The sequence below is a fragment of the Anopheles coluzzii genome, chromosome X (assembly GCF_943734685.1).
Source record: "Anopheles coluzzii chromosome X, AcolN3, whole genome shotgun sequence".
In the NCBI taxonomy this organism is placed as follows: Eukaryota; Metazoa; Arthropoda; class Insecta; order Diptera; family Culicidae; genus Anopheles; species Anopheles coluzzii.
In genome coordinates this window covers 19,002,180-19,141,938 of record NC_064669.1, presented here as the reverse complement: position 1 = coordinate 19,141,938, position 139,759 = coordinate 19,002,180, and the positions used below count along the sequence as shown (strand labels likewise).

Here is a 139,759-nt window from a genome sequence, read left to right as displayed (position 1 = left end):
AGTACAAGCGAATTATCAGTCCCAGGATCGGTACGGGTTTATGATAGGTTCATGGGCCTGTATGGGTTAATGATATGTTCTAGGACCGGTATGAGTTTAGTATTAGTTCCAGAACCAGTATGGGTTAAAGAAAAATTCCAGGACCAGTATAGATTCATTATCAGTTCCAGGATCGGTATGGGTTCATATTCGGTTCCAGGACCAATATGGGTGCAGTATTAGTACCAGGACCATTATGAGTTCATTCTCGGTTCCAGAATCGATATTGCCTTATTGTCAGTTACAAGCCGGTGTGGATTCACGATCGGTTCCAGGGCATGTATGGGTTAAGTATACAAAGAACGTCTCCGACTTCTGTCGTGGCCACAGGGAACTGTGATAAAAATTTGGTTTTGTTATGTTTTTTTTTGTACTGTTACCCATCTCAATTTGGCCACATGGCCCATTGAAGATAAACTAATAAATAAGAATAGGAATAATTATAATAATAATAATAATAATAATAATAATAATAATAATAATAATAATAATAATAAGTTCTGGGTCCGGTATGGGTTTAGCATCAGATCTAGGACTGGTATGGGTTCATGATAGGATCCAGTGCAGACATGGGTTCTTGATAGGTTCCAGGACCGGTATAGGTTCATGATAGGTTCCAGGATCGGTACGAGTTCAGTATCCGTTCCAAGACCAGAAGGGATCCGTATCAGTTCCAGGACCGGTATGAGTTCATGATTGGTTCTAGGACCGGTATGACTTTAGTATTAGGTTCATGACCGGTATGGGTGCATTATCAATTCCACGAACGTTATGGGTTCAGCATCAGTTCCTGGACCGGTATGGGTACGGGTTTTGGATTAGTAATTCTTTGGTTTTGGTTTAAGGTCTCATAAGTGGTTGTCATCAGTTATTAATTTTAATAAGTTTTAAAGCTCATAATTTCTGCGTACACTTCTGAATGCAGAGGACCCTTGAAATTTCGTTGCATAGCCCTGTAATCTGGCCAAATTAACTTTTTTAATTTTAAAATGTTCAACATCAAAGCGTTTGCATGATTTTTTCTTCTTCTCAAATGATAACTAGCTTCTGCTTCGGTAGGGAAATTTGTGCTGTGACGAAAGATGGAAAATTTTATTGGAAACCTTTGTTTTTTTCTCTCTCCTGCTCCCTTCCAACGAACAACTGCTCGAGGGAGGAAGGAAACAAAAACACTATGATAAAATAAAAAAACGGATGTGGAATCAGATCAGACGAATCCATGCGCTTGACATCGAGTGCCGCGAGGCACCGGAAGGCTGCTAGCAGCTTCATACATAATAGGAACAAAAGCGCTTGTTTTGTTTGCTAATACGCTTAAATGTGTGCTAGGCGGATCAATATGTCGTAGGTGTATGTGTTTGTGTGTGATGTGTGTGTGTGTGTATGTGTGTGTGTGTGTGTGTGAGTATGTGTGTGTGTGTGTGTGAGTGTGTTACGGGATTTAAATTCGCCAGACGCAGTTGCGCGACACGGGAGAAAAACAAACAGTGATTAGAAGAGCACGGTCGGTTGCCCACCGCAGTGGCGCGCTTTGGAGATTGGGCAGATGATTTCGGACAGATTTATGGCGGTGGATCCGCGGCCCGTTTTTCCCGATCGGCGGGCGAACTAATCACGCGTAGCGGAACCATCCCACGGTCACGTATGGTTGCGCGCCCCCAACGAGCAGCGTGCGTGTGTGGTGCGGGGTTGATCGGGGATTCTTGGCGCGGGGAGGGGGGGGGGGGGTGCACACCAGGCGGAAGCAATGCGTGCATTGTTGGTCTGCGCGACAAGATGCGTTCGCAAATAAGATGAACGATAGGATGGTGGGAAGCAGAAGATGGATGGTAATGATGATGACGATGATGATGATTTTTCTCGGTCACGCTGGGGCCCGGACTGGCTGTGAGTCTTGCGGGCGCGGGGTAGGGACTACGGTTTATGGGCGCGGTTTAATTGTTTTCGAAGCCGGGGGCGGAATTTTGCTAAATCCCGCCGCGTCAAACACGGGCAGCAGCTCGCGCACACGCCCAGGAATGCTACCGTCTATCATACGCCTGGGGAGGAAGAATAAAAAAAAAAGGTCGAGGGAGAGGGAAGGACATTAGTACGGTACACCGCGAACGCCTGCGGCTCCGGGCTGCACTTACGTGCCCCGTTTGGTGGCAATCTTGGCCGCGTGCGGTGGTAGCTGGGCCTCGGTAGGGAAGAAGGTCGCCCCGTAAAAGTCCAGCCCGTTCTGCAGTAGGTGATTGTACTCCTCGAGCGAGGCGAGCGTGATGCGGATCGGGGGCGGTGGCGACTCTTTCTGCAGCGCCACGTCCTGCTCGTCGATCGGCTTGGTAGTCGGCAGCTTTGGCACCTGGGGCTTCGTTTGGGACGCACCGGTAGCTGTTTTTCGGGTGGTGGGGTGGTTTAGTAGGATGGAGGTGAAATTAATAAAAAAAAATCACGACCGGCAACAGCCCGTACAACGGGATGGCGGATTGTGTGGAAATGGGTGGAGAGCAAAAATTTGTTGGAAGAACAAGACAAAAAGAGAAGAAACAGAAAAAGAGAAGGAAAGATACCGAATCAGTGGCTCTGCGCGGGAAGGGTGGAGCGTGGGAGGCCACTTACCGGTCGCGTGCATCTGACCGGGATCCGGCTGGATCGCGGGCTTCTGATACTGCACGACCAGCCGGACCACCTCGACCACCGAGTTGAAGCGGTACAGCGAGTGCCGGATGTCTTCCTCCGGCAGGTCCTCCGGCACGTCGAATACGTACAGCATGAACGTTTTCTGCGGCCGGCAGGGGATGGCAATCTTTTTGTAGAACCGGGCGCCGGTCACCTTATGGAAGCCCTTCTTGAACACCGCCTGGTAGTCCTCCGGGTTAGAAAACTTGAACAGTATCCCGGTAGCGGTTTTCGTCAGGCTGAAGCAGCCCTTGAAGTTCATCTTCTCGCAGATCAGCGCGGCCCGGTCCATCGAGAGCTCGTGCGAGGGCGTCAGCAGGAACGCGCCCTTGGCGAGGAAGTTCTCGCTGTCCGACACCTCCGAGTCGTCGTCGTCAGACGCGTTGACGGCCCGGCTGGCCGCCCGCTTGTCGTTCCACAGGACGTCCGACATTTTCGGGCTGCCGACCGTTTGCTTGGCGCCGGACGGCATCAGGTTGCTGGAGCTGCGCTGCCGCCGGTATTCGGACAGGTTCTTCTCCTGCTCCACATCGGATGTGTTGCCAATGTAGGACATTATCGCGCCGAAGTATGGCTCACTTTGCGAGGCGACACTTTAGAGACACGTTGGAAACTACTCGAAGGTTTTGTTTTTAACGGCCCTCTCCCTGGGAACTTCCGACACTTTCCGGCACTCAGCACAATGGCACAAACTACGGCGAAGAATTTCGGTTTAGCGGTGGTTTGATAGAAGAAGAGGTTGAGAGGTATGTCCTGCCGGCTGCTGCTGCTGCTGCTGCTGCTGCTGCTGCTGCTGCTACCACTGCTGGCGACACTAACTCCGAAAGGAACCCACTAGCCACGATCCGGGATGTTACACCACAGCTGGCGTAATGAGACGACAATCTGCCGACCGTTTGCTTTTATACCGCACACGCGTTAGGTGGCGCAGAGTTATGCCTGGGTAGGTTGAACCATTTTTCCCAGCCTGCCAAGTTCGATCACACACCTCCTTCCGCGCTGACACCACGTGGTCGCTACACCCCGGATGAGCGCGGGGCATCGCCAAAAACTCGCGCAAGACAATTTGAATTGTTTCAAATCAATTTGAGCTCACGCATGCAGATTGCAGACTATGGTGGTGTATACCCGCTCGCCCCGACCACCCCTTCCCGGGTAGAGGGCACACGCCCGTGTGATCGCAATCTTTCGTGGCGGGAATGGGGTGGTGCTGCGGCATCCAAACCAAGCCCGAGCGTCATCCGTTGTGCTTCATTTGCCACATGATCGGTAAAGTCGGGCGGTAAAGTCGTTGCACATGTCGCGGGAGGTTGATTTGATGGGAGACGAGTGAGGAAACGATAAAATTGTGCTTGAACCCTGTAACTACTCAGGTACGAAGCTGCTACTGCTTCTTAACTCAATACAAATTCTTTTTCTTAAAAAATAGCTTTTCTCAAACATCAGCAATTTCTTGCAGGCAAAGGAACTGGAGAAATTGCGTTTATGGCCCATGGAAAGCTTTCTGAGCAATTTCGATTCTGGCGTTAAGACCTGACCCTTAGATGGTCCTCTGGCCGTTGTCGTTCGTATGATGACGATACACACACTATCCCGTCCTCACCCTGCCCTGTGTTGTCCCCCGACTAACAAGCTCTAGATTTGCCGCCAATAGAATACAGTTGCTAGTAGTGGTGGAAGCACTGAATCGGTCCTACCCGATTCCGATTTCGTGTTCGGAATCAATTCCGGAGCCGATACCGATGATGGAATCGATTCCGACCCTGGAGTCAATTTCGGAGTTGTCTTCGCAGTCAGTTCCAGAGTTGACTTCGGAGGCAGTTCCAGAGTTGACTTCGGAGTCAGTTTCGGAGTCAGTTTCGGAGTTGACTCCGGAACCGATTTCGAAGTTGACTCCGGAGATGATTCCAGAGTTGACCCTGGAATCGATTCCGGGATCGCCGATTCCGGTGCTGGAATCCATTCCGATTCCCGAGTCAATTCCGGAGCCGATTTAGAAGTTGACTCCGGAATTGGTTCGGATCGGATTCGGAATCAGATCCAGAAATAGAAACGGCTCCGAAATCAAAACCGACCTGGGATTCGCAATATGCACTGGTAACAGAATCAGTATTGACTCCAGTAATGGAAATAGCTGCGGAGGGAGAATCAGTTCTTGCATTGAAATAAATTTCAGAAGCGACATTAGTCCGAGAATCTCCATCAGAATGGATCGTTTACAAGTATTTTTTTTATTCTTTACGGCTAACAATACGTAACATCATTGGATCCAAACGCTAATTCTTATGGAGATACCGAAACCGACTTCGATTTCGAAGCCGATTCTGATTTTGGAGCCAATTTCAATTCCGGAGCCGATTTCGATTCCGGAACCAATTCCAGAACCGATTCCAATTTCAGAGACGATTCCGATTCCGGAACCGATTCCGTAGCCGTTTTCGATTCTGGAACTAATTCTGGAGCCGATTCAGGAACCGATTACGACTCCGTAGCTGATTCCGATTCCAAAGTCCAATCCAATTCCCCCCGATTCCGGAAATAAATTCCGGATCTACTATCCGGAATCGATTCCGACGAAAACTTCATTTTTCCCATCACTAGAGTAGCTACCGATATTCAATATCGCACACTTTTTACGCCTCATTGGTTCGCAGCTCGCCGACTTCGCATTATGTTTGTGTGCCCTCCCTGCTGCTCTCAACGGATCGGTTCTACGTCACATGAGCCGGGAGTGCGTGGCTCCCCTGCAGCGGCTATTCATTTCCCATTCCGGAGCTCATAAATTCTTTCGAATGGATTTAATCTCCATCTCGTGTGCCAACTGCTCGGCGGGTAGGGGGATAACTTTAGGTAAGGGGTGGTAATCTTGGCTTGTGCTGTGGACCCTTCCAATCCATGGGCGGAGGCGACGCACAACAGTCGAAAACGATTCCGTTTCGCGGCTTTGCTGATCGGCGAGAATTGCCGTTCGATCGCCGATATTCCCTCACACTTTCTCGAGTAGCATTACCAAAGGGGAAAAATAAAACCATTTTTTGATTGCTGTTTCTTGAGTATCTCATTTCAGAGTGCGTATCTCATTTTCCTCACTTTTTCGCTAGATGCGCGTATCATAGTGGGTGGGCGATTTTGTTTGATTGTTTGTTTTATTCAAAACGTGTCCTCCTGCACGAGGCGTTTAGTTAGCTTCAGCTCCGGCAGCACCTTCCGGCGGCGCAGCAGCTGCTTCCCGCCCATGTACCGTCGTAGCACCTCCGGCACGGTGATGGTGTAGTCTTCGTTTTGAAAGTTTTCCAGCAGTGCAATCAGCATGCGGGGTATCGCACACGCCGTCCCGTTGACCGTGTGGGCGAACGTTTCCTCCTGTCCGGTCCGAACCCGAATGCCGAGCCGCCGGGCCTGGTAGTCCGTGCAGTCGCTGCAGCTCGATATCTCACCGTACATGGCGCGGCCCGGCATCCACGCCTCGATGTCGTACTTCCGGTAGGCCGGTGCGCCCAGCTCGCACGGTGGCATGTCGAGCAGGAGAAAGTGCAGCCCGAGCTGGTCGAACAGCTGCACCTCGATGGCCCGGAACTCCTCCAGCACGGTCGCCGACTGGCCGGGCTGGCAGACGGCAAACATTTCCACCTTCGTGAACTGATGCACCCGATAGATGCCCTTCTCCTCCTGCAGGGCGGACGTTTCCGCCCGATAGCAGCGGCTGACGGCCATCAGCTTCTGCGGCAGCCGGTCCGCTGGTAGGACGCGACCGGCCAGATACCCCGCCAGCGCCATCTCCGACGTGCCGGACAGGCACAGCGGCTCCCGCCCGTCCCGCCCGTGCAGCTTGTACACCTGGTTCCGCTCGCCGTGCACGCTCATGCCGCAGCTCTCGATGATGCGCCCCGGTAGCACGTCCGGCACGGTGACGAGCTGGAAGTTGCGCTGTCGCAAACTGTCCACCGCGTAGCAGATCAGCGCGTGCTCCAGCTCCGCCAGCTCGTCCGTGAGGTAGTACGACCGGTGGCCGGTAAAGTTGCCCAAGTTTTCCATCCGATACAGGTTCATCCGTTTGCAGATGTCGCCAAACTGGAAGTACTTGCGGTCGGTCCGCTTGGCATGCTCGTTGTAGCGCTCGATGATGCGCGGCTCCGTCCTGTACCCGACCACGGCCGGATGGGTGCGGTTGGGCAGTTTGGCCAGTTCTGCATCCAGCTGCGCCTGCAGCGTGCCCCGTTCACTTTCAGACTGTGGGGCGGCGCACAGCTGCTCGTTGATACGCTGGACCAGCTGTATGTCGCCGATGCCCTTTCGGTGCTGTATGTTCGCTTCGATCGCCTGTCGGTTGGCCGGGTTCAGTAGATAGTCCGTGTCGAAGCAGGCCGGCGGCAGGTTGAAGTGCCGCTGGGACATGTGCCGGATGATGCAACTGCCCGGCCGTACCGTGGCCACACACTTTGGTAGAAACATGTTCGGCCCAACCGTAATACTTTTGTCGTAACTTGCTATCGCATTATGCAAGCCGGCCACTCCAACACGGTTTGCACATTAATTATCGCACCAAAACACACGAACAGGCCGCCGCAAGCCGTTTATTGTGACGTTTTTTGTTGACAACGAGAAACGTCATATCAGTGTGGCCAGATTCGTTTGGCGGATTTCGGTAGGAACACCAAAATTGTATCGGTAGTTTTTGGTAGTTTTTGAAATTTTTAACTCTGTTAAAATGACGTGTTGATCGCGGAGAGGGGGGGGGGGGGGGGGGGGGGGAAGGATGCTAATCTGCAAAACGAAAATTCCATATCACGAGAAGATATTTTTTTTAATATACAGTAGAGCGTCGATTATCCGGGCAGCTCGGGACCGGACGGTTGCCGGTTAATCGATTTGCACGGATAATCGTCCAAGAAATGTCAAACGCATATAAAACATATTAAATTCACTAGTTTTGTTATTAATTCACCTAGAATCAATCGATTAATCGTTAGTAGAATATTATTTTAATCAATAACTGTAGGTTTACCAACTGTTCATGAACAAAAATGAATTTCTAAAATACCCCTAGACACTACAGAGCTACACAAGAAACTGGTTACCCAATTGATTATCGCTGCAAACTTTCACCGTACGTATGAACAGCTGTCAGGTATATGCGCACGGTTAAGCCGCCTGCCGGTTAATCCGTCCCCGGATAATCGACGTTCTACTGTAGATGGTTTACCTACCAGCATTAACCGTTTTGTGTACGACCAAAAAGCTCTACGTAACCGTACAACCGCCTACCCGTGTAGGCCATACATTTTGTATGGAACATAGTAGAACGTCGATTATCCGGAGGCGGATTAACCGGCGGGTGGATTAACCGTGCGCATAAATGTGACACCTGTTCAAGCGTACAGCGAACATTTACAGCGATAGCCAAGTGGGCAACCAGTTTTTTGTACAGCTCTGTAGTGCCAGTGGTGTTTTCGAAATTCATTTTTGTTCATGAACAGTTGTTAAACCTATAGTTATTGATTCATATAATATTCTACTAACATTTCATCTATTGATTCAAAGTAAATTAATCATAAAACTAGTGAATTTTTTCATTTTTATATGAAATTGACATTTCTTGGTCCATTATCGGTGCAAATCGATTAACCGGCAACCGTCCGGTCCCAAGCTACCCGGATAATCGACGTTCTACTGTAATAATTTTTTTCGTGGTCGAAATCATATATCTCTTTTATATTAATTGTTAGATTTGAATGAGCTTTGTCTTATTGGTTCATAATAAAGAATTTTAAAAATCCTATCAAGATTTTTTTTTTTCAATCAAAGATGTGTTTTAACTCCAACACCCCAAACGGCCTTCCCAAGTGCCACAAATCCACTAAACGATTACTAAACGGCTTCTAAACGACTCAAGCACTCTACCTAAACGGAATATAGAAAGACTTCGTTTAGCAGACGGCAAACGACTCATGCATTCTAAAAATAGCGAAAAAGCTGGTGGCGCTTTCTGTTGGTGGGATACCCCAACCTGTTGAGCTTCATCGCTTGGAGGAGAGCTTTCTCATTTCCTCTGTACTGTTGTATGGTTTCACATTGAAGTTATGCATCGCTAGAACTAGAACGGCGATACGTTTGTTTCAATACTAAACTCCAACGGAAACCACCAGCACTGAAGCAAGTGAGATTTGAGTAATGGTCGTTGGTGTTGATACCCACGTATCTGACCACACGACCATTCATATAGATTTTTGCTCAGAAAGTTAGAAGACTATATAGGTCATGATAAGATGAAACTTGTCGAAACACATTGCAAGAAAAGGATAGCAATATAATGATGAGTTGTAATACGCCATCTATTGATCAAACCAATGAAGCTGTGGAGCTTTCATTTTTTTTCTATGGATATTCAATTTTCCAGTCGTTTAAGCTTAATCTGTGGCGCTTGGGTTGTCGCATATTTTGAGTGGATGCTTATGTATTTTTCTTTTCTTCTAAATGTTGTATTGCAGTTTTATTGCTTGATTTGTCACTATATATGGAAAATAACACTGAAATCATCTTGTTTAAAATGATACCAACCACTACAAGCAAACGAAATAAAATCCGCTGGCTGAAAGTTATCACACATATTCATACTTTTGTTATAGTGCTAATGCCGAATAGTGATAGGCGTTTTCGAGCGCACCAACAGCTCCGGAGCCGGCGGCGAATCAACGGCTCCGAACCAACGGCTCTGGATTAACGTTTCAATAGAGATGGCATTATATAATAGCGTAAAAAAACTAATCTATCTTCTCGCAAGTGTAGAAGCTAACACCCGATATGATTGTGTGAATGTTGAACAATGTTCAAAACTTATCGATTTTATCGAAACTTTTCGATTTAGTTTTTTTTCGATAAATTCATTTCAACATTATTTACTCAGCTATTTACGGATCTTCCCGATTGTAACTTTATTGAAAAGGATTTTTTTGGTGCAATCTGTTAAAACTGGCTCCAGAGCCGTGGGTGCAGAGTTGTTGATGCGGAGCCAGTTTCGGAGCCACTGGAGCGGAGTCAGCTTTGGAGCCGTGGGTGAGGAGCTGGCTTCGAAATTGTCTGATGCCGGTTAGAGCCGGTTAAAAAAACATAATAAGCATATATTATAGATCGTCAACATATATTTTTATCTTCTTCTTTGGCTCAACAACCGTTGTCGGTCAAGGCCTGCCTGTACCACTTGTGGGCTTTGGCTTTCAGTGACTAATTGATTTCCCCCATAGCAGGATAGTCAATCCTACGTATGGCGGCACGGTCTATTTGGGGATCGAACCCATGACGGGCATGTTGTTAAGTCGTACGAGTTGACGATTGTACTACGAGACCGGCTATATTTTTATACAACATGCAAAACAACCAAAAAAATTATGTTACTTATCAAAGAAACGTAAGTAAAACTTAGAAAAAGTCAAAGGCATCAACTCAAAACTTGCGGCCTCCTTTGGGGTGTTGGAGTTACAACATATTTTTGATTGAAAAAATAGGATAGGTGTTGTGTTCGGATTTGGATATGTGACGCGAACACAATTAATATAATTAAAACTTATATATTAACAAATAAAATTATCAATCACGACACACGTCTGCTCGCAACCAAGCCCGAATCAAGAGAGCCCGATCTGTCCATCTCCCAAGCCCTGCACGGCTCTCCGAATTCCAATCCTAATCAATCTGCTCTCATTACACAATTACACCTAATTAGCCGCCTTCCTAGCATCATGGTCCGACACCGGTCATAAGCCAGGGGAGTACAACTCGCAGCCACAACAATAGGATAGGATTTTTAAAACTCTAATTTTACTAAAATATTTAATAAACCATTATTTTGAGCCTATAAGACAGTTTTTATTCAAATTTAAGTAATTAATTCAAGTAAGTACAGTGGAGTACCGTTTATACGGATACCTTTTATCCGGCCATCTCTTTATCCGTGCTGTGGACATGGACATAAAAAGATAATCAATAATCCATAGCAAATTTCAAATACACTCTTTGAAAAAACCTGTAGTTAATAAAAACTGGGTAATTTTTATCAAAACATACGATTAATTTCCAAAAAACATAAGGAATTTGTGATTGAATATATCATTTGACTTATTCTCGGTGTTTTTCGCATATCCGGGCGAGGTCAAGTCCCGATGAGCCCGGATAATCGGCGCGCCACTGTAATTCAAAAAGTATACGCTTTCAACGAAGATAAAAATCATCATTCTTCCATACAAAATGTATGGCTTACCAGGGTGGGCAGTTGTACATTTGAATGGTATATAAACATAAAAAATATTTAAACATTGTTGATATTTTTTATTTTTTGCACATGGCTGGAAAACATCTTATTTTGAGGCATTTTTAAAATTTTAAGTTGATACGGCTTCTTAATCCAAAGATATTTTGGAATAAAGATGCAAAACTTACTCGTGTAGGCGGTCGTACACATGACGGTTAAACGGCTTTGGAGGCATTCCGAAGCCATTTACCCAAATAGCCTGATTATTTCCTTATCAGCCACAAAGTATGACATCCGCACGATTTTTCGTTAAACAGCCGCAAATTAGCTATAAGGTATGAGCTGGCTATTTGGGTCATTTTATTATTATTATTATTATTTAGTTATTTATGTTATCGGGCAATAGGCCTAAATAACAGATACAAATTCATCATTAGTAAACAACTTAAACATAAATAACACTAGCCCTTTACAACTGACGAAGGTGAGAAACAGGGATATGAAAATTTGCAGATGATTCAAGTCTATTGTAGCTGACACATATTTTAATAAAAAGGTCGTTAGCGCCAAATGAAGAAGATCGAAATGGGATCCTGATTAAAGACCTGCTTCTAAGATCCCTAGTAGGTGCAGAAAAACTGATCAGATTTAAAAATTTCAGGTGCATCAATAAGCCCATTTAATAATTTATGCATTAAAATACATTGAGCATTCTTTCTCCTGTGTTCTAAAGTTTCGAGACCAAATAACCCAAATAGCCAGCTCGTACTTTATAGCTGATTTGGGGCTGTTTAACGAAAAATCGTTCCGATGTCGTACTTTGTGGCTGATTAAGAGATAGACGGTACTTTGCGGAACTATGGAGCTTTTTAACAGGCACACGGCACTCTTTGAAACTTTGCGGCTGATTAGCACTATGTGTAGGGTTCATGATGGAACTTGAAGGCTTGTTAAGAAAGGGTACTGAACTTGGTGGAACTTTATAGCTTTTTAATGCATGTCATCGGTACTAGGTGGCTCTTGTCATAGTGTCAAAGACTGACGCCGGCAATCATCTCATTGCTGCTGCACAAGTTAGATTCGTTAATTGAAGAATGAATATTAAGTGAAGTGATTGTGAATTATCAGTAAATTGTGTAAAATTTTGTGTAATTCATCAATACAAAGGATTTAAAAATATACACATGTGTTTAAACGAAAAAAATCTTTTTGTTTATTTCATCGATGACGCTTGCTTGAAAATAAAACACAAAGAAAAATAATCCCTGGCACCGTGGAATAAGGAAGCTGCTTAGGCGCTGTTTGAAAGACCCACATAGAACTTTGATGCTGTTTATCTACTGCAAAAGGCGAATTCAAGCAGCGATCTTTAGCGTGCCAAAATGAGCTGCTTAAGCAATTCTGGCTATTTGGGAACTGACACCTGACATGGTACGGGGGGCGTGGCATTTGGTTTGACCAAGGAAGACGATAAAACATAGCGCGTGTCGCCTTTTTCTGAACTTTTTCTATTATGTCTATATAGGTCACTTGGTTTGGACACCAAACAACGCAAGCAAATTCACGTATAGGACGGACTAGGGCACAGTATAACGATTTAACCGTAGAGTTGGCAACCAGATTTACACACGTAAGTTGGCAACCGGCATACCCGGGTATTCCACACGTTTTGATGCAAAAAATTAACGATTTTCATAGGTAAACAATGCTTTCTATATTTTAATGCTGTAAGCAAGTAATGCTGACCATATATTCTCTTCTATTTCATTTATACATAAAGTTTTTTCGTTTTATTATAAAAATAACGGTCAAATTGAAATTTGGAATCGCTTGAATTTGACTCGAAAATAAGCACAATACGAAAAGATGAAGAAGAGAAACGTCATTCTCCATACAAAATGTATGGAATACCCGGGTATGCTGGTTGCCAACTTACGTGGTAAAGTTTAAAAAAAATCAAAATAAAATACTTACAGGCTGTTTAAAATTACAATTTATGCACCAAAAAATCAGAAATTAAAAGTTGGGAGGCTACGGAAAATTTCAGGCCAATAAAAGCAATGAATCAAAAGTTATCTCAGTTTAAAGTTAAAAAAAATACCCGGGTATCCGGTTGCCAACTTAAAGGTTAAGACAGAAAGGATCTTTAAAGTCGGAAGAAGCACGTAGAATAAAACCTAACATATTTAATGCTTTTGAGACGATTGTGTGGAAATGGCACGATAATATAAATTTACTGTTGTGTCCGCACAAATGAACGTAAACACGGTGGTGTACGGCACAAACAGAATATGTGATTTATTCTACTCTTTGGTATGGTAATAAATAAACACGTACAGTCTTTCCCCGAGTTACGCGACACTCGAGTTACGCGAATTCGAGTTACGCGATTTTTTTATTTTTGACAGTTCAGATGTCAAATCAGTACAATTTTCTCCATCAATTGTCAAATGAAAAATAATTAGCAATATTTCAAAATTTTAATTCACTAAAAAGTCAGAAATAACTGAATTCTCCACACCAATTGAATCAAATAAGTGATAAATTACATAAATGAACTAAATTCAATCAAAAATCATGATAAAGAAAGTATATTTTTACTGTAAAACGTGATATTCGACTTACGCGAAAATCCGAGTTACGCGAATGTCTCCGGAACGCATCATTCGCGTAACTCGGGGAAAGACTGTGTATAAATAAAACGCACACACACACACGCAATGCGGGGAGAGGACGACTGGTCCTGCTCGCGCCGCGATCCTCACTGAGGACGTCACAGGATGACAGCCTTGCTGTCAACAGTGAGCCCTCAGGATGAGGCAGCGGTCTGTCCACAACATTTACTGTCTAACATTATTCTTAAATCACGAACTACAGATGACCGCGGCACACTGTCTTGACCTATTTTGTAATTAAAAGTTATTGGAATCCTTTTCTTAGAGAAAGTAATGCAGTTACATTTTTGTACATTCACAAACATTTCGTTATCATGGCACCACGTCAAAAAACGGTTTATGGAATCTTAAAGTATTTCGCAGTGATTTGAATTTTCAACAGCAAGTAACATCTTAAAATCGTCTTCATATAGTAAAACATTGACGTTGGGAACAGCAAACACAATATCGTTAGTAAATATAATAAATAATAATGGCCCTAATATGCTTCCTTGTGGAACACCAGAAAAGTTACAGAAAGGGTCAGAAAAAGTTTTTTCAATTTTTACATTAATGCAACGGTTCATTAGGTAGCTTTCTAACCATGCTAAAAAAATTTGAGTGTACACCATATTTTAATAATTTAGCAAGCAATAAGTAGTGGTTGACCTTGTCAAATGCAGCGCAGAAGTCGGTATAAATGACATCAACCTGGAGGCCCTTGTCAATATTGAAGTAGCAAAATTGAAGCAAATGAAGCAGGTTAGTTTCAATCGAACGTTTAGGCATGAAGCCGTGTTGCATAACAGACATAACAGGTAGGAAAGCGTAGGACATGTGGCGGAACATAACTTTTTCAAACAGCTTACTACAAGCACATAACATAGAGATTCCGCGATAATTACATATATCAGATTTGTCTCCTTTTTTAAAGACAGGAAACATGTAATAAGATTTCCATATTTGCGGGAAGCATTTCGACTGTAAGGATTTGTTGAAAAGTTGAGTCAGAATAGGCAAAAGAGCAGCCTTACAGTGAATAAGAATTGCACTGGGAATGTTGTCCGGCCCAGAGGCATACGAAAGCTTCAGTTGCGATATGGCAGCATCGACTTCATCTTCACTGATAGTAGATGTGGATAAGTCAACTGCGTCGTTGATTGCGGAAAGTGCTGAAGATAGGTTGAGAGGTTTCGAAGAATTGCAGGTGTACACGGAAGCAAAATGTTCTGCAAAACCTTTGCAGAGGTCATCTTCACCCGAAATGATGTTTCCCTTGAAGTTTATTACAGCTGGAAGACGGTCGCAGGATTTCTTATTTCGTATGAATTTCCAGAATGCTAGTGGATCCTTTTTGAATCTGAATTCGATCTTTCTAACGTAGTGAGCATACGCAAAACGGTTTAACTGTTTGTAAATCCGAGCAGCGCGAGCAAAGTTTGCTTGGTTGGTGCTGTTTCGAAGACTGCGCAGTTTTTGTTGGGCATTAGATCTCCGGCGTTTGGCGACGCGTAGTGCATTATTAGCCCACGGTGGATGGAGGATTAAAGCAGAGAACAAACTGTTCGAATAATCCATTTAGATGATTTGTGAAGCTTAATACGCTATCGTTGATATCGTGGTTAGACTTTAAAAATTCCCAATTGGTCTGAGTTAGCGCTATTGTTAATTCATCAAATTTCGTACGTCTAAAGTTCAAATCTCTCCGTTCTGGGGACTCAGAAGACGACAAATTCTGTTGCGGAACCATGAAGCTGGTAAGTAGAGCAGGGTGATGTGGATCAGGTTCAACTATGGATTCTAAACTCAGTTCTATTGGGCTCAATCGTTCAACGGTCTGGTCATCCGCAAAAATTAAATCAAGTATAGTATTGTTACAGTTGGTGATTGAATTAACTTGCTGAAGGCCGGCCAAATTAATTTCATCGAGGAGAATTTGGCAGGTAGGATGTATTCGGGAGTTGCTGAAGTCAAGCGAAGGAAAATCGTTCCGAGTAATCCATTTAAGATAGGGTTGATTGAAATCTCCGAGAATAATCAAATGATCGTCTTTATATTTTTCCCTAGTTTCATGTAGCGCAGTACAGAAAGTATTTATAACATCGGGGTTGGCAGCTTGGTCAGGAGGGAGGTAGAATGAGCCGATGACTAGGGAAACATCCAAAACTTTTACACGCACCCAAAGACACTCAATTGATGATGTATTAGTAGTGCACAGCGAAGCCGCATATTTGATATTCGTGGCAATGAGAACTCCTCCACCAATACATTTATCACTATTTATGGCAAAGCGATCCAATCGGAAGGTATTGTAGCGGTGGCTGTCAAACAATAGAGAAGATGGGTAACTATCGGTGAGCCAGGTTTCGGTGAGAACGATCACATCCCACTCGGAAATAGCTGTACTGGTAAAGCATTCGGTATTTTTTGTGCGTAAACCTCTAGCATTTTGATAGAAAATATAGAAAGGATCCTTTAGTGATACATCGTGTCGGCGCGGACACGTTATTGTTTGTGTAAAAAAGGTGATCCGGAAGAGTTGCCAGCAATATTTATTTGCGGTTCTGTTGTTGATGCAGCGTTTGTTTGTATAACCGCGGTAGAGATCGAGTAAGAAGTAGACGGCTGTGGTGATGTGATAGTGTTGGTGAGATTCATGTCCTGGTGAGTAGTGTTTGTTTTCGCAGGTTCCCGTACAGCTGATTGAGGATAAAGCGGTGCAGTGAAGGTGAATCCCGAATATGGTGTGGATATTTTGGGAGCGCGTGGGCGAAAGTTAAACTCTCTGTAAACAAAACCACACGGCCAAGTCGTGGGAGAGAGCGCGATCTCTTTTAGTTCAGAAGGGACACCAACTTTAAATGATATGTATGTGAGAGCGTTTGGATCGCCGCCCTTTGGTCAAAATACGTTTCACGGAACAGTCAGTGCAATTCAATCTCCCTTGCATAAATGTTTTCATGCTTTCTTCGGTAACTTTTGGAGCAACTCTCGTAATAAAAATCCACGTTTTTGATTCTGGTGCTGGTATAAACTGTATAGCGCTGTTCATGGTTAAGTCGTTAGAAGTGCCAATGTGAAGAGCTGGGTGAGAGAATTCAGTGATCGACGTTTCGGTACGCTCTGATGGGTGTGTGCGTGAAATAGTGTCTAGTTTAACGGATTCAGGCGTGGATGACTCTATATTGTCAGGATCAGTGTGGTATGCGTTAACGGATAATAAACTTGTAGTGGGGATACCAGTTTGCTTTGGTGCACTTGTAGCTGTATTTGTAGGTTTAGTGGATGGTGATTTGGATGAAGGCAAGTGAGTGAACCTTTTATCTAGCTCATGAAACAGTTCATTTCTCATCTCATTTTTCAGATCGCTCATCAAACCAGAAATAAAAGAAACGAAGTCGGCTCTAGATTCACGACACTTTTCACACATCCAGCAAAGGCCACGATAACGGGCCATCTCACAAGCTGCTGACACAAGCTGCAGCAATTTTAATGCATTCTGGATGAAACGCAGCCTTGCATTTCGAATAAGTCAAATTTCCACAGCAGAGAACCGGATCCTTGGTGATGGTAGAAGAGCAGATGGCACAATCCATTGCGATGAGAGAGAGCGTGTTCTACGCAATGCGTGAGGTGTAGTAGTGAAAGCGGTCTCGGGGCAACGACACCATCAAGAGATTGCGAACAGCAACCGAACGCACGAACGCACAGCAATTTAGCAGCTTTTACAGAATTAAATTCACTTGAATGCAGGAACAGCAAGCTCACTAACAGCAGCAACAATCCGTTTCAACGGTGACTCTTCAATTCACGATCCACGCACGCAAAAACAACCAGTCCAAAGTGCAGAGCAAGAGCGGCACAAAAACACGTCTAAACTCCTCGATGAGTGGAGAATCTCTTGCTTTTCATTGGAGCTATTGCAATGAGTTTGATATAATAACACTTTTCAACGCGTTTGTATTTAGGAAATGAATAATAATGTCCATTTTTAACAAAGTGAATAGGAGAATATATCCCATTAATCCTATTAAGATGAAGAAAAAGTATAGTATGTCCAATTTAATCGCATCTGACGAAACATAGACACGGGCCTAAGTTGATAAAGTTAAAATTCTTGTTCTAGTCGCTAGGGATTTGTAATATCTTCATATGAAGTTTAATGCATAAATTGTTTGGGGAAATGGTTTTATGATTTGTCGGTCAGATTATGAACAAATCTGAGGAAAATCTTTTTGGTAGGTAAAATGAAATATCGGCAGTTTTAGGGTCTGTGAATCATAAGGCGAAAGGCCATGAGAGTGACAAAATGCTGACAAATTTTTCAAAACGAGAGCTTTTGCCACTTTTGTGAGCTTTTGTCAAAATTTTGTAACCTGGGGCAGCCAGGAAATAAAGTTGACAAAAGTTGACAAAAGTTACAAAATTTGACGTTCGCGAAAAAGCGTAAACAAACAGCTATTTAGAGCAGTTGTGACCCATTGCTATGATAATAATGCTAAAATGCATGATTCTAATTGATTTATGTACCTATTTCGTGCTTCTTACCCGGCGCTCTAGCAGCAATCGAACACGACATCGAACATGAAAAATGTATGGGATTTGACATGTTCGATTTGTTGGTTATCAAATCGAACATGTCAAATCCCATATATTTTTCATGTTCGATGTCGTGTTCGATTGCTGCTAGAGCGCTGCCTTAAACAAAATATCGATCATATTCAGATGTTGGAGCTTTTTGTCGTTCTTGTGTATGTTTTAGGTGCGGCCACGAGAAAAGCTCATTTTTGCAGTTGACAAGCAATGTTGACAAAGTTGATAAATTTTTCAACATTTTGTCACGTCCGTGGCCACGCGCTAATAGGCATTTCAAAAATCGGATGTAATACAGATTAATCGGTATTTCTGGTCACTCTGCGTCACATCTCGAGCGGCGCTAGTTTCTCATTTGACCAGCAGATGGCGCAAATGTGAAACATTTCACTTCAGAATTCGTAAAATTTCAGCGCATCCCGGTGCAAGATTTCAACTTTGATTGCAAAAATACCATGGCAACCGTTGCACCGGCGAACGTTGATGAATTGTTTTACCCTTTTCCATGGTAACACTTGTTTAGCTCGGTTGTTCGACCCGAAACTGCATTCGTAGTCTGTTTGCATACATATCGTTGTGTTTTCGCAGCAAATAATGCTGCTCATCTTGCATGAGTTGCAAGGAATTTGTTAGCTGCACGCCGGAGACCAACTGCATTCAAACTGGCCGGGAAGGGTGTGGCCCAGCTGAAGTCCTCCTCGTCGAACGAGGCGAAGAGTGACACCTACTCGAAGCACAACTTCGAACCGGACGACGAGGAGGTGTCGATGATATTCGGGTTCGAGGAAAACGATGCCCGCCAGAAGCTGCATAGCTTTCCGAAATGTTCGCGCTTGGTAATCAGGTAGGGGGATGATGGGTTGTGGGGTCGACGTGTCGGGAAGGCATCTTTAAATCGCTCACTCATATTCCTGCTCAGCCCCGATCTGCAGGCCGAGCTGGGGATGGAGATCGGTACCGCCGTCAGCGTGGAGCACCCGTGGAAGGAGATCAAGAAGGAGATGCTGGAGGACCAGCTGCCGGGGAAAACGAAGGTGCAGCGCCAGCTGAAGGACAAGCTGAAGGACATGGAACCGGGCCGGATGATACTGGTGGGCTACCTGCCCGACCAGAGCACCGAGGAGGAGGACCTGTTCGCCGTCTTCACCGACCACAAGGAGACGCGCGAGGCCCGCGAGCTGATCCGCCGGCTGGAGCTGGTGGAGCGGCTCTCGGCGGCGGCCGCCATGCGCAAGAAGGCCCGCCGCTGGCAGACGCGCGGCAGCGAGCAGGACGTGGAAAACTTCATCCCGCTCAAGCGCACGAACGTGGTGAACGTGGAGTCGCAGAGCATCTTTCCGGCGCAGCGCGCCAGCTCGTACCGGTTTCAGCTGCGCCTGGTGGCGGACGCCCGCGACGGCTACGTGGAACTGGTCCCGAAGACCGCCTTCCACAACATTGTGCGCAAATCGATCGACTTCGGGGTGCAGCTGCGGCCGGAGAAGGTGCACAAGTTCCAGCAGACCGATCCCACCTTTCCGACCAACGCCTGGTCGCAGTATCTGTACGAGATTGGGAGCGAACCGCAGCTGGCGTCGGTGGGCACCGGCGCACCGGCGAGCGCTTCCGCCACCAGCCCGCCGGCCGCCGTGTGCCCCAGCAGCCACGTCGAGCAGCTGCTGCAGACGCTGGAGTTTAACCAGATCGACATGTACCGGAACGACTATCCCATCATCTCGCGCCACCGGTCCATCGCCAAGTACGAGACGCCCGCGGTCGAGGAAACGATGTGCTTCATGGACCGGTCGACCTGCGCCAACCGGCACGTGTCCGCGATCGAGTGGCATCCGCAGCTGGCGGGCACGTTCGTCGCCGCCTACGTCCATCACATCCCGAGCGTGCAGATGGCGGTGCCGGGAGCGGCCAGTTCGCCCGAGCTGGAGGGAGTCGTCGGCAAGCGCACCGTACCGACGGGTGCGACGGTCGGACCGGCGGGCCGCGAGGACGCCGTCAACCGGCTCGTCTTCGAGAAGTGTCCCGTGCTGGGGTGGAGCTTCGAGGAATCGCTCGTGCCGCGGCTGTGGTTCGATTCGCCCCGCGAAGTGACGGCACTGTCCTTCTGTCCGTACGACGGCCGCCTGCTGGTGGGCGGCCTGTCCAGCGGCCAGCTCGCGATCTGGGAGCTGACGGACGCCCAGCTGGAACACATCGGGCCGCGAACGAGTGGCCGCGAGCCCGCGAGACACCACGGACAGCATCCAACGCCGGAGCAGTACCGCAGCGAGATCAAGTCGCTGCTCGGCAACGCCAACAGCACCAGCCGCCTGCTGGCCCGCAGCCCGGCGGCCAGCCCGAGCGGCCCGGCGGGCATCGTGCACGGCGCGGAAGCGCCGGAAACGCCGTGGCACGTGCGCCCGGCCGTCATCAGTGCCCTCGAGCGGTCGGCACGCAAACCGATCACCGTGATCCGCTGGCTGCCACAGAACTACCACTGCGCCCCGACAGGGCAGCTGCGCGCCAACGGTGCCGAGGACGGTGCGGGGCGATTCCTGCTGACGGGCGCCCTGGACGGTACCGTGTCGCTGTGGAATCTGGACCTGCCCGTCCCGGCGGCACTGTCGGCACACGCGCACGACAAGGAGAAGGGCGTCGGCGAGGCGGAGAGTGTTGGCGCTGTGCCCGCCGGCCTCACCGGCACAGCCATCAACAGCACCGCCCCCGCCACCGCCACCATCGCCGGTGAGCCAACGACGCGTGGGCTGGCTCGGCTCAACCACGTGTTCCATCCGACCTATCGGGTGCGGTGCGAGCTGCCACTGGTGGCGCTCGCGCTCGACGAGCAGCCGATATCGCTCCGGGCGGGAGGCGGGGTCGGCGGCTTCCAGCTGCCACCGGTCATCTGCCACCAGGCGTTCATTGCCGGCACCCTGCTCGGTGGGCTGTTCTGGGGCAAGTGGGACGGGTACGAGTTCGATCAGGGTGCGATCGTGAACGAGGAGCCGGTGCGCGACCAGGACACCTTCGCCGCGGTACACGACGGGCCGCTGGTGGCAATCGTGCGCAACCCGTTCGTGCCGGACGTGCTGCTGACCGCGGGCGGTACCGTGCTCGCCCTCTGGACGGCCGATTGCCGCCAGTCGCCCATCTTCTGGCGCCCGAAACCGGCGCCCGTGACTGCCTGCGTCTGGAGTCTCGACCGGCCGTCCGTGTTCTATGTCGGGCTGGCGAACGGCGATCTGGAGATTTGGGATCTGCAAAGTACGACCATTGGCCATTTTTGTTGTTGTTTTTGCTATTGCTTTATTCGCGCTTTTCGGATTCTTAACTGACTGGACTGTCTGCAGGTCGCTTGCTCATGAGGTGCTCCAAGATCCGTTGTTATTTGATTCTCCATTTTCCAGCAACCATGCATGATTGCAGGACATTCTCACGATTCTTCAGCCCAGGAATTGATGGCTTGGATGAGGAGGAGTCTTTCGTAAAGATTCATTCCAATCAATCTTGAGTGCTGAGTGATTCAGATCTCGAATCAAATCCCCAATGATTTAAGAATCTCTAAAGAGTGCATCATTTAAAACTAATCATTGAATATCTAAAGCATCATCATAAAGATCTCTGATGAAAGGGGAACCAAGAACCACAGCAAAAAACAACATTTATAAGGACTATTTGCTAAAAACAAGCAACATTGATAGGGATACGATGGTTGGGACATGTTATGAGGATACTGGACTCATGTCCCACCAAGAACTCATGGGTGCTACAGCGGTCTTTAATTAAGCACGAGTTGCAGTGGTAGCAAAGCGAGGTCGATGGCTGGATCAGGCGAAGCCAGACCTGTTAGGGATCGGGTGTCTACATGGATGGGAGGCTACAGCCAGAGACAGAGCATCTATAAGAATTATAGTTTACCAAGCAATGTCACGACGACGTACTCCTTTGTGAGCAGACAGGTTTGAAAATCTATTCACATTAGGTGCACATTCATTAATTGAAAGCGAAGAAAGGGTAAATCTTTAGAAACTTACTTACTTACTTATCTGGCGCTACAAATTCGAGAAATCCTTAGAAAGCATTGTTTAAATCATCAGATATTCATGCAACCTTCGAGATCTGTGAATATTTAGAGCTATATGAATCTGAAAGCTTGATATTCTGATTCAAAGATGGATTTTGGACATGCTTTTAGATTAATTTTTAATTCTAGTTAAGACCAAATGGACCCTAATGAGACGTTACTGCATCATGGTGCACGCATTAGCTCGCGACTGTAGACAGATAAGTCTGAATAGCCTGGCTTTAATTTTAGACCTCTAATCATATTTAAATTGAGTTATTGAAACCCCGTATGCTTAGTCAGCGATGTAGAATAGACAGCTTCAACGCCTTTGTTTTCATACGCTCTACGCAATTGTCAAACCATCTCCCGAATGTTCCAGTTGATGCCATTGCTTCCCACCTCTTTCCTTTAATTTCTTCTCTTCCACTCTCCGCAGTACACACGTCCACCGCCTGCGTCACACTCAACCTCGGCGCGAACGTGCTGTCGATCGTCACGCAGCAGCAGCATCGCCGCATCCCACAGCGCCACCTGGCGGTGGCCGACGGCAGCTGCAATGTGCGGCTGCTCAGCATCCCGGCCGCGTTCGCCGAACCGCGACCGGGCGAGCGGAAGCGCTTCCGGCAGCTGATACGGGCGGAGCTGGCCCGCAAGCACGACCAGGACGCGTGGGTCCAGCGGTACTACGAGCAGAACCGGGAGCAGATCGAGGCGAAGCTGCAGGCCGAACGGGAGGCCCGCGAGCTTGCCGAGCGGCTCGAGGTGGAGAAGCAGGAGCACGACGACTTCCTGCGCCGGCAGGCCATCGAGGAGGCGAAGAAGAAGGCGATACGGGACGCGGAAAAGCGGGTGGACCTGAGCCGCCGGCTGGAGGGCCGCTGGCGGTCGCGCTACTACCGGGCCCTCATCCGCACCATGATGGCCCGGCGGCACCTCAGCCCGGAGCTGCTCGCCAAGCAGATGCACCCGGAGCGGGAGCGCCGCCGGTACGACGTGCGCAAGCGGGCAACGATCGGCGAGAGTGTGGCCGCTGCCCCGGAAGATTATCGGCGCGTGCAGCAGTCGCTCAAGGGGGGCGGTAAAACGCACCCGCCGGGAGCGGCACTGACGCTGGCCGAGGAGGGTGCCCGGTTGCGGGAAACGGTCCGGGCCCGGTTTCGCGAGGAGCTGAGCGACTACCCGCGCGTCAGCTGGGAGGCGCAGGAGGTGCTGCGCAACTTCCGGCTGCCGGCCGAGCTGGACAGCGTAGTGAGCATTGTGGCGAAGGGACGGGCCCGCCGCGAGCTGGTGCTGTCGGACGACCGCGGCAACCTGGAGCATCTGGCGGCGTACCTGGCGAAGCAGACGGCACGCGGCTCGGCAGCCGGCTGCGGGGACGGGCCGGCCAACGGGGACGAGACGGCGAGCACCGTTACGAATGGCAGCCCGGAGGGCCGTCGGACGGTCGGGTTGCAGCGCGCCCGCTCGGTCACGTTTATGGACGACGTGCCCAAGCCCAGCCCGGACTTGCCGGGCTAGGCACAAGGGTGCTGGTGTGCAACGGGACTCGAACCGGCCAGAGTCCCGTTAAGAGCGATTGCTTTTCGGGGCGGGGAAGCGTCCGTGACATGACAAACCGAAAGGCAGCCGAAGTTCGAACTATTGTTCTGGTTTTTCGGTCTAGCGGTACTTGTCGCGCCATACCAGGTGACGTCAGCGACCAACCTCGAACACAATGTTGAGCAGAAGTTGCAGTCTAAAGGTTTCACGGACCAGGAGGTGATGCAGAGATGCCGAAGAGCTGATGGAATTCCAACGCCGGACGGACTGGGAAATACATTCTAGCCAATTTCTAGTTAAAGCAAAACGAATACAAACATAGTTACCAATCCCCGAAGTCCTATGTCTTTCTGATGTTCTTGATGGGTCTAAACAGCATGGTAGAAGATCTTCTGGAAGATTTATCACTCTCCTGCAGCTAATGGCGTGAGGGGGCAATTTGATGATTAAAATGACAAGTATTTATCTACTCCACCCACCAACCGCTAACTCTTGCAAAAAAAAAAAAACAACAACCCCCAAACCTCAATGCAAACGATGTGCGATGGTTTGGGATGGTATCCAACGCACACCCAACGAAATTCCTCAATAATTTACACAATCTCAATGGACGCGATCTTACGCGTACGCTTGTTTGCTTAGACACTGAAGCCTAGGCATGGAAACCACATTGGAGCGGTGTTGACAAATTGTGTGCACTTACAATACAGACGCAGACGCGTGGGGTGCTGTTTGCACTGTTAGTGTCTGTGCAATGTCTCCCTCGTGTGGGGTAGGTGGTTTTTAGGTTTGTTAGTTTTTTTTTTTGTCGATCGGGAAAGAATCGAATATGCGTTCGAAGATCCATTAGCTTCAATGGAGAAATGTTTGGTTTTTGTTATTGTTTTTCTTGCTGTTATTGCTTAGATGCCGATGGCGTCTTGCCTCATTCCACATGCACATGTCGGTAGCGAAACAAATACATGAAGTAGGCGCACACAGTTACGCCAGCGCAAGGCGCAGGCTTGGCGTCGATCGCAATCGATCAGTTGAAGCATCATGTAGCGTTATGTTACGAAGTGTGATGTTTCTGAGGGGTTTTGAAGCGCGAAAATGTCCACGCGAACGTGTGGCCCATTTTCCCACGAAACCTACGCGGACAAGGACATCACTTTCAATGACCCGGCTGGTACGAGCATTCCGTGGGGTTACGCTTGATCGGGAAGTTTTCCAACGCACGTGACCCCAAAGCAGCATTGACGGGCAAGCCGGAATTGAACGTACTTTCGCAACCGAACAGTTTCGACAGCGATAGGATATCCGTATACTGTTAAACAACGTTATTGCCTTCATTTGGAGCTACCTTGACTCGATGATCACGATAACGGTTTCCTATGCCATTCCATTTCCAACCACCAAGAAGGTCTAGGTCAGCAGACATGCAGTTTCATATTTTCATTAGAAGCATCAAGAGTGCATCTAGATATCCAAACAAGCTCTTCCTCTAATGTTTGAGTTCCTCTATGTCGTCAGGAATGGATATGATGTATCGCTAGTGGCAAGGTTATTAATCACGAATTGGGTACATGCTCGTCTAGTCATCATGGCAGGTATGTCAGTCCAATCACTTCAGTCTCGTCACACGCTCCATCAACAGGATGTGTGGGGTACATTGAGTCGGGTTTGCCACATAGTCCCTTTCGCTCGTTGTATCCGAACGAGCCGAGTATTATATGGTGCCCCATTTTCCCATTTACCGTCTCGTTAAGGGTGTGCATGTGTGTGTGTATGACAAGAAGGCGCCCTTCGGGTGGTGGCAGCGATTAGGCACCTCCATAACACGGCGATGCATTTCAATGTTTCTTGGCGGTTGCGTGTAACTTTTTTGCAGACTCCAGCAACACTTCGGTGACGTGTCGTTGCTGTGATGCATTCACATCCGGAAGGTGTGCGCGTCGAATCCAACCAGTGAGGTCTCCCTTTGCTTCCTCCCCACAAGACCCCAAGTGCTTCTCCAGTCTTCAACTACCAAAAAACCGGCTGAACGCGCTTGGAATATGACATGACCGGAGTGCCTACCAGAGCAAGAACAAGTCCGCTGCGGAAAAGAGAAATACAACGAGAAGAAGGGAAAGAGAGAGGGAGAGAGAGCGAGAGAGAGAGAGAAAGAGAGAGGGAGAGAAAGAGAGAGAGAGAGAGAGAGAGAGAGAGAGAGAGAGCGAAAAGCAGCCACGAAACTACGAGCAAACGAAATGGAAGAACGGCAAACCGCAAACCGAAAAAAAAATATCGTACCCAAGTCACGGTGGAGTGAACGGACTGGCCGAATGCCGTTCGCGCAGCCAAGCTCTCCCCGCCATTCGCCGGCCTGTACCGACAGCACGACGGCACAACACAGGCGGTACATCCCCCGCCGGCGTTCGACGTTTGGCGTTCGGAGGGATTCATCAAAAGTAAGAGTATTATCACCTGCGCTGGATAGTCCATTCAAATCTACTGAAGTGCTCGGAAGTGCCTGAACCTTCTGCTAAGCGAGCGCACAGAGTACCGATTTGCTACACGGCTCCCCTCGAAAGTGTGTGTTTGTGTTAGCGCGTGCATTTTGGGCCGTGCGTGAACGAAGTCCCACAGTGTGATACCACGTAGGACACAGACGGACAAGTGTTACCATCAACAATCAAATCGCCGTTCAACCCTAACCGGAATCGGAGTCAACATGCGCTACATCTTGGTCGTTTTTGCGGCAACCGTCGCGTGCATCTGTAAGTACTGAAGATTTCTTCCCTTTCGAAACTCAGTGTCCGTTTTCGGAATGTTCCGGAAAGATTGTAATATTTTTGGTCTCTGAAGCTAAATTAACCTAAGACATGTGGGACAATTCAAAATTTCAGCCCATTTTGTATGTGCGTTATGTTTTATTGATATTAGGTTCCCTGAAGACCTAGAATCCTTGAATCCTCCACGATGCTTTCCAGGGTTCCTTCCTGGTTACATGTCGCTGTAAAATACTCCCTTTTTATATCCGCATCCAATATCTTAAAGTTATGTGTCAACAAATAGGAGACAACCTGCCCTGCAATTATGAAACCAAATCCAGGCTTGTCAAAAATAAATAATTGAGATTGTTCCCGATTCGTTTTATGCTGCCAAATTGTGCAACGCAATTGTGACCCTCCGTTCCAGTAGTTTTCAGCCATCGGTACGTGACGCGATTCTGTTGTTTTTTTTGTTGCTTCTCTCGCTTATGTCATCAAAGTATCGGCTGTGAGCAGGGAGGAACAGGAAGCTATTATTTGCCACCGTGTGCGACAAATGAGCGAAACGTAACTTTTACTTTCGTAACGCTGTGCTCGCGCCCAACCCGCAAGGTGCAAAACTATTAGCCTTACAACAACAGCATGGTGGAAGCGTGATAAATAAAGACGGTAAAACGCGGCAATACCGGCAATATTCGACTGCACGGGGAAAAGTTACCCGCATATGTGTTCACTACACGCACACACACACATTGACGAGGCTGGGGAATGGTAAGCAAGACCTGAAAATTGCAGCCAAATGGAAACTTTCGAGATATGTGCACTCCAAAGATCCTACCGCCCGCGGGGTAAACCCGATCGGGCCGTAATTACGTAACGCTCTATTATATTTGCTCTGATTTTGGATGCCGTTGTTGTTGTGGTTGCTACCGTCTTTTTCCCATTTCTTACAGATCCGGTTTGTCTTGCAAGGAAGGAAAGCGCGTGAAAGATCCAAGCCCAACCCGGTTATATCAAGCATCTGGCTGCACTGTACGCCGAGGTTGGAGATAGGAGATTCACGCTAGTCCTCTTTCGTACGAAGTTTTCCGTGAAAGCTTTTCAACGTTACTCCTTTCTTGTTGGAGGAGCTTACGGCCTGGGAAGATCGTTTATGTACGGCGATTATCACAACGATCTAAACTACTTTCGCAACCCTGAAAGACCTTGGTGAAAAGACACTTTTAAGGCTTTTGCCTTGCCATAATGCTTGTTGTCCCTATTCCGTCCTAGCCTCCCTTTACCAGCCCTGTACATTGTCTGCCACTCGCCATTTATCGTTCAATTGTTTGTGCTCAGCCACCACAGCAAAAGGGGTTCCCGTTTCGTTGCAGCGGCAGAATTGCCTGCCGTTTGACCCTGAACGACCGAAGCCAGGCGAAGACACGGACAGGCGGTACCCCATCTCCAGAGGCTTTTCAACCTGATGATAAACGACGATACCCCCTGCTCGCAGTGAGGCAACGGCAATCAAGAAACAGAACACCGAAGAAGACGGGCAAATCAATCGTCTTTGACTTCACAATGGCGCCGCAGTGTGTGCATCGGGTTCTTTGCGTCTCGGTCTCTGCATACAGCGCCGACAATGATATAGCCCATCCACCCAACGCCAATATTGATTGAGTGCGATGCAATTGTACGCTTGCGAAACGGTCAGCAAACACCTTCTCTTACGAGGTGGCTTATTCCATTGAGCTGGAACGGGGTGCAGTGGTGAAGCCTCCATCCTGAGGTTCAATGCTCCATTACGCAGGTTCGCGAACCTATCGCCGTAATTGACACACCAGGTTGTGCTGCCGGGTAGTATGCGAATAGAAATAATTGCTTTTGCTGTTGTTTTGGGTTGTTGTGACTTTCATCGGCACATTTCAATTACGATTAGACTGTCAATTTTATTTTGATTAGCAAATTCCACCCCTGATCTGGAAATGGTGCAAGATTTGCCTCCCTGGAGATTAGCGTGATAATACCGAAATAATGAATCTTCCATTTCCACAATTTCCAACAGATGCACAAAGCTTCAAGTGTCCACCAAAGGACGGTCAATACGAGGACCCAGTCCAGTGCGACAAGTTCTACGAGTGTGTCGATGGACGTGCCACCGAGCGACTCTGCCCGGATGGGCTCGTCTTCGATCCTACTATTCGTAAGATTAACAAGTGCGATCAGCCCTTCAACGTAGACTGCGGTAACCGTGAAGAGCTGCGTAAGTAAATCCGTTACTTCCAAAATGAAACCTTCAAGAAAAGAGCAAACATCCAATTGTCATCTCCCTATACCCTCCAATAGAACCACCACGCGGCAACAACCTGTGCCCACGACGCAACGGATTCTTCGCTCATCCGGATCCGGCCGTCTGCAACGTGTTCTACAACTGCATTGAGGGTGAAGCTAACGAAATCACCTGCACCGCTGGGCTGCACTTCGACGAGTACACGGGCACGTGCGTCTGGCCGAATGATGCCGGCCGTCAGGGTTGCAATCCCGGAGCAAACAGTAAGATATTCGTCACCGGCTTCCACCACAATTGTCTGCCTAACGCGTAACGTTGGTCATTACAGAGAAACTGAAGGATGGATTCACCTGCCCGAAGGATCAGAAGACGGACGAGGCCGGACAGGTTGTGGCGCACCCGAAATACGCCCACCCGACCGACTGCCAGCGGTTTTACGTCTGCCTGAACGGTGTGGAGCCGCGTGATCTCGGCTGCCAGGTCGGAGAGGTGTACAACGAGGAGACAGAGCGATGCGACGCACCCGAAAACGTTCCCGGCTGGTAAGTTTCTACTGCTGCAGATTCGTCTTTGAAGATTCGTGTTAGGCTTTTTGGTCACTCCAAATCTAACTGCTAACATCTTGGTTTATTTGTTTGTTTGTTGTTTTTTTTTTTGCTAGCGAGGACTGGTACAAGGAGAGTGACGAGAAGAAGAACTGAGCTGCCGTCATTAAATCCCTCACCCCGAGTTCCCTCGTTCCAGTTGTCCCTCCTATTCCCCTCGTAATTCCCACTTTGTAGTTTGTCGTCCAGTAAGATAAGGAACGCCAAGAATTTGCAGACTGATGACACCTTCTCGGAAATATCCGACATTCACTATACCAGAATACAGTAAAGAACGATACATAAGTTATCAGGAAAAAAGAAAGAAAAAAGAAGAAGAAGTAAACAACAACAAAATGGCAACGGTCGCAGACCGTGCGCGTTACGATATGTCGTTTGTTTCTGAACAACAACAACGGAAAAAAGAAAGCAAAAAGAAGTGCTCTTGTACTAGCGCACGCCAATGAAAAGACTCATTACGTTTGTACTTTTGTTTTAAAATATGTTAACGAACCCCTCGAAGCTGTACAACCCTCCCTTGTACGATTTTGTTCTCAATTTGTTTTGAGCAATAATAAATGAAAAAATAAAATAAAAAACAAAAACAAATGACAGAAAACCTTAACAGTGCGCAAATGTGCATACGTTGCCGATTTAACGTGTTTTTCACCTAGATAAGCCGTTTTGATGTATGCCAAAGGTGAGTGATATTTAAGTAAGTAGAACAGGGGAGAGGACGCACTAGACAGCGCCACGACGGTCGAGCCGCCTTCTCTCGGTGCATCCGCGCGGAACGTGCGCATACTAATTGCCCAACGATCGAGGCCTAAGAGTGAAAGGAGGATGTATGTATGTGTGTGAATGTATATGTGTGTGTGCAGCAAATAAGGGCAAATCTAGAACGCAGGCCCTTTCTGAATCTACCCTCTCTTGCTATCTCACTATCAGCTCGCTTTTGAAAGGGCTTTTGGAGCGCGGTTCCTTTCCCTTTTTGACATTTCAGACATTTCCACGACGCGTCGGTTTGAGAAAGGGGGAAGGGAGCGCTCCCGCGCGCGTTTGTGTGTGTGTGTGTTGGGGCGCGGCTCAAACATCCTTGAACGCGTGGTTCTCGCCATCAAAGGAGGGGGGAGAGAACTGGAATGGTGAAACTGGATCCCCACACCAGCGGCCTGTGTGAAAATTGTTCCAAACATTCACCGGTGAGGCTGTGACCAAACCGGTTCCACGCTCACTCCGGCCGATTGGTCTAGGGGTAGTTGGCAGAGACGGTAGAAGGTGGCAGCAGCAGCCGCAGCTCTATGGAGGGCGTCGCCCATGAAGAACCGGCGGTTGATCCTGCTGCCGCTGATAACTGGAGCAGAGCCGAAAATTAAAAACGCCAACCCGCAGCTTGCCGCACGACTGTTGCTCGCCAAACTCGTTTTGAACTCCATTTCTTCACTTATAGTTGCTGCAGATGAATATCATTATAAATGTTTTCTTCTCCTTGGAGAGTCAACCAACGAATAAAGAAGAAGAAATAATGGCAGATTCAAGGGGAAAACAGAGTTTTTAATTTTTATTTGTATTCCAGCAGTTCTCCTTCTTATTTATTTCGGTAGCGTAACAGCATACGTGGTTTTATGCCAGCCTTAAACCAATCAATCTGGGAATTAAGGCTGGCATAAAATGGGGAATCAATCTCGTCCGGGCACTTGCAGGAGATCCGGCTTCACCCGGGAGCTCATGTAGGAGATCCGGAAACTCATATCTCTATACCCTGTATATAAATACAGATGCAAATTTCATAAGCTAGTTTTTACGAGCACTCCGATAAATTATAACGAGAGCTTTTCGTACGTTTCTCGTTCGTCGAATCAGCACTCAGCTTTTGGAGAAACAGTAAAGTTGCGTTGGCTATCAATCATCAACCAATTATGCTAGTACTCGATAATGCAGTTACCCTTGAAAGGAAAAGCGACCGAAGCGAAAAACAATGAAACGAGCGAAAACTGATGATGGACCCCCCGGGCAGCAAACCGGTCCAAACGCGTCCAAAGGCGGCTGCTGAAGATGGAATCTTCGCATTGCCGGAGCCTCACGACCCCAGCCCCAGCCGCACAAGGCTAACGAAATCGAAAGTGAACCAATGCGCTTTGCTGGTTTGCTACTTCGCTCCCTTCGCTACGGCTTCTTCTGCTGCCCTTCGGGCTCCAAAAACCCGTCCAAAGAGGAGGATGTTGTTTTGTTGACGTTGTGCGCAAAAACGAGAGCAACCGTGCGTGTTGTGGAGATGGCGTAGAACTGGATCCCAGGGTGGAATTGGAGGAGCAGGAGGTGGAGCATATTGAATAACGTGCACCCGCGTGTGTGTCTGTGGGTTTTGGGAGATGCGAAAGGGAGCGGAGTAGCGGCAAAGATTTGACCTACAAACCGGAGCTGGGCGGGTGATTATGAAATTATGGGTAACCTGATCCCGGGCCACAAGAAAGCGAGAGTTGGCGTGGCGTTTGGAATTATGTATGCTTCGCTCTGTTCGTGCTGGTTGGCAAGAAGATGTCATTTGATATCCTTGCTTGTGGGTGGTAGGATCTGTTTATGAAGGTGAAGGTGTCCTCGCATATTTGAAGCGCCAATCGAGAAGTAAAAGATGTCTGGTGTACACTGATCACTATTCTTGTACTAACCAAACGCTCCACTCTCGTCGCATACGTCATCCGTGTATGGTCACGCTTTTACTATTACCCACCCAAGCTAACCGTTTGCTAGCTAGGGCTGCAAACATTTTGCGGAAACGTTACCAAGGCTAACCAGCGACCAACCAAGCTCCAGCGACTACACCGTACTGCAAGACCTGCCATTTCCCAGTGTCTGAGGCACGCGGTGCGCACTAATGTCCTAACAACTATCGGCGTCTTCTATTGTCGCTCTCGTTCATTTCGAGAGCCTGGCAGTCGGTAAATAACCAGGAAGCACGGTGGTGCTGGTTTGTGACCCCTGCCCCTGTCAGTTGGCCTTCTGTCTCGGTCTAGTCGTCAAGCGTCAGTGACAGATAGTGAGCGAGGGCCAAACCCAACAACAACAACAACATCAACAACGACAAAAAAGAAAGGAGGAAAAGGAAAACACAATAGCGTGACGACGGCAAAAGGTGGCTGCAGCGTCACACGGGCGCTACTTACGACCGGGCTCACGGAATTGCCCTGCTAACGCAGCCCGCGGGGAGGGAGGTCGACGGCGTCACACCGAAGCAGGAAGCATTGCCGTGTTTGACGTGTTTTGCCATCGGGCGACACCCCCATTTCGGTTAGCCAATGACCCGCCGGGCTGCTGGCGTGGCGTACGAAAGCACGGCGAAATTGTCATGCCGTGCACGGCGGGCATTCGCATTGCCCACGCATCTCGGGCGGGGCGTACATTACAATTACCTGCTTCATCTAGGGAGCCCGTTAGTCAGCCTAAATTACACCGCACTCCCAAATACCTCCGAGGCTCTCGTCCCAGGTCTTGGCCTTTGCCTGTTAGCCGGCCTGTTGCAGTTTGGAGTTGGCAACTTCTCCGTTGCCCGGCAGCCGTCCAGTGCGGGTCCTCCGACCGCCTGCTTGCTGCAGATTTTCCCCCAGTTCCATTCTCCCACCGTAGAGCTTGCACACCCCGCAGCCGGGCACGGACCGATAGCTATCCATTTCACATTCTTCTGACGTTCGCGGGTCGCACCCAGATTTCGGCTTCATTCCAACGGGGCGTCGTGCCCGATTGGAAATAGACCTCCCCTCCGGGGCGGGAGGAGGGAAAAGGGATGCAAGCGGAGATGTAGTTGTTTGGCTACTCCTACAGCCTCGCCCTCACAGCCTCCCAAAACCATCCCTCCTGCCAATATGGCAGCCACGATCACGATGGCGACGTGGCACGACGACGCTCGGCAATGCAAAGGAGCCTGAAATTCGAACTGCCGCGCCGGTTTTGCAATAGGGACACCCCCTACCTTTCGCGCAGACACCTCGGGAGGGAATTGGACGGCACTTTGGTTGGCAACAGAGTAGCAGATACACGTATGCGCGGGCTACAGGGGCGGCTTGGGGCGGGATAGGATGTTATACCTTCCCGAACAGCGTGCGAAGGAAAGAGACCGACCGCGACCGAGAGAGAGAAACAGAAAGAGAGAGAAAGAGAGAGAGAGAGAGCAGGAAGATATTTGGAGCGTAGAGGAACCGAGCATATTCCTACTGCTCCACCTTCGCACTTCTTGTCCGCATGAGCTAGCTTCCACCCTTGTCCGACACGACGGAGGACCGGATCCGTGCCCCTACTACCCACTCCCCACCATCCCGCTCTTGCCCAACCGAGTCGGTCGGTCCGTTGCGAGTCGGTGGTACGGTGCTAACAAAAGTGAGAGTCGCATCATCGACATCGCGTAGTTTATCGGTAACTACGGGAACGCTTGGTAGCGCAGCCGCAGTCGCAGAAGCCGCTACTCGATCATCCACGGTGGTGTACAGGCCTGGTTCCAAACGCGGGAACCATCGTCAGCTTTTCACTTCTTCACGCCAGTCAGTCAGCTCCCCAACAAATACAAAGACCACAGCTTACGATGGCCGCAACGAGAAGCAGTGTGCTGGCAGCGATGCTGCTGCTAATCCCCGCAGCAATCGTAGGTAAGGCGAAGAATCACCGGTGTGGAAAGCTGTGATGCTGCTGGTGTGTGTGTTTACCATTCCGTAGCGAGGTTCTAACTATTTCCCGGCTCTGTTTTTTTTTTGTGTCATCTCCAAGATGCCCAGTTCAAGTGTCCCAAGAACCGGGGACAGTTCGAGGATCCGGTGCAGTGCGACAAGTACTACGTGTGCGACGAGGGCGAAGCGACCGAGAAGCTCTGCCCGGACGGGCTCGTCTTCGATCCGACGATCAAGCTGGTCAACAAGTGCGACCAACCCTTCAACGTCGACTGTGGCGATCGGTTCGAGCTGCGTAAGTGTCGTTGCTGAGTGTGGAACACTTCCTTCTTCCCCTACAAAGGCTAGTTGTGGTAACGATTTGTCTGCTTGTTTTGTGTCTATATCCTCTATAACCAACAACAACCGACAACAGAACCAGCCCAGGGTACTACCGACTACTGTCCGCGCAAGAACGGATTCTTCAGCCATCCGGACCCGTCGATCTGCAACGTGTTCTACAGCTGCATCAACGGCGAGGAGCTGGAGATGAGCTGTACCGGTGGGCTGCACTTTGACGAAAAGTCCGGTACCTGCGTGTGGCCCGATGTGGCCGCCCGCGAGGGCTGCGGCAGCAACGCCAACAGTGAGTAGTGAGGCGCTCGAAATCCCGAGATCCCTGGATCGACTCTGGAGCACATTTGCTAACGGAGACACACTTTTGTTCTCTCTCTTTCTACCCACAGAAAAACTCAACGACGGCTTCCAGTGTCCGAAGGAGACGCGCTACGACAAAAATGGACAGGTCATCACGCACCCGAACTATCCGCATCCGAGCGACTGCTCCCAGTTCTACTACTGCCTGAACGGTATCGAGCCGCGCCTCGGCAAGTGCGACGCCAAGATGGTGTACAACGAGGATCTGCAGCGCTGCGACGATCCGGAGAACGTGCCGGAATGGTAAGTAGCGGTGCTGGAAATGTTCCCCAAAATCTCGCCACAGCCCACTAATGCGCTACCGTTTTGTGCGGGACACACACACACACTCTCTCTCTGTCTCTTTATCTTCTCGCCCATGCAGCAAAGACTGGTACAAGGAGGAGGACGCTAACAAGAACTGAATGACCTGTGTGCATTCGGCGTGAGCGCAGTGAGTTGCTGCTGCCGCTGCTGACGACGACGTCCGCTGCCTGCTGCCTGGATCAGCGCACCAGCATTGCTTTGTGATAAATGTCTCCCCTCTCCACAAAAAACGCGTTTTTTACTACTGTTCGTTTACCGTTAGCTAAGGTGTCCGCCATCCACACTAAGCCACCGCAAAAGCCACCACCGGTCGGTCGGTCGAAAAATTTTTGGACGGTTACGGCCATGCGCAAAAGGAACCACTCAAACAGTCACGTCCCGTCCGTGTGCCTGCCACCAATCAATCAATCACGAATCACACGATCAATCCACCACACCCCTGTACCTTCTGACATCAATCGAGCAGTTGAGGATGTACTCAACTGCCCAAAAGTCTATTGACCTGCAACTGTGTCGGTCGATATCTTTCCTCATTTCATGCTCTCTTTCTCTCTCGCTATCTCTCTGTGTATCTTTCGTTCAGTTCTACACTTTTCAACTGCACTGTGCATACTTTCTCATCTTTCACGCCTTCTTCTTCTGGCTAGCTTCCTCTTCTTTCTCGAAACCGATTTACTTTCCATCCTCTGTTTCGTCATATCTCGTCATTATGCCCCTATTTCTGAACTCTTGCCACTATTATTTCATGCCAAACCAACTTACCAATCCTTACCGCTACATCTCGTGCACTGTCCTTCTCTCGCTGTCTTTCTACATCTGCATCCAATCCAATCCATCTATTTTCATAACGATTTTGTTTTCCGCTCCGGCATACCTCGCACACATCATCTGCACGCATCTTTGGCGGGTGTGACACAATAGCCAACCGCAAAAAAACCACACGCACGGGGTGAGGCTGCCAGATTCCTTCTTGCTTAGTGGATTGCGCAAGCCTTCCTGTCCAGTAGCTCGACCGGCGGCGTAAGCAATTGTAAGCAGAATCAATCTAGTAGTGGGACGAGAAGAAGTCGAAACAAGGGAGAAAACCCCATAACTAGACGGCGCAGTAGGACGAAACGCTTCTGCATAGACCAGCCAAGAAAGCAGTCGACCTTCGGGTCTGCGAGGGAGAGTAGCCTTAGCGTATGAATAAAACATAAAGCCTGATTGTATAAGGAATAAGGAAAAATAAAATGGAGAGAAGAAGCACAAAAAAACAAACACCAACACCTCTGTTCGATCGGTTGACCTTTTCGGGGCGATGAAATGAGAGATGTATGCAAATTAGCGTCGGCAATGCCTACCACACCGGTAACATGTAGCAGTAGAGATGTCAATTTCTGATGGTGAGATACAGGCCTCGCAGTCCTTTGTTTGCGCCTGTGTGTCGCAAGGAACTTTTAGGAGCTCATCCAATCATCACCAAATGGTCCCCTCGCACACACACACCCTTCTCTTACTCTGTGGCTGGCACTGTGGTCCACACTCTGGTCCATAACAGTGCCGGCGTTTACCTTATGGCGTCATTCCGGCCAGTGGTGATGTGAGTAATGTGTGATTGCATAAACGCTTTTCGCCTGGCCAGGCGAAAGGAGAGAAAGTGCCCAACTATTACCGTTCCATGGACCAGGTTTCGTGGGTGGGACGCATGCAGAGGGCGCGCATTAGCCGTTGGTCAGCCATTATGGCACCATCTGGAGCGAAGGCGCGAGGGCGCGCACAAGAGGAAATAAACCAGTTTGGTGTAAACAACACAATCCGACCGTTTACATAATTGACCTCCCCAATCGACCGGGACGAAAGGCTATGGTCACACCGGTACGAGGAGGTAGGCAGCTGCCAATACGAGCGGCGTGGCAATTCCTGACCGCGGACCGCGCGGTGAGAAACGTGCCAGCGCGAGCAGGGAGCAAAAAGGTTGGATGCTGCGGGGGTATAACATTTGCTGTTAAATAAGATATCCAAACCCCTGCGCAAACACACACACACACACACACACACACACACACACACACACACACATAGTGCCAGCGACCCGCGCACCAACTCGGCTGATGGAACCGTCCAGAGCGTATGGGCGCCAACCTTTTCCCCCGCCGTCAATGGAGGACAGTCGGTAGCTGCCGGCCAGGCCGGCCAAAGCTCATCCGCTTTATTGCGCAGCATGCCCGCCCGCGGCAGCATATGTATGTCTCGGCCCCGGCGGGACTCGAACCTGCCGTGCCAGCCGCGAAGGGAAGGGAGAACGACGTCGTCGTTGTCGTCGTCGCGCACACACGAGAGCGAATCTCGTCAAAGCACAAAAAGTGCGGGTCTCATCAGCGGCGCTGCCTAGTTATCTGCTTGCGCTGCTAACGTACGGATCGGGACGCCCGGCTGCTCCCTTGGTGCTGGAACTGCTGCATCGCGAGGTCGTGCAATCGGAGGAGTGACCGGTCAGAGGGAGAGAGAGCGATCTTCTTCACCCTGGACTTTGCGCCACCAGCCCAGACAGAGCTGCTGTTTACTTCCGCCCACACGCATCTGCCAATCCCGTCATGCTCAAGCGCGCTCGTCTCAGCCTGCCGGTCCTGCTGGCCGCCGTGCTAACTGTTTGCTGTAAGTTGCATTCCGGTTTCGACCAAACCTAGACTCAGAGACGAGATGCCCCGGCGATGTTTTCCGGTTGGTGTAGGAGGACGTTGCCTGCCCGTATGCCACCGTCGCTAACTTTCTCCCAAACGCTACAACTCCACAGCTGCGGCGGACGAACCGGAAGACTATTTCGAGTTTACCTGCCCGAAACCGGACGGCCAGTTCGAGGACCCGTACCAGTGCGACAAGTACTACGAGTGCAACGATGGGCGCGTGAAGGAGCAGCTCTGCCCGGACGGGCTCGTCTTCAACCCGGCCAGCAAGCTGGTCAACAAGTGCGACCAGGTGTTCAACGTGGACTGCGGCGACCGGAAGGAGCTGCGTAAGTAAAGTGCCTAAAGTGCCTCACGTACGCCTCTTGCAATGAGATCTCACCTTTACGACCTCCTCCGCCACATCTTTAGAGCCGCCGAGACCGATCGGCGTGTGCCCGCGCCAGAACGGCTTCTTCCCGCATCCGGACTCGTCGATCTGCAACATCTTCTACAACTGCATCAATGGCCGCGAGCTCGAGATGACATGTGTGGCCGGGCTGCACTTTTACGAACCGACAGGGACGTGCGTGTGGCCGGACATGGCCAACCGGCAGGGATGTGGCAGTAACGCCAACAGTATGTATTGCGCGGGACGGGCATGGTAGGGACAATGGTTTGTGACAGGTGCGCGTTTTCGCCTCCGCAGAGAAACTCAACGACGGCTTCCAGTGTCCTAAGAATGCGCAAAAGATGGACAAGAACGGGCAGATCATCACGCACCCGAACTATCCGCATCCGGATGACTGTCAGCGGTTCTACATCTGCCTGAACGGCATCGAGCCGCGCCAGGGCACGTGCGATCAGGGCATGGTGTACAACGAGGATCTACAGCGCTGCGACGATCCGGAGAACGTGCCTGGGTGGTAAGTTAGGCGGCACGAATCAGACTTTTGGAGACAACATGGCATATTCTGAGCTCTCTCTCTCTCTCTCTCTCTCTCTCTCCGTCTCTCTCTCTCTCTCTCTCTGTATATCTCTCTATCTCTTTTGTTCATTGTATAGTGAGGATTGGTACAACAGCTCCGAGACGGATCGGGATGCGTGATCGCATCGAAGCTTGAGGAGAGTTAGAGCCTAGCACTTAAAACCCGTACAATAAACTGACGCCGTGTTTTTTGTTTTAACTCTATACAAGCGTGTTTTTGTTTTGTTTGTGTGGTTGTTTTATTCTATGAGTACCAAACATGCCTATCAAGATCAACAGCTCGACCGAAGGAGTTCTAGGTTAGGTATGCCTATACAGCTCCACCTCCAGATAATCGTTAGCAGTTGTCCTTGGATTGGTGCCGTACGGGTGTTGCTGGTGTGGTGTTGATAACGAGTTTTGGGTTCTACCTTTCGATTTATCTGTGCGTTCTAATATGGATGCCGTTTTTGGGAATCAAAATGGCGTGTTCTATGTAGTGCATGTTTTTGAATTGTGACAAAAAGAGCCTTACATTGAACGCTACTATGTACGACAAAGCAAGATATACTCCAACTGACGTTTCAAGATTTGCGGATATCTGTACATTTGCTTTATGCAACACACCGCCGACCACACCATTCCTCCTGGCTCTATTCTTCTCTGTCTCTTTTTTTGTATTGTTTATCGACCAGTAAGCCTCTGACGGGCCCCGACATAACCTCTTTTTGACGCACCGTGGCATTACGCGAACAGGGTGTCCATTATTTCGCCCCATCCCCTCCCCATCCATTCCCCGCTTCACATGAGGTACACTAATAGGCACTGGTGTCGAGCGGGGATCGCTTGGGCTTCCAAGTGCCCATCCAAAAGGGCGCAGACACAAACGGGGCGCAAACACAAACGGGGCGCAGACCTTTCGAAGTTGTCAATACGCAGTGCTGCGCGGTGCGGTGCAACCCGAGCGCATTTGCGTCTCGATCGGCACGCTTGATTAGCTAATGCAAAACGCCCCGTAGTACGAAACAACAAAAAAAAACTAAAAAAACGCAATGGGAACTCACGCAAGCGCGCACGCAACTTGCCAAACATATGCACAGGCACACACACGCGCGCGCGCTCTAAAGTAGCATAGCGAGAGTGGGGCGTCGAGAACACATTATTTCACTTTCGATTTCCGTTCACCCGTGGCGATTGGGTGAATGTGTTACGTCGTTACCATTAGTGCGGCCTTCGATCGAACATTTCCCAACGGACGGTAGCTGTTTGGGAGGAGGCGAAGGGAGTGGGGGTTGAGGTTTGGCAAACGTTTTATCACCTTCCTACAGATCGCAATGAGTCATCTACATGCTGGGAGCTGGACAGGCGTTAGAATCGTTCGTTCAATTAGTTACACCACACTAGAGACGAATGGTGACATGGGAGATGCTTTGGAGTAGTTCGCTTACTTGAGCATACACTTGCCTCGCCACGTATGCCAGGTGGGCTCGTTTAGCTAGGTGGGTTTGCTTAGTGCACAATACCCATAAACAACAACAAATGCAGTCTTTCCGAGCTACGTGGTTCATGCGATCCCGATGCACCCGCGTTAGTCAAATGTCACGTATATCAGCTTAAATACATTGAGTATTTTTAATTCAATTCAGTACTTCTATATACCATAACATTTGTATTATTAGTTTAGGTACGGGTAGGAATCCTATTTAGGATATTTCTGGCTTTAAAGCGGGCAAAAAAAATTTTGCAAAACGTTATTTCATTAACAAGAACCTCTAACCATTACGAAACTTACGGAATCCGCGTAACTCTGGGAACAGACTGTAAAGTCAGTCAAGCCGTATCCTATGCAACGACTTTTCCAAAATTATACAGTCTGTTCCCGAGTTTCGCGGTTCTCGACTTACGCGGATTCGGAGATACGCGGTTTCAAACCAAATGTCAAATCAGTACAATTTGCTTCAAGAATTGTCCATTGCAGTATAAATTGCATTTTGGTTAGTAAATGTACAGGCGGTCCCCGAGATACACGGTTAATAGGGACCGCAAACGGCCGCATATCTCGAACTTCCGCGTAAGCCGAATCTCGTAATTTCCTGCCAAAATATCATTAATTTTCGTGTAGTTTTACAAGTAGGGGTTTTAGCCACTTTATTCATTATTTGATATGATTCTGACTGACTTTAACTGTTTTAAACCCTTTGAAAAGGTTTTTAACATTAGATCAATACGGACAACTGATGTGTCAAATCAGTACAGTTTGCTCAAAGAACTATCAAATTGAGAAAATCGCGTATCTCCGAATCCGTGTAGAAGAGGGTACCGCGTATCTCGTGGACAATCTGTGATCCACTTAAAATCCACAAAAATAACAGAATTTTTCGCACGAGTTGTATCAAATAAAAAATAAAGTGTACAGAAGTACTAAATTGAATCAAAAATATTTTGGCCGAAAACCGCGAAATTCGACTCACGCTGATATTCGACGCGGATTCCTCGGGAACGCACAAACCGCGTAACTAAGAAACAGACTATACACTAATTTGTTAGTACTTTCTGCCTGCCTGACACTACTACTAATTAATGTTTGGTAGTTCGAATTGGTCAAGGTATATTGAAAACGAATTCTAATGTGTGCCCTTTGGTAGTATAGTTGCACTATTAGACCTTTCTTATGTTTCCCATACACAAGTTGCGCGTGCGCTTCCTTCCTATATGATTTTATTCCTTGCTCACTGAATTTTATTAAAACCATCCGGCCTACCATTCATAGAAATGTTGTTTGCTTTAATATGCCAACAACCAAATATCGACATGGATGCTGGTGAGTTTGTGTACGTATATTTTAGCAATAAAATCTAACCACGGAGAATGTCAAGCTGGCCAGCATTCGAGTGCGGCACCAGGAGACACAGTTTAGTGGCATAAAGGGGGGAAAGCTCTTAAAATGTTAATGTAAAACTGGACCGTAGCAGTATCTATCTTTGGGGCAACCGTGCAGCCCCTGGTTACGGGCGGAGGCAAAGCAGGCTTCCCTCCGAGAGTGTCGACAGTCAGAAGTGCCTGAATGTCGTATTGTCATCCCCTCCCTTCCACCGCTATTGAGCCTGGGTCATACAGGCGCACAGTATCTCAGTCTATCTCAGTCACCTGCGTGCATGATTGCCATCGGTCGGTTTCACCTTCGCTCCCCGCACGCTCGGGACATTCTCTTGCGGTAGTCTCGGGACCACCCTTCCCCTGCACTGCACCATGCATTTGCGTAGTGCTGCCCGGTGGTGGTGGTGGTGGTGGTGGTGGCGACGACTCGAAAGCTAATGAAACGAAACCGACCGCCACCACCTAGAGTTGGTTTGGAGTGGCGGCTGGTGGCAACTCTACCGATCGTGCGCTCTCGGCCGGGGGCTGCTGGACCTGGCGAACAAAATCCGAGCTCGCTCGGTGTGCGACACACACAAACACACACGCAATCACACACGAGGGACCTCGATTGCGCCTTTGTCGAGGTGTAGAGTTGTTTCATGCATTCGATTTTGTTTCGGGTCTGCCGCTCTCGTGCCGCGCTTGCGAATGTAGCCGCCTAGCCAGAGCAGGAGGGGGATTGCTGCTGCTGCTGCTGCTACTGTTGGTGACGTTGAAAACGGGGGCTCGAACGTCGGACCAGCGTGTTGATCAAGCGTTGGCACTGCGGCTTGATCGCGATACTGCGCACCGACCGTCCACCATTCGTTAAGCGGATTCGAGCCACACCGGTACGATTTTTTCGGCGGCTGCCTCGAAAGTTCGTTAAGCCTTCGAGAGCCGTTGCCTTTGCAAGTTTTTTTTTCCGTTAAAAGTTTAGCTCGATACGCAAGTGTTTGGGCGCGAAGTTTTTGTTTGCTATTCTCACACACCCGTTTCTATCTCTTTTACTTTTTCACACACGCACACACACACACGCACACATACTTGTACATACCCCACTCCCGCTACACCCACACAAACACACCTATAGTGAGCGGACCGTGCTTGCGCCGTTTTGTCTGCGTACGAAAAAAAAAAAATAGATCGGACACTTCCTCGATCAAACGGCCGGTTTTGGTTGCTGCCGTCTGTCGCTTTCTCCCTCCCGCCCCAGCCATCTAACACCAATCAACTCTCGATCTCTCGAGCGATCGGTACAGCGAGCGAGTTCCAGCCGCAGTGTCAGTGAGTGTACAGCAGCCCAGCCAGCATGAAGCAGTTTGGCGCACTATTCGGACTAATCGGCCTGGCCCTGGTCGCACAGGGTAAGTGTACAGCAGTATAAGTAATAGATTGCTGGATTGCCATTTTGTATGTCTAGACACTAGAACGTTCTGAACAGTGCGCTGTGTGTGAATAGATGCGTTTTGGGTATTTTTTTTTTTGTAATTTAAAAACAAAGCATTTTAAACTTTCCTCAATGCACACGTGAGGTTCGTCGCTTAACATCTACAGTGGGAGTCCTTTGTTTTGTGGAGCGCGTGAACGCACGCGCGACAGTTGACGCATAGTGGTGTTGCTGTTTTTGTTGTTGCTGCTGCTGCCACCCAGCTACCAGTGCACTTTCCTTTCCCTTTTCGCCCAACAACCATGGGCCGTTTCCGTTCAGAGCCCTTTTTTAAGCAACCGGACCCTTTGACAGTCCTTGTTTGGCGTAAGGGAATTCCCTGTCACATCTTACATCTTCGTTTTCTTATGGACCTTTTTGTTGTTGTTGCTTCTCTACAAAACAAATGAAAAGGCGAGCACCATACTTCCACTACTACTACTACAACCACGTTCTCTCCCTGCCCAACCCGGGCCACCCGCCGGCTCGCGTGTTACAGCGTGATTGCTTTGCAATTAAAATTGTGCAATCGACCGTCGGCCCCACGTCCCCGGACCGTGGCACCGTGGCAGTTCGCCTCACACTGTTTCCCCCTACCCACCACGCTCCGCGGCCACCGCTTTCGTTTGCCGGGTGCGACACGGGTGCGACGGTCATACAATGTCGCTCGGGCACGATTCGGTGCTGCACTCCAACAGTGGCAGCAGCAGCAATCCAGCCGACCACTCTCGATCGTTGACCGTTGGCCACGACGACCGGTGGTCAAGCACGGTAATAACCTGCCTGCAAACGTCACTCACTAGAGGCCAAAATTGTTACTTCGGGGCAGTGTACGGTGTCCTTTTGTTTGGCGCATTTTTTTTTCTCATGTTTGCGTAGATTTCTCTCCACCTCCTTGTTCGGGCCACAGCCAAGCTAGGCTGACGTGGATGGAACTTTCGATTTTCGGCTACCAACTTTTTTCAAAAGACCCAATCATCTATCCCCCCCCCCCCCTCCAAGCGGAGCCATCCACTTGACGGTTTGGAATGAAGTAGCGAATGCTAGCGAATGCCCGGACCGGCTTTCCGATGGCGTAACTGGTGCGCACTGGTTGTTTCCGTGCCGCCCGAGGCATTACACTTTTCACCCACACGCCCTGCCCCAGCATTGGAGCTGGCGGTGAGTTCTGGTTGAAAGTAAAATCGTGTAAAGTAAAAAAGAACGCACCCGCAAATCTCTGGAAACAGGATTGCCGAAATAAGTCACCCTTAGCAACAGGAAGCAACATTAAGGAACACCATTATTTCGCGATCCTTTCACCATGCCATGATTGGGAGCAAAACTAGAAAGTACGCCCAACGGGCGAACCAGAAAAAAAAAAACAAAAGATTAATGTCCTTGGAACCACTTGTGACGACCAGTAAGTGCAACGGCCCCGCTAAAGTAGCAAATTTGGGCAGGTCCGTTGTTTTTGCAAACAAGTTTTGTGTGTGTGTGTGTTCGGCAAGCAACAATCATTAATCTGTTGCCGTTCTGCGCGCACTACTTCGTCCAAGCGGTAATGCCTCGCACGTAGGTCGTGAAAGGACAAATCGTTCGAGGTTGCCTAGAGATATCAGAACCCTGTTACCGATAACAGCGGGCAGCACACGTTCGGTTGTCAACCGGCTGGGAATTGCCATTCGCCACGTTGCAGCGGTAACGTACCTGTTACGCAGGAATTATACAGGTCCCGCAGTAGAAAGCTGAGCAGAGAGACAATATGCTGAGATTTATGGGCACATTAAGCTGGCAGCTGGAGGCATTCACCTTTAGTCAAGTGGTGGATCATGTTGGGCAAGCTAGCGCATGCTGCGTGCTTGTACAGTATCTGTTTCTCCAAATTTTCTCGAGGAGCCTAGGTGACGAGTGACAAGGATCTCTTGCCATAGGATTCTTCAAACTACGGTTTTTTTTAATCTTCTTAAAGATTTGATGCTCCTTGGAACAAGTGATGAAAAAAATGAAGTTTTCGTCGGAATCGATTCCGGCTAATTCCAAAGTTTTCTGGAATCGATTCTGGATAGTAGGTCCTAGTAGGTCAGTTTCCAGAATTGGGCCTGCAATCGAATCCGGAAACAGAATATATTCCGGAATTGCCTCCGGAATCGGAACCGGTTCCATAATCGGAATCGGTTCCGGAATCGGAATCTGCTCTAGAAACGGAATAGGTTTCAGAATCGCCTCCGGAATCGAAATCGGCTCCGGAATTGACTCCGGAATCCTAACACGGAATCAGAATCGGGTAGGTCGGATTCCGAGCTCCAACCACTACTTGGAACTCCAGATACCCTTATTTGATGCTTAATTACAGAGAGTCCCACGATTTATTGGTCGGTTCCTATAATATTTTGGTTGCTCGGCATATTTTTTGGTATGTTCCCACGATTTTTTGGGCGTTGCCCAAAATTTTTTGGTTCAATTGTATTGATATCGAATAGAACGATACGAGAACCCTGCATATATTTCATTTCATTTCATTTATTTTAATTCAATATCTGTCATCAAGGCTACCCCTCTCGCCAAATAGAAGAAGAAGAAGAATTCATCAAGGCTAAATAGCGAATATTAAAAACTAATTCTTAATATAACCAAAACTAAACTATATTGTGACCTAACATATGAAAAGATAATAGATAGAGCACAAAAAGACTATCGTAAAAAAGAAGAGAGAAAAAGGAATTTAAGAAGAGGAATTAGAGAAATTAGAAGAAGGAAGACGGTGACGGAAAGAGTTAAGAGAGGATTCATAATCAAAGAGAGGGTAAAAATGGTTAAATCACCTGAAGCAGGATAGAAGAGGATCATTGTATGTATATAACGTATGTCGTGTCTCAGTTGACAGAGCATCGGTCGAATACGTTGCAAATATGAACCAAATGAAATGATGATGCGATGACTTACCTGATTGGTTCTCCTTTTCTGTTTCCACTCTGTTTCTAGCATCGGCCGCGGCAGCCCCCAGCTGTCCGGAACCGTACGGCGAGCAGGCGTACCTGCACCCAGACCACTGCGACCAGTTCTTCCTCTGCACCAACGGTACGCTCACGCTCGAGACGTGCGAGAACGGACTGCTGTTCGACGGCAAGGGTGCGGTCCACAACCACTGCAACTACAACTGGGCGGTCGACTGCGGTAGCCGCAAGTTCGCCACGGACCAGACGCCCCTGTCGACGCCTGGCTGCGAGTACCTGTTCGGCGTCTATCCGGACGCGGCCGAATGCTCCACCAGCTACCACAAGTGCGCGTTCGGCGAGGTGCACCAAGAGCTGTGCGAACCGGGCCTGGTGTACGATCACCGCATCCACGGCTGCAACTGGCCCGACCAGCTGCTCGACTCGTGCAACCCGGAGGCGGTGGTCGGCTTCAAGTGCCCGCAGTCCGTGCCGTCCGGCACGGTCGCGGCCCGCTTCTGGCCGTACCCGCGCTACCCAGTGCCCGGTGACTGCCACCGGCTGATCACCTGCGTCGACGGCCATCCGCGCCTGATCACGTGCGGCGAGGGCAAGGTGTTCAACGAAGAGTCGCTCACCTGCGAAAACCCGGAGGATGTGCCGCATGCCTGCCGCCACTAAGGCCCGTGACGTCGCGTCGTAGCCTCCAGCGCCTCCCTTCATACTCAACACACACACACACTGAGCCACACACGTTCCCAACTCCCGTTACTGGGCGTAAGGATTAGCGCCAACCATGCAACCTCCTGCTGGAGGAGGCGCCACTGCTTCGCGCCTGTTTGTTATTTCTTTTCGTTATCGTTGTTAAACATTCCTCACCTTCGTACAAGTTTGCCATGTTCTATCCTCTCGTAACGTTTATTAGTCTACAGCATTAATACGGTTGTTTTGTTTCATTACTTTCCTTTTCTTTTGGATGTCGCACTACTTCGCCCTCTCTTCCACCACGCACCTTGTCTCAGGCGGGTGTGGGTGTGGGTGTGTGTGCAGTTTAAAAATGCCTTTTCTGTCGTGCCTAGCCCTGGGGTTTCCCTTTCTTTTACTCATTTGTTCGTGTGTTTTTTATCAGCGCGCGTAGCGTTGGATTAGCGTATCTTCGTTCAACTAACTCAGTAACCGCAGCACATATACACGGTTCTATTTAGTTACTTCCCCCCATTTATATCACCGTTTTCCATTTCTTCTTTTTGGCAGAGACGTATGTCTTTCCTACGCACACCACTGCACACATACACACACACAGATGGACCGCGGTGCACACCTCATTCGTTATCTAACCGTGTGTTCGTTATCTTTTGTTACTCTTCACGCCGGGCTCTACTACTACTACCGCACCGTGCCAAATCATAGCTTGCCGTTGTTCAAGCGCTTGCACTACTTCATTTTGGTTTCGTTTTGTGTTTAGTTGCCCCCACCATTTGCCTCCATCGTGCGACAGAAGGAAGTGGGGCTGAAAACGGAAATAAAAGAACACCCGGGGACAAAAGAAAGAAAAGGCACTGAAACACTCTCAACAAGAAAGCATAACTCAGAACGCGAAAAAAACATTCAAAATTATACATGCAGAATTTTGAGCGTATAAACAATTGTTTTTGAATAAATAAAAAAAAGAACCCCCCTGTATACACATTACACACATTTTAAATGGTCCGCGTAATTAAGAGTGTTCCTTCTTTTTTTTTGCTTTTCTTCATCGGGAAAGAAATAGATGCATAACGAGAGTTTATAAACAGAAATGCGATTAAAACACAATAAATTCATATAATAAGAAAAATGCAGCGCCCTTCATAAACTATACTGACAATACAACTTTAACCCCGTTCGCTTTGCTGTTTAACCTAGCTGGAATTTACGATTGGACACGTGTAGCGTGGATCTACCCGCACCCTGTAAATTCTAATACACAATCGATGCGCGGGGACGGGCCGATGCACGCTACAGGGAAAATTCGAAATGCACATATACACAATACACAACAGAAAAGAAAAAAATACGTTAAAAAAAAAGGTAAAGCCCTACTAAACTGCTCTGTAGACACTGTCTGTGGCGGCACAATGTTGCCTATACTGCGCGTGCGGCGGCTGGAGTACGGCTCCCGGCAGTACGACAAATTACACTAAATTGGAATTCACAACTCGCGAACCTGTGACTCGCAATACAGGATGCGCGTAATTTCATAACCTATCCCAATCGCGGGAATGCGGAACGTTTTGAGCAGACTGTAGGATTGTGTGTGTGTATGTGTGGGTGTGTACTGAATGGCGCCATCTGCTTTCGAATGCTCGTCGTTCCCGCCGCGATTGTCCCCAACTAGCGTATGTGCGTGCGACTAGCCTGGCGCATCTAGTTGCTGGTTCTAGTGCTAAGCTTCTTCAGCACGTTCAGTCCCTGCTCCTGGTATTCGGCCTTGGACATCCAGAATGCATCACGATCCTTGGTAACCTCCGCAAGCACAGCACCACCTGTTTTTTTTTTTTTTTTTTTTTTTTGAAAGGTCGCAAATGAGAAGAACAACACATTTTTACAGTTGGTTTTTGCTAATAATGAGCCACACACATTGGCCCAATTTTTGGGATACGCACCGATGAAAACCATATCCTTTCGCCGGGGTGGATCCTCGATGCGGATCTTAAACTTGGACAGCTTGTCGATGTCGTTCTTCAGCACGCGCTCTAGGTAGAGCTGCTTGATTTCGCGCTCGAGCCGCGACGGCAGTCCCGGGTACATCGTGGACCCACCCGACAGCACGATGTGCTTGTACAGCTCCGACCGCATGTCGATATCGGCTGCCTGGATGGTGGAGAAGACCAGCTCCGCAATGCCCTGCCCTTCCACGTTGATCAAGTGCGGCTGGAAGAGGGCTTCCGGTGCCTCGAACCGCTCGCCGCCGACCTTAATCATACGCCCGTCCGGTAGCTACCGGGGGAGGGGGAAAAAAGACACAATGTCGAAGAGGAAACGTTTTAAGTTGTGCGAACCTCTGGCAGCTTTCTCGCACGAAACATTACGCGCGCAGCCTTACCGTATACGACTCTACCAGCACGGTCGTTTCCAGCGCTAGCCGCTGCTCCATCTCGATGTCGTACCCGATGTAGCATAGCTTCTCCTTCATCATCCGCACCGTCTCAAAGTCGGCGGAATGGTTGAAGGCATACCCGCGCAGCAGCAGCAGCTTGATCAGGTAGCGCGTAATATCCCGCCCGGCAATGTCCAGCCGGCGGGTCAGGTGCGGCAGCGCGAACTCCTCGTACACCGGGCAGATGTGCGTGACACCGTCGCCCGAATCGATCACCACGCCGCTGATCAGCCCCTGCGCGTAGAGCGTCAGCACCGCCTGGATCGCGATGTACGCCGAATCGAACCCGTACTTCTCGAACATTACCTCGATCATCTTTTCCCGGTTTTTGGTCGGATTCATCGGCGGCTCGGTCAGCAGGATCTTTGTGTTCGACGGCTCGATGTTCATCTTCTTCGGGCCGAACGTGTAGTCCCACACGTGGCACATGTCCTCCCAGTTGCGCACCACACCGTTCTCCATCGGGTAGGACACCTCGAGCAGGGAGCGCAGCTGGGACGCCTCATCGCCCACCATCAGGTCCTGCGGGAGAGTGGTTTGGCGGGGGGTTTGAGGAAGAAGAAGAGTTAGTGAGGCAATGTATTTCTTTTTTCCGGGTTTGCCAGACAGGCGTGCGTCCTAACGACGGATTCGTCCGAGACGGTTCAAGCACATTCCGGTTAATCAAAACAACAGGTCCGTGTGTTAGGGAAACTCTATTAGCTTGAACAAGAAAATCAAACATAACAAACTGCACAAGCTGTCTGTTAGATGGAACGAAAAACAGCACGACAGCTGGAATCAGCTAACTGGGAAGCGAGCAAAACAACTGACAAATACAAACTGAACGGGGTGATAACCAATAAGCAAATCCGTTTTGGGAGGCATCATGTAGTTGAAATGGAACAGTAAACAAGGTAAGAGACATAAAACATTCACTCATCAAACACACTAAACACATACAAAGGCCGCATATGCCGACACAAACACAGAGAGAGAGAGAGAGAGATAGAAAGAGCAAAACATTTGAAGTCGGATTGTGTAGTAAAACAGGGCAAACAATTATAAGGAAGTAACAAGTAACCAAACCATCACCTCGATAGCCAAAAACGGAGAAGCCAAAACACGAACAGTTACTAAATTGAAGTTAAGAAAAACCAAGCACTAAATGAAATGAGCAATAAATGGAGACGATAATGATATTTTTCCTCCTATTTGGTTCCAAAATAGTGAAACGGAAAAAAAGGGAAGGAAATGGGAGGCTAAACGTCACATTAATACTTACTGGTAACGTGCTGGTAGCTTCAACTTCCTTTTTTTATTTCAGATACGATTAGATTGAATTTTGTGATTTTGCGATAGATGATTGAGAGATGATTTAGGATTTTTTGTTTGTTTGTTTTTTTTTTTTTTTGGTCACGAGTAAACGATTAGTATGCAGTGGTGAGAGAAAAAGATTAGGTTTTTTTAGTGAATATAAGCTGAAGATAGAATCAAATTAATCGCTAAAATTCAAATGAACATTGCAATTTCCCCGTGATCCAAAAAGGCTTAAGAAAGGCGCGGTACAGTAAGTGTTACGAGTTTTAACGACGGTTGAGGAATATAAAGTGGATTGCTTCATCCGAACTATGAGATGAGTCAAAGCGTGTATTTGTGTGTGTATGTGTGCGCGCTAAAGTAATGTGGGTGAATGTGTGAATGTGAGTAATAAACTGTTCAGTTGGGATGAAGAAACGTTGCAATAATCTGCAACACTTGGCTAGCCTTTCCCATAGCATTGGGTGACTCATAGCAGAGATTTCATATGTGTGGACCCTGGGTTGTCCTAACCGAAACAGAACTGTAACATATGCATATAAATCAGCGATGTCAAACTCATTTGACCCCGCGGGTCAAAATACTACTGCAAATAGTAGCGCGGATCACAGCCTAGTTTTTATATTATATTATATGATATAAAAATCAGATCGTTTGCATTTCTTTTCAATTTCTTTAGTGATAACAGTTACGTTACAACAGTTAAAACTTTGATGTAAAATGAAGTAAAAAAATGAATTAGATTATTTTCAATTAGCCATAGGCTTCTGTTATTTCCAAAAGATAATGACAAAAACTGATCATGACTAACTACGTTAATTAATCCTATACAGAATAGTCAATTTTAGGTTGATTTTGGTGTCATTTTGATTATCAATATTTTCAGTTGGTACAGTAGATGACCGCTAACTGAGGTAGACAAGCTCCAGTTAACGAACAACGTTCGCTAACTAGAGTGACATTTCTATGGATTGATTGTTTTGATTGGCGTTGACTGGAATAAACATACCAAACTTTTTTTCATTTATGTTGATATAAAGTATAGTAATTCGTGTGATGGCATAAATTAATAGCAAACGTAGGCAAAATACCCTAAATTAGTTTGAAAAATGCACATTTGTGACAAATTTCTCTTCCGGATGGATTCCGGATGTTTCATATTTTTTAAGTGTTCGTTAACTGAAAATCAATCCAGTTAGCGAACGTCCAACCAAAAATCACTCCAGTTAAAACACATCCAGTTAGCGGTCACCTACAGCACTTAAGTACGTTAGAAACAGTGATTTTTTTTTACTTTTGATGCTGACCAAGCTTCATAAATTCCAGACTTGGACAAATCTTAAAATCTTAGAATTTTAGAAGTAAAATGTTCTAAGCTGCAACAATACCTAAATAGGGCTTCGAAATTTCTGTTAGTTGAATACTTTTGTTAATTTTTCCAAATCTTTTTCTTATAAAAATTACTTATTTTTGTCACCAAGTACCTTGAGTTGCTTAAAAAAAAATAATAATAATAATGTTCCAAAACCACATACAGATAGATAAGATACTTCCGGACATTCCTGAGATTACATATTTGTATGAGTTTCAAGCTAAAATGGCAATTGTTCCTTTAAAAAAATAGTTCAAATATCTGCTGCTAACAAATTTATTCATCGAAAAGGCTATGATAGATTTTTCATTCTTTTTTTAAAACCATTTTACTATAAAATTGTCCGGAATTGAATGGTCATTTTTTATGAAAATAAACAGTTTTTGGAAATCATTTTTATGGTCTGTTGTATGGTCTCACATTGCATGGAATTAGTAGCGAAACCAGCGAAGTTGAACATGTCTTCATATTTCAGGTGCTCGGAATTGACTGACAAGTACTGTAGAAGCAGAAATGCTTCTACAAATAAATTTTGGTTCAAGCGGTCGCGGGCCACACCGAAAAAACTCGTGGGCCACATTTGGCCAGCAGGCCACCAGTTTGACATCTCTGATCTAAATAAATTGACTGAATAACGATGGTGCATGCCTAAGCTCATCTAGGCTGTTAGGCTGCTCTATTGCATTACTACTACTCAGGTCCTAGGTAGTTAAGCAACAAAGCCGTTCAGGATATGTTGAAACAATTTGCTCAGCTCCTTCTCGGTTCAACTGGGCAAGAAAATCTACCCGATAGCTGCATAACAGGACATCGTTAATTATTCCAATTTTCAATGTGTACATTATGGTTTGTGCTCTGACCTAAAGCCTAACTTGCCTGGTCTGCATCGCGGTTTAGTCTGTTACCTCAATTTGTCTTAAAATTGAAGCATCACAGCAACGATCAAAACGAGAGAGAGAGTGTGTGTGTGTATGTGTTCAATGCAACAAATAAAGTGAATGATTACAAACAAAACAAACAGCAACAAACAAACATACTAAAACTGTCCTAATAACTTGACGAAATCCTGTACTTGACACAGAGCAAAAGAGCAGGTTAATGGTGCGAGTAGTGTTGTGATGGTTAATAAAAAGAGTAGTCCAACAAACGGTACGAGCTTTTACAGAAGTAAAGAGAACAAAAACGAATGTAAAAAGGTAACAGCAAGGTAAAGGTGGTAGTTTGCAAACAGGAAAACACGTAAATATACACATCCACCAGAGCTCGGAGCAAATGACACGTTGGTCACACCTCGGCCACTGGCCAACATATCGGCCAGTACGGTGTGGTGCGGTCGTTTTTTTTTGTGGCGAGTTTGGGGTGACCAACTTAATACGCTACCATCAACACACTCACACACGACTTACATCAACGTGTAAATCCTGCAAAAAGTGGGAGCGGAAGGATAGAATAGAGAAAAAAAAACACAATTTAATCAAACAGTATTGTCCCTCGGTGGGCTCAGCGCCCTTCGTTGGATGATTGGTGGATATGTGGGTATGGGTGTGTGTGTGTGTGTGAGACAGTGTTTTTTTACCGCTACGTATCCCTGGTGCACCCCGGTACACTGTTATGCTGTATCCGGGATTTTTGCCGTTTATGAAATCGCTTTTTAGCGCGAAGGATGTGGCGCGACAGCCCGAGTAAGCCCATTCCGGAAGTCCCAGCCCTCTCCCACCCTTCGTTACCCCTCTTTCGGAGCGGTTCAATTTACCTTCACCTCGATGTCGCCGATTTTGTTCACCGCCCGGATGATTGGCCTGCCGACCATCGACGGGAAGATGTGGGCTGGGAAGTTGCTGCCGGCGTAGCCACATTTCACGAACTACAACAACAAAAATACAAATTAACACAGGAATTGAGTGCAAGGGGAGGAGGAGCCGAATGGGACCGAAAGCGGCCCCACCCAACAGTGCCACCGACAGAAACGGTCCTTACCCCTGTGCCGTTGTCACAAACAATAACGTGCCGTCCCTTGCTGTCCATCGTTGTATTTTTTTGTTTTCACTCGCGCTGCGTGTGGTGCGTTGGGGATTCTCTGCGCCCGCTGGGGATGCTGCGATTGCGAATATTGCTGGCCGCACGAAGCTACTACTGCACCGCACAATTTACGCACGCAAACATTTACTGGCCACACTGCCACTTGCCTTTTGTTCCTGCTTTATCTTGCCTGCTCGCTGTTTCGGGGTGGTTGATTGCTGAGTGAGTAATAGCGTTGATAAATATCGTTTCCCCTACTTTTTTTTCTTTCCCTTCTAGTCTTCTGGCTATGCTGTCACTCTGCGGGGAATCCAGCCAAGCGAAACTTGCAGCGGATCGACCCACGCACTCGGGAGGTGCATTCGTTCGCGGCCATCTTTGCTGCCCACTTTGACAGCCTGCGTGCGTGTTGTTGTTTTTGAATTTTTCAAAATAACGCTCTTTCTGACAACATTGTACCATTTTCAGTGTTTGAATTTTTGTTAGGAAAAATATTACATAAACTATGCTAGCAGTATATTTTGTAAACAATAATCCAGTTCTACGACTGTTTTTCCTTTGCACTAATAAAAAGATTTTGGATTTGACAGTTGCCTCGTTCATTTCTACACCCACGCACAGAAGCTCGAAATGAACGGAGTGTTAATTTGGAGACTATTTTTACTTATTTCGGTACTTCATTCGGTTTTTCTTAATTTAATTGAATTAAGAATATGTTGAAATGTGTTCTCCCAGCGATATTTCGCATCAGAGCGTTTCTACATACACCGAGACTGCAGCTGAGAGATGGCTGTGAGAGAATTGACAACTGGTTTCTCACGCCGGTGTGTGTAGAAGCTCCGGAAAGCGCCGAGATGAGACTTTTAAAATTATGTTGAAAAAATCCATTTGAATCGCTAAAATGAAGTAAAAAAAATTCTTTTACTTTTTAGTAATATTTCTACGATCATTAGACTGCAAAAATGCAAACTATAATTGATCGTTCCCCATTGTAGGGATTATAAGGTATGAGAGGAAGAGAGTGAGAGAGAAAAAGAGAAAAAAGGAGATAGATGGATAGTTGTATCAACAGCGAGAGAAGGACAAGGAATGGAATTGAAGAAAATAAATCGTCAGTTGAGTTAGTCAGCTGGAACACATATACTGTGAGTGCGTGGCGTATTAATGAGATCCGAAAAGCGTATTTCCTCCTCCGATCACTACACCCATAAACTGCCAATTTAATTTTTTCTCAGCTCCATCATTCTTTGCATGCTGAGGAGATTTCTCTCACCGAAAATGCTGTCAGTCGCTGTCAAAGCATGCTGTCAGCTTTTTTCTCAGCTGCAGTCTCGGTGTATGTAGAAACGCTCTCAAGCTCAAGGGGTTTACTAAAAATTAACTGTTTTCGGTGCGCCCATTTCTTCACAATATCACAGGAATGTGGTAGTTTTTGGGTGTGTAGTACTCATAAATAATTATTGCACTAGAAATATCATCGAAAAATATCGTTTTCCATAACAATTTTGAGAAAAAAAATCCAAAATTCATGAAACGGATGCAGCATCCGATACAAAATGTAAACAAATGAACTGAACGAGGCAACTTTCCAACCGAGACTTCTTCTACTTACTTTCATTTGTCAATTCCCTAGGCATGCATTGACCTGTATCATGCATTGACTTTGGTTCGTTGGAGCCAAAGCCTCTATAAACAGTTCAAACAAACAATAAACATTGACTTTGGTTTCGAGTGCCAAATGAACGTTTGTGAGTTAGTTCGTCAAAATTTCCTCGATGTACGCACCTTGCGTCGCACCACATTTGCCGACCATCTGGGCGTGAAACGTCAAACTTTGACAGTGATGGCAGGCTGTCAAGCGCCGTTTTAGGACAATCTGGTCTAATGGCATGCTGGAACACCGTATAACAGTTTTATAAGGCATTTCAACGATACATACATAGTTCTGCTCGGTACCAATCTAATGTTTGGTTTCAGCAAACGTTTAAAATCATCAATTACATTCATGCACTGTTTTTTTCCTCTCGAATTTGCTGTTGAAGCTGTGCATGCAGTGCAACGAGAAGATGCATTGGAATGTAAAGAGAGCAGCTGTTCTACTGTCAATGTGGGGAAATTTTAAAACAGTTCAAAGTACGGAATGGCGGTTGGAAGCTACAAAAATTTAATACAGGCGGTCCCCGAGATACACGGTATTTTGCGGCCGTTTTCGGTCCCCAATAACCGTGTATCTCGGGGACCCGTTGTATTAAAAAAAAAACTGTTTCAAATGGCAATTCAAACAAAGGGATTACGAAATGTTCTGTTGCAACCCACTCCATACAGCTAAAACTGACTTGTTGGCTACGTGTGCTCCTATCATAGATGCCAGGTACTCTTCTATTAGGGATGGGCATGTCAGAGATATCAATTTTGATTAAAATAAAGATTATGCGATCGTTACACTTTTATACCACGTATGTTATTAAATGATTTCAAAAGTTATTTTTTTAAAGTAACAGTAAACCAACACGAGAACATGCTCATCTCAATTTTATAGATTACTTTTATTGATTCTGTTTTCTTTTTTTTATCATAAATAGCGTCATGAATATGATTAGTATTGTGGTATGCACGTAAGTGTCTCGTTGTGTGTTCTGGCAACACATTCCTTTCCACCCCCGAATTGGCGATTTCTTTACTTCCAACTACACTACGGCAAACTACGTTACAGTGGGCGTCCCTCTCCAGTTTCTAACCTCAATTCCACTACATCTATATTTTCATGTATGTGAGAAAATTACATTTTAATTATAATCGGCTCTTGCCCTGACCCTTTCTTCACTAACGGGTTTATTTTTCTTTTAGTGACTCTGAACACAATATGTTTAAGGCATAAATAAGAGTGAAGCATATGTCTGCACACACACACACACACACACTTACACACGCATAATGTGTGTTAAAACGACCAGACCTTGAGTGAAAAACGTTACAAGCTAAGTTGTATCTGCAAACTGCATGCTGCATACAGCACACGGAGATGCAGATGGTCTATTTGAGAGAAGGAGAAATACCAAACCGTGTCCCAAACAGTATGAGCAAAGGTAGGACACGCACACACATACGCACATGTATGCTTTTTGTGAGTAATGCGTTGCAGGAGGGTATAACAAATCCATTCATTTTGTGTTGCCTTTCATTAGATTTTTGATTCATTGTATATAATTTACAGATCATTGCGCTCTCTTGCCACATTACATGTTTGTGACCCTTTAAAAAAATCTTGACTCAACTTCGTTTTTTCATGTTTTGTCGTTGTAAGTTTAATGGCACTTGCAGTGAATTCTTATCGTCCCACGTGCAGTCAAACCTCTTTCTCTGACACTCTTACTAAAGCAAACACGTGGCTCATCCCCCACCCATCGAGCGCTCTCCTTCATCTTTGGGCTGTTTGTCTATACTGAATAGTTTGTTTAATTGTGTGCGAGAAAGAGACAGACAAATAATCGCTTTTTAAAACACCCTTAATGACACGGCGCACCGTCGCACTGCAAAGTAAACAAAAGGCGACCTACGATACACTAGCTTGGCCACGTGTTCCTCCTATCAAAACGGTGTGGTTCTCGCATTAGGTTTGGCGTACTAAGACTTTAGTTTCTAAATAGTAAACACATCAAATTAAATATATTCGGGGGTTATAAGAAGTATTGCATTTTTTTTTGTTTCGCTTACTAATGATCATGCCGCTAATCGGGATCGATCAGCACGATTCCGTTTGCCATATCGCACCCACACTACTACCTTGCAGTTACTCCTTTGGTCGTATTGCTGTATTTTTCCACACCTCGCATCCCGCTCGCACGCGCGCCACATACCACACCCTTTCTTGCTACTATTTCTTATTCGTACTCTTATTGGCTCGTATTGGCATTATATGAAGAAGTTCCAGTTTTTTTTTCACTCGAACGATACTTCCTCTTCCGAAGCGTGGGGTAGGGGATTCCCAACAATCTGCTAGAGAGCCTAGTTATGCAGGACATCAGCACTACTCAAGTTTTGTTGTGGCATTGTAAACAGGATATGTTTGTTCCCTTTTATTAAACCCCGGGCTGGCTGACTTGGTGCACAATAAGAGTGAGAGTTCGGTTGTGTTTTGATAAGTTAATTCGATACGGTTACGAAAAACGCTGTTCTCGACTTGGATGAGGATCGTTAATTTCCGTGTTTTCTTATTCCCTTCGCTTTTATACACTAACACGTTGAGGGTGTGGGGTGGAGGGTAGGATAGTAAATCTACATTATATGTGGTTATTAGCTGTCGCACCTACTCTATATTCGTATCAGGCCTACCCACACACACACACACACACACATTCGCTACATAATATTATATTGCGCTTGCTACAACCTGAAATCTAGGCAAAGCACAACAAGCAGTTCCTTGTTGGCTCTCTTAGCACATGCTTCGCAGATATTCTTTGCTCTTGTCAAATCGATTGTTAGATATTACATTTGTTTTCGTTTAAACTTCTGTATGATGGCAGAGGAGGATAACGGGGTGGCAGAAATTAATGAAAAATGTATCAGTACACGGAAATCCCCTTATTACCGGCTCGCTTTACACGTTATAGGCACTTCGATAGCATTTGCAGTAAAAAACAAAATCCCGATTGTTCCGGAGCTTATTTTAAGTGCGTTTGTATGTTATTTATATGTACGTCGCTAAAACATTTCATTGACACGTTGGTTGTTCTTTTTTTTTTAACTTAAAACGTCTTTATAGCTGCATTGTTGTCAGTTATGTATTTTACGACTATGTTTCCGTTTTGTTTTTCCTTAAGTACGTTTATATTCCTTATTAGCATAATCAGTTAGGTAGTATTTATATATTAAAAAAAAAAACAATAGTTAAAAAAAACTCTTGTTGACGATCTTCCTTATAAAACGGAACGCAAATAAATATTTAACAGCAGAAATAAGATATTAAAAAAAAAACTCTTTAAAAAGGACACTTTGATCATCTACTCACTCTCACGCACGCAACCACACCCGCAACTAGGCAGTAGCAGTACTGCTCTCCCTCCATTTTGTTTTATGGCCTAGCCTGTGTGCTTGTGCAACATGTTCTGTTGGTGTCCACAATTCGATACGTTCCGAAATAAGTTACATTTTCGCCCTAAGCTGCTAATGTACTACCAAAAGATAAAATAAGGATACGCAACGTTTGCAGCTTACGCACTCACACACTATTGCGCGGTCACTATCTTACTAGGGTAATTAAAATCAAGCAACAAAAAGTTATAATTACTTTGGGCAGGGAAATAGCACGCTTGCTCACACACTGCCGCACGCGCTATCAAAATTAAACCGTTTAAAGCAACGCATGTTGCTATCAGTGTGCCTTTTCTCGCTTTTGGGTTATTTGATCTTTCATGCACTCCGCCTAATACGAGAAACGTGCTCTAATGGAACCCAAGGCGTAATCATATTTAGCTGTGCAATATATTGTAAGTTAGAATATAGGAGTATAAATATATTAAGTAATATTTTAGTTTTGATTATGCTTTTGGGGAGGGGAATGCCGCATGCTACGCGCGTGCATTTTCCGATTATCTAACCACAATTAATTTTAATAATAATAAAACAAAAAAAAAATCTATTCCATCTAATAACTAGTACACTTCAACTAATGTGCTCGCTATCTGTGGCCCCGGGGGATGCCATGGTTAAAAAGAAACATATTTATACAATACTTTGCGCACTTCTACGTACCGCTACAACGTTTTTTTTCTCTCTCTCTTCAAAGTTGGCGCACGCTACGCTTGAGTCATTTTCGATGTATCGAGTGTTTTGCGTTTGTGTTAAAAAGTAGTAGCTAAAACTGTGCCCTCTTCTTTCGCCGTGTGTGTCTTACATGCTAAGCTTAACGATAAGGAATGTAATGTACACAAAGAAAGCAAAAACAAACAAACAAACAAGCAAGCCGCGTCTCACTTGTCCACACCGAGCAGCTTGGCAGCTTCGGACGCGGACGATAGCAGCACCCGGCTCAGGATGCCCTGGTCGCTGATGCCGAGCAGGTTGCCGATCAGCTCCGAGTGCTGCTGCGGCTGCTGGAAGTGAGACTGGTAGCGCTTGCCTCCAATAATGGGGGCCGATGCTGCTGCTGCTGCTGCTGCTGACGCCGTGTGGATCTCCGCAGCGGTATCGTGGAGATGGTGGTTATAGTCGTACTGCTGCTGCTGCTGCTGCTGCTGGTGGCTGTGGTTAGACATTGGTGGACTGGAGCACTCCGCGTCTTCATACTCGTCGTCGTCGGTAAGATCGGTGCCGCTGTTGTTCGGATCGTCGTGCCCGTTCGACTGCCCTCTGCGGACGTCCGGCTGCTGGTGGTTGTTGGTGCGACGGCCAGCCGCACTAGGGCGCCGCCCGGACGAACACGAGGAGGAGGAGGCGGGGGAGGCATTTCCATTACTGCCGCCGCCGCCGCTTCCGGTCGAGTGCTTCTTCCGGTGGCGCAGCATGCTGTGCTTGAGGGTGAAGCGCCGGTCGCAGACGTCGCACTGGAACGGGCGCTCGCCGGAGTGCGTCCGCATATGCCGTCTCAGGTCTTCCGCCGACCAGAAGCGACGCACACAGAATGCGCAGATAACCTGCCGAGATGTGCCATGTGAAACAGTTGGTTGGAAGAGAGAGAGAGAGAGAGAGAGAGAGAGAAAAAAAAACAAAAACACAAGCATACGTTAGCATGGCTTAGGCTTTCCCCCCAATGTCCCAACATCGTTGGGTGACGATCGCGCGCCAGTGACTCCCCCGGCCGGCCCTGTATGGCCTGGCGCCCGGTAGCCTGACCGCACGAAGTAGAAGTAAGGACTGACCTTAGACCTACCTTCCGATTGGCATAGTCGAGATACTTGCCACCGTTGTTGTTGTTGTTATTATTGTTATTGTTGTTATTGTTGTTGTTGGTGCCACTCTCGTCGTCGTCCGGGGAGCCGGTGTGCGCCTCGCTCTCGGTCGCCGACGCGGACGCAGTCTCCAGCGACACCTTCGCCATCAGCGTGGTGAACTCCTGCGGGTGCGCCTGCTTGATGTGCTCCAGGCAGGACACACGCTCGGCGGTGGACACATCGCACAGGTGGCACTTGTACGGCAGATCGGAGAAGCCTCCCGCCGCCGATAACCGGCCATCCTCCTTGCCCTCGTCTTCCTCCTCCATCGCCGTATCCCGGGCGGCACCGTCGGACTCGTCTTCCTGGTCCGGCTGGTGGTGGTGCCGGGCAGGTTCCGCTTCGCCGTCGCCATTTTCCTTCAGCTGCTCAGATTCCCGGTGCGCTGCCACCTGCTGCCGCCCTCCCACACTGCCATTCTTTTTGTCGCCCGCAAACTTTGGCGGTAGCTCAGCATCGCCCGACACCACGCTGCTTCCCCGCCTTCCACTGCCTTCGTTTTTTGGCTCGTTTTTGGCCTCCTCGTTGGAAGCGTCAGCCTGCGGTTCGTCGTCTTCGTCTGCGGAGCCCACCGGAAGTGCCTGATGTTGCTGCTGCTGCTGCTGTGACTCTGTCCTGGCCGACGAAGAAGAAGCACCGGACCGGCTGCCCTTGCCGGTTATCATCTTGCACATCGCTTCGGCCACCGCCACCGGGATCGGTTCCGGTTTCGGATCGAGCAGATCGTCGATCGGCACCGGTATGGAGACGGCCGACTCGACGTCACCGTGCTTGCGCAGCAGATGCCGGTCGCAGTTCGACTTTGTCGTGAAGAGCAGCGTGCACTGGGAGCACTTGAACGGCTTCTGGCCGGTGTGCGTGAGGATGTGCCGGCGCAGCGAGCTCGACCACGGGAACATGCGCTGGCAGTACGGGCAGCTGACCCGGTTCGGCGCCAGGCTGTAGGCCGACTTCTTCTTCTGCTCCTGGTGCGCGAGGGCCACCGCCGACGGGTTCGGGTCGTCCGTGCCGGAGTTGTTGCTCTCGGACGCGGAACCGGACGCCACCAGGCCCTCCTCATCGCTGTGATCCTGCGACAGTGGCACCTGCACCTCGGGTCGGCTGTAAAACACACACACGCACACAAAAAGCGGAAATCAAAATCAAGGGTTAGAGTTAGTAAAGCGATGTTTGCTGCAGTAGCTTTTTTCCATTTGCTTACCTGAAGTAGCTTTCCAGCGCGGGGTTCGTTGCGTTGTCGAGCAGCTTAGACACGGGCACCAGGTCGCTGCTCGCGCTGCCAGCTTCGTCGGCATTGGTCACGCTGCCGGTACTGCCACACGATGCCTTGCGGGATCCGGTGGCCGAACCGGTAGCCGCCGACGATTGATGCTGCCGCTTGCCTGCGAGCTGCTGCGGAACTGTCGGCTTCTGTTCCTGCCCCTTATTAGTATCCCCAGCGTCCCCGATTGAGCGATGCTCTTCCAGCTTCTGCTTCAGGATGCGGTTCAAGGTGCTGCCGTGCTGCTGCTGCTCGTGACCAACGCTACCGCCGGTCGGTCCGAGCTCTTGCTCCGAGGTGGCCGGCGTGGGCGGCACATCCTGCATCTGCAACTTCGCCATCTTCTTCTCCCCACACTCGTCCCGCTCTTCCTCGTCAATCACGAGCTGCGCATCTTCCTCCTCGTCCTCCTCGTCGCCTTCTTCCAGCGCACCTGGTGCTGCACCCTCCTCCTCCTCCTCTTCCTCTTCATCGTGCTCTTGGTCGTAGTGCTGCTGCTGCTGCTCCTCTAGCAGTGTCTCCCGCTGTTCTTGCCTTACTGTCTGCTCCTCATCGTCCTCCTCCTCCTCCTTTTCCTCCTTCAGTGCCATTCGATAGGCGTTCGTCTCGTCGTAGCTGCGGCGCAGAAACTCGCTGTCCTGTTCGAGATGCGACTGCAGCCGGCGGCGACGGCGACGGTACCGTTGACCCACGATCGGTGTGGCCCCCTCGTACGGTCGCTCTTGGCCCCGATCGTCTTCCTCCTCGTCGTCCTCTTCGGTTTCGCCGCGCGCTCCACCAGCCAGGCGTCGTCCGGCCAGAGCAGCCGACATGACGGGCGTCTGGTGCTGACTGTAATGGTGGTTCAGACGCTGCTGCTGCTGCTGCTGCTGCTGCTGCTGCTGCTGATTCCACTGTCCTGCCGCACCCTGCACGATCATATTGTGCAGCAGTGGGTTCAGATGGCTCGCATCCTGCCCACTGCCACTGCCACCGCTACCGCGCATAGCACCCGACCCCTTGCCCGACTGCTGGGCCAGGATGGCGTACTTCACCTGGTCTGAGATGGCGCCCGCGCCGCCTCCGGCGTTGCCACCGTGCATGCCTGCCCCACCGAAAGCGTCCTGGAGGGCGGACACCAGCGAACCGACGGAGCTGTTGGCAGCCGCCACCATGCTCGCACTACTGTTGCTACTGGATCCTCCTCCTCCTGCTCCTCCTGCTCCTCCTCCTCCTCCTCCTCCTCCTCCTCCACCGCCGCCGGTACTGCGACGAATCAGATGGCCGCCGCGCTGCCGCTGGGACCAAAACTGCGGGTGCTGCTGCTTGATGTGCCGCTCCATGTTCGAGCGCAGCGTGAACCGCGCGGAACAGTGCTCGCACGCAAACGGCCGCTCGGTGCGGTAGCGGCGCTGCTTCTGCTTCGGTATCAGGACGCCATTTTTGATCACCATCTTCACTGGACCGACGCCGGCCGAACCGGGACCGCTAGCGCCACCGGCCGAGACGCCAAAGCTGGCAGCAGCGGCCGCAGCGGCCGCCGCCGCCAGTGCTGCAGAGGAGGAGACGGGCGACCCGCTGGCCCCGCGAGACTGCTGCTGCTGCAGCGAGGAGAGCTGCTTGTTGGTCAGGCCGGTGGTGCCACCGCACGACCCACTACCGCCGTCGATCGGTGTCGCCAGCGGCGAGGGCGAAGAAGGCGTTAGCAGCTGCTTCGGCGTGGGCACGGTGGCGGCCGTCCCCAGCTCGACACAGTCGCCCGACTTGGTAACGCTGTTCGGGGGCGTATCAGTCAGCGGCGGTGGGTAGAACGGGTTCCCCAGCAGCGGATGGTGGGGATTGCGACCGACGCCGCCGCCGCCGCCATTGCCGCCCGTCGAAGCGGCAGCTGCCGAGACAGCCGCCGCTGCGGCAAGGTTCGGCAGTGCGCCGAGCCCAAAGTCCTTGCTCAACAGCTCACCAAGCGCGGCCGCCGACCCCGCCAGCATGTGGTTCTGCAGGAAGGGAGACGCGTGCAGTGGGAAGGAGGGCAGCTGCAGCGAGTTGTACAGCTGGTAGAACTGGAAGAAGTTCATCGGATCGAGCTTCGCGAACGTGTCGTTGAACAGCTGGAACTGTTGCTGCTGCTGGGCGAGATTGACCTTGGAAAGCTTAGGCAGCTCCGCCCTGCCCTCGTCCAGCTCGGTCGGCTCCTTCGGCAGCGGCTGCTGAGCTTTGGTGCCGCCGCTGGCCGCATGCTTGCGCGCCTCGCCCTCCACCCCGTTGTGGCCGCGCTGCTGGTGGCGCAGCTGGTGCAGCTGGGATGCCATCGTGTCATCGTCCTCCTCCTCACCGTCGGTCGAGAGTGTCGGGGCGGTGGCGGCGGCCTTGCGGTTGCCAGCGACGGTCGATTTCTTGCTCAGATCGAGCGCATCCATACTCAGATCGATTGGCCGCGGGTGCACGGTCGCGGCCTCCACTACCGACTGCTTTCCGGCACGGTGCGACGGCACGGCTGCGTCCTCTGCCGACGCCTTCTGGCCCAACAGTGTCGGCTTTTGCTCCAACGGCTCGCCGCCGCCGTCGTGCTGCTCCTCCTCCTGCTCCTCCTCCTCCTCTTCCTCTTGCCCCTCGTCGTCGTCCTCGTCGAGCGCATCGTCCTCGTCCTGCGGGGGCGTTAGCTGGTTCAGCTTTTCCAAGCTTTTCACCTGTATTTTGGCGGCCACGCTTGAGCCGAACGCACCGCCGGCACCGTTGCTGCCGCCCCCGCTCGGGGGCGTCTGCAGCAGCAGGCTGGTGTCGAGCAGGGGATGATGATGATGATGCACAAAGCTAAGCGGCAGCGGCGGCATCAGCATGTCCTTGAGCTGTTGCGACGGCAGCGGCGTGCTGCTGCGCGCCTCGGCCAGCTCGTCCTGATAGGTGGCACCGCCACTACCGCCACTGCCCGCAAGCATCGTCCCCGGCGTGTAGGTACCGTCGAGCGGCGGCGTGTTGAACAGCTGCAGCTTCTTGAGCGGATCGTCACAGGACGAATCCTCGGACGGGTGGTAGATGATGGCGCGCTTCACGTCCTCGCGCGTCGTCTGGCCGTGCCGATTGCGCAGGTGCCGCTCGCAGTTCGCCTTGGTCGTGAACGCGTAGTTGCAGATCGCACACTCGTACGGCCGGTCACCGTTGTGCGTGCGCATGTGGCGCACGAGCGTCGCCTTGTCGCTCACGACGTACCGGCACATGTTGCACTGGTACGGGCCCGGGCCGGCCGCCGACACGTGCGTCCGGTTGTGGCCCTTGAGGGCGCGCAGGTTCGGGAAGACGGCGGTGCAGATGCGGCACGGGAACTGGCCGCGCAGCTTCATGCGGCGAAACTCGGCCGTGAACGCGTCCTGCGCCTCCTCCGGCTCGTCGCGCGACCCGGTCGAGTGGGCGTACATGCCACTGTCGCTGCCGGCACCGTCCTTGAGCAGGGCCGCGTCCAGCAGGCCGGACAGGGGCGTCTGGCTGCCCCCGTCCAGCTGGCGGCCAATGACGCCTCCGCCCAGCTTGGTCACGTTCAGGATAGACTGAATGTCGGCCAGATCTTTGCCGCTGTCTACCATCTGCTGGTGCTGCTGCTGCTGCTGCTGGTGCGCGTGGTAGAGCGCCATGTTGGAGGAGTAGTAGGAGGGCAGGGCGGTGGAGGTCGCACCAGCACCGGTCGGCGAAGCGAGCGGTTCCTGCTTCAGGGCCGGCACTGGCGACGAGAACGACTTGTCCAGGGAGGAGGGCGTCGTCGGAGCTTCCGACACCGTGCTGGAGCGGTTCTGCAGATCCAGATTGGCGAAGAAGTCCTCCCGGCGTAGGTCTACGGGATGTTGCTGCTGTTGCTGTTGTTGCTGCTGTCCTTGTTGACCGGCTCGGTGCCCCTCGAGGTGTTGTTGATGCCTCTGCTGCTGCTGCTGCTGCTCCTCGTCCAGGGCTCGATGATTGCCGCGCCCGTCGTAGCCCGAGCCCACATCCGAGCCGGACACATCGGACGAGTCTGACTCGCTCGGTGCTCGCTTGCGCCGGCGCCCTCCGGCGTGGGCGGCACCGCGCTCTCCACTGCCCGCTCCGCAGCAGTCGGCCGAGTGCATCGAGAGCGTCTTGGAGCACGGGAAGGCCCGGTAGCAGCGGCCGCACTCGTACTTCTGGCTCGTCACCGGCGTCCGGATGCTCTGCTCGCACAGGTTCTTCGCGATCAGCGGGAACTTCTCGCTGGAAAAGTCGACGAACGTGAGATCCTTGAAGCCGGGCGTAATGTTCTGGTAGTTGTTGTTGCTGCACCGGTGCGCATTCAGCGCCTTGTGGCTGCGGAACACGATCTCGCAGTGCCGGCACTTGGCCGGGATGGTCGGATGCTCCCGGTCGAGGTGCTGCTCCAGGCTGAGCATGCTCGCGAAATCGTTCCGCACGCACACCGGACAGCAGTAGCGCTGGCCGCTCTCCACCACCGAGCCCTCGAGCAGGTTGTTGTTGATGGTGCGCACCTTGCGATACTGCTGCGCGGTCCGCTCGCCTCCCAGCGTCGCCTTCCGCTTGCCGCCACCGACCAGCTCCTCGTCACCCTCCTCGAACTCGCCCTCGTCCTCGTCCTGCTGCTGCTGCTGCTGCTGCTGCTCGCCGGCATCAAACAGGGCGCGCTTCCTCTTCTTTGGCTGCCGATAGTCCTCCTCCTCGTCGGCGTCCTCGTCCTCGTCCACCTCCTCCTCCTCCTTCTTCTTGCGATAGTGGCGACCTGCCGGCGGACCACCGCGTCCACGCCCAGCTTTGTGTCCACCGCCGCCGCTTCCATCGGACGAGGACCCGCCGCCACCAGTACCGACGGTGCCGACGCCGCCCGCATCGCTCTCGAAGCTGTCCCGCCCGGACGGGTACTTGTGGGTGCGCATGTGCCGGTGCATGTTCCCGTTGGTGGTGAACGTGAGGCTGCAGTACTTGCAGTTGAACGGCCGCTCGCCCGTGTGCACCAGCAAGTGCCGGTCGAGCGAGGACGCCGACGACAGCACCTTCGAGCAGATCTTGCAGCAGAAGATGGCGGACGCGACGGCTGTCGCCGCCGACTCGGACTCGGCATTGTGCAGCCGGAGGTGATCGGTGAAGGCGCGCTGCGTGTGCGACACCGCGTTACAGATCGGGCAGGTGTACTCGGGCGTCTTTGCCGGCGTCGTCCGCTCGGCGTCTTCCTCGTCCTCGTCGTCGACGCGCCGCTGCTGCTGCTGCTGCTGCTTGCCAACCGTGGAAGAGCCGCCAGCCGCGGCCTGGCGCCGCTGCTGCTGCAGCAGCATCTCCGCCGTCGATTCGAGCGACCGCTTGCCGACACCTCCGCGGTTGCTGCTGCTGCTGCTGCTGCTGTTGTTGTTCGGCACGGTGCTGCTGTTGTTGTTCATCGTCTTCCGCCGCAGCATGTCGTCGGTGAGCTGGTGCAGATGCTCGCCCCGCTGCCGATTGCTGCTGCTTCCGCTGCCGCCGCCGCCGCTGCTGCTGCTACTGTGGCGCTGCTGTCGGGCCTGATGAAAGCGGCTGTGTCCTTCGGCCAGCAGTGCCGCCGCCGTGCTGTTGTTGCTGTTGCCGACGACTTCCTCATCGCCACTGTCCGCGGAATGTTTGGCGACCTCGAGCGCGTCGGCCGGAGACGATGATGACGATACTGCTTCCGCCGACGCTAACGCCATCCCATCGGCTGCGCAGTGCTCTGTGGCGCTTAGCGGTGACTCTGTGTCCTCCGGCCGCTCGGCTTTGACCACCGCACACAGATACCCACCGTCAGTGGTGCCAAGTCCGATGGGAGTTGTCGTGGGGGCAGCACTCGCCACGCTACTACTTTCAACGTCCATGATTATTGTGAGCTTCCCAAAACGGGACTACTACTCTTCAAATTTTTTTTTTTGCAATGTTTTCAATTTGATTGTTAGAAATGTTGAAGATGTCTTCCTGAAAATAAGCAAAATGAAAAAAAAGAAAGAAAAGCAACCAATTGATAAGTAAGCCTCATTCATCTTTATCCATACTATTGACGAACACACGCGCAGAGAACACGAGTCCTCGTTCAATAACAGAAATCAAAAACATCAAGTAGTACAGTCAATTGCATCGAATTGCGCCATTTTGCTCTGTGGTGTGTGAATGTGCGTCCTCGAACTGTATGGACACTTCGGTCGACATCTTTCCCAATTCCAATTCCTCCACTTCCTCCAACGCTTATCCACCCCCTCCCCCAAACCTCACAGTGGGAGGTCACGCCGCGTTTGTGCACATCCGTCTTATCGCATGCTGCGGTGTGTAAAAGGTGTGATGTGTGTCTCTCGACCTCTCGAATTCTTCTGTGTATGTGTGTGTGTGTATGTGTTTGAATGTCCAGTAATCAATTCGTACTGCGCCTCATCATCTCTACCCCTCCATTTTCTGCCGTTCAATGTTAAATTGCGATTGAAGACAAACAGCCACGAGGAGAGAAAAATCATTGAAGATTAACGGCGAGCATTAAGCGCCGTAACGCCCGACTGACGACCGTCGAATGATGATGAAGTTGTCGGCGAAGGGTAACACTGGAAAAATAAAATAATAAACCATAAGAGCGCGAGCGCACACACACACGCTTACACATACAGACGTATAAAATAAGCACAGCAAGTCCATCATCGCCGACGTCCGCCATCTTCGCGCACGAGAGAGTGCGCCCCACCGGCCAGAAGAAGGGATGGATCCACAATCACAGCCAGCGGCAGTGCTGCCAGCCACTCGTGTGGAGCCACAGCCCAGCACAGTGACAATCGTTCGGGGCTTTTACCTTTCGCCCTCTGGCTCTGGCTTCTGGGCTTTAGCACTCAAGCATTTTTCGCTTTGCAATGGTACGAACCGGCATTCGTGCTGGCTGAGTTCCTCTCCTCGCTTATCAAAAACGCAACCCAGCGCCCAGTAGCGTACGAAGCGTGTCTGGGATCGCAGGAAACAGAGAAGCGGGGTACACGTACTGCGCGAGATGAGGCGAAAAAAACCCTTCCCCTGAGCACAAACACACATTCAGCGGCAGTAGATCGCACGCGGGTACGCCGCGATAACGATAAGCAGCTACAAATTTGAAGTTCATTTAGATGGTAATCACTCATCGAGTGCGCTGGGGCACGATATGGGTGGGAGGGGTGGATGGTAAATTGATGAGAAACCGCACCAAAATTGATGTTGATGACAGCAGTGAGTCCCCACGTTCGGCTCACCTTGCTCCCTCTTTCTCTCTCTTTCCCTCTCTATATCTCCACACAGTGGGGGCTCTAACGAACGTTCGTTGTCACTTACTCGAAAGGCAGTAGAGGGGTGACTCAATATTGGAACAGACTTGCAATACACGTCCAATGTTCAAGATGTCACCCTAATGCGCGGTGACGACTCTACTGCTGCGCGAAGTGTACAAGATGCGCCGGAAAGTAAGAACGCACACGACACGACTCAGATTCGTGAGTTGCTTCTCCATCTCCAGAAGCCATATAACATCGTCAGGATGTTTCAGGGAAGGGATGGGAGCGGAAGAGGGTAGAATGTGTTGAGAAAACAAATTTAATTCCATTAAAGGCCTCACCCCGCCCTCAATCCAGACCTCTTTGCCCTCCAAACAAAGGACGCATGCAACGGAGCAACCAAAATCCCAAACGAGCCGCCAAGAAAGGGAGGACCTAACATTGGAAAATCAATGTAAAGGTTGGTCGATTCGGCAGCCACCAAGCCTGCCGTGGACACAAAACACCCCGCGGTTTCCTAAGGCCGTGCTAAGTGAGATACACCTTGGTGCCATCTCCTCCCTAGGTTGTGAAAAAGGAAGAAAACCGCCGCCCTTTCTTCCCTGAAAAGCTTGTGCGAGACACGCGAGGAAGATGGACGGGTGATTTCAGGTCGCTGGAGGAGGACAACACCGCGCTCTCGCTCGGTTCGCTAGATAACGTAGCCACAGAAAAAAAGACGAAAAAAAAACATAAACGAGCAGGAAACCTTTTCAAGATAGAAAAATTCTCCGAACGGTAATGTGGTGGGGTGGAAAAAGAAAACCGCGATGCGATAGAGAGTGAAAATGAATCATCGTCACGCAATGATTCCTCCCTCCCCATCTCACTGTGGCCGTCCTACACACATACGACGCTCTTCTGGTTTGCGTGTGTGTGTTGCACCACTTCCAGTCGCGCTCCTGTCTCTCCTCAGGAGCTTTTGGAGCGCTTGGAATCAGAACAAGCACACATATGTGTGGATGTGTTGAGTAAGAAGGATTTCAGGGCATATTGGGGTTGCTCTCCAGGGAAATTGGCTTCTCTCCTGGCGCACACACACGCACATATACAAGCACAAAGACCTTAAAATGGCTGCGGGGAGCGCGGGGAGTAGTAGTAGTGGAGTGCTACTCCCGCCAGTAGGTGCGCGCCGGGCGATGACGGATTTCCCGGGGCCTCACTTTTACACACAATGTCCCGGGGATATCTCCGTAAAAGGGGGGGAGGGTCGAAGTGGGGGGAAGCCTTGCAGAGGACGACCGTCCCGAGCACTGCGCGCACATACGTACGTTACACTGAATTCGTTACAGATGGAACAGGGTGGGGGTTTCTCCCATGTAGTTGATTGTAGTCATTCACCATCCTCCACAACGGGGAATAGTAATACTACGTACGTAGTGTATGCGTGTAGATGCGTATTGATTGAAGAGCCATCACACCCGGGGGATGACGAACATACAGCAAGGATTTTAGTTAAGTTTCTTTCAAACCCTAAACGGTCATTGGGATATTGGTACCATTCTACACCTTGGTCCCTTCACACAAAGATACACATAAAATTGAATCCCACCTCTTGTGACAAACACTAACGAGTAATGTGCAGAAGGAAATATTCTATATTGGATATTACTAGAGTTGAAAAAAATTATCAAATAAATCAATAAATAAATACTCCTGCATCTCTACACAGCTTGACACATGGCACATATTTGTAAGGCTTCACACACAGCGCGAGTGAGAATAGTGATTCCTTCAACACTAAACACTATATGACTGAAACTAACGAATACACTCATCAAGGCATACGAAGAATGAGAACATGAATGTATCTAAAATGATCTTTAGGACTACGTACTTCAGGCTGAGTAGTCTCCTCAAACAGGAGTGACAGGGTTTGACAAATATCACGCTCCAGCTATACTTCAATGAACAGAATCACACCTTTCCCACACTATTCACATCAAATTATACACTATTCACAGCAAACAACTCACTAGTAGCAAGGAGTTTCAGTACACAGAGGAGTTGCAATCAACGGGAAGCTTCACCAAGTACCCCATACGCGATAGTTCTGTCCCAGGTGCCAGGATCGTGCCACTCTCTGTCCCGTCACTGTGAGCGGGTAGGTGAGCCCCTCCTGTTTGCTCTAGAGCTGCTGCGCGGAACGTTCCGGCCGTACACACACACCGTGCGCACACACACACACGCGCGTACGTTCTTCTCACCTGAAGCTCGCATCCCAGACTGAACCGAGGTCGAAAGCAGCCGAAGCTGCTAAGACCCGGACGATAAATAGGAGCTGAGCGCACCGGAGAGCGCACGTGAGAGCGCAGAGCAACTACAAGAGGAGCGTGATCTTGTATCCTAGAGCACGGCAGCAGCAACAGTAGCCTTTCTCGCATGGAGGAAAGAGAGATAAATACAGGGAGAGAGAGAGAGAGAGAGAGAGAGAGAGAGAGTTCAACTGCGCTCGCCATCCATTTTCACATCTCACACACCCTTTGCATTTTGCGGGGTAGATTCGATACGTAACAAGCAGCGATGGCTCTCTCCCAGGGTTTGGTTTGTTGAAGCCCGAGCAAGCTGCTCATGCACGCCCTAGCCTTTATAGGCTATCTCCTTTTGAAGACTGTGAGTATTCTCGCTTCGGGATCTATCTGAAAAAAAAAAATCACCCCCGCAAGCACAATCTCTCCCTTTGTACGGTTAGCTGCAGCAGCGGCAGCTGGCGCACACCAAAAAGATGTCCTCACAGCGTCGCTCCCCATCATACACGCTCAACCAATAAGGCTCTTTTGCGCTGCCTCCTGCTAGCTCTGTTCCATAGCTTGTGTCTGCGTCCCTGCTGTCTGGTTGATCTCTGTTCTCTCTTTCTCTTTCGTAGGCTCGGTCACACATGATTGGCTGCTGTCGGAGCTTCTGCCGCTGCTGGTCGCTGCGTGGTGTCTGCGCGCATCGCAAGACAATCCCATCCAATCCCAAAACGAAGAACTGGATTCGCTCGTTCGAGATGACATGATTGTACGCGCCGTCAGATCCCTTTCCCTTTGTGATATATTCTCCCGCTTTATTTGTACATTCTCTTCCACCCAGCACAGTGTGCCACCGTACGCCTCCTCAAGCCCATTTATCCACACATCATCCCCTACAGCAAAGGAATAGTAGCATAGCACGCTGCTACGGAAACGAACACCCTCCCACCCCATAAACACATACACAGACATATATATATACACGTACGCCATAATCAATCATCAAAAGCCCACAATACAACAATATGGCGCGGAAAGTGACTCCGGTAACGAAAAGGAGTTGCTGTCAGGGAGTTGTGCGAGAGATTATTTACACAGAGTGGATGGCAGGGTGGATTGGAGGGTGGATGGAGTGCGGACTACGACACAAGCATCCCTTTTCCCTGGTCTTGCGCAAACGTATCATGCTGGAGATTGGAGAATGAAAAACAGAGCAAGACGCAGCTTGGTATCCGTTCTGCTACTCCTTCGTTTGCCACCTGCCCCACGCTTTGTTATCTGCCATCGGGTTTAGCCTGGTACACCCTGAAGTCGTAAGAACACACACATACACACATACCCCCACACACAAACATGGCTAATGGGGAGAGACAGAGATGGAGAGATCCTCCATGGTCTCAACGGTTTTTTTTAGATATCCCGTGTGAGAGTTGATCTAACACAGATGAGGATATAGAGCGAAAACCTGAAAGGTGAGGCAGGGCAAACAGAAACTGCGACAGAAAGAGAAAGAAAGAGATAGATAGATAGAGAGAGAGAGAGAGAGAGAGAGAGAAAGAAAGGGAGAGAGAAGCATAGAAAGAGACAGCGTGACAAGCCTGAGTCGAGTGTGAATGGCTGGTGGGGAGAGTGTGGTGGAGCTGCTGCTGCTGCTGCTGCTATCCAAGGAAGAGGAATAAAATTACCCAACCGTAACGAACACGACACATCACGAACACGAAAGAAGGACGCGCTGCTGCTGCTGGTGCCGTCAAATGGAGGGGTTGCGGGGAAGGGGCATTGAGGGGGGAGCGCAGCGACGAATTCTGTCGGTTATTTTCCATTTTTAAACAATCGCTTGGAAAGGGTTGGGAAGGCAATAAACCGGGCAGAGGCAACGAGCACAGAGACAAGAGGAAGGCAACACAGCGACGCCAGCAGCAGAATGACAACAGATTGAAAGGAAGCAGGATTCGATTGGAACAACTACAGGAGAGGGCAACCGTCGGGGGTGGTTTCTGCCTGCCTGCTTCGCTTCTTTTAGATCCCTTTCTGCTTCTCCTGTATCGTTCCGTTTCGCTTGATGGTCCGTTCCTTCTACTGTTAGCTGTTGTCGTGCCTCACCTTTTCTCCTGCACGCTACATGTATGCGCGCCTTAGCCGAGAGAGAGCAGTTGGAGCTTTTGCTTCTTGTTTTGCCAGAGGGTACACACCACGACGAGGCAAAATCTTATTGATTGGTTGCCACGGAAACAGGCCAGGTCCACCACAGAAAACCGAAAATCCCTTGATGTGCTAAGGGCGTGTAGTCTTCTCCAACGGCCAGGTGAAGGCAGAAGGGTACGCGCCACAGATATAGTTTACCTTTATTGGGGGCTGTGTTTCTTCTCTTTTTAGTTGCAGGCGGTTTATCGGTATATTTGGCCGTGTTTGATTGACTCTGATTGTCTTCATCAGCAGGAGAAGTCGTCCAAGGCGAGTGTGTCCTAAAAGACAACGCGGCTCCAATACACTACAACCACACACGCGTTGTAGTCAGTGGCGGATTTAACGGTGCGCGGACTGAGCGGCCGCGGGGGGCCCCGTCAATGTAGGGGCCCCGAGTAAGGAAATTTCAGCATATAGAACAATGTGTACCGTAGTGTCAGCAAGAGCTTCTGTGCTAGTTAGGGGCCCTATGGATGAAGGGACTCATAAACTATAGGGGCCCAGTACAGGGATTCTAAGCACCCCCCCCCCACCCCCCCCCCCCCCCCCCCGCCAGCAAACCATTGAGGTGTGTGTGATTCAAAACCTAATGCAACAATATGCACCTAGCCCCCCCCCCCCCCCCCCCGCTCGACACCAACTGGGGGGCCTCCGCTCCTTTTAACGCTTAGGGCCCCCAACACCCTAAATCCGCCACTGGTTGTAGTGATAGCTGATGAGATCAGAATTGGCATTCTGATCAAACCCCCCAGAAGAAAAATAAACCCATTCTAGAGAAGCCTACATTCAATAACTAAAGTCAGCTCTATCTATACAATGAGTCATCATAACGCAGTCGAGAGATCGACTCGAGAGGAGGCCTTGAAGAATACTGATAGTGAAAAAAAACATACACACACACGTCCATCGTTATTTCCTTCATTGATCGCCCCCAAGAAGTTTGTCCGTCACACATCGACGAGAGATAAAGAGAGGAAGACAGAGATAGATAGAGAGAGAGAGAGAGATAGAGAGAGAGAGAGAGAGAGAGAGAGAGAGAGAGAGATAGAAGCCCCTCTTGTTTTGCTGTTATATGTCTTTCGTACTTCCTTCCTTTCGCGATTACTGCCCCACGATTGCTTCCTTCGAAAGGCGGAACATATACGCCATTACATACGTACACAGGCCGATGTCTAAGGTCATTGGAGAAGCAGGAGGTTGGAGTGGCCACGATAAAGCAATGAGAAGTCGTTAATGATGATCACGAGAGGATGGGAAAGGCACGTATATAAAGGTGTACACATATCAAGGTAGGCCTCTATATTATCATTCTCGCTTTTTGCTTGATCTTCATCACGGCGTAGCAAGCGTTAATATATTTTTGATCGAGGACATGGTGATGATCTTCTTTATCGGAGTATAACAGTTAACTGTACAAACAGTTTTGCTTGTTTGAAGGCTTCAGATAATTGGTTATATTGCATGGGCACTCCCTCCGCTTGCTCTAATTCTACAGACAAAGTGTGGAAAAAATGAAGTAGGAGCTCGTCCACACTCTTTTTTATAAATTTCGAACGCTCCTGGCAGCGTCAGAGCAGCAGCAAAGTCCCTTCCATTTTTAGAACGGCAATCGAAGACAAATCTCCTCCCGTACCAATACCACCTGGCGCACAAAAAAATAACATCAACCGACCCAAATGAACATTAACATTTCCCCCCTCGTGTTTTTTTTTCTCGTTTGATATGCCCGAGTGGGGTATGGAGCGCCACCGCTCCTACAATCCGCAACTCTCCACTCGCTTTGGTATGATGGTGGTTGCCATTTCGCAACGGTTCAAAAGTCCTGCGCAAAACAGAACGCATATCTCTCCGCTCTTGGCAAATGGCGGATTTTTGCTCCCCCTGTATCCTCTCGGCCACCTGGGTTTCCTCGCGTTTCTTCACTAGCCCATTTCCTCTTCGCGCATTTGGCTGTCGCTTTTCTCGCCCTTGGGAAAGTATCGTTTCTAGCTTGTTTGCTAGTGTATTTACCGTTTGACATGACAATTTTAGTTCGTATATTTCTTGTTCAAGATTTCATCATGTATCAATAGCGAAAGACGAGGTAGAATTTGAGAGGTGTTCATATTTTATTATCGACTGACCCTCGTAACATCCACCTTTTTTGCTCCACTCCATTCTCATAGCAAAAAAAAACATAGACTCTGAAGGTGATTGAGCATCTGAAATCATTTACAACCTTGACCGCACCTTGCGTCGCACACAGCGCAGACCAACGCCTTTTACCTAACCGATCGAATAAGCGTGACTTCTGTTTTACATTAATATATATTATTCTCGCGTTTAGAGCTCTCCATTCCTGTGAGTTACATTGCAAACATTGTGTAGCGACAGTGACCTCGAGAGCTTAAACACCGATACCATCACATACCATTAATTGACTGTATCGATCCACTTCAACAGAAGATGGTGATTGTCTTCTAAAAACTGTCAAAAAGAGAAAGGTAGAGAGAGGGTCGATGAAACATCCAATACTAAAGCTCGTGCAGTCGCCATCTTCTTCAATATCCTGCGTTTGAAGCTAAGCATGACAGCAAAACACAATTATAGGCACCTAGACTATATGCAGTCACCCACGCCCGAGAGAAGACACCATAACCGTCCTGCTTCTCCGCTGGGCGATTGGTGCAGAGCGCCCTAATCAAATTATGCGATTAGTTCGTCCACCACTTCCTGCTGCCTCTTCACAAAAGTGTCTTCTCATGGACAGACAAGATGAACGTATACCGCAAAGACTCATACAAGAGGCACTACTGTGACACTGATAATATTGATTTTAGATGCCTCGGTATACTGTCACCGCTGCAGAGTAAGTAAAAGCTAATGCCTCCGGCGAGAAAATATAGAGAAGCTTAAGACAAAAAAACCACTCACATACAATATATCATGGAGCTCTTCGCACACGGCACAGTCAGATATCTTAGACTGCACTATCTCAATTTGGGCGTTGAATAGCATGGAGATCGTTTGAAAAAAAGTACTCAAAGTACTGGTGCCTTTTTATGCTCCAAATATTGTAGAAACTGATATACTTCAAGAGGTGCAGAAGCTCAAGCTCATTTTTTTCAAAATCTCCAATATTGCAGACGTTATTTGAGGGAATCAAGAGCTTAGGACAGGTCTTTCGGGACTGCTTGTCGTAACAATTCTTCAACATCTCCTATTCGCCGTAATTCACTTCTCTTTCCCTCTGCTACCTTATACATCTGTCGCCTGGCTTTTCGCATTATTTACTCGGTCCCATAAGGAAGACATATTACGTCATTTGCTTCCTAAAATTATATACCAAAACCTTTCCTCTCCTAGTCCAGGGACCAGATGAGCAACGACCGAGATCCACTACGAACCAAGAGAACATTACGAAATCTTGTTGTATAAGGGAAACGAACAGCACTCCTCGTCTGGCAGGATTTCTGCGCCCACTACCTGGTTCCCCCTTTATTTTCCAAGAGTCCGATCGATATGTGTGTGTAAATGGGCATGGGGAGGGGGATGTCAGGAATGCATGCTAGCATTTTTGTGTTTCTGGTGTGTGTTTGTTTTGTCGTCGTGCAGCAGTAAATCCCTATGGGTGAGATTTCCCGAGAAATTACTTCCATGGGGAGCGGAGGACAAAAGAATAAAGCGACGCAAACTACACAAGGGTGTGGGGTCTTCATCCCCTCTGCACTGTGCTCCGCGGCAACACTGCTTGACAAATTACACATTAGTGTGAGCGGGAAAGCATTCATTTCCGGTCGTGTGTCCTTCGTCCACCCCATTACTGCTCGGTCGGGGTTCGTTATCTCCGTAGTTCTGGAGATGCGAAGGAGCGCTCACTGCTCAGGGTGGAATAGGTGCCAGGCAGGTGTACTTGACTGGAGGAAGTCCACAAAAACAAGATGGCGCCACACGCAACGCCAACACATAATGCACGACACGAGGGGGAGGAATATTCAACGATTCTCTGTTTGGCGATGCCACCATCTTCTATTGCGACCCTCTGTTTCAGCCACTACTATCTTTAGAGTTCTCCCTTCTGAAACCCTCGCGCGGAGGGTTGCATCTCGGTACTGTTCTTTCGCTATCACGGGGATACGATATTGTGTTAGCGCAGATGAGACCACACGACACTTGTATAGAGCCAAAACTCCCTTTTTAGCAATAACAGCTCGAAAAGATGGTGTTCAAAGCCAGCCAACCCCATTTCGTAGGGTCGCTGTGTATCCTGTATATTGCTCTGCTGCTCTTCCACTTCCGTTTTCCATCTAAAATTCATCCAATCCACCACTCCAGTTACTCACACAAATAAACCATACCGTTTGCAATCCTGTTGGTGTGTGTGTGTGCTGTATGTGGGGGTGAGTCATGGGTTATATTCCCCTGTACAATCTTCTTCCCATCGAATCTCGTACGCCTCCGAGAATGTACCCTTCGCAATACGCTAAACATGCTGTCTCTGTGCACAATGGGATTTTCCCTCAAACGTGAGTTGCGCGTGTGAGTGTGTATTTCTGCTTAAAAAACGACCCACACCACCGGAAATCCACCAACACGTTTCGCTCCCACTCCCCTTCCCCGGATCAACATAAACTGCTTCCTTTCGTGTTACACACATAAAAGCTGCACCATAATCTTCCTCCCCACATTCAGGATCACCATTCCCATTCCAAAACAGCCCCGCAAGACACATAAAGCTGTTCATATACATCTATGGTATGCGTAGAAGGGTGAGGGGAGGGAAACACGTCCCGAGCTCAATGGGTATGGAAAGTTCAGATGAAAAAGCCAAAGCCCGAAGAGAGCTCAATCGATTCCAACGAACGAACTTGACCTAACGCGTGGGTTGGTAGCGTTTATTTTAAGGTAAAAAGGTAATACGAGAGAAAGAGAGAGATAAAAATTTAGAGAGAGAGGAGAGATAGAGAGAGAGAGGAGAGAGAGAGAGAGAGAGAGAGAGAGAGAAATAGTTATGGGAGACACCTATACTCAACTTCCGAGCCGTTACCGTGGCAGCGAACATCAGGCGTTCACAAATAATGGCTGCGGCAGGATGAAGGAACCTCAACACATCGGAAAACTAAACAGGCAAAAGGATGAAGGAGCACTGGAATTGTACAGGGAAGAAGAACGTGAAAGTGCTCTGGTTCTCTCTCACTCTCTTTCTCTCTCTTGTACGCGTTTATGTGTCGCTAGTACGCGCTTCTTTCCCTCTCGTTAGCTCATAGCTTTTCTTATGGCCGCAATGTCAGTCCCTTCCACGAAAAACAAAAAGGCATATGCTGTGGGAGGAAAGGGGGGCAAGAAATATTGCCTAAGAAATGTGAAGAATTTCCTCCATCGACGCGTAAAATTTATATCCGTATACCATACATATACATAAACACACAGGCGTCCTGTCTCAGTCGCTCGTACGAACGATTCGTATACTTCCTCCTTCTTTTTACTCCATTCGCATCCAATAATGGGGTAAGTGTCTCTGCCACCCTCTTGGCCACTGAATCTTCTAAAACCTCCGCCCGAAACATTTCCGATGCCTTCTAACCGTCCGTAGACGGTCCGGAATCCTTGGAGATGCGCACCATTGTGTTGATGTTGGAGCGAGGTGATGGGTAGTGGTCCCAACTACTACAGGAGAAGGTTGGGAGTTTGTTTTGCGAACATAGCATTATTAGCAGCAGGTTATAGCATCCAACTCCACATCGGTAGGGTTTTCCAGATTTCAGGGATAATTGTATCACATTAAAGTCAACGTTTGGTGCGATATAGCAAACTTGTATATGCCTTAAAGAAATACATTATTGCCTAGATAAGAACATTAGGAAAGTTGATTGAAATGGTTTGAGCATAGAAATTAACGACTGGGAAATTAAATTCTTTTAACTAAAAACTGCTAAAGAAACATAATTTCATACCATCTTCCTCTGTTCATCAATTGTGCGCCTGCCTTTTATGCCTCTGTTTGAAAGAGCTGGAGGAGCATATCGGTTGCCTGTCGCCCGATAAGCGGCTTTTAAGCTAATGAAATCACGAAATTGAGTTGAAATGCGTGCCATCTTCTCGAAGCACGGCCCCTATAGTACAAACACACACACACACACACACACACACACACACACACACACACTGTTACAGCAAGCAGCCAATACACGGATCAGGAGAACCGAGTGGCCACCGAGGAGTGCGCACCACATAGATTAAGGTTTAATGCCTCTTCCATTTACCCTCCAGACAGCGGGCGCTGCTTCTGCTCCTGCAGTTATATCTTCCCATCCCGCCATCGCACGAGCAGCGCGGTGGTGATCGGTGCTGCTGCTGAAAAAAGGCTCCGAAATAGGCTCCGTGTGCGCAGGTCAATGTGAAGAGGGACCAGCAGCAACAGCAAAAGAGCGCATCATCATTCCGCCGTTTCTCGCTAGGCTCCAGCAGCAGCAGAGCAGCACAACAACAACAAAAAAATAGAGGGGGGGGGCTGTTTTTTTTCGCAACGGCCTTCCACCGGGTGTGCAGCTCGCTGTGTATGGGTTTGCGAGGGGAGTGAGAGGGTGCTAGAAGCAACTCTGAAAAGAACAGGCCTTGCACACAAAGCATCACCATCAAGCACAGAAGTTTGGATCGATAACAGAGTCACCATCCACAACCATCCCTTGGCAGTAGCCGAAGAGAATAGAGAAGGAGCGAGGTAGAGAAAGAGAGAGACAGAGCGATAGAAAAATCGCTAGAAAGAGCGCGCCCAAGCAGAGCTCCGCCAAAACGAAGATGCAAAGGAAACAACAAAGGGAATGGCAAACGAAAAGGAACGCAAAAAAACACACAAATTTGATCATTCTTTTTCCCAAAGAGCATACACACACGTACACACAAACATTAAAAAAAAACACAGGAAATGAAACACATTAAATCATTGGAATGGATTGCGCAGGGTTTTCCAATAAGCATAACGCAAGGAGGGCGATGCTCTTTGCGCATCGTCCGCCATCATCATCTCTGGGCCTGGCGGCCATCTTTTTTGTTGTCTCATCTCGCTTCGGCACCCCTCGCCGAAACTAGAGACGATCCTGACGATTGGCTGAGATTGGTGCGCTCGAAGAAAGCCAATCACAGTCGCTCATTGCTGCTGGTGCTGCTGTTGCTGCTGGTGTCATCACACATGCTTTACACTTTATCGATTGTGAATAACAGGGTGGTCGGGATAGCAGGATTGGGGTGTAATGCAAGGCGCACAACCCACACCCGGGAGGAAAAGAGAATATGTAGCTTCATCTTTTCAACTCTCACCGGATCGTTCTCGTGTGTACAAAAAGCTGGTGGGTGTACACACACACACACACACACACACACACACACACACACACACACACACACACACACGTGTTACGTCCTCGGGTTGTGTGCGGGATAGAAGCAACTAAAATCGATCGGCAACTCCTAGGTGGCCTGTCGGATGATATTCTCTTGCACCTCTCTCTTTCTCTCTCTCTCTCTCTTTCTCTATATATTTCTCTTTCTCTGTCACAATCTCTCTCTTTCTCTCTCTCTCTTCTAGAGCATATACAACATGCAAGGGGAGCGCACATTTCAGCCTCTTTTGTATGGCTTTCAGTTCCCATCTGGGAGACACACACACACAAAGACACACACACACACAGAGGGATGCACAGAGACCGCAGAGCAAATTGGAAGAGGGAAGCCGTACCAACTGCGTCCTGATTTGCCCTGGCTGGGTTGAAATAAAAACCACCCACGTGCGGAGGGAAGTTGAAACCAAAATGGCGAATGAGTAGTTTGTTTCTATTCTGTCCTAAAATAGTCTGCCCAGCTTGGCATGGTTTATGAGTGAACTATTCCTCCAATACCTGACTACCGAAGATGACACAGGCGTCCTCCAGGAGGGGAAGGGGGGGGGGGACTGATGGGTTTCGTCGCGCATTAGCACATATCCAGCAGCCGTTAAATGACACCCGCTGCCTCCTCCCTACTTCTGTCTGCAACACCTTCCCTTGATATGGAAATCACCCACCTAACACACAAAATGCGTCAAAAGCATTATCACATCAACATCGTCGCCTCCACGGCCCAGCCCACACCAGCCGGAGAAGAGCTGGAGGTGCTGGCAGGGTAACGATGCGCGAAATGATGAACCCCCTTCCCCGTAAAAGAAAAAAAATAAGGGAGGCAATGTGGAAAGTAAGAGGATTTGTGCGGATGTGTTATCCCCGTGCGGTGGAAAACGGGAGGGGGCGCGAGGTGGAAGTCGCTCTTTCATTGTCATCAGCACGAACAAACCGCGGGAGTGAGTACTCGCAGGCCAAGCAACACACACATGATGATGACAGCACGTTTCGGTACTAACGTTACCGTCATTTGATTCTGCTGTTACTTTTTTGTTCGTTGTGTGTCTTTGCTTTGTCATCAGTACGTCCCCCCACACACATACCGACCACTTATACAGAACAAAAGTTATATGGACACATGTGGAAACATTGTGGATGATACATTAGGTCATCATGAAAATCTCCTTTCAAGCAATCTTAGCAATATGGAGTTATTGGAGCAGTCCATTGTCTAGAACCTGCTGCTAATCTTGCTTACACGAGTTTCTCAAATGTCTGCTGTCGTGGGACATCTGTCCCGAAAATATCTACACTCTCCCAAGGTTCACACTCATTGATTCCATCCCGACATTTTTATTATCTTAAGTGAAGATACTCCATTTTGGAACATTTCATCATTCACTATTGTCCGACTTTGTGTGTCCGATATTGGCGAATTGACTAACAGAAAAAAGGAATATATAAAATGTCGCACCTGTCCCATTTGTTGTGTGTGACGATGCTTAACGCCCGTACGGCGTCGTCTTCCAGCGTGCCACTATTGTTCATCGCTTACGGCCACCATCATAAACCGGGGTTGCAAAGCAGCCCGGAGGACGGATGACAGGTGTGTGAGTCTGTGCGCGTGTACACACACTCACGTCCCTGAGTTTTGATGCACTCTTGAGCTCCCCAAAAATGCGCCAGAACAAGAATTCTTCATATCGAAACGTGAATTAATTCGTTCAATAGGTTCCTCACGAAAGTGATGAAGTTACTCTTGCTGCACAACAGACTCACACACGCGCACACATACTGAAGAGGCGGGAAAACCTTCATCTTCTGGTGGAACCAGTACAACAAATTGGAGGGAACAATCATCTTCCCTTGCTGAAGAAACAGCAGCAGCTGAACCTGAACGGAGCCCTCAAAAGAGCTAGAATGACGCCACACACACCGTAAGGAGAGAAGCATAAAATTTTAACGAACAAAGAAGATGGGCAGAGCGAAATTGATGTAGCTTCAGCGAACCCAGCCTACCTAGCAGCAGATCAATTCGCTTTACCCGTCGCCTCCCCATGCCTGCGCAACACGCACCTGTAACCTTCCATCTCCACTGAAGAGCTGCCGAGGTGAACTCCTTGAGGCCTGGAAGATTCCCCAACCTCTTGCATTGCGTTAATTTCCCGAACCAAAGTCAGCAGCCAACCGTGTCGCCTCTTCTTTTCTTCTACACTGTTTTTTCTTAACATTTTCGTCTCCTCCTTTCCTGGGCACAGCGGAATGAAAGATCAGAAGAATCGCTCCAAACGATCTTCCCGGTGTGTCTCAGCGTGTTGTTTTTGCGCGCGTCCCTCCTCCCCTCTAAGCGCAACGGAGCAATCAGCAACGAGATTATTGTCTGATCTCCAGAAAGCAATGATTACACACCGATGCGTCTCTCAGTGCTGCGTCTCCTCTATTCAGCGCAGCCATCTTGAAACTGGCTACAATCACATTCACATCCCGTCTACATCTGCAAGAATACTGGTGTCTTCATGCCATGTCTTGCCAATTGCTTCTTCCTCGCTGTTCTTCTCAATCAACAAAGAAAACATCTATATCATGATTCAAGAAAGGGTGGAAGAACGAAGCAACCTTCATCTCTTGTACACTTTGTACACCAGCAACGGATACTATCCTGATCATTGTTTGGGACGCGCATCAACATCATCATCGTCGTCTCTGTGTGTATGATTCTCGAAAGCTTGCCCGAGATGAACACAACAGAGGGAAAGAGAGAAACCATGTATGTGTGTAAGTTTGTGTGATGTGATCAAAAACTTCTTCTCGCGATTCCCATCCCAAACCCTCTTCCAAGGGTAGAGAGCGCGTGCGCACGCGCAAAGGCACCTACCGAGACCGAGAGCCCCACCACGTGAAGAATACGCAAACGGGAAACTCAGTCAACCGAAGAGGCTGCTGCTGCTGCTGTCTCTTATGGACGCCATCTTCCTGTGAAAGGAGAAGAAAAGCCTAACCGAAAACCACGGGACACATCAAGTTACTAGCAGTAGAGTCCGTAAGTGCTACACGGAGGGAAGAGAAAGGGAAAAGGGAGCTCTCGACAAGACCGCCGACGAACGCGCTGTGAGCCTAACAAGCATGTGCCCGAACGGCAAATCGATCCAAAATTTACCAACCTTTGTGAGCAAGACGAGAATCGGAAAACGAGATCCGTAGTAAAACTAATGGTAGGTGTGTACGTGATGAGAATCCCGGAAAGGAAGGAAAAAAATAAATAAAAGCAGACCACTATTGTTAAGAGAATCAGATCATCGACCTCTTGAAATGGTAAGTGTATTTGTCAAAACATGTAATGTTTTCTTTTTTACAACAAAACATGTCAAATTTTATTAAAATGTTGCATTTTTTCGTATTTCAAGGCCATTTCCATGCCCTGCCCTTAACGCAAAATCTTACGTTGCTTCTTTCTTTTCGCATTTCATCCCATTCTCCTTTTTCTTTTTCTCACAAAAATTTCATTTTCATTCGCACAATTATTTTCATTTTCATCTAGTCTTTTCCCCCGCTCCCTCCAGGACAGCACTTGCAGTTTCAGTTTCATTCTCGCTTTTCCACACCAATTTCCTCTGTGGAATGTGGAAAATGCGCATCAGCATTTCCCTTGGCGTATACGCGGCTGAGACAGTGCGCGCTGCTGGTTTGTTTTCCACCTGAATGCCCATTTACAGCGCATTTTACAGCAAAACAAAGCGAAAGGGTGGCTCGATAGAGCTCCATGGCCCCACAAAGGAACGATGGAGAGAGAGAGAGAGAGAGAGAGAGAGAGAGAGAGAGAGAGAGAGAGAGAGAGAGAGAGAGAGAGAGAGTGGGAGAGGGATAAGGCTTTGGCAGTAATGCAAAAGCCATAATACGCCAACATCATCCCCACCGCGGCGGACAACAACACTGAGCACCCTCAATTTCACTCGTACGTTCGTCGCTTGCTTACCATCATCCATTCACTTAACCGTTCAGTACGCGCAAGCTTCTTTTGAAAACTACCACATGAAAGCATCCTTGCCTCCCACAGCCCCGCCTCGTCCAATCCTCTCCTAGCGAACAAGATTCCCGACACAAATAGGCTTCCCAAGAGAGCGCGCAGCCCTTTTTTCGCTCGGAGAAGAAGTTGATGGCTCTGCGCGAAACCACTGAACCATGGCCCCCCTTTTCTTTGGGGTACGGGATGAAGAAGAGATGTTCTGTTCTGTCTCTCCGTATCTTGCCGAACAGGCAAGAGGAAATGGGATGCAGGTGATCGAGCAGACACGATAAACTGGAGACCCAATGAGCAGATGGCCTTAGAGAACGCGGCTACCATCATCAAAACCATCGTGTGTGCGTGTTTTTTTTTTTATTGCAACCGTTTTTAAGTTTCTTTTTTGTAGTCTCTGGTAGAATTTCGAAGCCAAAAAATTCAACGTAAGATGGTGAGAGATCAGAGCGTCATTTAGCAAGCGTGTAGAGGAGCACTGTAGATTTTGTAGCTTGGAGCACGTTATTCGAATTGACCGAACTGCCTAACCTTTATTTTCCATTTTCAGACAGGCTTTTTCTGAATCGATCTAGTACCTGCAGGCCCATATCTTTGCTCCGTTTTTGCACATGGAACATATGGAAAAGGGCACAGGAAAAACGCAATGATCGAAACGACACATTCAGCAAGGGTCGCGCCCAGCGTCTTCTCGTTCAGAGGACGTCCCATCTCCGCGCTGGGGAGAACAGCAAAATAAAATAAATTTCCTTCATTATTATTAATCACCCGCTTTACGCATCGCGGGAGCAGCCGTTGTGCCGAACGGAGCACAACACATACAGACACACTCACATACAAAGGAGGTTCGGGCTTGCTTTGTCAGTTAGGCTTTTCTCGCTGGTTCGTTAACGGCAGCTACCCTCAACGATACGAGAAGATACATCTCAAGGTGAGCCGAACAGGAAACACATCTCTTGGGTAGATGCCCGGGCATGAAGCTAGAGATACAGCGAAGAGCCGAGAAGGCCCCAGATGTATTCGCCGACTGGTATGCCGTGCATGCACACGCATACCAATGAATAACAAGAAGGTAATGTTCGGATAGCTCCCCCCACCCATCAAGCTTTGCCAGTTGTTTGGCAAAAAAATAACGAAGCGCAGTTTTTCTGGAGACGCTTTTACGAAACAATTCAATTTTGCATAACGGGCGAATTGTTAATTTCTAAGGTTAGTTTCTCCTAAAGGATGGCGACCATCAGTTAAGTAGTTGAGGAAAAAGTCCACTCTCGCAAAATTAAGAAAAAAATAAACAAGATATCCACCAAAATTAACCCATTTGCTTCCGATTCAATGTTCCTTACATCCTCGGAGCAAACATAACTGTGAGTAAGTCGAACGTAGTACAAGCACTTTGAAATACATATTTTAAGCTCGTGAGCTTAATGTGAATGAAGAAACGTGACCGAATGTGATGTGTATTTGTACTGTACCCTACCATCGTCTTTCCGCAATCCGAAAGCATAATGGAGAATAGGGCTACTTGGACACAACATAACCCCGCGGTTCGTATGTTAAATTATTTGCAGAGTGATTCTGGAAACACAGGCAATGAGGCAAACTCGTCAAGAGCACGATGGATGAGTTTATCCATTAAATTCAATTTGCCACACAGCGAGAGCACCTCCCTATACCTCCTCCCTACCCAACAAGACGAGCAGGAGAATAGGGCCGTCGCGGATGTAACGCGAGATCCGCGCGCGCAATACGGATTGTCTTCCCTTACTCCGGGAATATGGCCAAACTCCCGGAAATCAATTGGTAAGCTTTCAACACGCCCCAACGCCCCGCACACACTATGTGCATGTGTGTGAAGAGGAGAAAATGGATCTTAGTATGCAGAGACACATAAAACGACTAGACTTCAGACATTACCGAGGCCTTGCTGTATTGGGCAGTGCAATGGAGCAGCCACGAGTGCCTGTGTCGCGGGGCACTTTTCGATTTGTTTTATCGTTTTCGCGCCTTTCGGAGGTAGGGTAGGATGGAACCTGGCTTAAAAGATCTTCCACCCTTTCCCCATCCTGCAAATACTGTCTGTTACGGCGGTGGGAATGACATGACGAGCGACACACTAACGCGCTGTATCGCAGAGGTGTGCAAATCGAGACAAATCAAAGATCGCGCCGTTTTGTTCACAGCGGCCATTGCCGTACCTGTTTGGGTCGTGTATTGGAGGTGAGATGGAACTGAGAAAAAAGGATGAACTAAAGCGAGAAGACCATCCATCAAGGCATGCATACAAAAAGGAAAACGTAAGACGGACAAAAAGACAACGTGCGAGCCGTGGTCCGAGGGGTTGACGTACGCGCGAAATCAGAAGCCACAGAATGCTTCTATTCTGGCCCCGACATACATATCTCCCATGTGGTCGATCCACATCACCATCATTCCGAGGATCTCAGAAGAGACTCTTGAGGGTGTGTCACGAATCGGCTGGAGAATAATTATCAATCTTTGGAGAGTTCCAGCGTGATTAAGGGAGGAAAAACATTCAACGCGCAATAAAAATGCAAGAGCGTGTCCAATACAAATTGAAGAGGGCAAAAACGAGAAAAATCAATTGATGAGCCACGGAGCCAAAGGTACATAGGGGAGCAAATATTAGCCTCTGCAGTGATGGTTCAAAACTTATGAACACATTTAGCATTCATTAGTATACGTATAGCTTTTACAGTTGAACTATCTACAAAATATAAATATAGAAAAACAATATACATGCTAGCAAGCTACTAGAGAGTAAAAAAAATTTTGACAGCTGTCAGCAAACAGCCTAACCACATAGCGTACCGGGAGAAAGCATGTAAATGTTACCATTGTCTGTAATGCCAACTGCCCTGGATGTGCTGACAGCTGTCAAAACGATTCCCCAAGCAATCAGTATAACTTTTCCCCGGAGTACACCATACGCATTTTCAAAGAGGACGCCCGTAGAAGTGTACTGGAAATTCATTGCCGGTTTGCTTTTGCCTTTACCTGAGGATCGATGAACGATCGATTTGGACAACCCCTCCATCCATTTCTGCCACCATCATCATCTTCATCATCATCATCATCATCTTCATCGCCATCTTCCTCCAGTCATTGATTACGTACGAAACACCGGTCAGTAATTGCGGTCGCATCTCCCATTTCGCATTCGAGAGAAGTGGGCATACCGCCCAATCCCTTCCACCTTTCATCCCCACTTCTGTCCGACAGCAAGATGTCGAAGGAGAAACCAGCGTTCGGTAACACCAGACGGTGAGCTGTAAGCGGTAGGGTGATAGGGGGAGGGGCGAATGGAACAGTGGAAAATAAATGTCACGCAAAGTTGTCAATCGTGAAGAACGTGACCGTCCGGTACATGAATTGCTGGCTTCCCTCGCGTACACACAGATGCTTCGATTTCCAATACACGAACGGCAGCTTCGTTCGCTTTGCTTGGAAAGAGGGGGGACTGGATCGCTTTAAACTGTATACCCCACTGACTTCCTCTACTGAGCAATGCTTCCCTTTCACTGCGCGCAACAGCAGCAGCAGCAGCAGTGGCCATTTCTATCCCGCTGCACAGGCCGCTGATTAAGCGCTATTTAGCGGTTCCTGGCGAGATCATGCCGCTCCATCTCGCTCGCGCATGCGCACCATAATTGCATGCGTGGAACGTACACTATTGAAAACCACTACCGGTAATCCTTCGCTTGGGTTTAATTCGCTTACCTTCGCTGCAAAACGCAATGGAGAAGCTATTACGCTGGCACAATCATTGAAGATAGAGAGAGATATATAAGTAGAAAGAGAAAGGGAGAGAGAGAGAGAGAGAGAGAGAGAGAGAGAGAGAGAGAGAGAGCGATCCGAGTAGTGGGGATAGAGATGACACCTTGATTATGCCATTTGCTGCTGCGGTTTTGTTCGATTCGCCTGCCGTGTGTCGTGACGCACTGGCAATGAATGATCAATGCAATTGGTGGTCGCTGCTAGAGAAATCTAGACTGTGCGTCCACACTCCCAACCCTTCCCGCAGTGAGCCTCGTTCGATCGAGCTACGCTTCAATCATTAAACGACTTCAAATGTTCCAAGAAAACAAAAACAGAAACACACTGAAGCCAAAAACCAAGGCTACATCGCATCCAGCTGCAATCGTATCCCCCACGGCATCGGTGACGTTATTTTCCAGGAAGCAAGGCGAGATTTGCGTCGTCATCGAAATATCGATTTTCGTGCTCGCCCAGATACCAAGAGAAGGAAAACTCCGCCGAGAGGACGTGTTACAATTTTAGCATCGCCTTATCTTGGAGGATTTTCTCTTAGAAAACCTGCACTTACATGTTTAACAATCCTTTTAACATAACTTTACTGCGATAAACAATGTATAGTGAGTAGAGTAGCATGCCTCACAGGTATAACTAATCCCTGATGTACTTCTCAAACACATGCCGTAGTAATTTAACAATAAAACCAACATTATTGTTTGCATGATCGAACGGAAGGTTTCTAAGCGCCACTGTAAGGCGTAACTAGTTATAACGTTGCTGAACCAGTCAAATGGAGAGCCAATTGCGTAGATTGTGAAGCAAACCAGAAGCTCAATCACATTGCTTTCATGTTCCCTGATATCCTGACGCGAGTAAAAGGGACCGACAGAGATACAATTCACACCACATCCAATGCTGGGAGAGATGAAAAGGGTATTCGAAGAGCGAGGAGATTGGACAATGAAAAGGTACGCTGTGCGGTAAGATGAGAAGGAAGATTTCGACTCCTCCATAGGTCGAAGCTCTACGATGACAAAGCTCTTCTCTCGCCACACTAACACAGACGACGGCAGGCTACAGAAGGAGGACGACATCGGGGACATTCTGCGCATATTCCGCAAAACAAAGAGCACATCCCCACACACACCGGGATCATTCGAGGCTAGACACGAGATCCAAGGGAAGAAGCAAGGCAGTAAGCGAAAGCAGATAGGCCAATGTCCATACATGGCAAAACAAAGTCTAACAACTCTCACGGGTCGCTCTCACCCAGGAGCGCAAAGTCGAGCTCCAAGTAGCAAAACAGTGTTGACAAATCAAACCAACACAAGAAAAAAAAACATATCAAACCGCGTTCAAAATCCACGCATTTATCTCAGCCCGGCTTATCAATTGCCTGCAATCTCTTCAGCCTCGAAAATTCTTTAAACCAACCTCCATACAATGCCCCCTCCCCATCGCAGTTGATGAGGAATGTGATGCACACGGATGAGGCAAGGGAAGGTGGAAGCCCTTGTTGATAACATCTTGATAGCAGCCCGCAGCAAGAGTGCGCCCGTAATCGACAAGATGGAGAACTATTCTCCAGCACGGGAGAGAGCTTATCGATCGCTGAAACCGCGACATCCCCACTAAGCTTTGCCTGATCGCTCACGATTCCCAGTGTAGCCTAACCCTAGCTTCCTGTTTTCCTTCAAAAAAAAAAAAAATGGGACGGAATTATCACACCACATCCAAATGCAAATTCCGATGGAATATTCTACAACATCGACTTTTTTCTTACAATACATAATTCTGCACCTACCTCTTATCTAAGCAACGCCGCACACATCAGCCACTTTCTTCCAGAACTCAATCTCACACCACACACTCATAAACAAGCACGCACACATTTACACTTTCAGCAGGACCTCAGGAAAGAACCGCTGCTAGTCTCTTGATCTGTACGGCTTTACGGGGGCGTTTGTTTTTCGTGTTCAGTTTGATTGAAGGTTGCCCTTTCCAACGATCGCAATACTTTGCACCCCACTGCCTGCGGTAGACACTCGTAAAGTTGAATTCCGCCGCCGCACACCGGACGACTCCGGCTTCGCCAGGCGCAGAGCGGTGTCGTGCTTTCCGTACCGGCCACCAGGTGACGCTGTCTCGGGCGGAGTAGCTTCAACGTTTGGTTGCCCGAATAACGGGCAAAAAGGGGGTTTTAAAACCCTCCTAATAATCACAAGCACTTCGGGCACTCACAGATGTGCACTAAATAAGGTCGAGTTTTTTTTCCTCTGTACACGACCAAAAATTGCTTATAGATGAGCAACACACAACACACTGTACACAATATTTTGCTATTTCCGTTGGAGGATTTTTTTTAACCAGTCTAAATTACTGTACACACAAGTAGTTGATTTTGATCACTGTATATCCTAGAAATTTGAGAAAAAATAAAAATAAATACACTTATTGCAAACTGTTCGGTGCTGTGCTCCACCAAAAACTGTTTGGCTAAATCTTAATTGTCCTCGCGCGTGTGCGGTACTGCGGCCGTGAATGATCTGAAACTGTCCCTTCTCGCTGGGAACTTCCAGATTTTGCTTAAGATGTTCTTCTATTCTTTGTCACTACGATGACGTGCGCTAAACCGACCTCACTGGAAGTTCACTGCAGCACTAATGGTCGAGCGCACTCGAGACGACACGCCGGGGCCCAGTCGTCTTGTTATGATCAACGCTTTTCACTTGCGATGACCGGCTGTGCGATCTGTACACGATTGCGCTTCGACAGCGCCACTTGCGATGCACTCTCATGTATACTCACACACGCGTACCTGGGAGGCTAAATCATGTTGAGTCTAGTTTGCATGTTTCGTTGTTTTTGTCGCCGCGTGCCACAATTTTCACCACCGCAATAATAGTGTCCATTCGCTGCGATTCACATCGACTAACACTTGCGCTGTACCGGGAGTAGCATGATGACTCAATAAATCGCTTCTGCACACAATCTAATAAATTCGAAGACCAGCTACATTCCATCAGCGATGTTCTTTGCAATTGAAAACAATTCCACACGAAGATGTCCCAAAGCACGGTTGATTGCAGATAAGACACACACACATTGGATGGAGATTTTTTTTTGCAAAAGATCGATTCTAGCAAACCGGGTTGACAAAATGCAGCGATCACATTACGCAAGATCCCCCCCACCCCTCCCCCTCCCACGCCACCCACGCACCCTATAATCTTTTGGTGAATTTTCCTGGAAATATCGGTCTAGATGTTTTGGGGTCGCCCCTTCGCTCGATTCCATCCATCCTACTTGTTTGCAGTGGATGGTGAGTAGAGCACACCTAGGTTGATTGGCAGTTGTTTGTTGAGTGTGCGGAAATTGAGCAGCGTGATCCTTTGTGGATGGTCGCAAACAGGTGTAAATATATTCGTGGAAAAATTAGCTACCACTGAGGCACCACACGTAGCCACAGGTTCTGGACCGGCTGGGCGAAACACTACGAAGAAACACTACGGTTCAAAACGAAACTGTGAATCGAACGAACTTGTCAACATAGCGTGCAAAAATCACACTACGTATTTTGAAGATATAAGTGTACTCTTATTGTTTTTTTTAAATAATTTATTTGCAACACCCACCCACAAAAACACATACAGACACACACACTTTGGCTTCTTTTCTTACATTGCGAGATACACTTTCGCCAAGGACATCACACAACACACACACACGGTACACGATCGCAATGTTGCACGGAGTCAGTGTTTATGCACCAGATCGTTGCCGCATGCTGCCTCGACGACTGACTTCGCAGTTATGATGAACCCGCGGTACAGCCGCATCGTCTGAAGCCGCACACCGATTCTTTCTCTCGCTGTGCGCGCTCGGAGAGAATGAATCTTCGAGTGCTCGCTCACTCCCATTGACGCTCTTTCGAGCTGGGGCGATGCGTGCCTGCGCACACTCGCAGGACCCAGCAGCTGTGCCATCTCGCTTCGACAGAAATAATACGCTGCGCGTAGCAGATCGCACGGGGGTAGCATGCAAGAGCGAAAGAGACTGCGGGCTCTCGGCCGCTCGCTCTCGCAAACGCAAACTTGGGCCTACGGGACGGGTGATTCACCCGTGCGCTTGCAGCTCTCGTTCATTTCACTCGCACACAAATGAACGCACACAGAGGGGCAGCACAAGGATGCAAAAGGGCCGTAAAAGGGCGCAAAGTTTTGGGCCCGCAGGAACCACACACACACACACCTCGGGGATGGTTCTCGCTAGCGCCTTTAGCGCCATTTAAATGGTCACACCGAAACCGGTGGGTAATCGATCGAGAGGAAGGAAAAGGGCACAGCCAACGTAAGATGTGCAAGGCGACAGGCGGCGTATCCTTCAGGCCTTGCGGGCGATGGCGGGAGTGCGTACCTGGGTCAAGGTGACGGACAAAAATGTGTCCGAAGATGCTGACTGCCGTCTCGACACGACCGAATCTAATACGTCTGAGGGCAATCGAAGCGCGCCACAATTGACACGATTGGCTGCCGTCTTTGGCTTGCAGGGAAATGAGCATTTACCGCACTTCCAGACACATTAGCCTGCCTGCTAAGACACCTCTGGAACGGCTGTGTTTGCTTTGGGATGATGCAAGATCAACTGTATTCGGCGAACTTGCTGTGCCCAGGCAATGGAGGTACGCATCCAAATACAAGATTGGCAATAATCAACCTTGGCTCTTTACGTTTAACCGGCGGCCCTTTCGAACGAAGGAAAAGGGGTTTTGTAAGTAACGGCTGGACAAAAGCTGACCGGTCAATACTTTAGCATAACAAACAAAACCCGCACGCCATTGTACGTCGGATCTCGGAAATGTACCTAAGCCTCACGGCAAACAACGGAAGGAATAAACAATCAAGCACCAGTACCCCCGTGAACTGTTCGATTGCTCTGTGGGTAAGTTTATCCTGAACTTTTTGTTTTATTTTGTTTTTATCCCTTTTCGTGTGTGGTACAGCAGCATCACATCATCACCGTATCGTAAAGCTTTCCTATGCTAATGTCCATCCCGTCCCCCGACGCTAAGATGCCATGCGAGCAGACACCAAATCGGGAAGCAAACTGTTCCTTCAGTTTTCCACAAGTCTCTCTCTCTCTCTCTCTCTCTCTTCTCTCTCTCTCTCTCTCTCTCTCTCTCTCTCTCTCTTACTTTTTCTTTTCCCCAAACCCCATCCAAAAGATCAGTCTCGGGGTGGCTTCTGTCTTTCTTCGTTCTCCAGACCGTCGGGACGGATATTAATTACATCATCGGCCGTCGACCCGGCGACCGGGAGGGACAGCAGGACACACACAAACACACACACACACACACACGGGTCCCTTTGTACGGCGAGAAAAGGCAATAGCATTGAGTGTGCTTTACCTGTGCGCTTTACCTGTCGTAGGCGAATGGTGTGGGCCAGAAGAGAGCGAACAACAGAACGGGGCAAGTTTCATAAATTCTAGCCGCATCCGAAAGCGTGTCGCACCCGCTCCGCACCGAGTTTCCGTTCACTGCAAGCAGATCACCGGTACGTGATGACATAACCCTCACTTCCGGCAGGATTCCGGGCACGCATCGCTGAGTGGTCGCGCTGTACAGCGGCACTCGTTATCTCGCCCGGGATGAATATTCAATTTCAACTTCGGCTCCGGAATCCTTCCAAGTAGCCGTACACGACGCCGTTACCCAAGGACCCTGTCGAGAGGCGAACGGCTGCAACGCGTGATTAAGCAAGATAAGTCTCCGAAGATCCTCCATACAGAGAACTTGTGGGAATACGTAAAAGGAGTACAGGAAACAAAAATGTTGGGAAAGAAATTCTAATCGAAATCTTACGTGTCTCAGTCTCGGTTGTGATCTCTTTTTCTTTTACACATTTTATATTTTTTATCCCCGATGATCTGCTACTTCATTAACCACTACGCTTCTGTATGCACGACTGACCAGATGAGACACCGCGCAGGTGTCGAAAATCCGCGATTGGATCGTATCACACTCCCACAGACACTGAGCCAGCAGGTTTCGTTTGCTCTGCGGATTGCTCTTGCCCGGCTTATCCAGGGTCTTTTTTTAGGGTGCATCCGACCCAGCTGCATTCCACATCCCAGGCGATTGCAGCGTCGAGGGACCACAGAGGTGAACGGGTATTATGCGTGCAGATACCGGACGACCCCGGTTTCCCGGTGCGCTACGTTTATGGGAAAATGTAACCCGACACTAAACAACACACGCTAACTAACTACCGTTCTGGCCTGGTCCACACGTATAGGTATAGCTGCGAGGGGGAGGCAGGGTAGCGAAACGGTAGGCATAGATGCTTGCGAAAGTGTCTCGGGGCCACTGCTGCTGCGGTCATCTCCTCTTGCACGGGTCTCGGCTATCATGGAGGTGTGTTGTTGTTGTTGTTGTTTTTTATGTGTTTATTAATGTTGTCAAGATAGGTGTATGCATGTGAGAGATGTTGTAGTTGTTTCTTTTTGCTTTTTCGTGCATATGTTCCTTACGGGTCGCATCCGTAGATCTGCCGATCTGCCTCCGAAAGTCATCCGAGAGTTTTGTTTGGTTGCCTTTTTTATGACTACCTCTTCCGCCTCGCCTCTGGAATCTGGGATGCCCGCTCCCATCACCTTTGCATATCGCGTTGACACTCGAACGTGCGCGCTCTCTCGGCATCGTTCGGGGTCCTCGGTCGTGTAAATGAACTGCCCCCAGCGACGGCGAATCGTTTCCGTTTTCGGCTGACGCTTCCAGTAATGCTGCTCGACCGTTGCGCGGCCACGGCTACATGAACGGCCAGCCTCACGACCTCCAGGAGATGTGCTGAAGATGTTTCCATGGGTCTCAGAATTTGCCTCATCCCGTACTCCACTGCTATCTTCGCGCCCCGCAGGGGGCTTTCACCTTTCGCGGTGGCAGTGCCAGTGTCTTAACGGGGCCTCACTCGTTTTTCGGAAGATTTATTTTTATTATCCCCCCGTGCCCCAGTCCCCTCCCCCCCCATTTCCACGGACTCTAGGATCAGCTACACAAGCGGCGGTGTGCTGTGCCGTTCATCCGACTGCCCGTACCATCCAGTCCCATTCACCAAGTGCCGGAGAAGGAGGCAGTGGTAGAGAAGAAATAAGTACATGTACTACTTCCAGGAACGTTGCGTACCGGCTGCCGTTTGCACATCCAACGTATTTGTGCCAAGCCGCTTGCGTAACAACAGATATGGGGCAGACTGGTCCGTCGCTTTCCTCCGCATTGGGGGAAGTGCTCGTGAGAACAACAACGACGCCTCGTGACCGAACCGCCGTTGCATGCGACCTGCCGCGGGTCAGTAGACGCGGTGGTTCGGTCTACGCCCCAGGCACAAGGAGGATGCGGGCCCCGAGCTACCCCGACAGTCGGCAAACTCTCGAGAGTCCCAGGTATCGGTTGCATCTGGCTGTCGCTCCCTGGACCTGTCACTTGGGCGCCCTGGCGCGACACCGTTCCAGCCGACTAATTGACCCGTTCGCCGGTACCGTTTTTGCCAAACGGCGGAGACTTGCTGCAACCGGTGAGCTCATTAGTGAGCGCCGATGAGGAGCCTGCACTGGACACTGGGCTATCCGCCATCTAATGGGAGATTATTGCACCGGCAATTGAGCCTGCAGGATAAGCTCGGGCTGCTCAATGTTTCACCGGGCGGCGGACATCCTGGGCACTTCTTTACGCCGGGACCGGACGGTGTGTTGTGTTTTTAGCTTCCGACTGCAGGCCAAACCGCACTGCTCGGATTGTGAAACTGACACCGAAACTGATATCCTTGATATCTGTTTTCCTACGAAAGGGTTTTCAGGGGCTCTTAAAATTCCCCATTGCCCCAAAAAACAGAACACAAAAAAGCAGATCAAACCCGGGAAACAAGGTCGGCTCGAGGTTGAGCGACAGGGCGTCGGTAGTTCATCGAACGAAGTTCAATCGAGCGGAAATCGATCGGACGACCTGTGCGAAGGTAAGGGATGCGTCCGTCGCCCTGCAAGGAAGCAAACGGTGCAATCCGGCTGGATGTTAGACCATAGGCAGCGTGATCGGGGAGGAAGGCAAGCGGATGCAATCGAAAAGGAAGACCTTTTAACCTGCCTGCCGGTCTGTCTGTCTGTCCGTCTGTCCGTCTGGCAGCACACACATATGCAGCAGATCGTCTGGCGCGGCGTCATATGCGTATCTTCTGGTGCTCTCTCTCTCTCTCTCTCTCTCTCTCTCTCTCTCTCTCTCTCTCTCTCTCTCTCTTTCTTCCTCTCTCTCTCTCTCACTCTCTCTCTGCACCTTCTCAAGCATTTCTATCCACCTTCGCACGTCTCCGGAGTATGGCAGGGAAAAAAGGAAGCCTTTGCCATGTCAGGAAATCCCCTTTTTGGGTTTAAGTTGTTTTTCTTTTTGATTGTTCATGAGATCATACAGCCAGTGCAGTGGGTAAAGCATGTATATCATATTTTTTTTCATGACTTCGAGCCTCTTGCCCTCGTTCGACTCTTAGGGAACAGGGAAGGCAACAGCAGTCTCCTGCTACATCTTCCTGCTGGGGCAACAAGTGCAGCATCCTTACGAAGGATAAGCGATGTAGCCGTCAGGTGAAGTTGTACCCATCCGCAACAGCTGTCCGAAGCGTTAGGCACCAATGCCCCGAAAAGTTATTGGCTAGACTTCGAGTCCCCAAGGTTTGACGGATGTCCAGCTCAGAAAACGTCCCACCGCGAGAGCCCACAAAGCCATCTCGATCGCTCACCCGTCGAAACCATCGTTAGCGTGTCATCAGTGTCACGGCACACACACACACACATCGTTATCGAGGTGCCTTATCGCACAGATTTCGTGCCGCCCGCCGTTCGCACCTTTCTGGCGACGCAACCGGAAGTGTTGGATCTAAGCGAGCAGGCGCGCAAAGGCTCCCCCTCTCGCGCCCTGCAGCTCGCTTGCAATGACATCAAACCGTACGATGGGACCGGTCTGGGATGCCTTTTTTTGGTCCGGTCTGGGATGCGGGCAAGGGGGAAGGACGAGTGTCTCAAAAAACGTTAACAAAAAGCGCAAGAGCGATCCGGACTGTGGACGCACGCTGATGGACATCCCATCGATCTCGGGGCGATATCGGGCCCTGGCTTGTTTGTAGCTTCACTTCGCCGGTATGCACACACACACACACACATTCACATACACACATAGCTTCAGAGCTTCTTATCTGGCGAAACCAATCGAAACGCGTGATGGTAAAAGATGGATAACGCGGGATGGGTGTCGAACTGGGTGGGGGGACCGTTCGTTCCTGTCAGGCAATGAGGGGGCAGCGGATAGGGGGAGAGTGAAGAGAAGGGCACGGGGCTGTCCCCACGTACAGCGTCTGCACGGCTGTCTGATAACGCCCTGGCCAGGCCACCCGAAGATGCTCGCTACACGCAAACGCACGCACGCGAGGAGGATCAAGGTAGCGTTATGGAGGGGGAGGGGGACGGTGGGGGAAGAGATGTCCACGGGAAGGGTGTTGCTCCCAATCGATGCCATTATCTTCTAATCACTGAGCCCGCTAGATGTTACAAGAGTGGAGTATGTCACGCCCTGTACCAATCTGTCACCAGTCCCCCCCCCCCTCTCTCTCTCTCTCTCTCTCTCTTTCTCCCTTCCACCCCGTTTTTCTCCACCATGTGCATGTGTGGGGAGGAGGGGAGATCAAGGAGGTAGCCCGGTTTCGCTGCAAACGTTGAAACATGATGAAATCATTTGATAAAAACGAACCGCACAAACCGCCATCCCCCACACCCACTTCGGAGCGTGCAACCTCAACATCACATAAACTCATCACCTGCCGTATCGATCCCGGGGACGAGCGATAACGAGCTGCCACCGTGCCGTGCTGCGTGTGCCGCTCAGCGTTCGCTCTCCATCTCCCGAGCGCTCAATCTGTCGCAAACCGTCCACTGACATTCGGGATCATTTTATCACTCGTAATGAGGGAGCTGGACAAGGGCAAGGGTAGGTAGGTTTGTTTTGTGACAGCCGCGGGACAGTTGCGCGACACTTTGAAGCTGCCAATCGCTCTCGTTGAAGGGTCGGCTGTCCTGATTCCTGTGTGTGTTAGGTGGCCGGTAGCCAACGCTCTTCATTCTGTTACCTCTTCTTTTCGGGTTCGATGGGAAAAAAACGGCTACAACAGAAGGAGAGGAAGAAAAAAAAACGAATTTACCTTCATGTCCAGCGCCCAGGCAGCCTGGAGTGCCAGAGGCTGCCGACACGCGGGGAAGAGGACCAGCCCTTCCCTGTGGCCGCTGCCCGGTTGGAGTTGTTTGTGCTGCACACGCTCTCGATTTCGTTTCGCATCGCGCTGACTGCGGCATTTCCTGGCGGTCAGTCACTGTGTGCCACCGCTCCTACCACCCTTCACCCCCACACCCCCCCCCATCTCCCCCCTTCTCCTTTTAGCCCCCTTGATATCTGGGCGTCGCGTCTCGTTGTTTGGTTTCGCCACTGCCACCGACAATATCTTCGCGCCTCCCTCTATGATGGGCTACGATCGGTGCTTCAATTTTTGCGTTGATTTGCGCGATTTTCCTACCCTTCCCTCCATCCTCTCCTTCCTTTATGGAGTTAAAGCAATTTTCTTACTCGCCGATTTGTATTTGCGCACACCTTTTGCAAGGCACCTGATGTTTCCCCCCCCCCCCCCCTTTACGCTCGATACATTCACTTGCGGGCGCGATTCGTATTTCTCAATCTGCCCGTTCGCGCTCCTGCCCTCTCCTGCCGAGCTGGCCCTTATTTGTTTAACTCCCCATCTTCTTCTTCGTGTTCTTCTTCTTTCCGTGTTGGTACAGCAGCGTTCGTGGTAAATCGTTCGCCTGCAGTGACTGGCCGCCATCTATCATAATCGCCTGCCGTGACTGTGGCGGCCGCCAGCGGGGCCAGCGGCGGTGGCTCGAAAGCTGATCGCAGGCAGGGGATGGGGGTGGACCGAGCGCGCTACTGGTGGCATCCTTCCTCTGGCGGTCTTGGTATGTGTCTGTGTGCGATGGCATGTCCAGTTCCTGCACGGTTAGATGACCCACCCCGAGCGCATGGGTGTAGTAGTGTGCAGCTGCTAGTAGTGAGCAATAGCGGGCTGCTGGAGTCAGTGTCGGATCCTCTTCGTCGAGTGCGGCCATCTTGACTTCCATTTGGCGCACCGACCATATCCCACCCCACACCCCATTTGCACCCGAGTGAGTTTTGCTATGTTTTGATGAGTGTTGGTGAGCGCTATGGCCTGCCGCAGGGTTAATAAAACTAATTACCATGCGCAAACAATCAAAAAGGGTAGGCGAGCTAACGGTCCTATTGGTTTGTTATGATTGAGCATGCGCGGAATGATGTGCGAGCGAATGGACGGGGCGGAAAGGGCAGGGGATGGAAAGGGTTCGCGTTGAATGTTGTGTGTAGAAAACGAAAGTAAGCTCCCTTCCACAGCTGAAGTAGCCTGAAACAGAAATCAGACTTAAGCGCAAAAAAAACAAGACGCTCTCTTTGAGCAAAGTTGGAAACTTATGGATGATATGTGGCAGGCAAATCTTAGCACGCCGTTTGCCGACACCAGTGGAAAGGGAAGGGGGTGAGTGAGTGAGCAAGCCGCAGCCTGCCAACTGGTCAATGGTCCGCGGTGTCGAAATCGAAAACCGACCCGGTACGGGCGCGCTGGTGTAGCTGGAGTCGCTGCAAACGCGCAATCAACGTGCATTACATTATAGGAAGGTTGTACGCAGATGTACAGAAGCACCGAGTGAGGGCACCGACCCCCATTGAATGGTCATCGGGGTCGATCGAACCGTGTTTAAATTGGAGCGTCAGCAAAAAACAACACACGCAAAACGGCCAGTAAAAAGTTGGTTTACTTTGGGAGATGATTTCCATTCGCCTTGCGCAGAGAATGTCTTCGATGGAACCGTTTGCGTTCGCGTTTGTGCGATAGGATGTGTCATCTGCACCCAGTCTGTAACCTGTTTGCGATAATATACACTGCTACCAAGCATTTTCCCATAGCCCCGTTTGCGCGAGAAGTCCTGCGCGAGCTCTCTGCGCAAGATACCGCACGCTGGGCTGTGCCGTACTTTCCTCTGCACCGAAACCTTCCTTCCGTTTGCAAGCAACGCCGATAAAGCATTGCACCTTGCGGGGTAGCGCGCATTCCGCGATGCAACCGTGCAGAACCCCATTCTGGCGTGCTGCTGCTGGTCGCCCTTAATTAGATGCATTTTAATGTTCTGATTGGTGGCAACCACCCCCCCCCTCCCCCCCTGCCTGTCCCCTCGTAAAAGTGGGCATTACCTTGGCGGGATGTCCTCGGGTGCGGAACAACGCACAACACCGTTAGCGGGAGAATTAGAATTGATAACAGTGTGCGTTATTCGCGCACGGCGGCTTCTTGAGGTTGCGCACCGTGAAGTGACCCAATATGTCACCGCAACCCCTACCCCTGAGAGCGGGCGAGCGAGTGAGCGTCGGTGTGTACACAAGAGAAGACGTCCCCGAACACACTCAGCACAACAGCGCAACGTAGATAAGTCGCACCCTGCTTGCTGTTCGCTTCCTCTACCTCCCAGTGCACACTTATAATAAGGTGAAGGTGTATGTCTTATTATATGCAAACATTTGCTTTGATAAACCTACTAACCCTTCGTTTCGGTGCTTTCTGCTGTCCCCCGTCCCCCATCGCCTGCCTCGCACTGCTGCTGGCTGACTGATTTCTCGACCCCAGGCCCCAGGAAACTGTCTTTTTAGGCCACCGGCGCGCGCTGGAGCAAGATACGATGTGGAGGTGTTTCTTTTCTTTCCTTTTTTTCGTTCAGTGTACCTAGTTTTTCCCCATTCGCACCTGCCTATCGATACATTCTTCTTCCCCCTCGGGTCCTACCACCCGCAACGTGTAAGGTTTTCGTGGGTGGGTGCGGGCCCAATGCTCTCTTCCCGTGGGAGAATCGCTGATAAGGCCGCGTTCTCTTGCCGGTTCTACTCCGCGTGCTCCGAGCTGTTCCGTATCTGTTCCGGTGTTCCGGTGGCTGCCCTGGTACCTGGCAAGCCGCCTTTTTACCGAACTACTCTTCCCGCTTCCCCCTTCAACCCCCCCCCCCCCCCCCCCCCCTTGTTCAACAGATGTGCAAAGGGAAAGAAGCGGGCTGGTAAGATCCCGCCAGGCTGAAACACTGCTGCCGCTCCCTACGCTCCCACTGACAGCTGGATGAGGGAGTGTTTCTTTGTTTCTTGTCTTCACGGCTCGCAGAAGATGACGACAAAGTTGTGAGTGATTACACCGACACAGGCCGACACACGTGAACTCTCCTCTTACCGCGGAGTATCAATTATCCACTGGCGTACCTCGCCGCATTGGCGAAATTGTGATCTACATTAGGTGCCCGAACCCCGTTGCGCGGTTTCCGTTCTAGATTGTCGCCCGGGGGGGTAGGTTAATGCGTCGTTTTGCTAGAGCGCGATATGATTCACTCTAAAAGTAGGTCCCAGTTTTCGGCGAAGTAATGGCAGACACGAAGCGTATGGAAGGGCAACACACACAAAAAAACGCTGACATTCAGCATTTTCTTTGCATCGGCGAAACGGCAAAACTTGACAAATAAATCAATCTCACTCAAGGTTCATTTGATTGTGCGAAGAACAACAGCGCGAACTCGAGAAATTCCGCCAGTTTTCATGTAACATTGTCTAGGTTGTGTACTAATTACAATAAGGTTATTGCAAAGATCTCACTGATCTTCAGAAATATAAGCCTCAATCCGGCTTAGAATAAAAAATCTTAAAATTCGTTGAATGTTTCTTCTTCGACCATCTCACAACCAACCCAACCAATGGTAGCTGTCATCGGGGTGCTTTACAAATCAACTACAAGGGTCATCCTACTAGCCATCTGGAAGATGTTTCGTGAAACCCAACGGAACCATCTCGTTCTAGTTTATGTGGATATTAGGCAAAACTGTTGGTGGGCATTGCGCGCGAAACGGCTTCTTTTCCACCGGACCAAAGCCAGCTGTTTCTTAGACCACCCAGTACCTTTAACTCTACACCCTGCCACTCGCTGCTCCTTGGCTGATTGATTCGCACCACTACCAGCTCCTTAGGGTCATAATGAAGCCCCGACGTCAACGCGTTTAGAAAAAAAACGGATCCTAACCGAAGGCCGCGATCAGGCTGCTCCTGTTCTAGATTAAATGTACACCTTTGTAAACTGTAACGGCCAAAAAGTGTAACGGCTAAATGCTTCCTTACCACTTTGTCGCCCTCTCCAAGCCTCCCTGCCTTGACCGTTTGTGTGTCCAATCACTGGTCATCGCGCCAACCGCCGTGGTCCAGTTTCTTTTAATTTCGCCTTACATTCTTTTGTGACCATCTCCTCTCTTTCTCTCTCCTCGTGTGTGTGTTTGTCTACAAGCCTTCCCAACGGTTCTGGCCGCTCACGGACACCAACCCAGTAAATCAGCTGATTTCCTCGAGAAAACATACCGTTTCCCAGGCTTTCCGCCAGGGTCTGTCGTGTCCAAGGTGTCTTTTGTTTCCCAAAATTGCCCAACACTGGCCGGTTGAGCCTTTTTTCCACGCGCACTGCTTTTTATTTTGGGTTGTTGTTGCTGGAAAAATCGCGCAATGATCGGCCCGGAATCCGGCAGCGCAGGTAGCAGAATCCCAAAAAACGACGGGCGCTAATGTAAACGGTTTTGGGCGCACCCGTCTTGTTTGCGCCTGTGGTCCCAATCGGTCAGCGGTAGAACTGACCAGCAGAGCTGTGACTACCTTTTTTTTTGGGCAGTTGCTTTTGTCCCAGTAATGGACCGGACCAGCTTCGCCGCGACGTTTCCTAATGCCGTGTCGTATATCCTGAGGGATCGAAGCCATGCTAAGTTGTGCTCGTTGGACGGAGAAATGCATATTTGCATACGCGTCCCATGGTTCAGGTAGAGTGCGGACGATGAGCGCAGGTAGGTAAAAAGGGCAACCCTTTCTGGCATGGATTCCTGGATCTTGATTATTCCAACTGGGAAGACGTCGCGTAATAATAAAAGGCGTCATTGATGCAACTGGGTAGATCAATCTTGATGCAGTGTGGCCTAATCATAACAAAGAATAAATAGCCAAACCATATAAAATTATTCTCAAAAATGCCATGAAAAATACAATTTTTACTATACTTGAATGCTCCAAAACATCATCTTCACGAAAAAAAAAAAAAACTCATAACTGCGAATGCTAATACGAAATCTGTTCCATATCGCATGAGGCGCGTACCGATGAGTTCGTCCGCCGAACAAAACATTCCACTGCTCAGTATGCAGTGCGTCATGCCCATTCCCCGCCATCCAACATCCAGTACGGGAAGGGAACGTGCGGGAACGGGGTTCGGTAAAAGGGGACGAACAAGCAACAGATCATTCAATCAAAATTTAAATTAATTTGAACTTCCCGAGCCATCCGTAACAAAATACTTTCACATACCTTTTAGTCGACAGCCAACCAACAAAAAAGGGGTCGGCATTTCGGACCTCGTGGACCTTTTTAATTTTGGGCGTCGAAAAAAACCTACGAGCCGGACACTGCCCACTGTCCACGGTTGCTCCAGTTTTCCCAGCTTTTCCAACGCGGGTCGAGACTGCTACGCACGTACTTAAACTTGGTCGTTTACAGCACTCAATCACCCTTCGCCGACTACGGGGTCAGGCGTGACCTCCGGCTGACCCCGAGGGACTAGGGATCCCGAGAGATGCTCTCGTTGCTGGTCTAATCCCGTGTACCTTTTTTGTGTGCACTTTTTCCCTCTTCCCGATCAACCGCGCGGCAAACTTCCGTGCGGATCAGCGAAAGACAGAGTGAGTGAGAGAGATAGAGTGCATGTAAAGAAACAGCGGATTAAGCGGATGGAAGCCGAAAGGGGTCGCGGCCCCGAATTGCCTGACCAGTCGGGGTCAGTCGGAAACGGCCGAGCGGCCCGGGCCAACAGTTCCCCGCGAGGATGCGGCAATTATTTATATCGCAATTAGAATTAGACGCTTGAGGACGCGGCAAAGGTTGCGCCATCCACCCTGTTGTCCTACAGGACTACCTGAGCGGCGGGATCTTTGGCCGCATTTTTTTTTTTTTTTTGGTCCGCTTTGGTCTCACTATGTTTTCCGGTTCGGAAGTAAGGTTAGGTGTACAAATCACCGGAAAGCGAGAGCGGGACCTTTTCTGGCCTGGTATACGGGACCCCTTTTTTCAAAAGAAGATGTACTGTTTTACTCACTCTTACAGGATGTATCTTCGGGAAGTTGTTGTGCAAGATGATGCCTTGGGTCGGGATGGTTCGGTCGTCTTCGTTTGCCCTATTTTATGTGATTATGCCGATGCCTTCCGCCTGCCGCACGCTGCTGATGCAAAACTCGCCCGTTGGACACTGGTCAGCGGCCGTACGCAACGGACACAAAATGGCAGATGCAGGACCGTTGGCGGGATGTGTCCATTGCGCGGGAACGCGGACACGTTGGATTTCAGATTGCTCCTGGCGGAGCTGTTCCTAGGAATTGGAGTTTCTTTTTTGTTTTTTTTTTTCAATAAAACATTCCGCTCCGGATGCGATCGGACTTGCATTACGAAAAAGCCTTCACGATGTCCGCGTTAGCCGATCGGATGGTCTTCCCACGACTTCGAGCGCATACTGGACCCGGGCCGGATCGTTTATGCTTACCATGTGATGCGCGATCGTGATCTTCCAACGGGCGCAAACGCCCGGGAGTACGTTCGATGCTTTCTTTGAGTTGCCTTATTTTATGAGCTTCGCACGCATACATACACACACGCACACACACATCCCCTGCTAAGATTCCCGTTGAGTGGTTCGTTCGCATTTGCGGTTAGCCGTTCATGCCAGGCCGTTTTCTGGCAGTGTGTACTTTCTCGGCTACCCACCATATGGATGGAACGAAAAGCCAGGTAGCTTCCAGGCCGTGACCGGCATACGCAATCACGTGCACGTATCGTAAGAGACAGTTTTTGGATGGAAGCCGCCCGTCGCGCCCGGTCTCCCGCTCGGAGAGACGGATTCACATCTCGCGACGGTTTTGGTCCAATCGGTTGGCCTCTCATTCTCCATAGCATTAAAACCATCATCTCTGGCCCCCTTCTTCCGCATTTCTTTACCTTTTCTACACCTTTGCTGTCCCCCGGGCATCGGCGTAAGAGTTTGGATGGTGACGCACTGTGGGTCAGGAGTAGGGCGGTACAGCACGGACACTACTCGCTCGTGGTGAATGGAATTTAAGAATTCATTTCGGCATGATTTGCGCGGCAAGCATCACCCGGATCGGTATCACGTACACAACGTCGGCCAGTTTATCGCCCGCAGTCCATTTGCTGCACCAGGCCGACAGCTCCTGGTGTTGAGCTGATCTGATGCTACTACTGGTCTTTTGTTGCGCGGCGCAATGCACTGGAAGCGTGCCTTTTCGTGACGCTTGAAGCTGTGGAGCTTCAACAGTAATTGAAGATGCGAGATATATCTACCAACGGTTCTTCTCGCAGTAAGAGATGAACGGATATCCGATAAAGAACTTATAAATCACCACCGTCATAGATCAATTCAATGGGAGGCCCAAGAAGTCAGCGGTTACCAACGCAACGGTTGCAAGGCCTCGACGGAAAAACCGTCCCCGAAGCCGAATCGGATTTTAATAAGCATGCTTAATATACAGTCAACTCGCTCAAACGAACCGAATTTGAAAATTAATTACTTTAGCCACGGGTACTAGAAATGCGCTACATGTAAGAACGAACAACAGCCTGAAGTTTAACAATTGCGGCTGTTTTGAGTATTGGAGGTCGTGTGGTGTCTTTGTTGTGCTAGAATACACCTCAGCAAATAAAAAAAAAACAAAGACTGTACTGTAACACCTTTCACCTGCATTCTTTAAACACTCCATGAGTCCATGAGCTGGGATTTTGGATCTGATCTGATTACAACCTGCGCGAAATCGGGCAAGCATTGCGCATCCGTTGGCGGGTCTGCCTGACCGAAAACAGCCCTGGGCAGAGAGCGGCGTTAAGTTACAGCCGCTGGTTTCGGTAATGGTGACACGGGCAACTGTCCGGTTAATCATGGACCGATACTATCGTATGCAAACGTCAGCAGTTTGGCTTAAAGGTTGAAGTGAAGCGTGTGGATAAAATAGTGGGTAAGACTGTTTGAATCAGAGTTGCCTCTGAGAGTGTCTTAAATTGATGGTTTAACGTTTCATTGGTTTGATTGAGCTAACTGCCCAAGGAAAGAGCCATCCCGAAAAATGTCATAGTAGCAAAGCTTGTACCAGCGCACCAGAAACATCAAATCCTTCTACTGAACGGACGTAAGAGAGCAAATGCTTCCAGCAATTGGCATAAAGTTTAGTATGCACTAAGAGACGTGCACGCGCGGCACAGTGCACATAGAAATGGGAGCAGCGGCAGCAAGAGCTGTGTTACATATTGGACCTTTTGACCGTGCGTCCTCCGAAGGTGCTCGTCAGCAAGATTTGCCGCCGCTAGAGGACGTCTCCAGGAGTCGCGTTTCGCATAGACACGGGGGGCTGTGCACATCCTCCAATTTCTTGCCCGGGAGCGAGCTTCGATAGGCATCTTGGGACGGTCATGATATCATGAGGCCATTTTTTAGTGCCTTTTAGTTGTGTGTGGTTTCATTCGCATCGCGTTGTGTGTGCATCGCAGCGCTACACTACTGTGCCTCAGCTAGGCGCAGTTCGATGTTCGATGCGCGCCCGTAGTTCGTGTTGTTGCGCGTTCGCTTTTCCTTTTACTTGTGGCGATTTTGCAAACACACTCACACACATGCATGCTCATTCCCCTCAGTGCGCGGGTGATCGATCCGTTCGATCGGTGAATCGGATCGGATGATGCACTTTTGCAATTTACCGCAGATTCGTGCGAGGGCAACCATACCGGTAGGCCTCAGAGGGTGTGAGCGGCGGATGGCCGCTCCTCCCGCCCACTTGTTCGAAGTGAAAGTGAATTCGAATTTCGCTTTCGGGCGCATATCGCACGCTCGAGTTGTTCGAACAGTCGGCCAACTTCTTGCAGCTCTTTGGTGCCAGCTACCTCCCTCCACCCTTCGCGAGTTGTTCGCAGATCTGCTGCAACATGGTGCGGCCTTCGCCTGCCCCCGTACGCTCGCCTCGATTAATCTAGCGGTCTCACTCGGACCCGCTGCCTCGCTCAGCTTCATGTCGCTGCTGCGAGGCTTTGCTGCTCACCCTTCGCCGCTCATCACGCAAAAGCCGGCCACGCGCATCGAGCGAAAGGGAAGAGGACGCCAATGCTCACGCTGCCAGGCACGCTGGCAGGGTAACTGGGAAGCTGATGGGCTCGTGCAACGATGCACGAACGTACGGCTGTACCGTTGCCTAGCCCCTCCTCAACTTCGGCTGGTAAGCCTTCTAAGTGCATCCAACTCCAACTCTGGGGTGCAATCGCCTAACTACCGCGTGAGCATAACTCCCTACTCCGAGCTGCAAGTATGCGCTTGGTGTTTGCTGCTGCTGCAGAGCTCTCGTACACATGCGACCTGCACAAAAGCCAATCTCAAACCATTTTCCTAGTTTGCACCAACAACCTCTCCTTCCCCTTGGTGTAGGCGTGTGGTGGAGGACCTGCCGGACTGCTCTCGATTTTTAGGTCCACCAGACAATTGGTTAACTCCTACAGCCCACGTCCATTTCACACATCCTTCCAAGGTATGCATGCATGCATAACTCACCTTCTTTCGCAAATCCCTCCCCCGGTCTCGTCCCGACAAACATCTTCACTCACGCAACCTGCCAAACATCAATAGCACACAGCACTACATACGGCGTTGGCGTGATCGTCACGTGTGCGCTCTCGGCGAGTAAGGAGAGACGCTGAGCGAGGGCGATTACCTGCGGCGACGGACGATGAACCTTCCTTGTTTTTTTTTTTCATTTAGTTACTTGTGTATTGCACATTTGGGCGCGTTAAAAGTGCATTTAACTCGCTAATCGTCAAATCGCAGCCTAGAGCTGCCGAGCATAACTCTTGCATGGTAGGATCCGATAGAGCCGATGTAGGAGAGTGAGCTGGGTGAGGTGCCGAGGAAGATATGAACGGATAGAGAAAGGGATCAACGTTGTGCATGCGTCACGAAAGAAACAAAACACAAAAAAAGGTACAAGGTACTCCAATGGTAGGGTTTCAATCGTTGGGAGTTTGCAGGAGCCTTCAGGCATCAACCAAATCAATCGGCCCATGAAGAAAGTCAATAAACTTCTCCTTTCGTTTCGAGCGTCTCGTTGATAATTCCGTACAAAGCCAACGGAGTTGAGTGAGCATTTCGTGCGCGTCTGAGCTCCTAACGTAATGGCCCAATACGTTCGGTATGCAAATCTTGCCGACCGTGCACCGGGCACAGCTGCTTGTAGCGATGGGAGCTATACATGGGACACTGGATCTGCCTCTCGCTTCCTCTTCCTGTAAGTGACACACCTACATGGGTACTCGTACGTAATCCGAATGGTAAGGTATGTCACAAACACAAAAAAAAATCTAACCTCTACGGTAGAAGCGAAACCGTACAACGTGTAGAATTTATTACGGCACACACCTTACCTTCGCATGGCTGTCTTCGCTGCGTTTCGACCGGAAGCTCGGAGACATCGTCTCAGGGTAGACCGTGGACCCATCGCCGTTCTCCATCTCTCTACCATCATCACAGTTCCTGCATTTTCATCGTGTCCCGGGGAAATCACGCGGGGACATTCCTCTCCCAGTCGCTAGTCAAACTTTCTCTACCATCGCTTCTTCCCCTGTTTATCGCCCATTGCGCTGTCCATGTGGTCAGAGTAAAGGGGGAGAGAACCCGGACCAACAGGAAGCCACTTGAGCTGGAACTGGCAGACACGAGAAGACCGTCAAGGTACACCACCGCACCGCACAGAGCGGAAGGATATGGCATTAAATGAGAATGGTCCTGTCGTCACTTGCCCTTCTCCTGGTGCTTCGGGTGCTGTGTATTTTATTCCCTGCACGGAACGTACGGCCCCAGCTCCCGGCCACGGCACAGCCTAAAGTGTCTGCCTAAGCTGCCTGAGGTAATCTTCTCCTTTCGATCAGGTCATTGACAGGTACAGTACTACGCTCGTTTCGTTACTTCTCCGCTTGATCATGTCAACGATGAATATTTCACCCCCGCCGTGGAGTTCGTTTTCATTGTTTTGTGTTTTATGGAGCTACTTGCGGGAAAGCCGACAGTTGCGTGATGCTTTTACTCAAACGTACTGATGCAAGTACGCATCGATTTGCTCCGAAGCCGAATGGGTGAGTCCCTAAAATCGTGGAGCTCCTCTACCTTTACTGGAAATTGGATAATAGTGGAAACTTTAACATTGAAGCTCTTCCAAATACTTGTTCAATTAGTCGGTAAAATTTCAAGATTAGCTTAATTTGTTAATGTGTAGCTTTATGTGATATCTGAAGATGATCGATAAGCTCACAATTGTCAACCTCTGCCAAAGTAAGGGCCGTACATTAATAGGACAGATATTTAGGCTACAGAAGTAATTGAAATATGAAACAAATCCCAGACACGCGGAGACGTTTGAAGACCATCTACAGCCGCACGCAACAACCCCACCCTCACCGACGCGAATATTTGCTGGAAGGGAAATCGGCTGCAACACTAAAGACATAAAACCGCGGGTGAACCCACCCTCGCTCACCTTGCCTGTAGGAGCCGGTGATGATGGTGATGATGGCGGCCCAGAAGCCCAGAAAAGGCTGGGGACACGTGAGCCGCCTACACAATGAGTCGCCCTCGGGAGAGTGTTGGCTTCTTTCAATCTTTCTTCCCTTTCTCCACTCGCACTCTCTCTCTCTCTCTCTCTCTCTCTCTCTCTCTCTTTCTCTCTCTCTCGCTTGTTCTCATCGGTTCCTCGTTACCACTTGCTTGCTTTGGTCACCTAAATTCCTCCCCCCTCGAAATTCCCCGTTCGGTTGGTGTAATCTGCGGCGGATAAGGATGATCCGCCGATGGCGACGGCGTCAGATTCCACGCCTCGCACCGGCCTCGACCGGATCAGGTGCGTAGCGCAGGTGCTGCACGGTATGCGCTGTATATGTCTTCGAACACACGTTTCCTCAGCTTCTTTCTCCGCCAGGTCGTGGACACCGTGCGCGCGCAAACATACACCCCCCTCCGCGATGAAAAACCGTAAGCAGTCTCCGAAAATGGACGGCTTCGAACGGCAGGCCATGGACCACGTCTAACGCGGCTCAGACAGCGGGTGGTGGATGCGAGCTTTTACGATATGGCACGATCGAAAACGACCGTTTGATGTGATGCTCGCTGCATAAATGAATCCCCCCACCCCTCGCGATTTGCCACACTTGGGTTTGGAGAAATCCATAGGCCGAGGATTGAAACGCCCGATTGAAAGGGCGGATGTCATCATCATCATCACCATTTCTCCCCCATGAACGGCAGCGTCACACCCACGGGCTGATGTAACGAGCCGATGCGTGCCGAAGTGATTTTTGTCGAGTGATTAATGCCTGCTTGGTAGCGCGAGGTAAAACATTATTGGGCGACAGAGAAACAACTACATCCAACGCCATGCCTCGAGACCTTCTGATGATTTTCTCGGGTGCGCACAGGCACGTTATGCAAAACAAGCAACATCTTCCGGCGGGAAAAAGGGTAGCCGTGCTGCTTTTTGTCCGCTGTTGCCAAAACAACGACCCTATGTTATTGCATTGGGCTGAGCGGTGCAAATGGACGACGCACTAGCATGGGGAATGCAAGCGCTGAGAACGGTCGCCGTGGCGAGGTTGAAGGAAACGCACATCGCACGCGTAGGCGCTGCTGGTAAGCGTCCAGCCACAAACCGGGCCATGGCTTTAGGCACGTTCTATGTCCCAGACCGGAAAGTACTCCCATCCGGAGGAAAAGGTGCTGTATCTTTTTGCATGGATGTGTTTGCGAACCATCTCGCTGGATGCTACCTCTCTTTTGCTTTTCATTGCATTGCACACACAAAACGCTCCTGTAAAGGTCACAGGTAGCATGTTTTCGAAGTCTGTTCTACTTTGCTATATTATCACAACAAACCCACCAGCGTACTGCAACGATAGCACGGACTCTGCAGAATGAGTGCAGTAGTGTGGTTGAACGGACGCGTCCCTGAACCTTGCGTCTTGTCTTTTGCGAGCTGTAGACAATGTCTTCACTTGCAAGCTGCTCAATATTTTGTCTATTAAAGTTAGCAACATTTTTTAACAGAGCCATGTGTTTGGTCGGGCATTTTTGACAGCCCGCAGAGCACGAACGCCGTCAGCAATGTCACCCGTTTCTGGAGCGGAAATGGTCCAAGGTACATCTTCGCCGCATTCTTGTAATGCTTGCTTATCGAGTCATCTACTTTTCCTCAAAGTCTCTATAAAAATATATGTGTAAAAAAACTGACTACAGTCTAATACAGGGGTCGGAAAACTTTACAAGTAAAGAGCTGGATTGAGGAAATTTATAAATCCTGGCCAGATTTTGTACAGTACATGTACATTTTCTCTTTTTGTGATTGTTATGTAAAGCTTAGACATGTGATGCTTTAATACGGTAATGGTGCTTCCAACGAATAAAATACAAAATATCTCTATGTTGATGCATATAGCAGTATGTATTCTCATTATTCACTTTTAATCTATTTACCATAGAAAAGGAGCTGAAAGTATATTTGTGGATAAACTCGCGAATTCAGTTATGTTCTCGAAAACCAGCCATTGCAAAAATATTCAAAAATAATTTAAACGTTTACCTTAATTAGTTTACAAGAAGTAAAACAAGTGTGTTCGAGTTGCCTATTTGGAATAAAAATTTGGGATAAAATGTGTAATACTAGGGTTGTTTTTGGATGCCATGTCAACCAAAACATGACATGAAAATAAACTCTGGGCAATTCAAAATTCTCCCAATAAGTTGATGAAACCTTTCTTTGAGCATTTTGCTGAAATGAAACTACTCCCGAAAAAGCCAGTAAAACTAGAAAATGATAAATTTGTAAATATATAGTTAATATATGTCGAAAACAGCTCTATTCAGCCAAAAGTAAAAAAAAATGCGGTCGACATTTGCCACATGAAGTAATATATGTTTCACGCAAAAATATTTTTTATCACGGTGTGAAGTTAAATCAAATAATTTATAAACTGTATTTGCCTTTTTTGAGAAACAACCTAGGCTTTAATATACTTTCTGAATTTAGCTAATGCCAGAAAATCATGAAACTTAAATGAATATTATTGTTCTGTACATCAAGACAGAGGTTTGTTAAGCATTTAAACTAAATAATAAAGAATGAAATAATATTACTTTCCTAGATTTTGTCCAAACTAATCTATTGCTTTAAATTAGTAAGCTTTACGCTTTGTCCTTATTTAGAAGTTATGAGTATTTGTAATGCAGTCGTCATTTGTGCAAAGCGCATTTTTTCATAGAGTGGCATAATGTAAAAAGAAATATTTTTCTATGTGAGCAATTTATGTCACTGCTATATTGCAGTTTTAATCCCGATCATTAGCAAGAGACAGCATTCACAGAACAGGTGTTCGCCTATCGTATCATCCAACCGCAGTGTCGGGTAAAGACAGAGTTATGGCGTAAACATAAGTCTGTATAAACCTAAGTCTGTAGTTTAATATTATTTCTACTTCAGTAACAATTCTGAAGCGTATACAATATGTTTAAGAAATATTGTGTCCGTTGAGCTTATGCCCTCTTTGTGATAACCCAAGCGGCCGCTTAGTCCGAACTAAGTCCAAACTTCTGAGGCTTTTGGTGGGCTAAACAGATTCTCTCGTGGGCCACATTTGGACGAATTTTACCAACCCCTGATCTGAAACTGCAGGTATGTTGGTGTAGTCATCAGCTTGCACGACTTAACAACATGCCCGTCATAGTTCAAGCCCCGAATAGACCGTGTCCCCATATGTAGGATTGACTATGACTATAATAAATAAGTCACTGAAAGCCAAGCCCTCTAGTGGTACAGACAGGCCTTGACCGACGGTTGTTGTGCCAAAGAAGAAGAAAATCTAAGCTGCAACTCCCCGACATAACTTGCACAAAGGATCCGGTCACCGCGCGAAGGTCATATCTTTCACATTCCACCAAACGGCAACAAGCCGAGCAACAAATTGGCGGCACTGCAGCGGACGGGATGGTCGCCGTCTGCAAACACAGCGTCCGTTCCGGCTCGAGCCTCGATAACGAACCATGGGTCTGATGCGACCGGAAAAGGCTCGGCCGTACCCGATGGATATGGACGAGGCTGTCTAGAGTGTTTACTCTAGATTGCTCCGAGATCGTTTCTCGACCGACCCGATCATTCCGAAAGGTTACGGAGCGCAATCGATATCCGCTCCGTCCAACACCTACGGCTGGCTGCTTCTTCCGATCCGGTTGGAATTCCGGATAGGGCGGAAGATGCGCAAAAGTAATGGACAATGTGCGCGTACGGCTCTCTGTGGCACTCTTCTTTCTCATACAAGTGTCTCTCTGTTTGCATTGACGCAAGAAACAACATAAGCCACTCAAGCGATTAGTCACACGGGCAATAAAAACGGAAGATGAAAAATCGACGTGTGGACGGCAAAATGTTTCCCAACCCTCCAACCGCTTACATCAGTGCTTATCAGGAGTTTGAGTTTTAACATTCTTCTTTCTTTCTTATTTTCCTTCTCCATGGGGGTCATGGCCAGATATTACCTATACATATTTTCAGACGCATGATGTCTCATTCTTCCAGCAATGTTGAATTTAAGTTTTTTTTTTTTTGGGAATCTCTCCGCAACACTGTTGGATGTTTGATGCAGTGTGTTGTTTCGTTGTTTGCATAAGATCGGAATCTTCCATCATCTCCAGTGGGAAGCCGCTCTCTCTCTCTCTCTCTCTCTCTCTCTCTCTCTCTCTCTCTCAGTGTTATCATCATTTTTTGCCCAGATCGGAGTCAATATTTGCCTGGCTGGTGGCTGATTGGAATGGTTGGTACACTAGAGCCGGAGATATATGTTACCTGAGAACTCGGCACGGAAAACTTCTGGACGTCGTTTGCCTGTAAGCAAGCATCCTATGTTTGTACGGGCACAACTCTTCGAGCAACTCGCTACTCAGTACCGGTACAGTCTTAGAAGGCATCTGGTACTATACTCTCGCATACTGTTAATTGAACAATAAATCGCTAACGTAGTTCATCAGTAAGCAGCGAAGCTACGGCCCCAAAGCAAACAGATGGACTTCTGCCCATGTTGAGTTTGCAACCCAGACTGTCGTCGCGGTCCACGCGTCGCGAGGTGTAACACATACGCACAGGAGGAGACGCGGACGCTGTAACTACCGCGGGCAGCTGTTAGTTGTCGGAGACGAGCTGTTGTTGAGATGAGGATCGAAATCACTCGAACGGATCCGGGGATCAGCCGGACCTTTCACGTCGTTTTTCGTTTTTATCGCTCTCTCTCTCTCTCTCTCTCTCTCTCTCTCTCTCTCTCTCTTTCATTCTTGTTCTCTCTCTTTCAACACACGTCCTGACTGACCCCTCCGCGCACTACGATTAACAGTCGGTCTAGTATCAATCGGTAGGAAATTGGTTAGTGCGGAGATGTATCGCGTGTTTCGGTGTGCTTGTTCCTGTATTTTTTCTTGTCTCGCTCGCTTCCCTATTGCACCATCAGTGCCCACAGAAAGTCAGCCTCTGCTAGAGCCATATGTTCTACCCCTTAACGCACAACATACACGCATGTGTGAGTGTGAGCAACCCCTTTCTACGCGCACTTCACCTTCACCTTTCGCCAGACTGGGACCCGGTGTGTTTGCCCGTTTGCTTAACGACGCGCATCGTCCACCAGTTCTGGAAGGAAGCGATCCCAAGATAGGGCAATAAAGGAAGAGAAACAAAAAAAAACACACACACAGCCCTTGTCTCTAAATGTAAAGAGATAGATGGTGATCACCAACAACAGCAAAAAGCAGAGGGAAAATAAAAACAAATGGATCGCAAGAAAGGTGAAACCTTAAGGATATACAGACGGCGGAATATAGCAAGCGTAGGGCGAAACAGGGTAGTGAGGGGATAAAAAAGCAACGACGAAGTTACAATTAGCGTGGTTACGATAGAGGAATAAAGAAGGTTAGGGTCGATGTTTCTTTATGGTGCGTTCCTTTATCTTACTTCCACCTTTTTAGGCTTTTTTCGCGCCCGTTTTTGTTTTTTTGCTTTTCCCTCTCGAGATGAGAGTGTCTGTAAGCGGGCGCTTGGGCGCGCGCGCGCGCCCTTTCGTCCTTAGCAAAACGCTCGCTCGTAGGTGGAAGTGCGTCAACGGACGTCGGTGTGGAATCCGTTGCCCTCGCTAGACACTGCAATGCACCGGCTGTACCGGCTGCAAATGAGGGTCGGTAAAGTCAACGCCGTTGCGTAGCTGCGGGCGAACGCACAGACGCTGCCGCCTTTCTCGACACGTACCTTCATCCCATCGTCCGTGGGCATTTGGATCTTCGCGATCTTCCGATCGTCAAGACGCGAGAGAGGACGCGTGCCCACACCGAGACACTTCCGTTTCTGTGCTGAGCACAGATGGTGCCCGAAACCGTCCGTCGCGCCTGACGTGTCCTGCTGGACATGCGTTACTGCCCATGTCCGTTAAATTATCTGCAACGTTTGACAGGCACTTGCGCAGCGGCCAAATGCTGCGGGTCAGCAGGATCGACACCGGAAAAGGGATGCTGCTACAACGCACACACCGTTCAACAGCCAACAGATGGCGTGGAAATTAGCGCAGCCGTCCGTGGTTGGTTGCGCAATCTATTGACGCAGTATGATTGGGTCGATCTCGCCCCGGTTCTCGTCGCCACTTTCTTGTCAACTCATTGCGCCGCACAATGTCATAAGCTAATGAACTCTCGCCTGGCCACCGCATACGTGTGTGCTAAGAACAGCGCCGCGATACCGTGTTCGCGTATCTTCGGAATTAAACTCACAAAGCAGCGCTGCTCATATGGGTTGTGCCGAAGTGCTTTATCACGTTATTGCGTGTAGTTGGTGGCCGTTCCGTGCCCATTCCTCCCGTAGTTTTGTTTGTGTGCCCATCCCCTCCCTCCCCTTTCCGTTCCATCTGATCTCATTTCTCATTTAAATGAATGCAGCACGTCTTGTGGCGATCGAACGGGGTGAACTTTGACTCTGCCGGCTGCCGCCAGGCACCGGGCGACAGTGTGCTGGATCGAGCAACCACTCGCGCGCAATCGTGTAGCGCAACCAAGTGTACAATCCAAGGCAAGGCATACTAGTCAGATGGGTCTACGTCCGGACGTGTGGTGCCACCTATATCTACCGATCGACCCGATAGCCCGTTGGAACCGGCGACAGATCCCGCGGCGCGGCAGCGTTTTAATTCCGATGAGGTCCTAGTTTAACTGCCTGCAGACCTCTGCCAGGGCACTGGCAATGCATCGGATAGATGAACACACATCAACTATATAATCCTCTCTCTCTCTTTCAGGTTTGGAGACCTTGTATCTATCGCCGCCTGCTTTGCCGTTACCGTTCAGCGTTTGGTCTTTAATTTCCCATCCGGTTGCATATTTGCATATGCATGAAGGATGTTGCAAATGTGACGCGCGTTGCCAAGACACACAGGTCGGCTCATCGTACGGAGGAGAAGCTTCACAGAAGAACCGAGTCTTGGTTGGGTGTTGCTTTGAAGTTGTCGCATTTGACATTTGACCATCGCACCACAAACAAATGCGTGCTCTCACCTTTCGTGGTTCTTCGCTAAGCCCTCTTTTAATGACAACCGGGAAAGCAGGAGTTTGCCTCATGAGGCCCTCCGCCATTGGGCGGATGAACTGGATCGATCTTCAGTTTCGAACTACTGCTTACCAAGGTCAACCACGTACCCAATCTTTTCAATGAGATCGAACTTAGGTTAAAAGTGACTGGAAATTCTTATTTTGAGCGACACATACCGACGCTGGCTTGACAACATTAGCCATCCAAATCAAATCATTCTTTCTCACTCGTGCGGTCGCGTCACTTTGAAAGGTTACATGCACCACAGTCATCACCTTATCGTCCATTCACTGTTTGCTAACCTTTTCGATTCCCACGGGAGCCCGACTCGTTGCTGCGAGTTGACTTTTAAAAAGGGTGTAACTAATAAAATCCTCCCTCATCTCGTACCCATCTTTGTAACGAGGCGGGAAATAAATACGACTCAGCACCCCTGCCCCTTAATCTCGCTCTAACCGCTTCCCAGTTAGGGGCCGTTTATTCTCGGATAGTCACTTTAGCACCAGACAAGGGTAAAAGAGGCACTCCCGGATAATCACAAAGTGTTGGTTCCGGTAATTTGTCTGAATCTCTCCCAGAGCGAAGCGATCATACATTTTTCCCAATTTCAATGTGGTGCTGACATTACTGCAAGATGAAAGGAAATGATGCATATTGATTCTAACCTTTTAACGTCATCCCTCCCTCCTTAGTATCATTTCCAGCGGGTTTTCTCGTTACAATCACGCAGACAAAAAACTATCTTCTTGTTTCCATCTACAGCCAGGTGCAAACAAAGGGACGCGAAAACGAAAGTCACCAGTCCGCGCGTCAGGAGGATGCGCACTGAAGCGGGAGTGCTGTGTATGTGTGTGTGAGTGGTTTTTCAGCCGCCGATGTCTTTTGGATGCGGGTGTGTCCTTGCAGTCGTGCAAAGTAAGAGTAAAATCCTAAATGTTATCGGAGAGCACTGCATGGGGAAGTTTTCACCATAGAGCATTTTCCTCGCCAGTCGACCGCACCCAGCTTCGTGACGTTATGTTCTGCTTTGTTCTCTTTTCCCCATTTACAAGTGCACTTTTCCGGATGGGATGGCGTTTGGTGGTTGATTCACTGATCAACTTTAGAAGGTTCGCCTGCTGTTGGGTGTTTCGTATGCTGTTTATAATCTCTCGGCGGTGGGTGACGGATGAGCAACGAAAAACAACATACACGCGTCAAACTACCCAGAAAAGGTGTGCCCGATGGGTGCTCCGGAGATAGATAGACCAAATATTGAATGCAAACAGTACTTTAGCAGGAAAGAAGATGTAAAAGGAAGTTGGGTTTGTGGTGCCTTTTTGGGTGGTGGGTAAGCGCGATTAGTCATCCCATCGTTTGCTGCCAGTCATCTGCCGAGTTTTGTGCAATGTCCACAATGACTAGTTGACATTTGAAAGTTCGGTTTGCTCCAGTTTGACGTGCAAAGAGGTTTTGAATTTTGGAAACTGTTCCTTCACAAGTTTCAGACGAGTGATAGCCTGATCGAGTACATTCTGCTCTACGTCAAAAGGAGAGTTGCAAAACCAGTGTCCATCGATGGTTCCGTTCCGATCTGTATGTTCCGAATGGCGGAAGTGAATCAGCACCGGCGGTTGAAGCTGTGACGCCATCCCAAGAAGTGAAGGAGGACGGCAGCAAACACTGGTGACTCTAATTCCCCAACCGTTCAGCGGGCTGGCGGGATTGATGACTTAACCCGCAGGTGAGCAGAAGAGTGTTATCGGTTTCGATTTCGAGAGCGGGCAGATAACGAATGGGATGGGATTTTGTTTGGGCTGCTTTGGAGCGTGTAGCTTCATACATGCTGCAGTGGCTTAACCGAGTGTTACAACAAAGTGCGCGCGAAGAAGCGAGAGAGAGAGAGAGATAGTGAAGAGAGAAAGAGAGACAGAGAGAGAGCGAATATAGGCCCCTCAACAGAGCAAGAGCGTGATTGATGTCGTGTTCTCGGTGTCGTTGAGGTGTCTCGTAGTGATGAGCGGATCGATTCCGACCCGTGGGTGCAGCGAGTTAGGTTTATAAAAGTTCGGTAGGTTCATATGAGTTCCGAAAATTGGATTATTTAACCCTTTGACAGTCCTAGGATTAGTAGAAAATGCTCAAACCCATAGTGAAATAATGGCAAAAAGTTACGAAAAGAAATTAATTTTGGCCCAGAACGTTGCTTTACAAAAGATGATGAGCAAAATGTGTAATTATCCTTGTTCTATCTCCCTCCCCTTCCCCCCACACGACGATTGAATCGAAACGTTGAAAAAAATTACTGCTCGAGTCTCTCTCGGGCAAACCAGTAAATGGATTAACGAACAGCGAATGTGATGAGAATAAAAAAGAAAAAAAATCTGTTTAAATTCTTCACATTTCGTCGTCTATCAAACAGCCCAACTATCGCGGATGAACTCACTACTCGTATGACCCTTTCGGCGTCGTATGCATCCACCGAACTCGTAGGAACCTATTAAACTCGTTGCAACCACGGGTCAGAATCGCATATGCGGTGCAGAAACTACTGAACCTACTGAATTCGTATGAACCTATGGAACTGGTTGCACGGGTCGGAATCGCATACGGTTTGCTGAACGGACCCGGCCTATGGAACTCGTTGCACTCACGGGTCGGAATCGATTTCGACCTAGCCGCACCCGACTCCGGATCGATCCGTTAGTGGAGTCACTAGTGTCTAATGACCCATCACTAGTATCTCGCCCTAAAGATGCTTCACAGCCGCACCAGAGTACAATGTGTTGACGCAGTGGATCGATTTTATCTGTACACACACTCGTACCTAGCGACAGAGCGTGAGTGATAGTGCGGTTGGCGAGATGTTTGCTTTACCAGAAAGGAATGTGGAGACTGATTTCCTTTTTTCATATTTTTTATCATCACTGTCGTCATAAATCCTAACGCCTAGCCTGGGAGCGAATGCTACATCAGTGAACTGTGATCTCAAGCATCACACCAGGGGCATTGGAAGATAAGACGTTTGGGACCACACATCACACAGCCACTCACGGTTGTATCAATAGCGTCCGCTCGTGATGCTCAAAGGCGAAGGGTGCCAACGCATGGGCTTCAAAGCGTTTTCGCTATCAGACTATCAGGTAATATTGAGAGAAAGACTGTGTGTGTGTGTGTGTGTGTGAGAGAGAGAGAGAGAGAGAGATTCTGAGCTAAGAGATGACAAGGAGACGAGCTACAGAACGCTTTACGTAGCGGGGCTTTATCGGTCGATCAAACAAAATTAAACAAATAGGCTAACTTAGCTCAGATAGTAAAAGAGATGACGAGTTAAACTTGAACGGTACACCGTTCAAAAGGGCAGCGAAAAGAGATAAGCACTCTGAGAGGAGTGCGGAGCGAGTGAGTGAGAAAGCATTATAAAGAAGCAAAAAAAAAAAACAGATTGTGCAAAGAGAATCGGACGCACGACAGAGCTCGATCGATCTGTCAGAGCGCTCCCATTTTGCGACCAATTTCTTATCTAAAACCCCCACAGCTGCCACACGGCTATTCCGCTTTTAGCCGCACCTTTCTGCCAGCGTGCCGTGTGTCAGCTCGTCTCCCTTTCTGTCTCCGCTCTCCTTCCCCCGCACCCTGAGCAAGACAAATAAAGAACGTTCGGGCGGATGTGCACGTTCAATCCCTCACCTTTCCATTACTTTTCTTTATTTCTCAAATTGAAGCGCTGCGACACGATGGAAAGGCAGACCGGTGAGCAAGCGATTCTATTTACGAAACCCACTCCGGTGTACGTGCGTATCTTCGCTTCCTGGTGCCGGGAGTAGCATCTAGCACGTATCGATCTGGTCCGACGGTGTACGCCGCATGGCTCCCAACTAGCAGGGAAGCCCCACGTGAAAGCGATTTTAGTGCAGGGGTGCTCGCATGGCACGGACTGTTTTGTCCTGACGCCTATAATAGGACGAGAATGCCACTCTCTCCAGAGAGAAGAGCGAGCGAGAACATCGTTAGCGTACCCTTTCTCCGCACACAGAGAGCATTTTGGGCGCTAGCGTACCACGAAGCAGGACCGCCACACCTTGCCCGACTGGCCGACACGGCAAAGATACGGAAGACGTAACGTGAGACGACACTAGGCAAGGGGCTCGATCGGGATGCGCGTGGCAGAGGAGTTCCGAGGATATACCGGCGTGGCGCGGGTTTTTGCGGCCGAACTGGAGGGCGTTTTCTGTTTGTCATCTAGATCAAACACACGCAAACGTTATCTGGTGGGACAGTGGCGCTCTTGTCTGCGTGTGTTGGCCTCTGTAGGAATCGAAACCAATAAAAAAAGAATCTTCAAACCGCACCCTTCGCTTGCAGATGACTTGAGAGAACATTCAAGACTGCCAGCGAGCTTGAGAAGAAACTACTGGAAATGCGATGTTTTAGGAATGACTGAAATGTTATTTATGATAGACATACATTTTTGTAAAGTTTTTACATTTTCTAAACAAATATTTAATGCTCTACCAACCAGACAAACTACATGAACTATCTTCCGGACGTCCTTTGCTCTAGCACGCTTGCGTACAGCTTTTGAACTCCACTTCAGTTCGTGATGTATTTTTCATTCGCTGCCATAGTAACATGTCTCAACAAAAAAGGAAAAAAAACATTCCTATTTCTGATTGTGAATCATTAGGGGTACAAAAAGCAGTAGTCTCGAGAGCATACCCTCCAAACCACCCCTCTACAGACCTTCTAACTGTACGCAATTAATTATCAACAACATAGGGCGAAAGATATTGCAGGATAGTAGCGGTGCCTGATCCCTGATGTCGGTGTCGGGGCCACCCCAGACGCCCAGAGGTCCTTCCGTACCTTCGTGCACCAGCGCTCCGCACTCTGTTGACGTTGCCTGACAGCCGTCACCAAGGGTAACCGTTCCAGTCCAGAGCTGAGGGTTGATTCATTCTTCCGAGTTTGCCCCCAAAATGCATGCGTGGCCGTGCGGTCTTTCGCACACACGGTTTCCCTATTCCCAGGTACGGTTTCCGGGTTTGGGGGTGTGCTTGCGTGTTGCTTTTTTTCTTCTCTCCTTGTTGTTTTCCTTCCCGTTTACGCGTTGCTAGGTGTCTTCCGAGCCCTCGCAGTTAGCCCACTCCGGCGCCCTCCTGGGGAAAAGGGACGTTGAACTCACGGGCCTCCAGGACCTCCGGGTTTGATGCAATTTGATCGAGCTCGATCGGGGACGCCAATTTTTCTACCAGCTATTCGCTTTTTCGGAACCGGTGCAAAAGGGTCATCAGGACTTCCTGTCCTGTGCAAGGTGTGGAGGGACATTACACGCATGTTCGAATGAAACTGTACACTGTTATGAGTGTTCATTATGGAAATAAAGCCTAAAAGGTGACGTACTGTAAGATATACTCTCTCGTGGAGTGTTTGCTTGGGTTTCGATTGGAGACTTTAAGTAAAAAATATGCTTATTTAAGTTTGATTCCCAACCCCAAGACATCTATCTGGATATCAGACATGCACCAGACAACACAGGAAGGATTGAGTGTGGGGTGTGATGTCTTGGTTTGGGCTCAAAGGCCTGTTATGCAAAGCCTCCGTTTCAAGCCACTAGTCTGCCTTTACTACCAGATTGCTTGTCATTCGTTGCACGCACTCGCGTCTTTACGGCCCACTTCATCCACCTCCTTCTCTTCCAAAGACTACCCCCATTATGGCGGGTCTGGGTCATCGCGACTTCTGCGGAGCTGGCACACGGGCCGATCAAAAAAGAAGCAAAACACAATAAACCCACAAGCACAATGTACGACGCGAGATGATGCGGACAATCGTGTAATTTCTATGATCGACGACGCATCGCACCGTTGCATCACACCGGCTCGCTACCGGCTCGGCCTCCGTCTCAGAGGTTTTTTTTTCTCGTATCACTCCGAATGCAAATGCCCACTGCTGTACAGCAAACAGCGTGCTAAGATTACGGGTCAATGGAGATGATACCGCCACGCTTCCTAATTGCATCTGCCATCTACCATTTCCGCGGCATCACGTGTGCCATACGCGCGTATTAATAGCGAAATTACCGATCAGCGCGACAACACACACTCCTGAGTGCCACAACCATCTCTCACGGCCGAGGATGACAGATGCGCTCAAAACGATAAGCCGTTTGCACGGTTTTCGGCCGGGCGGATGAGGGGCGCATTGCAAAGAGAAAAGGTAGTGGAGAGGGAGGCGAGGAGCGGGAGAGTGGTCTCTTTATGGTAAAACAAAACCACGCACTGTCCGTTGCACGAAGCTGGATGGCCAAGCGCCGGTGCCAAAATCAGCAGGACCATTCCGCGCGATGGCGAAAGGAATTTGCGCAACCGAATGCGTGTATGTGTGCTACCGGTGAGCGTGTGCTCGCCGGTCAGCATGCCAAACACGTTCCCATATTTTATGAATGCGATTAGCGCAAATGCGTTTTCCTTCTCCTGTACCGTTTCCATTCATGCGCGCGGATACGGATCGCGACTTACGCGTCGACCGACGATGTCAATATTATCCACGGGCACGAGCTGTGTCGAATTGAGCTGGATGGAAAGAACGGGGAAGCGCAGCACCATATAAGATAGTTTTGGATGTTCTATAGTGCCTGCAACATCCTGCAGCTTCCCCGCGCAGGTTGGCCGGCACGTTGCCGTTGTTTCCTCTACAGTCGTTGCATCAATGAACTTCGCCATAATTAACGCTCGTGCAGTTTTCAACCCTGCTTTCTCCGTCAGCCGTCTCCGTTCTCTCTCGTGCAAATCCCGCTACTTCCACCTATTCATACACACACATACTCACATACAAGCTCAATGGGTAGGCTTGCTCGCATGCAAATCATCGTGATCACTTCCGCTTCTGGTGTGTCGAACGGAATGAACAATTTATTTTCAGCAGACGACAATGTGTCCGGTGTTATGCTGGTAATTTGAGCCACGCCTGAGAAGAATAAGTTAGTGAGAAGGAAAGGGGAGGAATAGAATGAGATAGGAAGCAACATTTTGTCACAACGGGTTAGCTTGATGAAGCTGACACGCAAGAAGATATGCTTCAGGATGTACCGTAAAGGTACTGGAGTAGTTTTTTTCATGAAGATTTCTCATATGATGTTATTTGCTGTTCGTATGAACTGCTAGTTTTATTTCGGCAAATGGAATCTACTCCACCATCGACAATAGCCGGTTAGCAGGCTACCAGATCATACCGGTTTGTTTAGGCTAAAGGTCTACGCAGAGATAAACCCAACATGATCTTCACTGATATTATAAGTTTCAGTCAGGCACTTGAATCTGGAACCACCCGTGGCCCGAACATTTATCAGCTCAGCAATATACCGAGTTAACGCTAAGCCACCTTCTGCTTGTATGCTGGTCATACAGGTATTCAAGGAACCGAAATAACAAACCCGCTAGCAAATCAGCGCAGGAAGTAATAACCCAACCTGCTGCCATAACACCCTTCCACGCCGTGACTTCAATCGCCTTATCAAAACCATCATCGCCAATAGTTGGAGCGGTTATTGGGTAAGCAGCGGCCGCTCTTTCCTAAGAACCATTAAGGCACAACACCACCGTGGAGAGACGATCCATCTCACCAAGATCAGAAAATGTTATCACGACTTCGGATTGGACTCACACGGCTCACCCACACCTTTATATTGCAAAAATCTTTGCAGTTTCTGTGGCGATGATATCTCCGTCTGTCACATCTTAACTGGCTGCCATGGATATATTGCGGAACGCATCACCTGCCTACTGGACACCAGCACCGGCACTCACCTCCCACCAGACAGCGATTCCCAACAAATACTTTTAAAATTTCTCCGTATAGCTGTAACCTTCATGAATAAATCTAATCACTTTCAATTACATCAACTAATAGCAATAAGTTTGCCAAGACTACCCAACATGCCTTGCAAAGAAGAATGTTGGATTTTAAGATTTTAAGAAAAGATTATTTTTTTGAAATAAAGATGCGAATAAGGCCTACTGGCTCCAAGTCTTTACATACAAAAACGAAAACAATATTTTAAAACATTGGCAAAAAATATATCATTAGATGTTTGTCTACATCTCGCTGTACCGGTTGGCCCAATCTAATGATCTTTTATTTTCAAAAAAAAAAATTATTTCAAAATTGTTTTCATGCAATTTATCGAGAAGATATTCTTCCCAACTTCCAAACAACGGGGAATCCTGAAATGATCTCACTGTGTAGTATCTTCTAAGGCATGAGGAGAAGTCTGGATTCCCTAGGACATTCAGGTCCACAATATGAATCATGTTTGGCTTCAGAAAGAAAACTGCCTGGAATACACAGGCAAGCGCAAAACATTGAGCAGAGTTCAATCATCCGAAACCGTCCCGGCACTCCCGGAATGGGAACAACCGCAAGGATGTAAAACAGTGAGGGTAACTTCTCCACCAGCTGATCGATGGATGTAAAAGTCTACACGCTTAACAAGCCTGCCTGTGGACGTGTGTTGCGATCGCATCTCTTATACTCTGTCCGATTCGAGCATCCGGAGCATGGAGTAAGAGGGGCTGGTGATTGACTTTACGGAAGACAACGCATTGAAAGCGTCTGGGATGTTCAAAGAGTGTGTGTGTGTGAGAGAGAGAAAGAGAGAGAGAGATAGAGAGAGAGAGAGAGAGAGAGAGAGAGAGAAAAGAAGAGAGAGAGAAAAGAAGAGAGAGAGAGATATAGGAGAGAAAGAGAGAGGGAGATCCAAACTTCCTTTTTTCCGCAGCGTATGTGTCTGTTTTTTTTCTCCAGCCCATATTCCTAACACCTGCTGCAGTTTGTGGCGTTGCAGCAAACTCTGGAAAAAAATGAATAAAACGAGGAAGCCCACATTGAAACTGGGGGATAAAGCAAACTTGCACAATAATGCTCTTACCGCTCCTGCGGCTGGTCGGGAAACGGTTCACGTCACCTGCTCGCCGAGGCTATCAAAACCGCGCACGCGCTACACAACGCAAACCTGACCGTTTTCCCTTTCGGGGCATACACATACAAAGCTACACACAGAGAATCGAAGATCAATGAGCGAGATGTTTTGATGGTGGAACCTTTTTTTGTTGTTGTTAGGCCTTGTTTCCAGGCTACATTTTACGCACAGCTTCTAACCCTGCAGCATTTGTACGTAGTACGAGGGATTTTAACGACCTCACGAGAGTGGTTGGTTGGACAAAGGGAAAGACAGGGTCAGGGGTGTGCGGTGGAGTTGATATGATCGCGCACGTGCCCTTTCCGAGAGCGATCTGCTGTAATGGATTGCGCCCATACAACACTCTCATCTTCGTTGGGACACGTTGGGCACGAGCTCATCGATGATTTCATTTTTATTTTAGAGAATAGAATAGAGAATAGAGAATTTCCAGATCGCTTGTGTTGTATATGGGCCTTCAAAGACCAATTATGAATGTAGAGCTGGTAATGAGATCAGAAGTTATGGCATGAAAAAATGGTTGTTAGGAGAGATGATTTTGAAGTCTTGTATTTTGTTTGGATGTTTGTTACTTTTAAAATGAGTTTGCACCTGTGAGTCAGTCCGATCCATGTTTCGATAAAAAGGGCTAGAACAGAGTGCTGAATAGTCAACGTCCTTTTTATTTTAATTTTTATACAGACGTTGGGAGTAAGCATCGAGCATCTGGGATTATCAAAGAGCTCTGAAACCGACATTAACTAAAACAACCCAACTCAACGCAGGCTCCTCCAAAATCTAACCACTGCGTATCTAGGTGTCTCTCCAGCCGCACATACACACACTCATCTCTCAACCGTCATCCGTTCTACCCTCGGCAGCCAAGCAGCGGAGGAGATCATCACCAATTCATTTATAATTCAATAAACACCTGTACCCGCGCCACCAGCTGATCATCATTAAGCGGCGCGCTACACTATTAAGCGGCGGAAGTCACAAACCGTCTGTGGGCCGATGTACGGAGCGCAGCGGTGTCGGCGGGACCGGGTAATGACCGTCAGAGAAGAAAAAAAATAAAAAAAGAACGAAGAACGCCAGTGCGAAAGAGAAGAGAGAATATGCAGGTAGAGTGTGTCTGGTAGAAGCCGCTTCAGCGCTTCAGGGATGTTCATCAGCACACCATTCCCGCTCTTCTAGGGGATCTTGAGCTAATGAATTCTCGATCGTCTGGCTCATCTATGCGAGCCACCGCAGGCTCCCTCATGCAGGGTATGAGGGCAAGGGATAATGATTTCTCTCTCTCTCTCTCTCTCTCTTTCTCTCTCTCTCTCTTTCTCTCTCTCTCTTTATCTCTCTCTATCTCTCTCTCTCTTACCCTCTCCGTCGCCATGGGATGGAACATTAGCTGCTGTGTCATCTCGCTGCTTCAGCCTCGCTTCAGCACGAGAGCAAATTGGACTGTCCTCCCCAAAAATCAGCTGAGCGTGAACGTGTCCAGCATCGAACCGGACCGCACCGGAGATCAGTGGGGCCTGGCGGGGATTAGTTCGGCGCGTGCTCAGCTGCACAGCCTGGACGCAGACAGGGCAAAGGCCTACAACAACAACAGCAGCAAGCAGCAGGTGCAAACTGGCACTAGGAAGATGAAGCAGCGAGATACACGCTCGAGCGAGGGGCACATGAACGAGCACGTGCGCAACACGTCAGTGGGTTCATCTGCCATAGTACGCTCTCCTTTCTCTTGCGACTGTGGGGCAGCCCGCCGGAGCAACGGCAGCATCGTATCAGCCGATCGTTCCCGAGGCAGGCAACGGCAACAGTTTTATTGTTAATTTTATTTTGTCTTTCTCTCCGGCGCGGCACAACAGCTTGTAGCTGCCACAGCCCTTCCGCAACCTCGATACAGGCTCCGGCCGGTGCGTGGTTCGGGTCGTCGACACTCGAATCGACGAACCTGACGAAGTCCTTGCCAGGGGAAGCCAGCGGCAAGTGGGTAATGGGGTAAGGTTAAGGATAACGGTTTTGGATTGGGTTGGTTTTTGCTTGTCTGTTTGGTTTTTATGCGGGTCGCACAAACGACACATAAACGTTTCCCTTTTGTAACAGCATCAAGTAGAGGAGGTTTTGCTGGATAAAAAAAGTAAAGGGTATCTTGAGTCGGTATCAGGTGTGTTAGGGTGAATTGAAGGCATCGGTACCCGATATGCAGATGGTAAGGTATCGTATAATAAAGGTTTGACTTTTAATTGTACATTGAACGGAGGCAACGGGTTCGGTCCAATGGCAGGATTGACTATCCCACTATGAGTAATAAATAAGTCACTGATAACCAAGCCCATCAGAGATATAGGCAGGACTTGATCGACAACGGCTGATACGCCAAATAAAAACAATAGTGCATCTCTCTGCATTAGTTTGACAACACATCTTAATAAAATACCCGTGTTCGTGTTACGCTCATATTTCGTATAGATCAATCTCATCCACAGAAAAAAATCAAAGAGAGAAATCAAAAAGCTTGCTCAGAGACAACCCAAAGGTATCTTGACATAGGATTATCTGTTTGGAGATTCCATCGAATGAAAACAGATAAAAAATATAAAACATATTTAAAAATAAAATATCAAGGATTGAGCCATACAACTCTGAGTGAAACAGCCTTTTTCTGTGTTACCTAGGGCCTAGTCAGATAAAGTTGAGTTCCATAACGCATAATGCGCTCTGTTAAGAATTACATACGATGTGTTTAATTCTAAACGAAACAGTTGAAGATCATAATAGCTTGATGTTCATTCATTTCCGAAAAGCATGAGCATGTAACAAGAAATATCTACAATGTGTCTTAAAAACGCCGGTACAAAAACCATTTGAAAGTGTCTGGTCGATATGGCTTGAGGCACTCACAGCTTCGTGGTATGATTGTGGAAAGGTTTCCGAGTACCAATATCGCTTCCTAATTACCGTTAGTTTGTTTTCATCACGTTGCATGCCCCAACACTGTATCCAAACCGCTGAAACAAAACTCCAAAAAATATATGCTTCCTCCACCCTCCAGCTACTGAACCCTAGCTCAGCTCATTATGGATTCCGGTTCGGATCAATCAAACTTTTCCTGAGGGTACGTGCGTGAGACAACGCGGTGCGAACGGCAGAGAGAGAGAGAGAGAGAGGGAGAGAGAGAGAGAGGGAGAGAGAGAGAGAGAGGGAGAGAGAGAGAGAGAGAGAGAGAGAGAGAGAGAGATAGCGTAAGATGTCACATTCGATCATCGATCACGCCGACTGGACTCCATCCCGAATGACAAAGGGTTTGGAGGAGGTTCACTCATAAACGGGGACCAACTTTCCCCATCCATTCCTCTCCTACCCAGCTTGTTGGGGTGGGTGGTTGTTGACGGATCCGATACTCCCAAAGCCGTGTCCTCATTTCCCCAGGAAAGGAAATCTTTCGGCGGGCGCTCTGTAGGATGGCTGGAAGCAGCAGCAGCAGCAGAGAAAACCAATCAAAATCGAATAGACGTGCGTGTCTGCATGTGGACCCACAGCTAAATATGGAATGAGGCGGATTGCGGAGGGGGGGGGGGGTGCAGTTTCGGTAACGGGGGGATAGTGGGACACACACAGAGAACCATCGGTACAGGGAAATAATGAATAAACCTATTAAACCGTCCGGGCTCTGGTCAGGCCGGGATTGTGTTGCTGGTGTGGTACGTGAAGCACAATACTAATGAGCTGCTGGGTCGTGCACTTGGATTCCTCCGCTGGCCAACCGATCATCCAACTGATTTGAACAGCCAGAGAAAATCACAACAAACTAATTCATGGGTGCTGCTTCATCAAATCACTTCTGTGGTTTAATAAAATATTATCTTTAATAATGTAAAATTGTAGCTTTATTGTAAATTCAAGCGTTTCCTTTCACCAGATCCCTACAGGCCCAATGCCAGAGCAACATACCAAAGCTGACCCGTTAAGCCACGCCCCTAAATCTCACATCTTGTATTTGGAGTGCGAGTGAGTGCTCCGGCAGAGTTGCTCGGGATGCTGCACGTACAAGATGCGGATGCTGTGATTGGCTAGCCTGAACGAACTTTCGGCTAGTGCTAGCGGCGAGAGTGAACCTTTTTGATTTGGGGGAATTGAATGAAAGCAAAGCAACAAACGGCCGATTTTAACATGCATATTTAATGATTTAAAAAAACTCTACAATTCAAAATTACGGACTTAGCAATTGATATAAGAAAGGCGTATTTTTATTTTTTTTTAATATTTAAAAAATAGTTGCGATTTGAACAATATTTTTATTTCGAAAAATATTTATAATAGTAGTAACTTTCATATAAAATAACCAGTTCTCTATCCTGGGTGACTATGACAATCATACATAATAGCCAGGGACTCGTCTTCTATTTGGCATAACGTCCTTCACGAAATTATTCCAGATAGTCAGTTCTTGCTACGGGGGAACGGTATATTCTACACTTGAACCCACGATGGGCATGTTGTTAAGTCGTGCGAGTTGATGACTGTACCACTGAATGAGGGGCTACTAATTTCCATTTTTCCGAAAAGAAATTGCATGTTTTTGTTTGCTATATTTTACAATTAATGTTTTTAAAGATCATAAGTGAATGTAATGTGTGTGCTATTACAGTGCAAATCAGTGGTGGGAGCTCGTAATCAACCTACCCGATTCCGAATCCGTGCTCGGAATCAATTCCGAAGCCGATTCCAGTGCTGGAATCGATTCCGGAGTCGATTCCGGAGTCGGCTCCGGAATCAATTTTGATGGAACGGAATCAGGATTGACTCCAGAAATGAAATTAGCTCCGGAATGAGAATCAGTTCTTGAATTTAAATAAGGAGTTTCAGAAGCAAAATTAGTCCAAAAATCTCCATGACGATGGATCGTTTACAAGTAAATTCTGATTCTTTGCGGCTTTCAATACCTATTATCATTTGACTCAAACGCCTATTCTTATCAAGATGCCGAAACAGATTCCGTTTCGAAACTGATTCTGATTTCGGATCCATTTACGATTCCGGAGCCGATTCTGGAGCCGATCCCGGAATCGATTCAGGAAACTAATTTCGGACCTACTATCTGGATGTGATTCCAGAAAACTTAAGAGCTAGTCGGAATCGATTCCGACTAAACTTCATTTTTCCCATCGCTAGTGCAAATACAGAGGAACCTCTCATAACGAGTACCCTTTATAACAGGTTTTTTCGTTAAGTTCTCTTTCGCCTCAGCCTACCGTTAAATCCTCCGCTGATCATACGTGTTCTAGATATTTTTTTTTATTCAGAAGTAAATATTCGTAAATATTCTTACCACAACAATTATTCATTTCTTTAATACGAGTGAGTCACTGGAGTTCAGTACACTCATTACGCGGGGCTCCAATGTCATTTTTTCCAATTTTTTTTTAATAGATCGATGCACAAAAAAGATCATCAACCGAAAACCGGTAGTTTTAAAGCAATTTTTTAGATGCATATACTTGAGTAACTGAAATTCGGAGATTTCCATCCAAGGTTTAATAAATATTGCTAAAATTATCCTCTGTATTTTAACATCTAAGCCGGTCTCGTAGTACAGTCGTCAACTCGTACGACTGAACAACATGCCCGTCATGGGTTCAATCCCCAAATAGACCGTGCCGCCATACGTAGGATTGGCTATCCTGCTATGTGGGGAAATCAATTAGTCACTGAAAGCCAAAGCCCACTAGTGGTACAGGCAGGCCTTTTGACCGACAACGGTTGTTGAGCCAAAGAAGAAGAAGAATTTTAACATACCTTCCTTACATGATATCCGCAGCGCAGATCAACCACTATACAAACTAAGCAGCCGCTTATGGGCCCGAGGTTGCGGAAGGCCCAGAAAAAAGTCTCACTGCTCTGCTGGCTTCCTAGCTCATTATTATCGTGCTATTTTTCTGGCTGAGAATACCGCGATAAACCTTCCCGACGGACACTTCTGCAGGACCCAATAATTTTGAAATAAGTGTCAAAGTGTTACATAGTTGAACACATATAAACATCAAGGCCGTTCAGGAATAATACACAAATTCTGTTCCTGAAAATCTGATTCAATCTGTTTAACACCTATAATCTTAAAGTTTTTAATTTATCTAAACCCAGCTATCAAAGTTAAAATGTGGTATTTATTCTTTAATCTTTTTTCTATTACTCCAACAACAGAAGTAACACACAACAACATAAATCGGACGAAGTTGTTACATTTCATGTGTATTACCATGTTAGATATACATACTCCTAAAAAAATCCTGGATTTCCGTGAAGTTCCAATTTTTACCGGTTAGCTAACTGCGCCATCTGGTGTGTATTTATTTGTGGAAAAATGTCCATACGACCTACCCGGATGTATGACCAAATTTTGTATGGGAGTTTGCTCACCCTCAGAATAAAAAGTGTTTATCTTTGGCTGTAACTGCCATATTGATTTAAAACATTCAATAAATATGCCGTATTATATCTACTTAGTAGTATTGAAAAACTATTGAGTATAACAAAAATATTTTTTTTACATTTACCATCCCTTTCTTCTATAACCACGTACGGATATATCACACATTTTGCCACAACCATATAGACTTCAAATTTGTAGTGATAGAAACATGTATTACATATATAGAAAATAGGATTTATTTTTAAGTTGAGTGTTATGTATTTTTTTCACGTAAACGTGTTCTTTAATTGTATAAACGTGTTCCGATGTATATAGTTAATTCAGTTTGAATATGAGTTGAGGAACGATAATAGGATAAACGAATAATTTAACAATATTTAGAATATATTTGACATTTTGGAAAAAAAACAGGCATGGAAAATGGAATGGATAGAATTACAGAAGAAAACAATACATACATAGAAACAGGTTTAACACTAGGTTTACGGAACCCGTCATTTTGACAGAATTTAAACTTGCAGTGAAATACTAAAAATACCTATCGTTTAATCTTGATTTTTACTTTTCGTAAATTTATCATGATTTCACTTCATCATTTTCATAACTTTCATAGATTTTCAGATATATAGGTACATAGGTATACCTATCGGTACGGAACTCGTCAAATTGAATGGGTGAATTGAGTACATTTAGTGTATTTAGTTAAGTTGTTACATTTTTCAACAAAAGTAAATGTAGGAATGAAAGAGAACTATAAACCACTTATTATCATAAAAATTCTTGATAAATTATTTCAATAAAGCGGTCTCAAACGGAATTACAGATCAACCTATTCCTCGCGTTTTTCGTAACTCCCGCAGGCATCGGTCAAAATGTGGCATCACAAAGATATCGGTTCATGTGTTCGGTGCAACAATAGCGACTATTATAATAAATTAGTATTGTGTAGACAATTTTTTATGGAAACCAAAACATGTTAAACGATTCATAATTTTAATAAAATAATTTTTCATGATTTTAACCAATCTTATACACACGTATTTACGTATTTAAAATACGTATTTTTATCCATCCGTCAAATTGACGGGTGTCCGTAGAGATAGGTATATAAGAGACGCCCATAAACCCCCCTCGTAGTGTTAAGGAAGAGATATCGATGAAAAAATAACAATCAAATAGATTTACTAGAGGAAAGTTCGTTCTAAACACTAAATCTCGATACTCTAAGATTAATAAAATATAGAATCAAGACATTCTCGTCTAAGGTTAACGCAATAATTATATAATATGTTAAAATAAAAATAAGATAAACACGATAAAGGAATTAGTAATACAAATATTATTTTAAATATTTGTTCCTAATGAATTAACAAAAAAAAACACATATTTGCTAAATATTTTCAATCCATACGTCTACTAGAACCGAACAGAACCGCTTTTCAGTTATGATTTTGTAGTCCTATACAAAATGTATGACCTACGCAGGTAGGTGTTTAAAGATTTAAGAGTTGCAAATTAGAATCAATTAAAATTAAATTAAAATTTAAAAAAATATAATTTTGAGTTTTTCAATACTGGTTATTAAATAGTAAATAGTAGAATAGTAAAAGGCATATTTACTGAGAGTTTGAAGTCAACACGATAATCACAGCCAAAGACGTACGCGTTTTATTTCATGGATGTGTGAACTTTCATACCAAATGTATAACCAGTCCGCGTAGGTGGTTATAGAACCAAGGGATATTTAAAAAAATGGTATCCCAAATTTTAAAAATACGCGAACTTCTGATTTTTTTTAATCTGAAAGGAAACAAGGCATGCCTTAAATTCCAAGCACAGTGGAGCGCCGATTATCCGGGCTCATCGGGACTCACCCTCACCCGGATATGCGAATAACACGGATAATGAGTCAAATGATATATTTTATCACCAATTCCTGATTAATTTTTGATTTTTTTTTATTTTTTAATAAAAATAACCCAGTTTTTATCAACTTCATGTTTTTCCAATGAGAATATTTGAAATTTGCCATGATTTATAGTGTTTTTTGTTATGACAATGTTATAAGAATAACCGCTCTTTCAAATATCCTCCTCATAAATATCCTGGCAATGTCACCTTTGTATTGAACTGTCATTTCTCAACAGCACGGATTAACGGATTGCCGGATAAAAGGTACCCGGATAAACGGCGCTCCACTGTAAATATCTGAATATTATCAAAAGAAAGTAATAACATAAAGTGCAAAACAAACTCATACATACATACTAAAACATAATTGGGTAGATGGTTATAGAGATGAAGGTTACATTATTTTGCCGCTAACAAACACAACATTTCGTGATTTGTTACCAATCTGCCAAAGACCAAAAGATTATAATTAAAAAAGGTAATACGAAATGCATGCATGCAATTGTAACAATAGATAAATGTATTGAATAGATAGATGAACAGTTTAATACCATTTGCATTACAGCATTCCTTTCGAAGGATCGTACTTCTTCTTCTTCTTTGGCTCAACAACCGATGTCGGTCAAACGGCCTGCCTGTGCCCACTTGTAGGCTTGGCTTTCAGTGACTAATTGATTTCCCCCCATAGCAGGATAGTCAGTCCTACGTATGGCGGCGCGGTCTATTTGGGGATTGAACCCATGACGGGCATGTTGTTCAGTCGTACGAGTTGACGACTGTACTACGAGACCGGCTCAACCGGAAGGATCGTACAATAATACAAAAATCATTACCGGCAGCACGCCTCTTTTGCTCGCATGCCTAGCGCTTTGAGTTTGATCGAGTGATACATTTTTCTTCACAATAAACCGAACCGAACTTTGAACTTTAATTAAATTTGCTATACACATCAAAAAAGTGAAAAGATAATGTAAATAATCGAAATAAACTATTTCAGAAATCTAAATGCTCCTTATGAGCGGTATAAAGCGTACACTGTCCCTATACATATTGCAGAATGGAATGGCGCGTGGTCCGAACAGCATAGAATCTTAGGCATCGCAGCAAAGTCAAAGTCAACGCCTGCAGCGTAGGGCAAGCCACCTAGTCCCATTCGCTATCGGCCTGCTGCCAGTTTTCGACGAACGGTTTGTCGAGCGCATTGATCATTAGATTGCCACAGTACAAACATTCGGACGAGATGATGGCCTCGATTTCGCTCTTGAGCTTTTCCTTGTGTGAGATGGGCGCTACGGGGGCGGCCTCCAGTGCGTTGGCCGATCCTACTCCAGCCGATGCAGCACTCTCGACCGCGTGCTGGGCCGTAGCGAGCGATTGTTTCAGCATCGTCAATCGATCCGACATTTCAGGACCTAAAATCAAAACCAAATCGTAAGCATTTATTTTATCGTGCTTTTCACAGTAAAACAATAAAAAAGCGGAAGCTTTGCAATCACACCGCCGTACTCACTCAGGTACGGCAGCACCTGGCGCTCGAGACAGTCTGCATGGAACTTGTGGCCGCAGTGGAAGACGAAGAACGGTTTCAGCATCAGATAGATGCCGCAGACGGTGCACTGCTCCTGTGCGCTGACCGTCACTGATCGGCTGCGGAAGGTTTGCAGCTCCTGCCGGACCCGGTTGGCGGACTTGGCTGACTCTTCCATGTCGCGTCGCTGCTCCTGTATCTTCACGTTGTACTCCTTCAGCGAGCGGCAGATCGCCTCCTTGAAATGGTCGATGCGCTGAAAGTCGGAAAAGTAGGGCAGCAGGTCCTCGATCCGGAGCTGGTCACACTCCTGCAGTATGCCAAGCGCTCGCTGGACTTCCTCGTCCCGCGTGCCTTTGATTTCGTGCTCGGCGATCAGTAGCCAGAGCCGCTTGCGCAGCACCCGATCGCTTGGCTGTGCGGCCGTTTGGCGGGCGAGCTGTCGGGCGGCCTCGGCATCCTCCAGGGTCAGCGCTAGCCGCACCGCCGGCACCCACATCTCGAGCAAGCATTGCAGGAACACGCTCGCCGGCCGGATATCGTGCCGGAGCGCGATCCGCAGCGCGTAATGCGGATCGTAATGCACCATCGTCGTATCGCGGCCCTGCGACTCGAGAAACGTGAGCAGCTGCTCGGGAAAGTGCACACCGTACAGCTGGATGAGATAGTTGTGCAGGGCCGGCTCGACGCAGCCCCGCGAATGGATGCAGTACTCGAGGTAGCGCACCGTTTCGTGCGCGTGCTGCGGCGTATCGAGACAGAGCATCGCTGGCATCAGCCGGACCGGATCGAGCCGGTGCCCCTGCCCGATCAGCATGCTGACCGTGGCTGCCGGCAGCACCTCCATCGCGATCGGCGCATACTGGTAGACGAGCTCGGGCCGGTTCTGGGCACTGAGCACCCCGAGCGCATCCTCGTACCGGCCCTGGTTAATGTACTGCTGCAGTACCGACTCGTAGTCCTGGTTGATCGTGGTCAACGCGGTCAGATTGTGCGTGTCGCCGTACGATGCCATCAGGTCGTAGATGGCGGTCCGGTTCCGGCGCACGCACGCCATCACCGGCCGGCTAGCCATGAACGCTTCGAACTGCTTCTGCAGGTCGCGCGTCGCCTTTTCGCCCCCGCCCGACCCGCGCTGGTGGGACAGCTCCACCAGAAAGAGCTGCACGATCCATACGATCAGCATGGTGATTTGCGTTTTCTCGTGCGGCTTCAGCTGCCCGAGCCGGTTGCGCAGGTAGAGCAGCAGCGCTTGGTTGCTGTTTTTCTGCAAAAACTTCAGGCACACCTCCTCGAAGCTGAGCTGCGTTTCGGAGAAGATGGCCGCCGCTTGCAGGTAGTCGCCGGCGTAGAAGTACGACTGCGCCTGCTTCACCAGCACAATGTCCCGGTGGGCCGGATTTTTGTTGCAGTACTGCAGGGCGAGCTCGAACTTTTGCCGGTCGGCGTATAGCCGCCAGGCGTTACGCTGCTCGTTCACGATCTGCAAATGGGGAGGGCGACAGCGTTAGCATGCGGCCGTAAGCTCCACAAACGAACTGCACCCCTTACATTACCTTGTAGCGAAAGATCAGCTTGTTGCTGTACACGAACGTAACGTTCGAGCGGACGTCCTTCACGATGTTGATGAGCCGCCCGTACTGCTCGACGAAGTACTCCTCGTACACAACTTGATAGTCCAGCAGTGAGATCGCACTGACGTGGTCCGCGTACAGCAGCAGCGCGTGAAAGTCGGTCAGTATGAACGAGAGCGGACAGTTGGTGCGCGGCGCCACCTTGTGCGAGTTGGTGGCGGGCGGCACGTACCGCGGCTCCGGGTACGTGATCAGCTCCTTCTGCACCACAAACTGGGCCTGGTTGATGGCAGGATCGATCTCCTGATAGTTGATGCCGTGCTCCGTCAGGCAGCCGAAGCTTTTCGGGAAGTCCTCCTCGTAGTTGAACACCAGCTTCGGCCAGCTGCCGGCACTGGCTGAGCCGCTGCCAGTGCCCTTGCTGCCACCCACCGACAGCTCCTCGAAGTCGCGCAACTGGTCGTCCACGTTCTGGTACGGGCCGAACACCTTCTGCAGGTAGCCGCCGAGCTTCAGCTCCTGCGCTGCGGTGGCTGTCGAACCGGCAAGCGAACCGCCACCCGACCGGATCGTGTTGTGGAACTTGTACAGCCGGTCCACCGTCAGCACCAGCACGATGCAGTGCAGGCTTTTCTGCTCCGTCTTGAGATAAAACTCCAGCCCGGTGATCGGGCGCGGCTCGCCCTTGCCCACGTCGAACGCGTGCCGCACGTTCTGCTGCACCAGCTTGTCGCCACTTTCCAGCCCGACCTCCGCCTCCCAGATCACACCGTGGGCCGTCCCGAGCAGTATCGGCCCGGTGCTCGTCTCGGACGTGTTCACGTGGTTGAACCCGACCGCGGTAATTTCCTGGTCCTTCAGCTTCGTCACAAACTTGGGCTTGAAGCTGTTGCGCTGCAGGTAGAGCAGCTCGGGCGTGAAGCCGGGCGATTTGGGCAGAAAGGTGAGGAACAGGTGCGCCCCGAGCGGATCGACGTAGATGCTCGACGGACGCAGCCCACCGATCGTCTTGTCGATCGGCACCTCGGTGAACTTGTCCGGCTGCTTCAGGTTCATGCGCAGCACGGTCAGGTTGGTCATCAGCATCATCAGCCAGTCGTTCTGCACCGAGAGGAAGAGGATGCCGGACGGCAGGTTCAGGTTCATCTTCTGCTTGGTGAAGATGGGCACCTCCTTCCGCGTCCGCACGCTCACGTACCCGGACGTTTTCGGCTCGGCGCTAGCATCCGGATCGGTGGAGCTTTCCCGTATCAGGTCGCTCGAGTACTGGTCGAACATGGACGCCATCGCGACACCGTCACTCCGGGGCGCTGTCTAGCCAAAGCGGAAGCGCGATTCGGCACAAGCTAGCTGCTTTCGGTTTTTCGAAGGAACAACGATTGCTTACACTTTGCAGTGGGTGGAAAGTGAATCACTGCCGCGATATGGAAAACGGTCGATAAAACTGCGACAGCTCACAGCTAAAACCCAAAATACCCAAATAATCTTGTCAACAGCCCAACAGATGATAAAGAAAGAGTTTGCTTGAAAACTATGTCAATGTATTTCATTTTCTTGCAGCAACGAATTCAAATTCACATTGAAAAATACGTTAACCGTAGTCCCAATGACCAAATTTACACCTTCATCTCTACGACCGTCATACCCGAGTGCCTCATGCATGTTGTATGGGAAGTTATTCTTTTTCAAACTAAAAATTCAATAACTTTCGTTGTATCGAAAATAATAAGTTCAAATGTTGTACAAAGGTACGGACATTAGTCTTATTTACTTGAATGAAGA

The 139,759-nt window shown here is 48.7% G+C and overlaps 10 protein-coding genes and 1 long non-coding RNA gene across 18 annotated transcripts in view; 6 read left to right on the top strand and 5 right to left on the bottom strand.

The window, feature by feature from the left end:
- Nucleotides 1-4,773, bottom strand: part of LOC120948594 (uncharacterized) — a 5,521-nt gene extending 748 nt beyond the window's left edge. The window contains exons 1-3 of the mRNA XM_040365118.2: nucleotides 2,641-4,773; nucleotides 2,172-2,412; nucleotides 1-2,078 (exon numbers count right to left, since the gene is read on the bottom strand). The exon at nucleotides 1-2,078 is cut by the window's left edge and continues 748 nt beyond it. Of these exons, the coding sequence (XP_040221052.1) occupies nucleotides 1,961-2,078; nucleotides 2,172-2,412; nucleotides 2,641-3,256 (975 nt within the window). The 5' untranslated portion in view covers nucleotides 3,257-4,773 and the 3' untranslated portion in view covers nucleotides 1-1,960. The remainder of the gene's footprint in view (nucleotides 2,079-2,171; nucleotides 2,413-2,640) is intronic.
- A 115-nt stretch (nucleotides 4,774-4,888) lies between these two features.
- LOC120948585 (serine--tRNA ligase, mitochondrial) lies at nucleotides 4,889-7,298 on the bottom strand. The gene has a single exon (XM_040365106.2). It carries the CDS (start codon nucleotides 7,150-7,152, stop codon nucleotides 5,851-5,853), a length of 1,302 nt encoding a protein of 433 aa, XP_040221040.1. The 5' UTR covers nucleotides 7,153-7,298; the 3' UTR covers nucleotides 4,889-5,850.
- Nucleotides 7,299-17,634: 10,336 nt separating this feature from the next.
- On the top strand, nucleotides 17,635-24,107 carry LOC120947240 (dynein axonemal intermediate chain 3-like). The gene is made up of 4 exons (XM_040362399.2): nucleotides 17,635-17,650; nucleotides 18,808-19,036; nucleotides 19,112-21,429; nucleotides 22,668-24,107. Exons 1-4 carry the CDS (start codon nucleotides 17,635-17,637, stop codon nucleotides 23,747-23,749), a joined length of 3,645 nt encoding a protein of 1,214 aa, XP_040218333.2. The 3' UTR covers nucleotides 23,750-24,107.
- A 2,032-nt stretch (nucleotides 24,108-26,139) lies between these two features.
- LOC120952414 (protein obstructor-E-like) lies at nucleotides 26,140-29,986 on the top strand. Its single transcript, XM_040371732.2, has 5 exons — nucleotides 26,140-26,511; nucleotides 28,553-28,750; nucleotides 28,834-29,040; nucleotides 29,106-29,319; nucleotides 29,439-29,986. Exons 1-5 carry the CDS (start codon nucleotides 26,466-26,468, stop codon nucleotides 29,476-29,478), a joined length of 705 nt encoding a protein of 234 aa, XP_040227666.1. The 5' UTR covers nucleotides 26,140-26,465; the 3' UTR covers nucleotides 29,479-29,986.
- Nucleotides 29,987-33,743: 3,757 nt separating this feature from the next.
- Nucleotides 33,744-36,278, top strand: LOC120952405 (protein obstructor-E-like). Its single transcript, XM_040371719.2, has 5 exons — nucleotides 33,744-33,998; nucleotides 34,117-34,311; nucleotides 34,432-34,641; nucleotides 34,742-34,955; nucleotides 35,077-36,278. The coding sequence occupies exons 1-5, from the start codon at nucleotides 33,935-33,937 to the stop codon at nucleotides 35,114-35,116; spliced, it is 723 nt and encodes a 240-aa protein (XP_040227653.1). The 5' UTR covers nucleotides 33,744-33,934; the 3' UTR covers nucleotides 35,117-36,278.
- Nucleotides 36,279-37,294: 1,016 nt separating this feature from the next.
- LOC120952400 (protein obstructor-E-like) lies at nucleotides 37,295-38,848 on the top strand. The gene is made up of 5 exons (XM_040371708.2): nucleotides 37,295-37,655; nucleotides 37,795-38,013; nucleotides 38,096-38,302; nucleotides 38,373-38,589; nucleotides 38,729-38,848. The coding sequence occupies exons 1-5, from the start codon at nucleotides 37,595-37,597 to the stop codon at nucleotides 38,769-38,771; spliced, it is 747 nt and encodes a 248-aa protein (XP_040227642.1). The 5' UTR covers nucleotides 37,295-37,594; the 3' UTR covers nucleotides 38,772-38,848.
- A 3,310-nt stretch (nucleotides 38,849-42,158) lies between these two features.
- Nucleotides 42,159-47,589, top strand: LOC120957640 (protein obstructor-E). Its single transcript, XM_040379948.2, has 3 exons — nucleotides 42,159-42,379; nucleotides 42,622-42,895; nucleotides 45,922-47,589. Exons 2-3 carry the CDS (start codon nucleotides 42,841-42,843, stop codon nucleotides 46,551-46,553), a joined length of 687 nt encoding a protein of 228 aa, XP_040235882.1. The 5' UTR covers nucleotides 42,159-42,379; nucleotides 42,622-42,840; the 3' UTR covers nucleotides 46,554-47,589.
- On the bottom strand, nucleotides 46,757-54,008 carry LOC120957624 (actin-related protein 2). Of its 4 annotated transcripts, XM_040379919.2 has the most exons (7): nucleotides 53,657-54,008; nucleotides 53,433-53,543; nucleotides 53,086-53,100; nucleotides 50,273-50,299; nucleotides 48,955-49,530; nucleotides 48,515-48,848; nucleotides 46,757-48,394 (listed from the first exon to the last, which is right to left on the bottom strand). In XM_040379919.2, exons 1-7 carry the CDS (start codon nucleotides 53,702-53,704, stop codon nucleotides 48,276-48,278), a joined length of 1,230 nt encoding a protein of 409 aa, XP_040235853.1. In that variant the 5' UTR covers nucleotides 53,705-54,008; the 3' UTR covers nucleotides 46,757-48,275. The 4 variants fall into 4 exon arrangements, with proteins under 4 accessions (XP_040235853.1, XP_040235862.1, XP_049464747.1 ...); XM_040379928.2 differs by lacking the exon at nucleotides 50,273-50,299; XM_049608790.1 differs by lacking the exon at nucleotides 53,086-53,100.
- A 2,217-nt stretch (nucleotides 54,009-56,225) lies between these two features.
- On the bottom strand, nucleotides 56,226-92,624 carry LOC120957591 (uncharacterized). Of its 5 annotated transcripts, none has more exons than XM_049608781.1 (5): nucleotides 92,339-92,620; nucleotides 90,508-91,120; nucleotides 61,832-67,801; nucleotides 60,570-61,731; nucleotides 56,226-60,333 (listed from the first exon to the last, which is right to left on the bottom strand). In XM_049608781.1, exons 3-5 carry the CDS (start codon nucleotides 67,702-67,704, stop codon nucleotides 59,671-59,673), a joined length of 7,698 nt encoding a protein of 2,565 aa, XP_049464738.1. In that variant the 5' UTR covers nucleotides 67,705-67,801; nucleotides 90,508-91,120; nucleotides 92,339-92,620; the 3' UTR covers nucleotides 56,226-59,670. The 5 variants fall into 5 exon arrangements, with proteins under 5 accessions (XP_049464738.1, XP_040235810.2, XP_040235825.2 ...); XM_040379876.2 differs by having other exon boundaries at nucleotides 92,385-92,620; XM_049608787.1 differs by having other exon boundaries at nucleotides 60,179-60,333; nucleotides 60,559-61,731; nucleotides 92,339-92,624.
- A 25,758-nt stretch (nucleotides 92,625-118,382) lies between these two features.
- On the top strand, nucleotides 118,383-122,135 carry LOC120958270 (uncharacterized). The gene is made up of 3 exons (XR_005752022.2): nucleotides 118,383-120,412; nucleotides 120,526-120,715; nucleotides 121,298-122,135. It is a non-coding gene; the product is annotated as an uncharacterized LOC120958270 (long non-coding RNA).
- Nucleotides 122,136-134,883: 12,748 nt separating this feature from the next.
- On the bottom strand, nucleotides 134,884-139,476 carry LOC120953543 (vacuolar protein sorting-associated protein 18 homolog). Its single transcript, XM_040373601.2, has 3 exons — nucleotides 137,960-139,476; nucleotides 136,386-137,886; nucleotides 134,884-136,287 (listed from the first exon to the last, which is right to left on the bottom strand). Exons 1-3 carry the CDS (start codon nucleotides 139,262-139,264, stop codon nucleotides 136,019-136,021), a joined length of 3,075 nt encoding a protein of 1,024 aa, XP_040229535.1. The 5' UTR covers nucleotides 139,265-139,476; the 3' UTR covers nucleotides 134,884-136,018.
- Nucleotides 139,477-139,759: the final 283 nt, after the last annotated feature.

What these genes read in the sequence shown, in the direction of transcription:
- LOC120948585 (XM_040365106.2), bottom strand. Translation starts at nt 7,152, where the DNA reads ATGTTTCTACCAAAGTGTGTGGCCACGGTACGGCCGGGCAGTTGCATC.
- LOC120947240 (XM_040362399.2), top strand. An exon ending in TGTTCGCGCTTGGTAATCAG is followed by an intron (nt 19,037 to 19,111) that starts GTAGGGGGATGA and finishes ATTCCTGCTCAG; the next exon opens with CCCCGATCTGCAGGCCGAGC. An exon ending in GGAGATTTGGGATCTGCAAA is followed by an intron (nt 21,430 to 22,667) that starts GTACGACCATTG and finishes CACTCTCCGCAG; the next exon opens with TACACACGTCCACCGCCTGC.
- LOC120952414 (XM_040371732.2), top strand. Translation starts at nt 26,466, where the DNA reads ATGCGCTACATCTTGGTCGTTTTTGCGGCAACCGTCGCGTGCATCT. An exon ending in CGGTAACCGTGAAGAGCTGC is followed by an intron (nt 28,751 to 28,833) that starts GTAAGTAAATCC and finishes ACCCTCCAATAG; the next exon opens with AACCACCACGCGGCAACAAC. An exon ending in TTGCAATCCCGGAGCAAACA is followed by an intron (nt 29,041 to 29,105) that starts GTAAGATATTCG and finishes TGGTCATTACAG; the next exon opens with AGAAACTGAAGGATGGATTC.
- LOC120952405 (XM_040371719.2), top strand. Translation starts at nt 33,935, where the DNA reads ATGGCCGCAACGAGAAGCAGTGTGCTGGCAGCGATGCTGCTGCTAATC. An exon ending in TGGCGATCGGTTCGAGCTGC is followed by an intron (nt 34,312 to 34,431) that starts GTAAGTGTCGTT and finishes AACCGACAACAG; the next exon opens with AACCAGCCCAGGGTACTACC. An exon ending in CCGGAGAACGTGCCGGAATG is followed by an intron (nt 34,956 to 35,076) that starts GTAAGTAGCGGT and finishes TCGCCCATGCAG; the next exon opens with CAAAGACTGGTACAAGGAGG.
- LOC120952400 (XM_040371708.2), top strand. Translation starts at nt 37,595, where the DNA reads ATGCTCAAGCGCGCTCGTCTCAGCCTGCCGGTCCTGCTGGCCGCCGTG. An exon ending in CGCCGTGCTAACTGTTTGCT is followed by an intron (nt 37,656 to 37,794) that starts GTAAGTTGCATT and finishes ACAACTCCACAG; the next exon opens with CTGCGGCGGACGAACCGGAA. An exon ending in ATGTGGCAGTAACGCCAACA is followed by an intron (nt 38,303 to 38,372) that starts GTATGTATTGCG and finishes TCGCCTCCGCAG; the next exon opens with AGAAACTCAACGACGGCTTC.
- LOC120957640 (XM_040379948.2), top strand. Translation starts at nt 42,841, where the DNA reads ATGAAGCAGTTTGGCGCACTATTCGGACTAATCGGCCTGGCCCTGGTC. An exon ending in CCTGGCCCTGGTCGCACAGG is followed by an intron (nt 42,896 to 45,921) that starts GTAAGTGTACAG and finishes CTCTGTTTCTAG; the next exon opens with CATCGGCCGCGGCAGCCCCC.
- LOC120957624 (XM_040379919.2), bottom strand. Translation starts at nt 53,704, where the DNA reads ATGGACAGCAAGGGACGGCACGTTATTGTTTGTGACAACGGCACAGGG. An exon ending in AAGCTACCAGCACGTTACCA is followed by an intron (nt 49,531 to 50,272) that starts GTAAGTATTAAT and finishes ACTCTCCCGCAG; the next exon opens with GACCTGATGGTGGGCGATGA. An exon ending in TGCTGGTAGAGTCGTATACG is followed by an intron (nt 48,849 to 48,954) that starts GTAAGGCTGCGC and finishes CTCCCCCGGTAG; the next exon opens with CTACCGGACGGGCGTATGAT.
- LOC120957591 (XM_049608781.1), bottom strand. Translation starts at nt 67,704, where the DNA reads ATGGACGTTGAAAGTAGTAGCGTGGCGAGTGCTGCCCCCACGACAACT. An exon ending in GCGCTGGAAAGCTACTTCAG is followed by an intron (nt 61,732 to 61,831) that starts GTAAGCAAATGG and finishes TGTGTTTTACAG; the next exon opens with CCGACCCGAGGTGCAGGTGC. An exon ending in TCGACTATGCCAATCGGAAG is followed by an intron (nt 60,334 to 60,569) that starts GTAGGTCTAAGG and finishes ACATCTCGGCAG; the next exon opens with GTTATCTGCGCATTCTGTGT.
- LOC120953543 (XM_040373601.2), bottom strand. Translation starts at nt 139,264, where the DNA reads ATGGCGTCCATGTTCGACCAGTACTCGAGCGACCTGATACGGGAAAGC. An exon ending in AGCTGATCTTTCGCTACAAG is followed by an intron (nt 137,887 to 137,959) that starts GTAATGTAAGGG and finishes CCCCATTTGCAG; the next exon opens with ATCGTGAACGAGCAGCGTAA. An exon ending in CCAGGTGCTGCCGTACCTGA is followed by an intron (nt 136,288 to 136,385) that starts GTGAGTACGGCG and finishes TTTTGATTTTAG; the next exon opens with GTCCTGAAATGTCGGATCGA.